Source organism: Ammospiza caudacuta, chromosome Z (assembly GCF_027887145.1).
Source record: "Ammospiza caudacuta isolate bAmmCau1 chromosome Z, bAmmCau1.pri, whole genome shotgun sequence".
NCBI lineage: Eukaryota > Metazoa > Chordata > Aves > Passeriformes > Passerellidae > Ammospiza > Ammospiza caudacuta.
In genome coordinates, this window is record NC_080632.1 from 5,452,546 (window position 1) to 5,582,425 (window position 129,880).

Genomic DNA, 129,880 nt, shown 5'->3' on the forward strand with positions numbered 1-129,880 from the left:
CACCAACATTTCTTTTGTTAGGAAAATTAATCTACAAACACCAGAGGTTTATGTCTAAAAAGGAGACAGAGGAGTCTTTTTACTTTATTCAAATAAAGGGAGAGGCCATGGGGCATTCCCCAGGGAACGCACATTTTGGAGGATGCTGCTTCCTTTTTATGCCAATTTCCCGGCTGCATTTCCCTTCTCTCTTTCCCCGTTGGCTGAGGTACTTGAGAGGTACAGGCTCCCTGAACACCTGATACCAAAGATTTCCCTCTAATGTGTAACCCTCCCATTTACTTTTTAAGTCTTACTGAATCTAGGGGGTTTTTCTTCCCCATTGTTTCTTTCATCTTTCATTGTATAATTTCATTTACCAGCAAACCTAAAGTTTATTTGTAAAAGCAAATATCTTTTTTCATCTATCAGTAGAATCCTTCCCGTTGTTTCTTCCCTTCGTTCTTTCTTTATCCCCCAGTGCTGGTTTTTTCCACCAGCAGACCCACAGCTTGTTTGTAAAGAGAAATCTGCTATTCCTCTCATTCTGAATCTCCTCCAGCAAGTCTTTGTTGGAAAAGCTGCTTCTGACCCGGGGTCTCGGTGGCTGCTGTGTAACAGGGCAATGCTGAGATGTGTGGGCGTTTATTCCTTTCACTACCTGTTATTTTTGGTTTAAAAGGAAATAAAAGAGTGGATGCATCCAACAGTGTATTCTTCTTGCCCACATATAGCATAGATTTTAAGGGGGTGGTATAGTCATGCAACCAAAGGAATAATGATGCTTAAGTGCATGAAATTACTTAGAGGTGAAGGAGGGGACCTAAAGATAATAACTGTGGCACATAAAAGGCTGTCAAAATTTGTGGAGAGCCATTAAACACAGGAAACAGTGATAGCTGTGCAAGAAATTACCGTGCAATGCAGCTTACCTGTGCTCAGCGCTCAAAATGCTCGTGCCCTGTGTGACCAAGAGCTTTGGAAGTTGCCTAGGAGACCCTCTGACATATTACATTGCAGCCATGACATTTTCTGAAAAATCCTATTTCCTTAGGATTTTTCCTCCTGAGAAGCTGAGAGGCCTCAGGAACAAAATGTAAACAATGGTTTACTCTTTCTGTGGAATGCAACAGGTGCATCTGTGATTGGTTACATGCAGTTGTTTTTAATTAATGGCCAATCATGGTCCAGCTGGCTTGGACTCTCTGTCCAAGCCACAAGCCTTTTTTATTCATTCTGTCTTTTGCTATTCTTAGCCAGCCTTCTGATGAAATCCTTATTTCTATTCTTTTAGTATAGTTTTAATAGAATATATATAATAAAATAATAAATCAAGCCTTCTGAAGCATGGAGTCAGATCTTCATCTCTTCCCTCATCCCTGGACCCCTGTGAACACTGTCACATTACATGTCTATAACGCAATCTTTTTCCACACTTTTGTAGAAGGTTGCCTCTCTGAACACATTCAAACCCCATCTGGATGTGTTCCTATATCTCCTGCTCCAGGTGTCCCTGCACTGGACGGTCCAGCTGGATTTGGGAGTAGAGCCTGACTCCCCCAGGTGTGCCCTCCTGGCAGGAGCTGTGCAGAGCCACAAGGGCCCCCTGAGCCTCCTTTGCTCCAGGCTGAGCCCATTCCCAGCTCCCTCAGCCTCTCCTGGGGCTCCATTCCCTTCCCAGCTCCGTTCCCTTCTCTGGACATCATTCCATCGTATAAAGTTGGATGTCCTGTGAGGCAGCTTTACTTTACCTCACATCTTACTAATCCAATCTTTGGGAGTATTTTTTTTTTTCCCCAAAGCTGTGGTGCTGGAAAGGAATAGAAATTTCATGATGATGATGATGGCATTTGGCAGAGATGCAGCCACTGGGCTGGAGTGCAGCGTGGTGCTTTCCTGGCAGCTCTGAGCACTGTGCTGGAATTAAAATGTGTTGTATTCTTGTTGTATTCATATTTCTCAAGTCCCACACTGTACCAAGCTGTTCTTCTCTACAGCACAGTCCTTCATCTGTCTTCTCAGGGGCTCCTCCTGGGCTCTCAACCCACCCCTATTTATTCCAGTTACCTTCACGAGCTACAGCTGCTGCCCAGCTAAGGACTTTGCAGCTGTAGCTCATTTGGAGCAACTCGTACCCACACAGATCTTACAATACATAGATCTTAACAGGGACTCTCTCCATAACAATACATTTATTCAGGCCCCCACAAAAATGCAGCATTTTTTGCATGGACACAGCAATAGGAAACCACTCCCAGGGTGGAAATTCACCACTGTGGGGAGATTTTGCCCCCTGCCAGTGAAGGTGGCAAAGGATGGCTCTCTAAGGGCTTCTCTGCCTCTGTGAGTCCCTTCCCAGCATGGCTGTGCCTTCTCCATCATCAGCTTTGACACCAGCTGGGGTCTATATACAAATCACAAATGGGACAGGATTGCTGTGGAATGCGCCTTGAGCTGTTTTGTTTTTCAGCATCATTCTCATTACATAGGTATGACAATGGGAAGATGCCAGCAGCTCACATCCCAGGCAGCAGACCAAGAACTTAATGTCACAACTCACTTTATAAGTTTTTTGATCAGTCACACAAAGCAAAAGCACATTGACAGTAGTTCTATCCAATCACTACAAGCACACATACCTTTGGTTAAAACAATGCTTGCTTATTTTGAATACAACACCTACTTGTAAGCCTTAAAACACAATGCACAGAGCTCCATTATTAAGCTTCAAACTTCCTAATATCTTGCTAGATAAACTTTTCTGTAGCTTAGAGAGTTATTCTAGACAAGCATTAATATACAGACCATTGTTCTATTTGTCCTTGTTTTACTACAGTTTAAATAATTTTTCTGCTGACCTATCTCATGGCTGCTGCTTAGCTCTAATCACAGTTCTAATGCCTCTGAGGCCTGCCTTTGCAGCTTTCCCAAAACCCTCTGATTTTCTGGATTCCCACAATTCCCCCTCTCTGTTCACCCAAAAAGAAACCTTCATAACCGTGTTGTTTATTACTTGCGTTTCGTAGCCTTACTATAATATTTTTGCTTATTATCTGCTTAAAGCTTTTTCTTGCTTACACTAAACATTGTTATATCACAATACAGCAATTTAATGCTGTGAGAGTCCAGTCAGTTCAAAAAGCATAAATTACACCTGAGAAAAATCCAGGGCAGGGGGATGCAGCAGAATTGCTCCAGTCTCCCAACTCCATCAGAGACCTCCAGCATTCACTGGCACCAGGCTGGGCCTTGGATGTGGTTTGAATATTTGTGTTTTTTCCAAGTACCTGATATTTTATTTTTTTCCAATTAGCACCCACAACCTGGGCTGGTAGTGGTAGTTTCAATTTGCAGCCAGTCAGAAGATGAGGAGAGAAAATCAAGTCTGGTCATGCCACGCCTCAGGCTGTCCAGAGGCAAGGACAATGACCATGAGTTCTTAAATCAAGGTTTTCCCCAAACAGTTTAGAAACAAATACTAAAATCCAAAGGGATTTTTCATCTCTGGGCCTGGGAGGCAGCAGGGTCAGAAATAGTGGCTGTGGTCCAGGGGTAACACTGGAACCCTCTGCAGTGTTCAGGGGTGAGTGGTTAAATTGATTTCCGCAGTTGTGGGCCCACTTCTTAATCCCAGGTTGGATTGTGCAGGAAGATTCGATCACAAATTCCTTTCTTACCTGTGAAAGGAGTTTCCGTATCACCACGGAGAAATATTTCCACAGTTTTGTGGGTTCCTCCAGCACTCTTGTGACAATGAATCCGGAGAAGGGCACCGGAGGGGTGGAGCACATCCCAAATGAGGAAAGGCTGAGAGAATTGGGATTGCTCAGCCTGGAGAGGAGAAGGCTCTGGGCAGACCTAATCCCCATACCTGAAGCAGCCAGCAAGAAAGATGGAGAGAGAGAATTTAGAAGGACTTAAGGAATGGCTTCACACTGGCACAGAGCAGGGTTAGATTGAACATTGGGAACAAAATTCTTCCCGCTGAGGGTGGTAAGGTCCTGTCAGGTGCTAGAAAGGATAAAAAATATCCTCAAAGTAAACAATCTTCGTGTATTTTAGGCCAAAAAGAAATGTCACAGACAGAAGACCTGAAGGAAAAAATGGCAAGAAGCTGGCGGAGGAAGAAATACTTCAGGCCCCTAAAACAATAATGGACCAGCTTAGGCTACCACAAATAATACAAGTAGAAGTTGCATTTTATCCATCTCCATGCAGGGTGGTGAATTAGATGCATCTCTTTATCAATCTTTTTCTTTGAAACAAGGCTTAGAATTTTAAGGGAGGCCCTTTCCCCAGAGCAGATTTCTTCTGCCACCAAAGACAATATTTCCTTACACTTTACCCCTGAAGCATAAACCAAGAGTTAGCCTCACCTGGCCACCTACTAAAAGCACTTACTATCTTGAAAGTCACAAGAAATAGAATATTAACACACTATTCTTGCTGCTCCAGGTGTAAGATAAGGCTGGTTTTGTGGGTTTTTTTTCAAACAATAGCCAGACCACAGCACTTTACAGTGCCAGATGAATCTGTGTAATGTGAGAAGAGGAGGCAGCAGCTTGTTGCATTTCTGTATGGAAGAAGGCTTGGAAGTAGTTAAAAATGGCTCAAAACCTCTTTCTGAGAAACCAAGCTAACCAAATGACAGGAGAGGAAGAAGGCCTTTATGACACAGTAAATATTCTTTGAGCTGGCTTTGAGAAGCAGCTCTAATGTGCAACTCGGCTTGGCTCTGGCACCAGCTAACCCCCCTCCTTGTGCATCTCCAGGTCACCGTGACTTTGGAAAGCCCTTTTTTGGGGTAGTTAAACCAAATCCACAATCACGGACCTGGAGCCCTCCTGTGGTTTTGGGGGTCTGTAAGCGGACAAAGCGAGGAGTGAGTCACAGACTGCCTCAGCAGGCCCTTCGCTGTGCATGCATCATTCCTTTCCTGTTTTTCCCTATTTTGTCGCTATTTGGAGAAGGCCAGGAGCCACCAGCACAAGCAGCCAGCCAGGGGCAGGTCACAGAAACCTCTGTGAACAGGGCATGAAATAATCCGAGAACAATAAAGATTTCCCCGGATTTCCTCCCATCAAACTACCTGGAAATGGCCGAGCTGCCGGCAGGGAGCCGCTGAGGGTAGGCCGGGAGATCATGACAATGCTTGTTTATCACTTCATTAACTCCATGAGCAGCAAAGCTGCTCAGAAGTCACTCTGCCGATGGCTCGTTTGTCTTTGGGTGTAATTAATGCAGCGTTTCCATCACAACCCGGGAAAACAAGGTTTGTCAAGTTCCCTGCTCCACGCAAACAGCTTCTGCTGCACAGCAAGAGCAGAGGGCTGGGCAGAGGAAAACAGGCTTTCCCTCAGCCTCTGAATCAGCCCTTGCACTGGAGGAGACACAGTGAGGTTTTATTTGTGTGTGCACAGAGAAAGCTGTGACTATCAGATCGGCTTTATTGTTGCTGCAGCAGGCTCTGCTATTTAAAATTATTTACTACTATCAGATCTGTGACTGTCAGAACTGCTTTATTGTTTTTACAGTAGGCTCTGCTGTTAAAAATTATTCACTACTATTTAAAATTATTTACTACTATTTAAAATTATTACCACTATTTAAAATTAAAATCTGCACACAAGCAAAACTCTGGGATAAGAAATGTGTGTTATGTACCTACGCTTAGTGTAGCAGAGCCTTCCTTCTTCACGGATTTTCATAGTAGTAATTTCCAGTTAGAAATAGAGGAAAGTAAAATGTGTTCTGAGACTTGAGCAACTGATTTTCCTCCCCTGGAATTCCCATTAAAATCAGTTTCCTTTCTAGTTTTACACACATGTTGTAGTTTTAACCCCACTTGGCAACCAACACATGAGAGAAAATCATGAGCCACGCACTCACTGCCCCACCAGCTGGATGGGGGAGAGATTCAGAAGCATAAAAGTGAGAAAACTTGTGGGATGAGACAAAAAAAACCCACAAACCCCGAGATTTGAATTGCTCTTCACTTATGCTACCTTCATACCGAGTATAAATATGGTGTCAAATGAGTGTTTGAATCTTTAAAAATAGTATTTGTATCATTTAAAGCGCTGTAAGTCAGTGGTAAAGCTGTCTCCAGTGGAACTGCAAGGAGAGAAGAAAATAATTTGGTGAGATTGATGTAAGACCCACAGTCATCACTTAGTACATCATAAATCAGGATAGGTAGGGTGAAATCTTTTTGTCCTCAACCCCAGCTTCACATCATCAATGTGACAGAAAAACTGGGGAGTCTGAAGCCTTTAAGGACACATCCTGTACCAGGTAGCAGTGTGGCTGTCCTAGCTCTCTCCCCAACTGCTCCCTGCAGCCTGCAGTTCAAACTTTGGATATTTCTGAGGGGAAGAAAAACATCCCAAAAACCCCAAAACAAACAAACAAAAAACCCAAAAGAAAACAAAACAAACAAACAAAAAATCCCCCAAAAAAACACACACCAAAAAAACCCACAAAAACCCCAAAAAACCCAAAAAAACAAAAAAAAATTCCAAAAAACCCCAAAAAACAAACAAAAAACCCCAAACCACCACCAACAACAACAACAAAAAAAAAAAAAAAAAAAAAAAAAAGGAAATGTGGCATGGGGCACTTCCTTTGTCAGTCACTTGGATTTGGAAGTTTTGCTGTTTGTCTGGGTAGAAACCTGATTCCTGTAAGCACAGTGAGCTGGACACAGTGGATGCAGGACAGGCTGCCCCACAGGAGCCCTGTAGCTCCTGGAGAAGAGAAATTCTGACCTGGTGTTGAGCCACAGCCTCTTCCAGAGGACATAAACATCCTGCCTCATGCAGGTTAATTTTGTGGGTGTTTGTTGAAAACATCTGTACATGCTCCTGGTACTCCTTATGTTCTTACAAATTGTTCTTACAATTGAAAATATTCCAGAAGAAATGATAGAGTACAGTTGAGATAGCTATACAAATCAGTTAGACTATGCTTTCCTGAGTACATTTTTGTGACAGTGGTCACAAGGGTCTTCAGGGTGAGAGAGAGGCGAGAATGTTGACTCCATGTTCAGAAGGCTTGAATTATTATTTTATGATATATATATAACATTATGACTATACTAAAAAGAAATAGAAGGAAAAGTTCTCAGAAGCTTGCTAAGCTAAGAATAGAGAAGAATGAATAACAAAGATCTGTGTCTCAGCAGACAGCGAGAGCAGCTCTGCCGTGAGTGGTCAATAAATCCAAACATCCACAGGAGACCAAGCACGAATCCACCTGTTGCATTCCACAGCAGCAGATAACCATTGTTTACATTTGGTTGCTAAAATTTCTCAGCTTCGGCAGGAAAAATCCTAACGAAAGGATTTTAATGAAAAGATGTCTGCGACACATTTTATTGTTAAATTCCACATTCTTTTTCTCTCCCACTTCCCTAGGTTTCACACTCTGGATATTGCCACCATGCATGACTTTCCCTTGAGCACCACTCACCATTTCACATCTGTTTTTTAAGTCTGCTCCTTTGTCAGAGCCTGGGTCCCCTTTAGAGACAAACTTCTCTGCCATGGCACCAGAGGTGTCACAGAGCCCCAGGGCTATGCCTGGGTCACAGTCCTGCTCAGATCACTGGAGTGGTAACAAAACCTGCATATGGCTGCAGGGGAAATGGGTGCTGCACGTTTTGGGGACATACAAGCCTGCAGGAAACAACCCTTCAGTGCCACAAGTTGGTACAGAGCTCATGGTAGCCAGGACTGAAAGAAAACAGATATTCTCCAACTTTGAAAATTGGCCTGGCATTAGATTTCGTGAGCTGTGAGGACAGAAGGGAATGCCCAAGCCCAGCAAAATCAGTTCTGCTCATGCCATGCATTGCCCTGTGCTGCTCTGGTGTCACAGGCTGGGACACTGCCCTGCTGTGAATTTCATTTTCCTACTAATGATTCCATTGGGTAAGTTTCAAAGGGACCCAGCTCAGCTGAGTTTGGCCTTCAATTTCACTTAACTGCTGTGGGTTTCTTTCTTTTCTGACCTCTCTGACTGCGTGCTGTGAAGTGGCTTCAGCAGTTGAAGATTTGGGTAGTGGGAGTGTGGTTCATCCCAGAGAGCCTGAATGGTCAGGCTGGAAAATTCCCTCAACAACCCCTGAGAGAGAAAGACAGAAAGAGAGAAAGAGAAAGGGAGAGAGAGAAGCTCTTAGGACAGAGAAAATATTTGTATAAATATTTCCTCTATAAAGAGGATATACCCATTTCCTGTGTAGCTAGGATACATCCACATGCATGGCTCGAATTGAGCAGAGCCAGAGGAGTTCATGAGAGCTGCTGGAAAGAAACAAAAAGACTCCCTGCATGGACACTGGTCAGGAGCCACCCACCCGTGAAGCTGAACTCTGAGTCCTTCAAATCGCATCACTTTGTCCGTTTCTGAAGCTTTCTTTTGCTCTCATGCCAAAGCACCTCTTGGAATAAGCTTTGACCCACCTCAGAGGACAGGGAGTAAGTGCATTTTGCCTAGCCACTGCCTGTGAAGGCTTGGCTCAGAGCCACACAGTCAGAAAGTCACTTTACATTTTAAAACCAGGTTTGAGAAGCCCTGCAGCCAGCCAGCAGCAGAAGGAAGGCAGGCAGTGAGGAGATAAACTGCAGAGGTAACAAAAAGAGGGGAAAAGAAGAGAAAGGAAGGGTTTTTTTTTCTTCGCCTGGCATAAAAGCAAGCACACCTGGGGAAAAGGGTGTGCAGCTGCCTGGCTTTTTCATGTAGCAGAAGGTAAGAGGGGAAGTGAAAACAAGAGCTGTCCCCTTCAGGGAGGGTTGTGCTGGCACACTCCAGTGGAGAGGCCAGTTGTGGCTGGGAAGACAAGGAGCAGAATTAATGAGGTTTTCAAGGCTGCCTGCACTTTTTGCTGTGCTATATACTCCTCTGGCCATTAAAGATTAAGGAATGCTGTTTCTCCAGCTTGTCATGTGGACCTCCTGTTCCTTTTTCAGAGGTCCCAAAGCAAATTGTGGGCAGAAGCTTTTGCCTCCACGGCAGGCTGCTGCTAGGGCCAGGGCCACCACTGCTGTCACTGACTGAACCCCGGCCAGCAACTGCTCACTCACTGTCCCTGCAACCCATGAGTTTCATCACTTTTACCCTTCCAATTCTCTCTGGATTCTCTGGGGAGAGAATTAGAAGGATAAAAGTGATAAAACTCATGGGACAAGATAAATACAGTTTAAGTTTTAAAAAGTTTTAAAAAAAAAGTTAAAAAGTTTAAGATAAATACAGATTTTTTTTTTCCTCTCCCCTGGAATTCCCATTAAAATCCATTTCCTTTCTAGTTTTATACACATATTGTAGTTTTAACCCCACCTGGCAACCAACCATTACACAGCCACACACTCACTGCCCCACCAGCTGGATGGGGGAGAGAATCAGAAGCATAAAAGTGAGAAAACTTGTGGGATGAGACAAAAAAAACCCACAAACCCCGAGATTTAAATTGCTCTTCACTTAGTGCTGCCTTCATGCCCAGTATAAATATGGTGTCAAATAAGGGTTTGAATCTTTAAAAATAGTATTTGTATCATTTAAAGCGCTGTAAGTCAGTGGTAAAGCTGTCTCCAGTGGAACTGCAAGGAGGGAGGAAAATAATTTGGTGAGATTGATGTAAAACCCACAGTCATCACTTAGTACATCATAGATCAGGCGAGCCGGGGTGAAATCTTTTTGTCCTCAACTCCAGCTTCACATCATCAATGTGACAGAAAAACTGGGGAGTCTGAAGCCTTTAAGGACACATCCTGTACCTGCAAAACAAGGAATTCATTCACCATGGGCAGGCAGGTGTTCAGCTCCACCAAGGTGGTTTGGGAAGACAAAGCCATCACTCCAAACACAGCCCCTTCCTCCCTCTCCCCCCAGCTCTGCCTGCTGGCCCCAACACCATATGGTCTGGAATATCCCTCTGGTCAGCTGGGATCAGCTCTCCCAGCTGTGCCTCCTCCCAAATCCTTGTGCATCCCGCTGCTGGCAGGGCCCTGTGAGAGGCAGGAAAGGATGATCCGATGCTGTGCAAGTCCTCTTCAGCAGTAACAAATAGATCCCTGAGTGTGGAAACCCTCCCTGAGTAACCCCTGATGGGGAGACCCCTAAAAAGTTCTGTGCCAGGATTGAGAGACAAACGGAACTTTTGGGGGTTTTTTTGGTCTTCAGGTTGTTGTTCATTTTTTCTCTTATCAACAGTTCAGCACTCCATCTGCACACCAGACTTAGTGTACAAAGAGAAAGGCACCAAAAGTCACAAGACACACAGGTTCAAGGTCTTTTAAAACTCTTTTGTCCAATTAACTCTTAAAACAAATTTTGTTTCTACCTTTCTACCAATAACTCATTTTCCTCTGCCCACATTTGCATTGTGGCTCTTTCTAACCAACCACTCTGTGCTCCTGGCACAGTAGAAAATGGAGTAGATGTAGAATCTCGGGGTCTCTGCTGGTCAGAGTGACCCCAAAAAAAGTTAGAAAGTCTCTTTTCCCAGATTGGTGCTTGAAGAAGGAGTCAGAGCTCTTCATTTCCTGGTCTCAAGGTTGTTTATTGTATCTTATCCATAAAATTCTCTCTCCTTTCCAGCCAAGGTACACTCAGCAAGACAGTCTAAGGCCCTCTGCCTGCCCCAGGCCAGTGTTATCTTTTTGTACTAAAAACTACATGTACAATATTTACAATTACTTTCCAATATTTATCACCTGTGTTAGACAGTGAGTTTCTACTCTAAACCAATCTAAAAGTGCCAACACCACCCAGAAGATGAAGGCCAAGAAGAAGAAGGAGAAAGGCTGGACACGCCCAGATTCCCCAATCTTGCCTCCTGAACCCCCAATATAAAGACCCCAAAAAATCTATATTTCCACCCTGTGATAAATTCACTATCATTCTACTTAAACTGTCATGGTTTGTAATTCTTCAAACAAGGTTGGTAATTGATTTTCCAAGGGCTAAATTAAAGGCACTGGGGTCTGGGACTCTGTGCCAAGGTCTCTGAGCCCCCTGGGCAGAGTCCTGAGTCCTAGAGGAATTTCGTGGGTTCGCACAGAAGAACAAAAGGAGATCAGACAACACCCCAAATCCTCCATCTTTTCGTCTATCTACCTCCATGTTAAAACTCCAAAGCTCTTTTTCACCCTGTGATAACCTGTACTACAATCTACTTCACACACTCGTAGATTCCAATTCATCCCAAAGTCTTGGAAGCTTTCCCCATGGACGAAGGTTAAAAGCAGTATTCATCTGGGGATCAGGACTTCTCAGGACAGGCAGGGAGACATTCCCTGTGCCCTGGGTTCCAACACCTGGGCTGCCAAGACTGTTTCCAGCACAGAGCCAAAACAGCCCTGCCCAGCAGCCTGGAAGAAAATTAACTCCATCCCAGCCCAAAAACGGGTAATAAATGCTGGTGCACCTTGCAGGACACAAGGTCCCTAAAGCTCCTTGCAGCAAGGATTAGCTGCTGTCCTCTTAATGGGCTCAGGAGCTGCTAATCCTGGTTTTGTGCTGGCTCGGCCTCCTCACCCAGGGCGGGCACAGGCTCTGCGTGTGCTGCTGTTTGTGCAAGGAGCTTCTCCAGGGAGGGCTGAGCTCCTGCCGCCCTTCCTGGCTGGAAAAGCGCTTGGATGGCGGCTGAAAAAGTGCCCAGCTGATGGCACTGTGTCCCTTCAGTCTGCCCGGCCCGAGTATGTGAAATACAAAGCTGTGTTTTAGGTACATACAGGCAACGGGTGTATTTGTGATTGTGATATGTGTGGAGATCCACCATGGGACAGTTGGGAATTCTAATAATAACTGAGGAAAATAAAGCATAGAAGAAGGCCTTTTAACCTATCTTTTGTTTGCAATTAACCTTGGTTGATTTAGGAGCATTGGAATTAAAGTGTTGAGGATGTTGCTCTTTGCTTGTAGTTAATCCTTAAAGAGCTCTGCAATAATAACCTTTTGAAGTATAATTTTAGAATATTGCCTGTATCCTTGAAACTATAGCTTTGGAATATATATAAAGGAAACATGCTTATCTCACACCTTAATAAAGCAGAGAAAAGCAGCTTGAGAAAGGAAGATGAACATCACAGCAAGGATTTGGGGTTTCGACCAAGGAAAGCTGGACATCAGTGTTATGAGATTTATAGTCCCTGCAATTAAAAGGGGGACCCACATCTGGGGAGCTGGACCTCACCAGATGGGATTCTTCTTCCTTCTTTCAGAAACTGAACCACCACCACCTGGGGACACTCCTTTTGGGATACATCCTGAGAAAAACTAAATCACAATAGTGTGTAGAATTGTGACGTAAAAATTGGGAAACTGCTGATGAGTAAAAATTGGGAATAGAAACTGCTGAGAAAGCTGATGAGTACCCCTATAAATACCTGTGAGCCTCAACTATCGGTGTGCAGTGGGAGGGAAAACTTCCCCCACTGTACTCAGCGCTGTATTGCTCATACTTTACCATATTAATTAATAAATTAGTTGCTACTTGAATATTGGCCTCCTCCTGAGTGTTCAAAGAAAAGAAAATTTAGGACTACAGTGGTTGAGGTAAGGTACAAAGCAAAATTCAGGGTGTGTGAGACTGGGGGACAATAACACGACCACTAAAAGGTTGAAAGTTGCATTTCTGCACTTTTGCAAAGGCAGGGTTGTGTGTTCTTGTGAGCCCTCTTAGAAGAGGAGCAGTGGATGATGGACCTGACCCCTGAGCTTCCCAGATCTTGAAGGGCTAAAGATTGGCAGCAAGAAGAAAACTTCACAGTAAGGCTGGGCATGATAAGGTGACACAAATCTGGGGAGCAGGAAATGGCCATTCTGACCCTTCCTACTCTTTCTGTAAATGGAAAAGGCAGAAGATGAGCTTTGTGCCAAGGGCTGATCCTCTGCCACCCCTTGGAGAGCAGTTTGGTCACACAGGTGCCTGGAGAGATCATCTCCTGTTTCTGGGCTGGAATGAAACAAACTTCTCTTCTATTCTTTATTTCTGGCAGCACTCTGGGCACACTGAGTCACACAGCCCACCTCACTCAGAACAGGGCTGTCCCCAGCAGCAGCTGCTCCAGGAAATGCCTTTGAAGACTGGAGACTGATTATTTGGATTATATTTTTTGATCAAAGATATCATGTCATGGGCTCTCAGGGCACACTAACAGCCCTTTGCTGGTTTGTTAGAGGCCTAGAACAGATATAAAAAAGAGCAGTGGAGGAAAAAAAAGCAGAGGAGGGAAAAAATATCACTATTTCCTTTCAGAGAGTTGTACTCAGCCTCCGGTTGTAACAGTGGGAGCAGCATTGCTGTGGGGCTTCCAAATCCAGGGGCTGCTGTGCGTCCTGCATGCTGTGGGAAGCAGTTGTACACTGCCAGGATGTTAAATTAGATTCCCTAATGAGCTCTGAGCTGCCAGGGAGATCCAGCAGTCCCAGAAAACTCAATTTGCAAGGATCTGCAGCAGAATGAGCAGGTCTGGTTTGGTTTCCTGATCATGCATAGGGTAAAGAGCAGGCCAGGAGTGTCCCAGAATAATAAGTACGGGTCAAATGCAATTATTTATGGAGGATTTTACAGAGCTGGGCCTAACACTGTGTGGCTGCAGGTCCATGTGGGCAGCCTAAAACCTTTGCAGGTGGCTTTTATAACCGTGCCCTCCTGTCTGTGCTGGGACAAGGGTAACACACAGAAAGTTTGCTCCTCATCACTGGTCTGAGCACAGCACCCTGCAGGGAAATCCTTCTTGCTGGCAGCCCACGATGAAAATTCCTTCCTGGCTTCTTTGTGACGCTGCTCAGATAAACACTCAGTGAGTTTCAGGGAATTTGCATTTGCTGTCATGCTGTTTCCACGCCAAAGTTACTCAGCAGCCTGTTTAAAATGGGGTTATGATGAAGCATTACCATACTCATTGGTTTTATTTGCTGTTTAGTCGTTGTGTATTCCACAGCCATGTCACAACGGCTGGCAGTGTAGATTATATTTCCCATTTCTTCTCTGTAATGAAAAATTACTTAGTGATACAATATAATGATCATTATTTTATGGCAGCTGGGGAGGACCAAAGCCCACTGAAGCTTTAGTATATAAAAATTCCCGGAGAAAGAGTCAGGTTTGGTGTTTTGTTACTATGACACCGATCCATACCAAAGCAGGTGCCATGGATACCAGAGCGCCTAGGAACATGTAAACCAGAAGGTCAAACTTTTAGCATTTCAAGGGAAATGTAAAAGATAACAGCAATTAAATAATCCTTCCTATTTACAAGTGAGGGAATGTATTGTGTGACAGCCAAACTGTTGCGGCAACCCTTTATATAAAGTTAATTTGCTTTGATATTATCTTTTTTTCCCCCCCAGCATATTTTAACAGATCATTGGGAATTGTTTCTCAGAATTTGAGGGATTGATGCTCCTGAGTGACCCGATGAGCCCTGACTCCAAAATGGAGAGCTCAGGAGCTGGGTTTGTTTTCCTGCAAGAAGAATTTATTAACAGAGACTGGAACAAACGGCCCCAACAACAGACAAACACAAAAATATTCATAACAGTCAGCACAAAAGTATTTATAAAGTATATTGTTATAATGAACAAACAAACAAATAAGTAAATAAACCAATATACCAAATATACCAATATACCCACTAAGAAAATATACAAAAAACCAAAATTTCATAGCAATAAACACAAAAATATTTATAATGAATAAAAAAAATAAGCAAATATACCAATATACCAAACAAGCCAATATATCAATAACCAAATTTTCATAGCAGTAAGCACAAAAGTATTTATAACAAACAAACAAACAAACAAATAAGCAAATAACCAATAACCAAAACCCAATATATCAATATACCAATAACCAATATACCAAAAACCAAGATTTCATAGCAATAAGCACAAAAATATTTATAATGAACAAACAAATAAGCAAATAACCAATACCCAAAACCCAATAAATCTATACCAAATATATCAATATACCAATATACCAATAACAAATATATATATAAGCAAAATTTCATAGCAATAAACACAAAAATATTTATAACAGGTAACACAAAAATATTTATAACAAGTAATGCAAAAATATTTATAACAGGTAACACAAAAATATTTATAACAATAGACAAAAATATTTATAACAATAAACAATTATACTAACAACCAAAAAAGCATAACAACAAACACAAAAATATTTATAACAATAGACAAAAAAATATTTATAGCAACAAACAAACACAAATCCAATCCTAACACTAAATACCCAATCCTAACACTAAATACCACCCCAAGCTCGTGCCGTAAGCCAGCCCAAGCTGAGGTGCATCCCCATCCCACAATCCCGGCTCCGGCGCTCTCCCGGCACACTCAGAGGATGGAGAGCGCTCGCCGCCCGCGCCGGCTCTGCCCGCGGAACCTGCGCAGCTCCTCCCTGAACGCCGGGTGCTCCATGGGCCGATAGTCCCGGGGCTCGCAGTGTCCCTGCAACGCACGGCTCCATCATCCCCTCCCGTGGCAGGGAAGATGCTCAGAGCCTCCCCTCCCCGCTGCCCTGTGCCCCCCATCCATCCATGCATCCATGCATCCATCCATGCATCCATGCATCTATTCATGCATCCATCCATCCATCATCCATCCATCCATCCATCCATCCATCCATCCATCCATCCATCATCCATCGATGCATCCCTCCATCCATCCATCCATCCATCCATCCATCCATCCATCATCCATCCATCCCTCCATCATCCATCGATGCATCCATCCATCCATCCATCCATCATCCATCCATCCATCCATCCATCCATCCATCCATCATCCATCCGTCCATCCATTCGTCCGTCCATCCATCCATCCATCCATCCATCCATCCATCCATCCACCCATCCATCCACCCATCCATCCCCTCCCAATTCCTGCCCTCCTGCCCCCGCGGGGACACTGGCAGGCAGGCAGGCAGGGACTCACCGGGAACTGCAAGAAGAACTCGCGGTACCCTCCCTTCAGGACGTAGAGCTCGGGGTAGTGCAGCCGCGGGTACTCGTGGCAGGAGCGGTCCCTATCCCGCAGGAATTTGCACCTGTGGCCAGGCAAAGCCCACGGCATCAGCCCCAGCCAGGGGTCCCTCACTCACCCCTGTGCCCCCCCGTGCCCTCACTCACATTTTGGGCCCTCGCTCAACGGAGAACTCGCAGTGGAAGATGAGGATCACCCTCTTGCTGGCGTCCTGGGGCACGATGGGGCGCTTCAGCAGGAATTCCTCCACATCCCGCTGCAGCGGCAGGTTGACAGCGGCCTGGGGAGGGACACCAGGCACCTTTTCCCCCTCTTTCTCCAACCTCATTTTCTCCAGGGACCCAAGAACATCGCCCCCCAGCCTCCCCCACCATCATGCTCCTCTTCCACTTGGGAATCAACCCTTTGTGGGGCAGGTTGGTGCTTTTCCGGGGCTGCCCCATTCCTCTGGGTGGCTCGGGACCCTTCATGGGGGGCTGCTCAACCCCCAAAGAGGCTCTGGGAGGGCTGCTTCACTCCTCTCTGGGAGCTCAGCATCTTTGTGGGAGCTGCTTCACTCCTCTTTGGGAGCTCAGCATCTTTGTGGGAGCTGCTTAATCTCTCGGAGGGTACCCAACAGATCCCGGGGCATCCTGGATCCCTGTTGTCTCCACATCCGAATCCCTGTTGTCTCCGGGATGGGCTCAGCACCTCTGGGGCTTGTTGGAGGTCGGACACCCCCCTTTCCTCCCAGCCCTGGGGCCACGGGGTGGGGGGGTTCTGACCTTGACGTGGCCACCCTCATACTCGTAGGGGTACCGGCAATCCACGACAACGCCGCTCCCAATGAAGCTGCTGTAGCGTCCCGACAGCACCGCCGCCAGCTGTGGGGAGACCAGGTCACCAAGAGGGGACACACGGGGCTGGGGACGCGCAGGCGGCCCCTCGGGGGCTGGGGAAGGGTCGCCGTCCTCTTACCGTGCCAGGGGAGATGTACTTCAGGCCCGGGTCCTTGCCCTCCACCGTGGGCAGGAGGTGAGGCTGGAGGAGACACAGCCTGGGCTCAGCTCTGTCCCAGGGGGTGGCACTGTCCCCCCAGCCCAGGAGCCCCCGTGGCCGGTTCTGCAGCCCCAGGAGGGGAAGGGACAGACAAACGTGCCTGTGACACGGAGTAGAGGAGCAGCGAGGGGGCTCTTCACCCCGTGCAAGGTCACAGCCCCAAGGCCCCGTGTCCCCAAGCAAGGGCCACCTGGCTTTGGGCTCTCTGTGGCGGCAGTGCAGGGCTCCGATGATGGTCCCTGCTCTGATGATGGCCCCTGCAGCGCCCCCGGAGCTGCCCCATCCTGGTCGCCCTACCTTGGAGAAGTCCCCAATGAGCTCCTGGTCATCGCTGGACAGCAGGTTCTCAATCTCCTGAAGCTGGGCAGACCCGCAGGGCTCCAGCCACGCTCCCTGCGGAGGCACCGACCAGAGACAGCCCCAGATGTCACCAGGGGCTCTGGCACAGTGTCCCAGTGCTGCCGGGGACAGGCTGGCTCTGCCCCCACACCTTCCCCATCACCCACCGGCTCCAGCGACGCCTCCTGCTCAGGGCTGCCGGCCGCCCTGCTCTGCCGCTGGGCATTGGCAGGGCTGTCCCTGTCCCAGGGGAGTCCCCGCTTCGGGAGGGGCCCGGCGACACTGCGGGGCACCGAGGGCGAGAGGAAGAGCCGCCGGCCGTGGCCGCGCTTGCCCGGGCGCTGTGGGGAGAGCCCGCGCTGCTGCCTGGGGGTCTGGCAAGCTCCAGGGCTGGAGCTACTCACCGAGCTGCCCCCAGCCCAGGGACCCCCCTTAGGAGCCCCCAGGAGGGGACTGTGGAGCTCCATCCACTGCCAAAGGTGGCTACGTACCAGCTTTGCCTCCTCCTTCTTCATCACCGGCGTGGTCAGCGGCTTCTCCATGCCCTGGGGCGGCGGCAGCTGGGGGAACTTTGGGAAAAAGCAGAGGAGATCCTGAAGGGGATTTCAGCTGCTTCCCACCCTCGGTTAGGGACGGATCCCGTAGCCCAGGTCCATCTACCTCCCAGTGCCTCGCAGCTTTGGAGCCAGCGTGCCCGCATGAGCCCCCAGCCCGCCCATCTCCCGCACGCACACGCCTCCAGGGCAGGCTGGAGCGTCAGATGCCACTTTTCCCATCATCACCTATCCGTGCTTCCTCCTGATCGCTCCAGCCTCTCTCACCTGCAGCCCTAGAGCGCCGCAGGGGCTCTTGGCAAGGAGAGCCCTCCTGGCAGCGCCGTGGCCGGCGGGCAGGCGGCTCCGCTGGCCCAGCCTCTGCACCTTCTTGGGGACAAAACCTTCCTGCAGCGGGGGGGACACGGTGTCAGCACCGCTGTGTCCCCTCCCTGACCCCCCCAGCACCCCTGTGTCCCCTCCCTGCCCCCCCCCAGGTGTCACCTGGCGCTCCTCACCTCTTCCTCGGGCTGGCTCTGCCGCGCTCTGTCCCTGCGCACCTGGAGCTGGGAGATGTCCTTCAGCACCGGGTTGGCTTCCAGCGGGGGCTGCTGCGGAACAGCCGCGGGGTGAGCGGTGCTGCACGGCCCTGTCCCCTCTCCTGGCTCCATCCTGCTCGCCCCGGCTCGGCCGGACACCCGGCAGCGTCCTGTAGCACTCACCGGCATGGAGCTGATCCTCTGGTGAAGGAGCTTCCTGCTGCGAGAGCCGGGAAAGGAAAGCGTCGAATGACTGCAGGTGTGTCCCACCCCTGTGCCATTGTCACCTCTGTCCCCGATGTGCTCAGAGTGGGGTAAGACCTCCCCAGGGCTGTCACAGCTTCCCAAAGGGACCTGGGGCAACAGCACTTCCAGGCCCTGAGCGAGCAACAATGGACTGAGTGGGACCTCGGGAGGGCCATGGGGACAGCCTGGCCTTTGGGACAGGGACAGCCTGGGCACGGGGACAGCCTGGCTTTTGGGACAGGGACAGGGACAGCCTGGGCACGGGGGCAGCCTGGCTTTTGGGAATGGGACAGCCGGAGTTCGAGGACAGCCTGGCTTTTGGGACAGGGACAGGGACAGCCTGGACATGGGGACAGCCCAGACACGGGGACAGCCTGGGCACAGGGACAGCCTGGATTTTGGGTCTGGGACAGCCCGGGCACGGGGACAGCCTGGCATTGATGTCCTGCCGCAGGGACTGAGCCCCCTGACCTACTCTTTGAGGGCTCTCCCAAATTCCGCGATGGTTTTCTGGAAGCTGTGGGGAGAGCAGAGACGGGATTTACGGGGGGTCCATCCGCGTCCCCCCCCAGGTTGTCACCCCCAGACACAGACTGGGGGTCACAGTCGGGTGCGCAGCCCCCAGCCGGGCTGAGACCGGGCCGGGCTGCTCGGGAGAGGCGGGGCAGGGACAGCGGCTGTCTGTCAGTCCGTCTGTCCCCGGGGGGACACGGCGATGGCGCCACTCACTCTTCCTGCGCGGGGCTCTGCTGCGTGTGGGACTCCGGTCCCGATCCTGCGGGGAACAAGGCACAGGGTGTGGGGATGGGGCCCCAGTCCAGGGCAGGACGGGCCGGGCCGGGAGCCGCGGGTGGCAGCGCCGTTGGGAGCAGCGGTGCCGCACGGAGTGTCGCACGTCGCCAGCGGAGCGCTTCCCGCCTGAGCCCCGGGCACGGGCTCCTGCCCAACGCCCCCCAGGAGCTGCCCCGCCGCCCCCACCTCTGCCAAGCCCTGCCGGGACACCCCCGATCCCCCTGCGACACCGTCGGCACGACCTTGGGGCGCAGCGGCCGCGTCCCTCACCTGCATCCCTGGGCTGCCAGCACTCCCGGGGACGGGCCCGGTCCGAGGCCAGCGGCTCCGGGGCCAGGGCGTGCCACAGCCGCCCGGGTCCCTTCCTCGGGGTGTCCCGGAACCTGCGGGCGGTTGGACGGGGAAGGGTCAGTGCCCCGGGAATGAGAGCGTCCCAAAAGCGCCCTTTAGTGTCCCATGTCCCATCCGGGGTGTCCCTGGGCAAAGCCAGCACGGCCCGCCGGTCACCCCCTCACCTGTCCGGGCTCTCAGCCCCGTCCAGCGGCGGCAGCGGGGCCGTGCCCGGGGAGGGCAGCGGGGACACGGGCAGCCCGCGGCCGCCGGCGCGCAGGGACATGGCCCGGGCGAGCGAGGGCCGAGCTCCGGCAAGCGAGCGGCGACGGGGGACAAGGAGGTGGCAAGGAGCGAGAGGTGAAAAGAGATGACGGGTGAGAGGTGGGGGCAGGTAAGAGGCGATAAGAGGCGATAAAAGGTGACCAGCGGTGACCAAAGATGGCCAGAAGTGACCAGAGCTGGTCAGAGGTGACTAAAGATGACCAGCAGTGACCACAAATGGCCAAAGGTGACCGGAGGTGACCAAAGATGACCAGCAGTGACCAAAGGGAGCCAAAGGTGACCGGAGGTGACCAGAGCTGACCAAAGGTGACCAGAGGTGGCCAGAGCTGACCGCAGCTGACAGGTGGCACCGCTCCGCTCCTGTTTACAGCAGTAACAGCAATAACAACAACGGCGGCACCCGCAGCCAATGGGAAGCCGCGGCGGGCGCGAGGCGGCGCCGCCAGCCAATGGGAGGTGCGCGGAGCGCTTGGGGGCGGAGCCGCAGCCGAGGGGGGCGGTTTCGGAGCGGGAAAGGGGGCGTGGTCACATGGGGAGGCGGGGCCAGTGGGGAAAGGGGCGTGGCCGGAGCGTGTCACTGCAGGGAACACGTGGGCAGCCCTGGTGGCTCTCGTATGTCACCGGCAGGGCCACGGAATGCTGGCTTTTACCCACCCCTGACAGCCAGTGCCACATCCAGTCCCAAGAAAGCAAGGCTGAAACCTTGGAGGTTTTTATTGGCGGAGTTTCTGTCTTTCAAGGCTCACTTGCTCCGTTTTCCTGCTGAAAACTCTTAATTTTTGTATTAAACTTAACCCAAATCTGTTAATTGGCACTTGTGCTTGAGGGCACTTGATTTCTTTGCTCTTGCAAATGCGCCCTTGACATTGAGTCCCTGGTGTTTATTATTTCCTGTGTGGTTCCAGCCTGTCTCAGTTTCCTCATGGATGTGCCCAAACAGTTGGAATTTTAAGAGAGGTAAAGACTGAAGAGGGAAAAAAAAAATAATCATAATCTAGAATTAATCCCAAGCATTTGACTTGACTGTGCCTCCCTTTTCTCCCACCTGGAGATCAAGCCTGCCCAAGGAATCCAAACCCTCTCCATGGGAGTTTGGAAGGCTCCCTGTTGCACTGCTGAGAGCCAGCAGCTCTGACAAAACCCTACAGAAAGCACCACTTCCTCCTGCTCACACCAAATTCCATGTATTTTTAAATATATACATATATTTATGTATAAATCAGGAATTCTGAGAAAGCTCTGCGTCACACCAATGACATTTTGTGCTATTCAAGTATTGTCAACTGCTGCTTTTAAAACATCTCAGGAGCCTAATGGGGAATTTGACAAAAACTCAAATTGCAGGTGATTTTTCTGAAAGGTCTTTTTTTGACACCCTTTTGTGCATTCATTTCCTTTGTGACCAGTAAATGGCATTTCTGCTTTCTGCTTTTAACTTCTCAGTTCTGAGAGAAAAATTAGGCGGCCTTCCCGGTACCCCAGGAACTCCCTCCCCACCTTTTAATTTTGGATGTGACTGTTGTACCAGGTGCACTGCAGCCCTCCTACAGAAGAGATGGGACCTCACACACAGGTATTTCAGGACCTGTCAAATTACCTGGGCACAAACAATTTCAGTGAATTGCACCTTGCTCATCCAGCTGCCTCCCAGCACAGCAGCAGTTAAAAAATTAGATCTGCTCTTGGTCAGATATGATGCAGCTTTGAAACACAAAGGAAAAGGGGCAAAAAAAAAAAAAAGTAGCAGGGTCATAATGAGCTTGTGAAGGTTTTCATGGAGTCACCAACATGGAAAGTGTCACCAAAATGTAAAGAAAGATGGATTGGGCAGTGGAAGGGGCTGTCCATGGAGGTGCTTAAGAAAAGGCTGGATGTGGCACCGAGTGGTTGACGAGCTGGTGTTCAGTCATAGCTTGGACCTCATGATCTCAAAGGTCTTTCCCAATCTAGCTGATTCCGCAATTCTGTATGTTTTGAATAGGGTTTTTTTTTGAAACCTTAGATTCAATCTTAATATGCCAGTGTTTGTGAGGTTCTCTAATTATTTTTAGGCTTTCTCCTGCCTGAGAGCAGCGGTGACGAATGAAAAGCCGGGAAGGGCACAGCACATCCTTAAAAACTTTATTGGAGCGGCACGGTGCAGACTGCAAGTACAGTCCCGAGTCTGAATATCCCCAACTTCAGTGCCTGCGCCGTCCCTGCCGCAGAGCCCGGGCTGTGCTGCCAGCCAGGGCAGGGCTGTGCAGGAGTCAGGATGAGCAGAAGGGCGTTCTGCAGGGCAGGGAGGCGGAGGAAAGCCCACGGAGGCCCGTGAGAGGCGCCTGGCCGTGCCTGTCCTCGCAGGCAACAGCAGGAACGGGGCTTTGCTCCCTGCAGCAAACACCTTCAGCCCCATCCCTGCGTTCCCTGATGGAGTGCCAGGAACGGGAGGACTGGAAAACAGTGCAAAATAAGGTAAAAAGGAGCCCGACCCTGGAGCTGAGCTTTGATCGCTGCTGGGGCTCGTGCCCCTCCTTTCCTTCCCCACCCTCTGTGTTACATCTGTGATTTGTCCAGTCCAGGAGACTCCTGAAATTATGAGATAACAGTACAGATACGATTGGAAATAATGGTAATAATAATAATTAGGAAAAAAAAAAAAAAAAGAAGTCCTGCCCTAGTGTGTTTTAACTACTGCTAAAGGCAGCATCCCAAATACCTGCTTGATGTCCAGACATGCTGGAAGAAGCGGCTAATCCCCAATTTCTCACTCTTTAGCCACCCCACAGCTGGCCTGCAGCTTCTCACCAGGAGCTGGCCTGAGCAGAAGGCTGCACAGCCCAGCTGAGGGTAACTAGAGCTCACTATATTCCAGAACACTTAATGCATCCACTGCAACGTTAAAAAATGCTAGCACATATGAACTCTTCAGAGATTTACAGGCACTATGTGAAGATTATGTGCAAAAGTCTGCAGATTTTTTTTTTCTTTTTTTTTTTTCTTTTTTTTTTGGCATAGCTCTTCATTGATGCAATATATTTCCTGCAAATAGAAAGCATTCTTTCCCCCTGAATGCTGAAGGAAATTACAACTAAGTCAGACTGTGTGAGACCTAATAAACTGAATTGCTGGGGGAAAGAAACAAACCTGAGTCTACTACTGGGAAAAAAAGAAAAGATGAGGAAAAGTCCAGCAAGTATCACTGTACAAAAACCACCCAGAATAACTATGTGCTTTTGCCATCAGCTTTTGTTCTTCAGGAATAATCATCCACCCACAGAAAGAAGACATTTTACACGATGCAGCAGGATCCTGGTGGGGGGAGAAAACAAAACAAAACAAAAAAATAAAAAGTCAGAGTGCTCATCTTCTGTTAATTGGAAATAAAACTCACAATGTAAATCTGGGAAGAATTATGGGAACTAAGCCTCCAGATGGGTCCAGAGCAGAGGTAATGACACAAGGTCAATATCTTAAAGATCAAAGCCCCCAGCTGAGATGTGCTTGATCCTCATTACTCTGTGAAAATGTCTTAGGGAAGCAGCATGTTACACCTTGGAATGCTTGGAATTCCAGTCTAAACGAGTTAAGCTGCATGAAGTAGTTCTGTACAAACTGAATGGATAAAGGGTGTGAAAAACCTTTCCTGCCTGGGAACCCTGAAGTGCAAAGTCATCCCAAGCATTTTGATTTAGCAGCAGTTTTAACCATGTCTTGGTTTGCTTCAAGGACTGCAAGCAAAACTCAGCTTTAATTCACGAGCATGAAATTGTCTTTGTGGTAGCCCAGGGAGCAGGGAAGAAGAAATCTCACCTGGCAAGGTTAACGTTTAGCTTGTTTTCTGCTTCTCAGATTTGCTGCTGGAGGACTGTCCCTTTGCCTGAGGAGAGGATGAGACAATCAGAAACTGAACCAAGCTAAAACCTGAAATCAGGCTTTAGCAGACTCACAGCTCAGACATAAATACAAACTGCACCTGAAATACAGATAGTTTAGCAAGAGTATTGGTGACTCTTGCTGTGTACAGATATTTTCACCTTTTCACCATCAATTGCTTTCTTTCAGACAGAGTGGGTTGTGCCTGACCTCGTCATTCCCTGTTCCTAAACACCCTTTTACCCACACCAGTGATCAGGCCACAGCTCAGAACATCTCCCTGAAGAGGAGATAAAGACACCCCTCACTTTGACAATGAGAGCTGCCAGTCAGTTCTGGGGTCTCAAAAAAAGGCACCTGTGGTGATTTAATAATAACAACAATCAGAAATCCCATCACTGACATGTGAAATGTAGAACTCCCAGAGCAGATGCAATCATCTGATTCAGGCATCTACTGCACATACCCTCTGTGAGAACAACATGATGGAACAAGCTTCACCCTGACCTGAATCCATTTTCTCTACTTCTGGATAAAAAAAGCCAAACAACCCGTTTTACCTTCCCCTTCTCCCCCATCCTGTTTTTTCCCCTTTTTTCTGAATATAGAAACAGCTGCCTGCCTTTCTCCACCATGTTCATTCATACTCTTTTTATGAAAGTATGTAGGTCTTCATTAATTTTAAAAAATAATTTATGATAATAACTTAGGAACCTGGCTGTGGTTGTTGGAGTACTTTTTAATCACTTTTGGGATACTGTTACTTAAAACTGTCAAGAAATGAGAGAAATGGTGGGGATCCTGCCCAAGGCAGCTACAGATATGCACTCTGAGATCTACAGATCTGGGAAGGAGAAGCCTGTGAAGCACTGAGCAACCCCCTCAGAGGACAATACTCTGTCTGAAATATACATATATTTTTGCCCCTGTTTATTGACAATTTCCCTTGAAGTAGAAAGGGGCCTTTCTCCTATGTGCATGTTTACAAAAATGGATCAAATTCCACATATTGATGTAAAACCCCTCCCCAAAATAACAACCCTGTAACATAAGTCCAAAATCCTGCTGCCCCCCTGCCCCTCTTGTATGACTGCCCATACTTCAATAAATGTGTTTGTACCGTTTTAGGGTCTCTGGGCTTTCCTTTATCCTTTGAGCTTGGTTTAGTGGTCGTAGATTCCTTTCCACTTTTGTCCTACACTCCAAAGAAAAAAAAAATAATTACAGTTACAAGGAGAATAGAGCACTGATGGATCCTGCTTTGACATATGCCAAAACCCAATCTCTTGAATGGGTCTGGCAGCAGCACAGGCCATGCTGACAGGAGACTACATCAGAAAAACCTGGTAGAGATGGGCAGATTTTGCCTTTATCACCAAGCAATAATGCTGCAGCAGCAGATTTAGCCCTGGATTTCACAAGCAGAGGAAGCAGCACTTGAAACACCAGTGGTCCTGCCTTCAGCTGCCTGAGGGAAGCACTGCAGTGGCCAGCAGAGCTCTTTGGAAACAGCTCTTTCCTCCCAGGAATTCAGCTGATTTCAAAGCTGCTGCTCCTTTTCTCAGTTGCAGGGCCTCTCCAGTCCATTCCTTCTCCTTTCTTCCTGTCAACCCTACTCTTTTCCCTAACACACCTGAAAGTCTTTCCTGCTCCCTGCTTTTTCTCCCTGCAAAACCCCCTTGGGCTGTCTCCCAACCATTGCGACAGGGTGCCTGCTATCATTGAGCAAAGCTTTCTCTGCCCCTCTGCAGTTTATGAACACTCTTAAAAACTGTTACCACATTTCTCTGCTCAACTTACTCCTCCAAGCCTGTCTGAAAGGCTCTAATTACCACAAACAGTCCTTCTTCCAAATATTTAGAACACAAAAATACATCCAACAATATTTAGTACACAGCAAAGTACATCCAACTCCCACTGCAGAAGTGAGGCAATCCCTGCATCTGACCAGGCTTCCTGTAAACCTAAAATGAGCTACTGCAAGGAGTGAAAAGCTGTTTGTTTTGCAAGTTATTAGCAGAAAATGTCCTACCTTTGAGTGCTGGGGTGTAGCAGGAGCCTTTGCACAAGTATCAAAGTCACCTGATAAGGCATCAATAGCTGCACTGTCATCCGTAGGTTTCTGCAATAATTTTAATTTTGAAGTCACAAAATGTGCAACCCAGCTTCCCACAGTCAAATTAGTGTTTCAGGAACTAATGTCTGCTTTAGTTAATTATCCCTTTTGTTGAAGAAAAGCACACCTGAACTCCACACATGTGTTAGAGACATCTCTTTGAGGTTCCCAAGAGGCATGATTTCCTGAACATTCATAATGCAGTTGTACATAAAAACTGCATTTATTTGGAAGAGTTACTACTCAAAAAAGTTTTACTGTCCACTACTGTTCCTGTTACTGCCTTCACTTATGAATATTTGCAATTAATCACCCCTTAAGCCTACAGTGACACAACTTTGAAACAAAATCAGAGCCCAGAGCATGAAAAAAAACAGAGAATAAATATCATAAATATTAAAAAAAGCCTCAATAAACCCCATCATAAATATTACCTTCTTTCCTTTGTGTTTCACATCATCCTTTTCTGTTGGCTTTGCTGGTTTACTCTTGGGAAAGAAAAAAAAGCAGATTCTCACTCATTTGGAACCAGACAGATTAGTTTTAAAATACAAGTATTTACATATGGCACTACTGGGTGTTGTTCAGAGATTGTCAATGAACTGCACCATTCTGAATGGATTTCTTTAGTAGTTCAAAGTGATTTATTTGTTCAGACTGCCCAGTTGAAAAAGAAAAAAACCCAACAAAACAAGATCAAAACTTCTTTTTTTTTTCCCCCTTTTGTTTTTTTTTTTACTTACAAGCATGTGAGGATAGAAGTACTCTCACTGAAGGATATTCCCATGTTTTTTACCATAATTCAGTACAGACACTCACTTATTCCACTTGTAATCCCAAAGAGGACAAACTGGCTCAGACAGACTCAATTTCCACTGTTGCAAATAAAAACTAGGGAAGTTTTGCCTTACCTGCTCACCTGACTCCAGAAGTTTCCGATAGTCAGGTGGGATTGTTTCATCCTTCTCTCCAAGCTTGTCTCTGTGTTCAGATTTAGCCTTTTCCTGAAAGTAGTATTCAATTAAAAAAAAAAAAAACCTTTATTACTCATGTTAGAAATATTAGCAATCAACAAGTCAGAGGGCATTTCAGATTCAGGACAGATATGCTTTTTCACTTAAAAAATTTAAAACTACCGAGAAAACCCCCATGTATTCATTTCACTATGAAACATGTTTCACGTCTGAAAGTTTTTAAAATTACATTTATTTTTCAACTTGTGCTGCTCTGATTTTTGGCAGCAGACCAGGAAGATGCCACACAGAACACCACAGGGAGATTTTTAAGCAGACTGCTGAAGAACATTTTTGTCCTTCTTAATGCAGACATTTTAGGGATCTCTCTTTTCTTTTTTCTCCAGCTAAGATTCCAGCCTAAACTTATTGATAGGCAGCATATGGTGATTTTGATTTTTCCCAGTAATGTACTGTACCTTTGCTATTTCAAATTACAATTTATTAATACTATTACTACTATTATGCAGAATTCTATTTTCTTGTTAGCAGAAGGGCCTTTATAGGATTTTATGAAAGACTAAATGAAGACAAAACCAGTAGAAACAAGGAAATTTAAAAATGTGCCTGATTAAGTGAACTTGTGGTTATAAACGTCAAGGCTTGACAAAAAGAGGGCCAGAAAATCAATTTTGGAAACTGCGGCCCAAGAATACACCTGAAAATTGATAATAATGGCAATGAAAAGCACCGAACTAAAATTATTTCAAATCTCGTATAAGATTTCAACACTTGCCCTCAAGTAGTTGAAGTATATTAACCAAATCATCATCTTTCACAGAACACACAGGTAATCCAGAAGACTGAAAAGTGATTGATATACCTAAGAGCATGGATTTTTTATCTCCAATTACCTTACTCTTACTCTTAAAATTCCAATGCCATATATTCCTGTGAGCATATGGGAACCTTGCAGATTCTGGGGGGTTTGGAGGGTTTTTGTATTTGTTGGTTTGGTTTATTCCCTCCCATCCTTCCTTCTTACCAAATTACTTAAGTTTCGGAACGCCTTTTGTTACCTTCACTTTATCCACAACTGGTTTGTTCTCATCAGGGTCAGGTTCCCTCTGTCCCAGGGAATCAGACAGGAGATCCAAGGCTTCATCCATCTCTTTTCCTCCCTAACAAAGCAGAAACACATTTGTGAAAGCACATCTGCTGCAAAAATGATGTAATTCATCAATCTACTGTAAGTACTGGCTAATGAACTGTACAACTTGAGTGAGCAAAGAGCACTCCTGTTGTACTTGCAGTGTAGCACAACAGATGGGGGGAAAATACAGAATATTTCTGACCTGCAGAAAACATAATTTCAAGAAGGGCTTATGGAATTATCTTGAATGGTCTTCTTTTTTTTTTATATAAATAAGCCTAGCTGCTGTAACGAGAACAGATCTATGAAATAATAGGCAATTGTTGTGTGGCAATTGTTTAGTAGTTACCATGGATTTTGCAATTTTATACAGTATCTGGATAGAAAAAAAGCCCTTAAATCCAACACAGGCAGGAGGAGCTTTATATTCCCCTCCCAAGCCAGGCTGGGAGCACCAGGGCAAGATCCCTCAGCCTGGATCAAAATGTGTGAGCAACATAATAATAAACACCAGGAAGGAAAGTTCCCCTGGTATTCAGAGGGGGGTCATGGTACTGCCCGTGGAACTCTGTTGAAAATGGAGTGTCCACTCATTATTTTCTTCTCCCTTCTTTTCCCCCAGGGGAACATTTTTCTTCTCTGCAATAGCCATTTTTAGCAATAAATTGTTAAATTCTGCAACAGTCCACACTGGTCACACTGTCCAGATCACGGTGCTGCCTCTCCTCACTACTCAGCTCCTTGTTTTGGGGTAAGAACCTAGAGGAGAGGTTTCTTACAGTGGCAGAAGGTGCAGGGGCTGCTGAGTGCACTGAGGAAACCGTAGCAGCAGAGATCACATCCGAGGAACTCGCAGGCTTGGCACCACCCTTGGATTTCTGGAAGAACAAGGCACACAAGGAAACCAGAGAAAAACACTCATTAGACCCAAAGAAACCATCCAAAACACAGCACCCACACGGATGATTTCTAGGATTTAATTTTCTTGAGGAGCTTTGCTTATTTCAGATTGAAACACACCCCCCACACTGTGCAACTGTTCCTCATCTCACTTTGTTCCTCCATTTCAACCACTGGGTTAAATCTCACCACAGCTGAAGTTTAAACAGATTTAACATGACTCCAAAAGAACTAAGATTTCACCAAGCCATCTAATATTCCCAAAAAAACACTTTTAAAATCCTCAGCTGGAAAGCAGTAGTCATGCAAGCAACTGGTAAAAAAATATGTCACATAACTAGTTTTTTGTTTGTTTGTTTTTTAAAGTCCTGATCTATTAACTTACTGCAAGAAGTGTTTTAAATTTTTAGTTATTGAGTTTTATTTAAGGAACTTTTCTATGAAGAAAACATAGAAAATATCATGATTATTCAAGATAAAGTAAAAAAAAAGATTTCAGAAAATAAAACCAGATTTCAGAAATCTAACATACTCACCTTTAGTACAGTTGATGTAGGTAATGGTGCAGGTGGTGATGGAGAACAGGAGAATCCTTCTGTCAAACCCTCTAAAAGGTCATTTTCACTCATAGGCTGCCATTAGAAAGAAAAAGAAGAAGACTATAAGTTTCTTTATCTCTTAAAAAGTAAGCAGGTAACATATCCCATTTTTCAACTGAACACTGGTAGCCGTGCTGACATTTGGTAAGTAAGTCATGAACGAAACAGTTATTTGAAATCACTTTTTTTACCTGTGACTTCTCTTCTGGTTTTGGTAGGAGTGGTTTTCCATCTTTATCCTATAAAGAAAAAAATAATTCCTTGCATTAACCCTTAAACAGCCATACAATTCAAGCATCCTGGGAGCATTTTCTGAGCAACAGAAAGTGTTACAGGGGACAGGGACATAACCAGCAGCCTCTATGGCATCTACTGCTGCTACTCAAAATGCCACTTAAAACATCCAGGTCCTTGGGGTTTTCTTAACAGCTTAAACCAATCTTAACTTAATTATTTCTAAATAATTATTTCTAAAGCACCAGAAGCTACAGAAAAACTCCAGTGGACTAATCTCAGGATTATTAATCTGCATAAACCACTTCTATGTCCATGAAGGCATCCAATGATAGATGACAGATATTTGTGGGAACTACAAACCAGAATTTCTAGATATTATAAAAATGGCTGAACCAAAACATCAGCGTTTCAAAATGAAATGGGAGTCTCAGTTTTACCCACACGTTCTGAGGAATGAAAGTAAGAATAAGCACATTAAATAAATTACTTTGGCTTCTGTTAATCTGTACTCTGGAGGAATTGTTTCTTCTTCTTCACCCAGTTTTTTATGTTGTTTCTTTTTGCTTTTCTCCTGTGAAGGAAAAATAGGAATCACAGTAAGATAAACAACTACCCATAAAAATTCACACGAGCAAGCTTCCAACCTTCAGTCCTCTGATTCTAATTGGTCTTTCTCATTCAATCCAACCACCATATACAAATCTCACAAAAGTTAAAAGAAAGCATTTTCTCATTCCCCTGCCTGTTTCTTCCTCTGTGTATTAAAAGTAGCATTACCTATTGCAGTGAAGTTAGCAGAGGTAAGTGAATAGGCAAGGGTCAACCAAAATCAAAAATACCTCTGAGTCTTAATTCTTGACATTTTTGCAAGTTCACTCAACAGCTGTTGGGCTGCATGCTAAGGAAGGCTAAAGAGAGAAATCAGTGGCCCACTTCAAAAATTATTATCCCCATACAAGTTATGCTGGGAAAATGCCAACTAAGAGAAAGGACTAAAACCAACTTTAGGAACTTCTGCTTGACAGAATTCCAGCTGGGCTGTTTCTGATTCCAGCCAATTCCTCTGGTTTAGGGTGGCACATGGGGGCATTCAGACTGTGCCTATGAACAGCATTCCCTTGGACAGGATTTCAGTGACTTAATTTATGGCACCCTATTTAAATATATAAACCCCCAAAGTTTTGTGCATAATTACAAATTTAAACTCCACATCATAAAGTTGTTTCCTTCAGAAAAAGGACCATACTGTGTGCTACCCCTGATGTGCATCTTAATCCTGCTTCAGTTCAGCAGGACACAACAAAATACAGTTTTCAGAAACTGAGGGAACTACTGCACTGAAATAGTCAGAATTTCTAGGAAAGTGTACTATTGTGCTGAAATCCTTCTAGTACTTCCTAAGCAGAACAAAACTGCTTTCAACAGTACATTTGTTCGTAAAAAAAGTGAAAACGTAACATCTACTTTGTTTGTGACCTGATGAAATGGAGTAGTGCTGAAGGTAATTATATCAACAGTCTATTTTTTGAGGTCTGATTTTTTTCTCTACCTTAACTTTGTCCACAGCAGGCTTTTTCTCATCTGGATCAGGCTCTCTCTTTCCCAGGCTACTGGACAAGGCTTCCAGTGCTTCATCTGACACAGGACCAACCTGCACAGGAAAAACCAATTTTTAGTTTGAAGAAACCGGGTTTTGTCTTCTCCTGCAGTCCCTACTAGGTTCACAAACAGCATCCCCTTTAGGGCAGTAAGAGCACAGGACACCACAGAACTATCAGTTTGGCTTCCTCTCTGGGGAAGGTCACTGACCATTCAGTTTGTGCTAACTTTTTGGGGGTTTTTTTTTTTTGGTTTTTGTAAACCACTCAGTCTTTGTGGGTTACCACAACGGAGGAAGAACATGCAATACTGAAATGAGCATCCTGACAACTTTATCAAGTGTCTCACAGTTGATAAATACATAAGGCCCCATATAAACATATAAGGCTCTACTTTTCAAATTGCCTGAAATCCTCCTTCAGACACTAAATAAGAAAAGGCATTTAGGTAGTAAATGCTCTACCATTCCATAAATGAAACACTGAGTTTTGCTTCAGCTCCAGCTGAAGGGGCTCCACTACTTACTGAAGACACAGGAGCTGCAGACTGCACAGTGCAAGCTGTGGCACGGGGGACCACCTTATCCTCAGCAGCTTTTGCAGAAACAGAACCTGACTGCTTCTGAAACAGAACAATTTACACTTTATTTTAGTGAATATGCTTAGAAAACATAAAATGTGCCCGTTAAATGGCTTATTTTTTTTCTAAATACAGTACTAAACGAGAAAAAAAAGTCTAAATTTAAAGGCTGAAGATGCTCAATGAAGAGCTGAGTGCCAATACTTATGTTCCACTAAAGGCAATGGGAAGGGTAAAACAGGAAGAGAAGAAAATTGGTTTTTTTGAAAGAACAGTAGCACTACCCAGTCTTAGCAAAACTGTCAGTGTCAGCTTCTCCAGTGAACCAGAAAGACTTACTTTGGATGTGTTGCTGGGCTTTGGTGCTTTGGGTTGTACTGCAGGCTGTGCAGGGCAGGCAAAGTCCTTTGAAAATTCATCAACAAGATCAGATTCACTCATAGGCTGCAAAAAAAATCCAAAAAACAAACAAAAAAAAAACATGACACAGGTGATTCCCTGCCTCTTTTTAATTTACTTTTTCAAAAACTGTATTACAGCTACTCATTAAGCAGGAAAACATCTGTAGTTTACACTGAAGTAACCTTTCACAATTATGTGCAACAAAACAGAATTAATTTTGCAGTGCATAAAATTAAGAAAAACACACTTCAGAAGAAGTTTCTTTGTTATCATAAGTCAATATAATATAGAGAATTGTACTTATAATATAAGACATAATATAGAGAACCAGATATATAATGTTAAAGACAAGGCTACTGAAAAGGAAAATACAACCCCTTAATTAGGAAGAAAATGCTAATATTTGCTAGAACTAAAGCTCCCTGAAAGTTCCCTTAGCCTGTCCACTGACTGCTGAAACTCAGTTGTTTTCACTGTGTGTGTTTTGGTGAATAAAAAATCAGTTTTAGTTGCCTGCTGTTTGTGATATATTACAATCTAATGAAGCTATGTGAACTAGGCCTCTGCAATCCATATATCCCTACATCCATATACCTGAAGTTCCTGGAATCCTCCAAATTACTGTTCAAAGCTAAATGTTTAAATCTTTGCTAGCAGTGATGGCCATTCACCTGTTGCATGGAACTTAACTGCTTAGGGACAGACTCATAATGCATAAAATTATGTTTCTGAGACAGAAATCCCTCCCTCATTCCCTTTCCCTAATTTTTTATCACGTGTCTCACACTTGATAGTCTGAGACACTTGACAAAGACATAAGGCCCCACTTGATAAAGACATAAGGCCCCACATAAACATATAAGGCCCCACTTTTTATATTGCCTGAAATCCTCCTTCAGACACTGAATAAGAAAAGGCATTTAGGCAGTAAATTTTATTCACTAAGAGTAATGTTACTGCTTAAGGCTACACAGAGTGGAGGCCCAAAAAAAGACAAACACCAGCTGAACTCCTGAAGGAAGGACTTTGCCTAGAAATCGTGGAAGAACAGCAAGTGGCGGGTGGTTCCCAGCTATTAGCACAGCTTTTAACACAGCTATCAACACAGCTTTTGGAATTTTGCTCATTTTGGTTTTGCTGATCTCAATATTAGTGGTGATCCCTGGCAGCAGGGCCTAGTTCCCCCCACAGCAGAGCTGCTCCCTTTTCCTCCTCTTGACAGGCCTGGCAGGAGTTCCCTTCTGTCCAGCTCTCAAACATCTACCACTCACAACAATCAGCATGTCTGAGACCAGAAATAACAATTTTTAGAGACCAAAAGTCTTTTTTTTCAGCACTTTGCCCACACTTTAACCCCGAACTTCAGATTTCTGCCCAAAAGGCACACAAACTGGTCCTGACCCTCACACTCGTTTCAGGAGAGCAGAGATTTCCTTTGCTTTTCCAAATTTTGGCAGCACTCCTGCGCTGACAAAGTGGAGCCCTCAGTTTCTTCAGTGCACAGTTCCTTTGCTTTCTTTCTGTGCCTTTAAAACTAGTATTTACAGCTGTCTCTTTCAGTATTTTAATCCTCTCTTGCACTTTATAGGCCATGATGGATACTCTTTACAAAGTCCAGGTTGTTCTTTGTGATTAGGAAAATGTCCACAGCAGCTTTTTTTCCTTCTTTCAAGGAGGAAATATTCCTTTATATAAAGGAATATTCCTTTATTCCCTTATATTTGATCACTAGCAAGAGGAAACTGTCAAGAAAATAAAAAATTTTCCTGCTTCACCTCTCTCTATCCTTAGCAGCTCCAACAGACCTCTATAGAATACTTTATACTAACTCCTCACACAGCCTTTTTTTGAGTCAGCAATAATTTTTGTAAATCTCTCCTGTCCTGAACTTGCTAAATCTTTTCCTTGCATGAGCTCTTCACTCACAGACAAGTGAATTTCAGTAAAATCAACTTCCACCTGATGCTTCTGACCAGCAGGTTTTGTGCAAGGAAGTAAAACATACAAGCAGACCAAGAGACTTACATCATGGTACAGAGAGAAGTGATGACAGAGAGGGAGAAAACAGGATATCTAGCCACACTCCTACAATATTGTCAGTTTTCTAACCTTTGGTTTTTCTTCAGGCTTCGGCAATATTGGTTTTCCATCTTTATCCTAGAAGGAAATTAAATATTATTGACATTTTTCCCTTGTTACAAGATGTACCTTACTCCATAATCACCAGCAAAATAAGGTAAAGTAAACCACATACTCAAGAATTAATCAGTGACAGGAATTCCTGTAACTGGGGAATTTTTTACATGGCCAGATATGTAGATCAAAAAAAGCAAATGGGATGCCAGCACATTACAAGAGACCAAAAAGAGTTCTGCTGTTGTTTTGGTTGACTTTGACTCAATCTCCATCACTTTGGGTGACAATCAAAAAAAAAAAAAAGCAATTTTCCTATCGGTTCCAAATAATTTCCCACTATTTTACATCAGTGCTTTAAGGTTACATTACAAAGTGATACCAAAGAGCACTCCTGCAAAAAGATGGATTTTACAAGGCTGAGATTTAATGTCAGAAACACAAAACATCACTCTTGGAGAAGGAATGAGGACTTTGCCATTTGAGATGGATAAGATGAGATCTTTGCCCAGAGTGCCTGGAAAAAACAGTGATACCCACAAAGGGAGATGAGGAAATAAGAAGTACAGGAATCACCAAGGAGAAAGCCATTGATTAAATACTAGTTTAGTTTGTTTTCCACATGTTCTCTCCCTCTCTGTAATGAAAGAAAATGTCAGGCAGAGCGCCCTGCCTGCAAAGCAATGGAGATATGAAAAACTTACCAACTCTGGTGTTAACCTGTACTCTGGAGGTATTGTATCATCACGTTCTCCAGCCTTTTGTTCCTTTTTCTCTTTAGCTTTTGCCTTGAAAAGAAACAACATTAAAAATCTAAACCACTTAAAGAAATTAAAATAAAAGCTCCCTTTACACAAGTCCACTATCAGGATTCTTCTGCCTACTGTGTACAAAAGGACTGGCATCAGATGAAGTTATTCTGTGTAGCAAGATACTAAAATCCCCCAATTTATTCCTGTCAAATGTCTGTAGTAATATCATAATGGTTTAAGATTCAATGCCATATATAAATATGGCTAAATTATTTTAAATCCTAAAAAACTCTAGACAGCATTCAGAGCTCTTTGTTGCAGGCACTTTTAGAATTTTTGTGTGTACAAAATTGTCAGGTTTTCTTGCACTTCAGCACTCTGATTACAGAACCCATAATTCTGTGTCCTTTTCCATCACTGGCAACAAAACAAAGTTTTTAATTCTCTGGGCCTCACTAATGAAGAAATCATCTGCTAAGTTATCTGAAGGCCCAGACTGACTAAATGTGCAACACAAGAAGCTCTGTTTTAGTCAAAATTTAGCTCAGCAACAGAAGATTTTTTACTATTTCCCCATTGCTTGCTTGGCCTGAGCCATAAGTGAAGACAGGAAAAAAACTGCTCTAACTATCATTACAGATAGAGTTTGCAAAATTAAACCAAAAAGTTAAAGCTTAACAAGCAAACACAGGGTAACTGTTTAAATTCTATCTGTTGGGGAAAAACAAAACTCTCAAAAGACAGTGAAGGCAAGACTCAAATTAGAAAGATAATGGAGTTTGATGAAAAAGGAGCACACACACTGGAAGTCAAAAATCAAACAGCAAATATGTGCAAAATGAAAGCTTGCTATAAATTTTATAGAGTGCTGGGGAAAAAAAAAAAAACTAAAACAGAGCTGTATCTACCTGTGATTGTTTATATGCATATGTGTATGTTTGCTTGTATAAGCAAATTACATGCTCATAATTTTCCAGACCACCTTACATGTTCAACTCTACCTGTATCCACTTGGGATTATGTTTTACATTTTCTTAATCACTGAAGGCTCACACATTCCTTCGGCCTTTGATATCAAAATCACTTTCTTGTTATTTTACACATTTTTCAGCTGTCTAACAAAGAAACTCAGGATTCCACAGCCAGAGCCTGGAAGCCAGGGTAAAAAAGGAGTGAGGTGTTACCTCTGACACCTCCACAATAGGGGTAGGATCTTCTTCAGGTTCAGGTTCAGGTCCTCCAAGAGTATCAAGAAGAGCATCCATTGCATCATCTTTCATTTCCTGTATTTTAAGAAAATGTGCAAACCACTTTGTAATTTCTTTAAAGTGGCATGGGTTTTTAGCTCATGTATTTTTATATTGTATACAGAGAAAACAGCCAGCATCAGATTGGTCATTTTGGTTTGGCTTTATCCAATTTACTTAACACCAAATAATGTGACAGAATTAGCACAGCTTTAGTTAGATATGAGGCTTTTCTTAAGGAGAGAATGAAAAAAAAAAAAAAAGGAACTCAACACCCCCCCCAGAAACCACAGTGTCACAATGTTATCTAACACAACTCTTATGTTCTTTGACTTGGCAAACTGAAAAAGTGTAAGGTCACACTTGCTCTATTCAGAGGGAAAAAACAGAAAGTTCATAAACCGTGAGAAAGTTACATCATATCCAAGTTTTAAACACAGATCACAGAGCTAAGAAAGTTCTCCTACAAATGTTTCTACTCTACTTCCTCTAGAGAGAAGAACCACAGTTATTCCTCAGAATCCAGAAGGAAAATCATCTGATACACTAAAGGTCTTTAAGGCACAATGGAATCTGGGCAATGGCATTTCTTGTAATTCCTATATTTTCTATAATAAAGAGGATTTACAATTGAAAATGAGAATGATGAGCATCTTTATGAGAACAAAAACACATGACAATAGCATATGCCTGTAAATTTTAATTATAAGGTAACCAGTGAAAGAAGGATTATGCGTACCTCTTTTGATTTTGTTTTCTTCTCCTTAGGAGGAGCTGAGGTCTTAACTGAACTTGCTGCTTGTGCTTGCACAATTTCTCCTTCTTTATTTGGTTTCTGCGAGTGAGATGAAATTACAGGCAAATTTGCAAATATAGAAAAGAAGCAGGAAATTTTACCTACTTTAAAATGAAGTATTATGATAACAGTGTCAGTTTTCCCACACAATAAATGCATGCAGTGGCAAGGAAAGTGTCAGTACCTCTGTCAGACTTGTCTTCTTCTCCTGAGCAGAATCAGCACTGCAGGTGAAGTCAGATGACAGGGCCTCTGCAAGCTCATCATCCGTCATTGGCTTCTGAGCAAGGAATTGCAAACCAAGTTATGAGCATGAGAAACTTCAAATATCATCATGGGTCCAGCTCAGTTTACAGCCTGAGTGTGTCCCACAATTACTCACACAGCGACCTCACTGGCACAAGTTCCTGACACAACAGAAAATAAAGGTGCTTGCCCCAACTGTTTGATTCATGTCTCAGATAAGCTTTTATTTTTAGTAAGTCAAACTTCCCAACCAGCAAAATTATGCTGGCTGACAGAAATCTCTGGCCAAGTGTAGAAATACAAGTAATCTTTGCTGAAGGCATTACAGAGAGACTCCTGCTTGCACAGTATTTCTCCCCTATATTATTTGTGTGCCAAATATTTCTGTAAATATTTATTTGAGTGATCTAAGCTTCAGCATTGTGAAAATTCCTACATGTTTATTAAAAACATCCATGCCAAGCTCTATTTATTTTTGTCAGTAGCTAGGTTATTTGGCACCCTATATCCACCTCCCATTGCCTGGGACTTTTGGGGAAGAAGCAACATTTATATTTTCCTAGGAATTCAATGATAACTAAATTATTTTCACCTGGATTACTTTCACCTTCCAGTATATTAAAAAAAAAAGTCTTACTTCATCTTGCTCATTCGGTTTTGGTGGGACCACGTCTTTGCCATATCCTTTGCTCTAAAGTGAGAATTAATTTTGTAGTAAGTGGGAAGCAGAAATATCCAATATTACAGAAACACATGAGGAATGTATTAATTTTTAACTCACCTTCAACAGTTTAACATACTCTGGAGGGAGACTACCTTCCCGTTTGCCCAATTCTTCCAAATATCTTGAATATATATCTTCCTGTGAAAATAATTCCCACATTTAAGTTTGTGTACTGCTCTTTATCAGAAATAAATTTCTGATAGAGCCACCTGCAGTGATACCACCAAAATGAAAATGCAAATATTGACTGGGACACTCTATAGTGTCTTTCAGAACCTACTGTCATGTACATGCCTCCTCACCTGCTTCAACAGAGCTCATCATCCAGCAGAACATTCCCAGATTCCTAATTTAAGCTATTTCAGAGTCTCAGACCATAGGAAGTATTGCTGAACCTAGATTGCTTTTTAAATATTTATGTATTCCAAAATTTTTGTGATATTTTACTGAGCCACTAAGCTTGTAATCTAATCCTTCTTATATTCTCCCATTCAGACTCAGAAAGTTATGCATTCTTCAACAAATTCCCAAAACTCTGTCATTTCTATATTAACAAAACCAACATTAACATGTAACTGCACACTCAGTTTTAACTCTTCACAGATCACAGGTACAAGTCCTGGATCAACACAGTAATGAGCAATGTAATTTAGGGATGAATCTTCTACAGATGTAATTTAGGGATGAATCTTCTAAGAAATAAGACTGTGAAGTGTAAAATACCGTAATTTCCGGGCCAGTGTAAACAGGAGTAGTAGGCACATCTTCCTCAGGTCCACCAAGGGTATCTATTAGGCTATCAAGTGCTGACTCATCCATACCAGGCTAAAAAAAATTAGCAAACCATTACAGAGGTTACAAAGGTGTACACGGTGGGAAAGAAAAACCTGAAGCATTTGGTGAATCTGTAGAATACTCCTAGAAACAAACCTAAAAGCTTTCTTTCAGCAGGATGTGTACTTGCCAAATTTTTCAGTGAGAATGGTTCTAAACTCAATTCTCCAGTGTCATTAACAAGGTATTTTATTTATTTATTGTATTTATATTTTTATTTGTGTATCAGTGGATACACATATACACTCAAATATAACTGAAGATAGGGAGTAACTGATTTTAAGCTTGTATAATTTTAAACTACCTTCTAAAGAAGTCCTATTTAACAAAACACAAATGACACACCAGTCGTTTTTCACCTCTTCCTGCAGATGGCTCTCCACCATCATACATAAACTGAGGATGTATCAGTACTTCAGCAGTTACCCATTCAATTTCCCAACTACAAAATTGAAGTATTTCAGAGAGAGAAGCACCCTCAGACATTATTACAGGGGAACCCTTAGTCTGGGCAAACACAGCCCCCTTTGTTTACCAACCTCAGTACTTGATTTGTCAGCAGCAGGAACCACACTTGCACCAGCCGTGCCTGTCCCAGCAGCTGCACCAGTCACTGTGGACATCTCTTCGGACTTTTGCTGGAGAAGAAAAAGAGAAAAATTAAGAGATAGCTTATAACAGTGTTAAAAGAGAGACAAAACAGAATAAGACATCCAATGCTGAGGCTGTGCACAGTGTTTCTGACTCAGGAACTGGCTGGTTCTAATGCACAGCATCCAGATGCTTGGGCAGAGTGAGCTACCACCATCAAAGCTCTGCTTCCAGTGAGATTCTGCAGTGGGAAAGAAAGCTTTCTATTTTAAGCACTCTACCTCCTTCTTTTATTCTGCCAGTGAAAGAAATCTTCAGGGCAGGAAAGACTTTGAGGCCCCTTCCAAGTCTCTCTGGAAAACTGTCATTTACTTCATGTAGCTCTCAATGCACCATTAAACCCCAGCAGCAAAAGGTGCTCAAGCAGGTGGGGTGAAAATGCTGCAGGCAGGAGGTGGAGGGGCAACATCACCACACAAAATGCAGATTTCTGCATTACTGACACTGCCATTTACTGCCAAAAATATGGGTGTTGGAGCAGAGCTGCAGGAGCCCTTTGTGTTACCCCATGTCACCAGACAGGTGCACACCAGCAGACCAAAACAGCCACATCCTGATGCCACCACATACTTTTCCTTCACATTTTCTCTTCATTTACCCTATGGAAATTTCCCTTCCCCAGCTTTTTTCCCCAGTTTTCATCACTTTATTTTTTTTCAGAGCCTTGCATTCAGGGCTGACCTGCTACATTTGGAGAGAACACTGCAGTGAGAGAGCAAGGGAAGAACCTGACAAAGAACCAAGGACGGCTGTGAAGCTACAAGGAACTTTAAAAATACCCAAAAAACTGAGAGAAAAACAGAAGAGCCCCAAACACACAGAATCAGGCCTAAAACTGTGATGTTTTTACTGTTATTTTCTTGGCCAAAATCTTAACTACACTGTGATTTTTGGGGGCCCAAAAGTCTCACTTGACAATACTCAGCTAAACAATCCATAGTGATGTGGATTCCTAACACTCCCTCAATAAAATAATAAAAAGTAGCTTAGATAATAAAATCTGGTTGTGCTTGTACAATACCTTTGCTGTCTCTGCAGAGGTTGCTGCTGGAGGCTGGCCAGCCTGAGTTGTAATTACTTTTCCTGTGTTATTTGGTTTAGAAGCTGTTGACACAGTAGGTGTGGTTTGGTTTTTTCCCTGTGTAGAGATAAACTATTACCACTAGATACGGAGAACTGGCTTTTTGGTTTTTTCAAATGATTTTTTTTTTAAATGAAAGACAGAAGTAAGGTACCAGAAGAAACCCTTTTTAAAAGTAAAGTCAAATGCCAGAAGAAAACCTCATTAAAAAATTCAGAGAGAGATAGAGATACAGAGAGAGAGAGGGAGGGAGGTAGAAATTACACAACTTACATCATTGGGTTCCTTTTGTTTCTCTTCAGACAGCTGCTTATTTGGAGAGTCTGTTGGCTGTCATAAAATAAAGTATTGAGATAATTTACCATTTCCACCACTCAGTGCTAGAGAACATGATCCCTGCTAGTCCAAACAAGCACAAGACAGATCTAAAGATGGTTAAGAGGACACTTATTGGGCTGTTCTGAAGTTTATGCACTCGTCACACACCAGTTTTATGTGACACAGAAACAGCCAAGAGTTCAGCCTCGTTTTTCAAAGTTAGTAAAAGAGCAAAGTGCAGCAGCTCTGCAAAGGTGAAAGGTAGGTATTTACCTTGTCTGACCGGGTGTTTTTTTCAGTTCCTGCTTGGGTTGTCGGTGCGGACTGAAATATAAACAACATTTATGCAGAGATTAATATGCATGGTTATTTGCAGAGGAACAGATTATGTAAAGGAGAAGATCAGACAGGTTCACACTTGTCAGCACACATGTTGTCTAACTACTACACACTACTCTTGCAGTTCACAACATCCTAACAGAGGCTGCCAGTGATTTAAGAGCACTCGAATGTGTGCAAACATCCACACACAAACACACTCATTCCTCAGACAGGGAAAGATGTTAAAATATAATAACCAGTTTGATACCAAACCCAAATTGCCAATAGCAATTTCTGAAATAGCCTCAAATATTATTTGGATTATATGGATTAAATGGATTATTTTTCACTAATTTATCAATAAAATAATTATAATTGCAAAGTAAGTAGTTATAAAAATACATGTAGACTTAATGGAAAAGACATTAATTACTTAGATTCAACAGCACATACACAGGGTGGGATATGTTCAGTTAATATCCTTATACTACACAGCAGAAATTTTGTATCTTTTCTTTCCTCTGTAACCTCCTAATTTTACAACAGAGCTAGACAACCTGGCTAGGATAATATTACATGACTGCACTTCCAGGGTTTACACCTGAAAACCTTCTGCAGCCATGCCACAAAACCAATTCCTGTGATTCATCCAGTCAAAGTACAGCAAGCAATAAATTACAACAGTAAGAAGTGAAAAAGAAAAATTACAGAATTGTTATGTCTGTTGAGAAGAGAGAAACCCAGCCTCCTCACCATATTTTTCTCCCTATTTTTTTCTTGCTGCTTCAGCTGCACTGTGAGCAAGACAGAAAGAGCCTTTCATCTGCCAACATTCATCACCACTTAGAATCACCCAGCTTCCGTTTTCTGGCTGACCACACAGAGAAATTTGCTAAGTTTGTTTACATTTTGTTACGCAAGTGTTCACACCCCCACACTGAACTGCAGACACTTGGCTGGGAAACCCTGAGCACACATTAAATGCAGATGCCTGTCCATAATCCTGGCAAAGGTCCTGAAGCTTTGAGGGACACACCTCCACACAGAAAAGGGGAAATACCGATGGAGAGGGAGAAGCAGCAATTCTCAAAGTGAGAAAGAGATATTAAAAGTAAATATTTCATTAAGGTCACAGATTCCCACCTTCTCCTCAAATTCCCTGCTTTATATTTTGTCTCAATGCTTAAAACCGGATTAAAGCACAGCAACTCTCACGTTCAGTCATGCCTTATGTGCTCCCATTTGTGTGTCCTTATTAATGACAACTGCTAACTCAAAGACACACATCCATGTTTGTACCTGCACATGAAATAATCCTGTAATGAAAGGATAATCCAAAATTTTACTAGTTTATAAGATAAATTAAGGTTGGGTGTGTTTCTGTAACATCTATAGCAAAGAGTCAATCAGACATGAGGCGTCCTTCAGCAGCAAGATGCAAAAAATGTAACAGAAGTGCAAAGATGAGGTATAAAAAACACAGAGTTTGACTCTTCTTGCTCTGGGACTACTGCTTGCTCAGGATTCTAAGCACCCTGCTTTCAGAATACAAATTCAAGTTTTTCTTATCTGCCTTTCAGAAGAAAATGAAACACACCTTATTTTTGCAGGACCATAAAACACATGTACTTGCACTTCTGCCCACGCCCAACAACACCTGTACAGAACATTGAATACAAAATCTCAACTTGCCAAACCGGTTATGAACAACTGTAAGTCTTCTTTTTTTATACTGTAAATATCATTTTACTGAATACTTTACACATGTTCTGTGTGAGGTATGCATCATTCACTATCCTTTTGTAATAAATTCAAATATGCAGAATTGACCATGCTATAAATTTATGTTTGGAGATGCTGAAGAATAAACAGACCCATATGGGCAAGGATTTGATTCAAGACTTGCACACAAAAACTGAGGCCACAATAAAACACATTATTATAAACACCTGCTCACACACAGAGGCATATCAATTTAGATATACTTTTAGCAATTACAAAGTTCAAGTATAACTTTAAAAAAAATCAGACTAAAAAACAGGTAATCAAACCAACAATTTTAGTATGAGACTATCCATTCAGAGGAATTGTTCAGCCATCCTTTAAACAGAGTCAGCTGTGAGCAGCCACAGACTGAAGCCATGGCATCAGCTGATGGTGTGCGCTGAATTTCTGAGGAGAAAAAGATGTTCCACTTCCCCTTCAACTGCCTACTTCCACCTGCACTGTGCCAGGATCCAACAGGATGCATTTCAAACCGACTGAAATGGTCTGGAAATGAAAAACAACAATTTTTTCACTGGTTCACAGTGCAGTTGCACAAATGTGTGCAAAAGGAAGGCAGCTGAAGGGGACGTGTTTGTGGCAGTGGCAGTGGCAGCACCCTGTTTGCTCCAACCCTGCCAAATCCACAGGGTGCTGGCTCTGCTCCCTGGTCCTCCAAAACCCCAGGCTTTGCCCACAGAACGAGAAATTCCACATTCCTTCCTCTGCCACAGTGAACTCAGGGCTTGCTCAGAGAGGGCACAACTCTGAGGGTTCACTGGATACATACACACAGAGAACTGAAGGTTAAGGAGGGGTCCAGAGCATGTGTAAGAGCAGTGACACACTAGGGAGACTTCAGGAAGGACAAATGAGATGTGGTTATAGCAGGCAATTGGGAAAGATCTGTTAATTTGCAAGAAATTTAGGACTTGAAAACTGAAGTGACTCAGCAACCTTATTTCTTTTGAAAGAAGTCTACTGTCAAAAATGCAAATGACTTGTTTAATCCAGCAGGAGAAAAACATTAATAATGCAACAGACATTAAGAGAAAACATTAATTATGTTGCACATGCAAATGCAGGCCACTGTTTCAAAGGGATTTGTGTTTACCAGCCTTACAGTGCTGAAGCATGCCTCTGCTACTCTATTTTTGGCTCATTTACCACATTCTTCTGAGAGTTGTTTTAAATTTCAAGTAGGGAAAGACCATAGCTGTCTGGGTTAGACCATATGGAGAACCACAGCAGTAATGAACATGACACAAATGAGTTTGCCCACAAACACAACAGGGAGGAGAAACCAGATGCTGGCAGATGCCTCCATTTGTGAGTAATGATGATGGTGCACAAATGGAAAATTTGTCTAATTGCCATTCAGCTCTTAGATGTACGTGTGCATGGAGGAAAAAGGTTTTAAATCGCTGAGTGAAATGTAATGGCAAATGCAGAGATGGGGATGCAGGCCAGAATGAACAAGAGGAAAAGGTTATCACAAAGAAATTTCTCATTTGACAAATGGAAAAAAAAATATCTCTCTGAAGGTAACCAGACCTCAGCTCTGACTGTGCCAACATGCTGTAGGTGCCCAAAAGGTGCCTGGCAGGGCCTCCAGCAAGGCCATTTACCTGCAGAGCTGGCTCTGGCTGCAACAGAGCACCCACAGGGACCCTTCCCACCCTCACCCCTCCATGCACCCCCTTTCTGGCATTTACACAAGGTTCAGGCAGCCCCAGCCTTTTCCACCACACAAGTCCCTGCTGGCCTGCTCTGGCATCCAGCTTTTGTCGGTTCTGCTGTTATGGCTGTGGAAAATGGAAGAGGTGGTGGGGAGAAGCATTAATCATTTGTTTGAACAGCGCAGGTAACTCCTGTTAGGCAACGTGAGGACGATGACTCTCCTGACGAGCAAAGGACAGGACTGATGACACAGTGCCGACACTGAGGAAGCCCCAGCCATAAAACAAGACAGAACAAGCGTGAAGGGCAAAGGCAGGGGAGCTGTCAGACAGAGAAGTACAGGAGATTAACGAGAAGATGCGATTGTATGTACAGAGAAAGCTGAGGCTCATCCTGGCTTGGCTGAGTACGTGAAAAATCATCAGCAGGTAAATGACCCTGCAGTTACACTGGGGGGAGCTATACACATGGCACAAAACTGACAGAGCTACAATTTAACGTTGCAATTCATTTTCTTTTTATTGCTGTTGTAAAAACCTCTGGTTGCTTTGAAGAGCACTTTTCCTAGATTTTTTTTTTTTTTTGGCAGAGGAAACTAAGCTACGATAAGAAATATGGGTGAAGTTACTCAGTATCAAAGTGTTAAAAATTAAATTCCATATGAAGCCATTCCATGGCATAAATTTATGTTTGGTGATGCTGAAGAATAAATAGACTCATATGTTAAAAATTAAATTCCATGGCTTCATACATGTGCCATGCAAGCACGATTTCCTCCTGAAATTCTTACCCTAGTTTCAGATGGCTTCATAATTTGTGGTGTTTTTGGTGCATCCACAGAAGGAGACTGCTTCTAAGAGAAAAAAAAACACCAAAATTTACTTTTGTAATAAATACTTGTATCAAGTGAGCATAAGGAGTCTGAATTCACTTGTTATCCAGATGAAAATTAAAAATAAATTATTTCTGAAAATTAGAGTTATTATTTGAGATCTTTTGCCTGGACTGTACTTCTACAATACATACATGTAGAACTTTGCTGATGCCCACAGACCTTCTTTAAACTTATTTTTTCTCCTCTGACATGCACTGACCGCAAATTTTCCATCAAGCACCAAGGCAAACTCAAATCCTGTTCTGACATTGAAGCACATATACTTACTTTGCAAGATTCACCCACGCTTCTTTTAAATTTTTTTAAACAAAAATTGTGCCTTAGGATTTACTGGTTTGTTACAGAAAACATTTAATACATTTAAAGTATCAAACTCAGATATGTCAAGACAAAAAGGAGTAGTCAATATATGAGCAGCACACATCCTCCTCAGTATTCCTATAAATCATCTGACCTTTTTGGAACCCCACAAAGGATATGGTCTGTTCTCCTGGCTTCAGGGATGTCAGTCCAAAACCACCACGGTGTGCTGCTGTGGCTGTATCAAACTTCAAAGCCCAGAACATTCCAGCTGTCTCATCAATACTTTATAAAGAAGTAACACAACTCCTCTATTCCAGCTCCATGCTCCTCTGCTTAAAGGTGTATTTTGTATTTTTGCATGTGCTCAAAGCTGTATTCTATGATTCTGTGATTTGTCATCTCTGTCACATTTAAATTACAGCACAATTTATCAATTTTTTTTTACTTTTTCTCTTTTCTATCCATTTTTTTACATTGTCTCTGTTTACCATGCTACCTGAAGTATGAAAACACACACACAGAGTTTGAATGAACAGAAGCCATATTACTACTCCAGACCCCAGGGTGGCTTCTCACTTCCACACGGAAAAAAATTTCATTCCCCCAACTTTTTGCAGCACAAGGATTTCTCAGCAATAAGAGAAAAGCTGTACAGAATTTAAAATGCACACTATGATGACAACAGCATGGTCTCCCCACCAGCTTAGCTGGTGTCTCACACACCTCAGTGAGAGGTTTGATTGTTCCAAAGATTTATTATGGAGAATCTGCAGATGTCACACTGCAGAGAAGTAAACAAATTATTGCTGCTTCCATATGCCTACAGACTGACTACTTAATAGATGGGAGCTTTTGCATGGGTGGAAATACACATAGGAATGTAAAGAGCCTCCTAAATTACAGCAGAAAAATTAAGTTTTTAATAACCTTTTAACCTATTTCCACTACCACCATCAGGTATTTTTTCTTCATTTGCTCTTTAACAGTCTTCCTCTCCTTTCCTTTCCTCAGCAAGAAATTAATGTGAATTCCTTCTGCATGACTAACAAGCAGATATCTGTTCTACACCTTATTAGTCACCATAGTCCCTGTCTGTTTAATAATGAAAACATTTATCTGAGCCCCCCTCCCTTCCAGCCCTCAGAAAACTCCTACCAAGACACTGCCTTAAAATGCACTGAAAAATTCTTTTTTCCCATGTCCCATCACAGCAGCACCACCACAACCTGCAGGGATGAGTGAAAACCTCCCAAAATCCCAGCTGCTTCTTCCTGCCCTGTCCAGCTGGAGGGCAATGACCAGCAGAAGCAGAGAGGTGAAGAAGGGAGGAAGAGGAGCAGCCTGGAAATAGAAAACAGCTCAATGCACAGCTGCTGACCGGGTCTGTGGAGGACACCAAGCCACCCTCCCTGGGGACAATCAGGGGAACAAAGCCCTGAGGAGCCAGAGGAAAGCAGGACAGGGGGGAAGAGAGAACAGGACAGGTGGGAAGAGAGAACAGGACAGGGGGGAAGAGAGAACAGGACAGGGGGGAAGAGCACAGGGACCACCACAGAGCACCTTGCTTCACTTCCCCCACTTCCCCCTCAAATCCCACAATAAAGACCCACAATTTCCCACTCTCTCCCCAAAAAGAGCACTCCAAGGAAGAAGCAGGATCCTTGTTCTGCCAGCCCTTCACCCAGCAGGGTCAGCAGCCAGACTGATAACACCAAGAGCTCCAAGCCCTCTGTCTGGTGTGGCCACCACTGTGCCACCTTGTCACCACCAGCCTGGCTCTGGGATCAAACTCTTACCCCATGCTTTCTGGTGCTCCCGTCCCCAGGACCCTGCTCTGCCGCCAGCTGTGCCCAGATGTTTCTGCCACAGCTGCCCAGAGGGACTGCAGGAGGCGTGAAGCAACACCAGGACGTGTGTCAGGCGTGGAGGTAAATAGTGAAGTGCTGCCTGGCAACCTGGCAACAAAACCCTCCTGAGGCAGGAGGAGGTTTTTGTTGTGTGGCTGTGGCACACCCTGCTCTCACCCCGGCATGCTCAGCCCCTCACAGCAAGGCTGAGGTGTCAAACAGTGAGGGTTTAACCAGACCAGGAGGCAGAGAGTGTCAGGAGATGCTGCAAAGGGAGAGCAGGGTGTCCTCTGAGCTGTCAGAGGAGGGGAGAACCAGCACAATCAGTGCTGCTTCCTCTCTTCCTGCAGCTGCACTCCCCGTGGGTCATGCCTGAAACCGGGCATGGGTTCTGGAGTCTCGGGTTGCTGTTGATATTTGCTGCCCCAGGATGTGCAGGATGTCTCTGCTTTGGCCCGCGCAGCTGAAGAACAAGTCTGGACTCTTCACTTTTCGATCTTGAGGTTGTTCATTAATTCTTATCTATAAAATTTTCTTTCTGTCCAGCTGAGATCTGCTCAGCAGGGCAGCCACGAGCACTCTGACCGCCCCCGAGGCAGTGTTGTCTTTTTATACTACAAACATATTTACTCTTAATTCCCAATACCTATCACCTGTGTTAGACAGTGCACTTCTATTCTAAACCAATCCCAAATTGCCACCATCACAGCAGAAGATGGAGGCTGTGTAACGTAGGTGGTAGGTATTGGGAAGTTATGGTAAATAATGTACATGTAGTTTTTAGTATAAAAAGAGAACACTGTCCTGATGGTGTCAGTGTGCCTGAACCCGACCTGCTGGACAGACCTTAGCGGGTCAGACAGAAAATGTATTAGATAAGAGAAAATAAACAACCTTGAGAACCAGAGCCAAGGAATCCTGTCTTCTTCTTCAGTCTCGGGGCTGGGAAAAAGAGACTTTCTAACACTTCAGGGTCATCTTGACACCAGAGAGGTGACACTCATCACTCTTGTGTTGGCTGGGAGGGAAATCCACAGCACAGCATCCAGGACCACTGATGGCGCACCAGGAGCTGCTCCCTGCCTACAACCACCAAGATCACCAAAGCAGGGACTCAACATACAGGGAAGAGGTTATAGGACAGCACTGACTGGGAAAAGACTGATCCCTGTTAATTACTCCACCCTGTCAGCAGAGATGCTGGGTGAGCTGCAGTGCGGGGTAATATCGGTCTTTGCACAGGAGCTGACCAAAGGACCTCAGGTGCTCCTGGGTTAGAGGATGGCTTTCCAAAACGGACTAATGAAGAGATCTGGGATCTAATTTGATGGAATTAAGAGAAGGAATACCCTTGGAAACTCATTTGTCAAGTTACCAGGGCTGTATTCGTGCTGGTTGAAAGAGAACTGTCACAGAAGCCAAGCAGGATTAGCAAAACAAAACAGTCAAAAACTGGTTATCTGATCTCACTGTGAATATTACAGAAATCTGCATGAAAAATGGAAAGTGTAACAGGAGAAGAGGAAAATAATGGTGACAACATCAAAATTAAAAATTTGAACAGCTCAGAGAACTGGATGCAGATGCCCTCTGGAAAAATAAAACAACAGGTAAATAAATCCATGAGTGCTCTCAGTTTCACAGACCTAAAAATCATTGAAACTACCCCAAGTGCAGTGAGAGCCAACATCAATTAAAATTATAAATTCTGGAAATTTGTGAGATTCATCAGGCTGGGGAAGGTCATTGCCCAACCTCAGAAAAGAGCACAATGCACTAGGTGGAGCTTTTCAAACCAAAAGAGGAGCTGCAAACATTTAGCAAGCAACCCATACAGAAATGCTGAGATGGCAACAAGAAGATGAATAAGAATAAACAAGAATAAAGCAACAAACCTCCAGAGGAGGACACACTGTCAGTGCAACTTTTCACGTTACTTGAGGTGACATTTTCTCGAATAAAATGGAGAAATTGGTCTGTAACACTGGGTTACAATCTTGCTTTCAGACAGCTGAATAAAGCAGTGCTCCTGATCTCTGACACTGGTGGTAGCAGCAACACAAAAATCCAAAACAACACCAAACCCTTCTAGACAGGCAGCAATACTGACAAAAACATGCAAAGGCCATAATGTCACAGACTGAGATTCTCCTACCAAAAACAAACAAGGGAATAGGAATCTGGGGAAAAGCCATCTGTTGCTGTGACAACATAAATATGAATGTAAAATATAACTCCCAACCTCTTTGGCTTAAGCTTCTCTAGGTCAAGTACTAGCACAATTGTCGCCATCACACTGCAGCAGAGAAGAATATTGAAAGATACGAGGATAGGTTTAGGGGGGAAAATTGAGAAAAAATATGTATGAGGGAATTAGTGGCAGGAAAAGGTGAGTCAGGACCTGATGCTTTGTACTCTGGTCAGGGTCCCAAGAAAATGGGAAACAAAGAAGTGATTTAGCCTTTAATAAAGCATCTTTCAGGTCTGTGCTCAGACATCTCCCTTCTGGAGAGAAGAGTCACTCTGAGGCAAAGTACCTGGATAAATCAGGGACCTCCAGCTCCAGCAGCTTTTGAGCTTCTATAAACATTTTTGGAGTGATCCAGCTGAACTCATTCTAGAACAGAGGACTGAAGAGCTTCCCAAGTTCTCTCGTGGGATCACACCCTTTTGGTGTGACTGAGCTGGGGCTGCTCCTCTGGCTTGGAGCCCACAACACCTTTGTTTCACAACTACCAACTCTCAGGGTGTGTAATGCAAGGCAAAACCTCACCTACCTGCCTGTGAGCGGCTGCTTCTCTCCATGAATGGCCCTAATGCCGAGCTTTAATTAATGGCGCTTGCAAGATGTGGGCAGCAAAAGCTCTTCAGAGGACCATTGTGAAAAATAATGGGTTATTTCGCTGAGGTGTGAAATACCACTTGAGCTGTAAAGAGGTTAAACCTCTCACTTGCTTTGATGGTGTGTGGCAAGGGCTGTGCAGCCCTCCCATCCCTGGACATACACAAAAAAGGCAGAAGGTGGGACAGGGATAGCACTAAGGGGGTGTGTGTGCACATGGACAAATAAATACATAAATATATAAACATGTGTATTTAAAGCTACACATCATGTCAGACGTGCAGTCACTTAAAATGAGAAAAAATCCTAAGCATTACCTCTTTATATATCTTTTATTGCTACATTATCTATAATAGCTGAGTTAAAATATTACAACTTTGAGTGCTCCTGTGTCATTTTCCATCCCAAGTAATTTTGGAACTATTCTACTGTTTTGCAACCGCTGCTCTTACATGCAGCTCTGCTATTATATTTCTAAGAAAAACAACAGCTTTTCAAGAGAAAGATAAAAAATACCCACAACAACCAAGAAAACAGTATTCTCAAGATTTCAAGCTCTCAGTAAATTTTGTGGAGGCTTAATACTAAGAACCCGGTGAAATGGAAGAGCAGGATGCAGGTTTCTAGTTTGTACCTGTGTATTACTCAGACACTGTTTAGTTGTCTGTTGAGATGCTTCCTTGTATTTTGTCATTCAGAAATCCAGCTGGTGTGAATATAACCGAAAAATATCTACAATCTATTACTACCATTACAGTTCAAATTTCTGCAGCTATTATCATGAAAAAGAATAACCCTAAAATTTCATTATTCTGCCATTTTCTTACCACGCAGAACAAGCATTTGCAACAATTATTAATCTATACCCAGAAGCAAGAACAACCACCATTTAGAGATGGTAAAAGACACAGAGGAAATACAGCCATTTCCTCATGAAACAAAAACATGACAATTTTTTAAAGGAACTGGTTTGAACCAGGAGACTGAGGTGCTGATTAGCTTGTAAAGACTCTTATATGGCCTCAAGTGCTGCTAAATTTATTGATGCTCATGTAACATTGAGCCAGACAACTTCCATTACACAGATTCACTGATTTCTTTTACTTTGAATATTAGAATAAAATTTCTGCCATTCTGGTACGGAGATGAAACTCTTCAATACAGCACTACTGAATTTTATGCATGAGCTAAAGGTGGTTAACCACACTACTCAAATTTAATGCAACAGGTTTTTAAGCAGTGTTTTTAGAGGCAACCTACTTGCATTTGAATTTGGTCACACTAAATGAAATGTTAACATGCAAATCAGTGAGTAAGACCAGTATTACATTTACCACAGTGTAAAACAAGGCTTCACACCTCCTAGAAACTGCCAAACCACCTTTAGCTGAGATGTCTGTTTTCAGATGTCTGGATTGCAGCAACCTAATTCAAGGCTTAATACTGGCATGTTTGTTTTTCTTTATTTTAGCAACTGTTAAGACTCTGAAACAGCTTTGTGCAGGAACAAAACACAACTGAGGCCAGCGAATGAAAATTCACTTAAAGTAATTTTTGTACTATTTCACTCTAACTTCCAATGCCTCAGTTTATGCTCATTTTTATGCAGAAAGTTAGGATTGTCAAAAAAATTTCTAAGTATCGCAAGAAGAGCTATGCCTGTTTGCTTCTTTGGAAGCAGAGGGAAAGAGTTTGCTAGCTCATCACAGGTCATGCACAATATTTATACAGCAAGAACTTTACATACTCACAGTTCAATTTGTGGCCATGAGGAATTATTTAGACTCCTGCATGCAGCTTGGCTTAAAGACTTTACTATACACAAAGGCAATTTCTATTTAATGTCCTTCCATGATATTGGAAGTGATCTGGAAATAAAGTCAGTTTATCCAAGCAGGGTCACAGACTTCATCCACTGCCTTCACATTCTGTGCGTCTGCAAACAGACCACTTCAGTATCTCATTATTAATCAGTATCTCATAAATTAATCAACAATCAGCTTTAAGCTCCTCATTCTTATTTCTCCTTAAAACGTGCTCTTCAATTACCTCCTCCTGGAAACTTCCTGTTTCTGTGACAATAAACTACAAGCTGGCACGCACTGAAATTTCACTTTCACTCAGTCATATTCAGATATTAGAAGCAGTGCCCCAGTCCTGTCAAGCCTCTTCTCAGGTTCCCACTCTGCACAAGAGAGGATTTACAGTAACGTCTGAGCTGGTCACTGCAGAAGAGCTCCCCTGCTTTTGTGTTCAGCTCAAAAATCCTCTTTTCAGTTTCGCCTCACGTGAGCATTTAGCTGCAACTTCTCCAGCCAACAGTTCCCATTCTCTGCATGCTGTTTCAGACACCAGGAACATTCCACGGTTGTCTGCAGCAGCAAGCTGCGGGCTGACAAACAAACACCAGGAAAACAGGAGATTAGGTGCCAGCCACATGCCACGCTGAGCTCAGCTGGGATTTGTGTCACTTGGTCTGCAGTGTCACGCCACACTCTGCTCTGCAGGGCTGGGATGCAAAGGGGAGCCACAAACACAAACAGGGAGCCACAAACAGAAGCAGTGTTCCCTAAATGGGGAGTTGGAAAAGACACTGAAGTTACGTAAAACACAACTTCATCTTGAGGCTGAAAGTCTCTGAGGTTATGAACTCGATTATTTCCACTGCAGCAATCAAGCCAGGCAATACCCAATGTGAGAGCAGCCCTCAGAACAGGAAATTTGGTTTTCAGTCCCAGAATGGGGAGAAAATGGAAAGGAAAAATTATTTGTGAATGGCTGTATGGACTGACACACACGTGGCTACCAAAATGAATGGAGAACACAGGAGAATAAATAAAAAACACCAAGTCAGGGAATCCTAATAGAGCTTGGCTGTTAAAACATCATCTAAGGGCAACATTGCATAACCAGGGGTGGTGGTGGGTCACTGGGCTTTGTTTTTAGATAATTTTAGAAAATTTCAACATTGTTTTGTTATTTCCACTTAAAAAGAGGCAGATTGGGGCACTTCTTGCTTCAACTTAAAATCACTTCAACTTAAAATCACTTCAGAAGGGTCTTCAGCATGCTCTGGAGGAATAACTGCATTATGGTTCAGTTAAAAAATAGGAAATCTCCACTTTGTTGAGGTTTTATCCTGCCTCACAGGGATCTTCCCTCCTGGGGATCAAAAATGTTCATTTTCTAGGTGGTTCCAGCATTTGTGCTGAGCATGGCATAAAGGCAGGCACAGACCTGACTTCTTCCATTAAGCCAGCAGGGTTTCTGAGCCTTAAGGAGCTCCCAAAGAGTGCTGAAAGCTGCCACCCTCCTGCCTCCATGCCAGCTTCTCCCTTTGGCAGAAGAGACTCTGGACAAAGCCCCAAAGTTTTAATGAGCACAGGCATCCTCCTCTCAGGGAACCAAAGGGCAGAAATGGTGACAGGGGAGAGGCTGGAGAGCAGCTCGGTGATAAAAAAGCTCCTTTGCTTTCTGGAGATAGAGGTTTCCTCTCTACCCTCACTCCCAGTCCTCCAAGGGGCACCAGGGCAGCACAGCCTTGCCCAGAATTCAAACTGGGAGTGTCCCCCTAATGTGCAAAGCTCTACAAACAGAGCCATGAAGAAAAACCGGTCATGGAACTCATTTCTGCAACTCCAAGATCAGAAACAGAATTTTCTGCAAGCTCTACATACCCCACGTATCTAACCACTCAAAGGAAACAAAAAAAAACCCCAAAACACAAAAAACCCAAAGCCCCAAACCAAAAAAAGCACTCAAGAAAGCACTGTAATATAAAAGACTGAGTATAACAATTGTTAGTCTAGAAAAGAGAATGTCTAGTGCAGAAACACCAAAGTAGCTATTATAAATTGTACTTTTAGATATAAATCTAAAAAAGAAAAAAATAAATACAACATTGAGGAAACTAGTTACCAAAAAAAAAAAGATCAAGAACTCAGCAGAGGTGTCTGCAACGTTTAAAAATTCTGGGCTATTTCATGCACTACTTTAACTATCTCCAAAAGAGAAACAACATTACCAGCAATAATCAAACAGTAGCATTACTTAAGTAATGCCTACCTATCTAATTTTCACTATTCCAGAAACAATACCATTCATTGAAAAGTATTTTTTTTAGTATATTTTAGTATACTTTTAGTATACTTTAGATACGCTAAAACATATCTAAAACATATATTTTTAAGTGCAATAAACGACTGATACCTGAGCACAGTTCAAACAAGAAGTTGCTCTTGCAGATCACCACACCCTGACTATGCAATACTCTGCACAGGCTTATAGGCTCTGCATTAGTAGAGTCTATAAAAATAAATGCCAAAAAAAAAAAAATCACACAGGTTTTGGAAGCCAGAACAGCGTGGGCTGTGAGCAAGGAAAAAACCACAACCCCGCCCCAAAACAGAAATGTAAATACAGAACAACTTAGACACCGCTTTCAAAGCTTGCTCTTCCTTGTCCCTCTCTTCCCCAAAACACCGCGTCATGTGGCGAATGAGAAGGCTGTTTCCAGTATATTCAAGTAAATAAATTCAAAAGCTCACTAACTACACGCTGCTCTGGAATGCCTCAAGCCTGCTGACAGGGCAGGCACGGCCAGAAAACCCTGAGCTGGCAGCTGGCGTTATCTCAGCCCGCAGAATTCCCAGAAGAGGGGGAGAAAGGGCAGAAAACAACCAAAAAAAAAAAAAAAGAAAAAAAAAAACTGCAGCACAGACAGAACAAACCTCATGCAGGAGAGTGGAGGAGCAGGAACAGCCGACTCACTCGGTGGACGTGCGGCTCCTGCTGAGCTGCATGCAGGGACACAGGCTGCTCCTCGCTGGGGCTGTGGCTTCCGGGAGCTGCCGGCCAAGCCAAGCCCTTGGCAAGGCCCAGGGCTGAGCTGAGCCACACAATCCCCACCCAGCAGCGCGGGGAGGGCGCCCAGACCTGCAGGTTTGGGCTCCCACGCTGAGCAGAGCAGAGCAAACCCCTCCTGACCAGGGTGCCCCAGCAGGGACAGCTGTCACTGAGCTGTCACCACGCAGCAAAAGCACAGGTGAGGCTGAATTCAGCATCCAAAATGCAGAATTTGCCTCCCACCTTTTGGTTTTTGAGGAACCTGCTCATTTCCCCTTAGCCCCATTACAAGTTTCTAAATTTGGACTGATTACCCAGGCTCTCTGAGTACATGGATGTTACTAATTGAAAGTAATTGAGATGGGTTTGGCCACTTAAGGCCTAAACCTGACTGAGTAGGGTTATTTTTAAGCATAACAAACACAAATGATCTCTACTAGTTTAGAAATTAGCAAATACTTCTTGAAATACTAATAGTGATCTGCTCTTGAGTTTCTTTCTGCCATATAATCAAATTTTCAATACCTTTGGTATTATGGGAGAGGTTCTTTTTTGGTTTTTTTAAAAAGAAAAAGCCCTGTGCCACTAACAAAACCTTCAGCCACTTTTTCATAATAGCCTCTGTATTGCCCTTTATCTTAAGCAAATAATAAGAAATAAGTCAGCCCTGGAAGGGAATTAGAAAGGGACAAACATCTGCAGACTGATGAAGAAAATATCCCATTTCTGAGTGAAGCAGAGAATTTTTTCTTTGTGAAAGGGTTTGTGCTACTTTGACCACTGCTCAGCTCTACAAGTTGCAAATCCTGTATCATTACACAAAGCCAGGCACCTTTTGTACTCCAGCAGCTTCCAATTCTTAATATTTAGGCCTATTTTTAGCATGCCTCTGCCACCAAGAGAGCCAGCACTGTTCTCCACACTGGCACAGCCCTCCTGATTTTCACGTGCTGCCAACATCTCTGAGAGCAACTCCCAGGAAGAGCCCCATGGTTTGCCACAGCCCTGCTGCAGAACACCTATAAACTGTGATTCTGTGTCATGACACACACCCACCCCGGAGAGAACATGGAAACTAACGCCTCAGGCAGCCTTAATTGCTGTTTTTCTGAATAATCTCTGATTTTAGAGGTAGCCTTTCCAACCTTCACAATATGACTGGGAATGTAAGAACAAATTTATGTATTTCTGTGGACATTCCCAAACAATCCTGTGACTTCAGATGCCTCCTTCTCAAAAATTTCTTCCTTTAAAATAAGGTGCCTCTGCAAAGCTCACAAAATAAAAATCTGGTGGCAGTTAATAAGGTGTAAAAACACTGACAATAGGTGTCACTTTTGATGATAAACTAGATAAATTTGCCTGCTGCAAAAATAGTAGGGATTTCACTCAAAGATACTTATCAACTTCTCTTCTTTTTCCTTGTTTTCTCGTTTGTTGCATGAGAAAGCAGAAAGAATTCCCCTTTAAAACAATGTTAATTTGGGTGCCAGCTAAAAGTAATTAACCTTAAATTTCTTAAATCATTAAGGTCATGAAGCTTCCTCTGAAAACTGGAAATAACAATAACTATTACTGCGTTTCCACCACTGTTGTTGAGCTTTCCCAGCACTGCTTCAATAGGCCATGGAAGTAATACAGATTCTCACTTCTCCAAGCTATAGCAGCCAGCCAGAAAAAGAAAATAATTACTCATTAGGAGCAATGCAAAAAAATCTGCTACATAAAAAGCAGCAAAACTCCATCTGTTATCAGCAGAAATACCATGTAAGAACACAAAGATCCAGGAAGGGTGGCTGGATCCAGCTGTGTTCAAGTATTAGTGCCTTCTATTAATAGGCACGATTGAACACTGAGGTGGAAATTGGCTTTCCTGGTGGCTGTGGAACTGGCAAAATCCTCATTAAAGGTTGTGAAAGGGAACACAGCAGTGCTGGCAGGAGAGGGAGGAGGTGAGTTCAGTTTTTCCTCCCCACTGCTGCCTGCCAATGAGGGCAGCCACGACCTGGTTTGTGCACCTTGGCAGCCAGGGTGAGCACGGAAGAGGCTGCTCTTAGGCAACCCAGTGAACATTCCTGATGATGACAGCCTTACCTGAGCCTCCCTTTCCACTCCATTTACCTGCCAAGCCAGGAGATCACTGAAAACCCACCCTGGTGCAAACCAGCAGCGGAACAGCGCTCCCCCATCAAAGAGGAAAGAAAGGCTTCACACAGAAACAGAGGGGTCAGAACACCTGCCTCCGTGCAGCCTCTCTGAATTGTCCATTTGGGTTTGAGTCACACAAAATCTGGGCACGTCCAGGTTGCTGACTGAGCCTCTGAGTGGCCTTGGTGCAGGGGAGGAGGCAGGAGGGGCAGCGCTTCTTGCACCACAGGGACACTTGGGCAGACAATTAACACCCCTGTGAGAACACAGGGAGCAGAGGCAGTGACTAAACACTGCCTGCAATTCCAGGAACTCCAGAGTGACACAACAGAGAGCAAAGCCACAGAGAACTGCATTCCTGATGGACAGTGTATGAAAACAAAGCTAGGCAGCTGAGTGCCCTCCCTTGGACAATCACACACAGTGACAATCCTTCCCCACACACGAGCTCCTGCAGCTGAAAGCCAGAAACCCCAGAAGAAACAAGCTGTGAAAAATGCATGTATTTTATGATTGGCTTTTCACAAATATTAAAATTATTATTATATGTGTTGTGTTAGAAAGCAATGCTGTATTAATTTTTTTAAGTACTGTGTGAAATATAGTTTTAGGTTATAAATTTTGTTAAAATAGAAATTATGCTATGTAAGATGCTTTGTTTAAAAGAAAGGACTTGCAGCGAGATAGGAGCCACAGGGCACCTAAATCTTTCAGAGAAAGAGAATTTATGGCCTTCTTATCACAAGAAACAAACTTCTTCCCACCTTGGAGGCGCTGTTAGGATTAGAGGGAAGAACTGACCAGAGAGAATCCTGTGTTTGAACGGAATTTATGCATCACGTATGAAGTGTATGAATATGCAACAGGCTGCTTTCTTAAGGGTTAATCCTCTGTTAATATGGGTCCTTTTTCTGGGTCATGATGCCCAGGAAAAGGTACCCATCCGTAACTCTTTGCTTTTATTGTCTCATATTGTCCTAATTCAATTTGTCCAAATTGTTATTACTCTAATTGTGTTGCTATTTTTTTAACCATTTTATTACTTTTAAACTTTTAAAATTTTTAAAAACAAGTGATTGGCGTTTTTCACACAAGCCATCAGCTATTATGACTTTCCAGCTGAAGGAAAAATTACTCAATCTGTTGTGTAGGCAGCAAACCCCCTCTTGGCTCTTCAGTTTTATTTCACCATAAGGCAGGAATTGGTTAAAAGAATAAAAAGCATGAGCTGGAGCAACTTAACAATCCCACCTCCCTTGCCTCTGGTAAGGATTTAGAAATTTATCTGGGATAAATAATGACAAGTAAGTATTACTAACCAGCAGAATTATTAAAGCTACATCAGGGAGAAAAAAATAATGAAAGAAACAGTGGTCTGAAACCGTCCAAAAACTGGTGGAGTATTTCTAACTGCACTAAAAGATTCAATCTGGTTTCACAGGAAAGCAGAAAGTGCTGCCTTGACTTTTCAAGAAATACTTCCCTTCCTGTAAAATTCCTGTTTTAAAAAAAAACCCAAACCCTGCAAAATTATTGTTTTCAATAGACATTTTTAGAGACAAACTTAAATGCAGAAAAGAAAACAGCCAGACAAATGGCTTGAAAAAAGGTACAGGTGGCACAAACTACAGTAAATCTCTGAGTTTTGCTCTATTTTAAGTAACACTAGAGGATCACAGGAGATTGTTGAGAGTAAGAGTTACAATTAACAGAAGATTTAGCCTAAGTGAAAACAGGTGGAAATGGCTGAACTGAAAAGGGTGAACTTGAATTAGCTGCTGATTAAAAGTCAATATTAGATAGTATGAGGTGAGTATTTTTGTAGTACAAAATCTTTACAGTAAGTATGCTGGAATGTCACAGAAAATGAAGAGTACTGCTAAAATACACAATCTATGTTGCCAAAACCTAATACACAGCAATTCTTGGCAATTCCATTGCATTATTTTCATGACACTACCTTCCACTTCCTAGGCTTGATAGCACGTATGAATTGTGCCTTCCACACTTAAAACTTCTTTGTATTTATCATAGAAAGAACACATACTTAAAAAAGAAATAAAAATTAAATGTTTTAGTCAGCAAATTTGATGTAAGAATCCCTGGGACCATGCAGCTGGTGACATCCAGGTTGAGTAGGAGAAGTAAACCTTGGCAAAGTGCAAGGAATAGAAAGAAAAAAAAATTTAAAATGCTGGGCTGTCTTTAGTAATAAATGGGAACACTGAAAGAAAGGGACAACAGAATTTATATCTTTGTCTCCTCCCTCACTGAGTATAAAGGAAAAATAAAGTACTTAGGAAGCATGCAGGTATCTTTAGGTGTATTATGTTACAAAAGCACTGATTGAGAAAGTGAAAAAATCCCATTCAAAAGCAGAAACAACTTCCTTCCAACAACAGGCTCCCTCCAGACACAGAACACTGTGGTGGATCCCCTCTGAGCCAGCTCCACATCTTGGGTGTGAACTGAGGAGCTGGAAAGCCCCTGGCTCACACATGGGAGTGAAGGTGGGTTGAGAAATATGTCAAAAGGTGCTTCTCAAACATAGAATTTCAAGGTAATTAAAGTAGAGAACACAGTACCAGAAGTAAAAAAAGACATTAATATTGTCTGCACTGCTGAGGGGCACCCAGCTGCCTCACTCTTGAATGCTGCCACCAAAATGGGCCCAGTCTGAGCTCTCCTTAGACTCCAGCTGGAGTTAAACTTTACTGTCAAACTTCACTAAGTTCCATCAAAAAATGTTTATTTACCTCAATAAAACACACTGCTGCTTCTCTTTTGAGTGATTTGCATCCCCTGTGACAATTATGCACACAACAGTGGCTACCAGGTGCAGCAAGAGCGTTTTCAACCCCCTCCTTCAACACCCTGCAAGACCTGAGCACCCTGCTTGCCCTCAGAGAATATCACCTGCCCTCCTTGGCCATTCAGCTTTAAAATGCTTTTTGAATGGTCAGCTGGACTGCTCTGGTGGCAATGAAAGCAAAGCCAAGCTGTCAGTTCTTCAAACTCACCAAGTTGAGAACAGAACCCCCCAAAAAATACGAACACCTCAAAGTGAGAAAAGAAACACAGCACCCCCAAAAGTCAAATAATGAAGGTGCCCACTGGCATCAACAGGGCCAGGATTCTTTAAAATAACTGTGAGACTGACAAAGAACATGTGAAAGGGGAGAATTGTTACCATTTATTTCCTCACCATGTCAACACTGGCATTCTGCTGCCTTGTGCTCCCCTTTCCTTTCAGTAGGTTACAATTTCTAGCAAGTCATGAGGAGCACCCCTGTGGTGCTGCATGTGGGCAAACAAATACTTTTCCATCCCAATGCAGGGGATGGAGTCACACCACATTCTCTTCACTTGTAAAAAAAATATAACAAAAAAATAAAAAATTATCATTTCCTTAGGGTACACACATTACCTTAGCAGAAGCAGCTGCTCCACTTGTCTCTGTTTTGGGTGGCTGGCTGATATTAGCACTTGCTTGCTTCTTCTAGAAAATAAAAAGACATAATAAAGGTCAGAAATGTTGGTGAAGGAAAAGCCAAGTAAAACTGTAAAATAAACAAACAAAACCTCAAATGGAATCAAAGTATTAAAAAAAGAAAAAGTGCACTTAAAAATGTCCCCCAGAACATTTTTGCAAGGCGAGTCATCATAAAATGAATTCCCCTACGTAACTTTAATTCACACAGTCACATTTCAGAGCTCAGAAATGTGCACACCCAGAACAGCCTGAGTTTTCCAGCAGTGTTTTATGGACAACACATAAATCTGTGCCATTTCCTGTGGCACGGCGACTCCATTTTAAGCTAACAGTTAAAGCAACAGTATCTATACAAAAAGAAGCATGAAAACAAGAGGGGCAAAGCTGTTGCTGCTCAGACAGAATGTGAGTGACCACCTATGGCATAACATCCTCAGGCAGGGAAGTAAAGATACAAAGTTAATGGCAAAATTATGTTTTGTTTCTAAGAAGCACGAGATTCACAATTCAATTAAAGATTTCACATTTCAACAAGCAGGGCAGGCTGCAGATGGACCAGAGATTCAACAAAGTCAGAAGCACCAGTTCTCAATGGATGGGACACCAGAACTGTAACAATCTGGGAGATCCAGAGACCTCTGCCATTCAGGTAATTCCACCTGAAATTCCTCCTCTTCCTGGTTTTGTTTGAAAAACAAAAAGCTTGAGCAAAGACACACATTCAGCAGTCACATCCAGAGGCGAGGCAGAGGGACATATACACAAGATTAACAAAATATGACCCAAATGAAAGCAATGAAAGCAAAGACAAGCTGCCAGTTCTTCAAAATCACGAAGTATCCACCCAGCAAACAGAACCCAAAAAATACGAACACAAAATATGCCCCAAATCTGGTACCAACGGAAACTAAGAGGGATCTTACATCCAAGATCACACTGGAAATAAAATGGTATCCCAGTAAGACTCCACAGGATGCTGCAACACCCTGTTTTTTACAGGCTAACACTGTTTTTTCGCCTGTTAAAAGGATGTTAGGAGTGTTCCAGCCCAGGACCTTCCTGCTCAGCCACTGAGCCCCAGTGGTGCTGCCCATTACAGACTGGCCCAGGCTGAGGGATGTGGTTAAAGGAAAAATCAGCAGCAAGGCCCAGAGACACCCCAAAACCACCCCAGAGACACCTCAGAGCCTCACCACAGCTCCCTCCATCATGAGTCAGTCAGGTTTGTATCCATATTTTCTCCACACATGCCTAAAGGAGCAGACAGTCTCCTTGCACATATTCTGCAGCTCTGGTAAAAATGAGCATTTTTGACTGTCTAAGGAAGGAAGCAGTGCTCCAGCTGAGGTGGTAATGATCCTGCATGCAGGCAATGGAAGTGTGATACATTTCTAATTTTGCAGAGACAGTCCTGAGAAGCAGAACACCTTTGGCTTTGTCTCTGACACAGTGCACTGAATTCTCTGTAATGAGCATTACACAAAAATCCTTCAGCTTTTAATTAAGTTGTCCAAGTAGCTCAAACTCTGAAGTGCTTGCCTCCCCTTTTTAAAGAGAAAATTAAAAAAAAACAAGAAGTCACCATAAAAGAATAATAATAAAAAATAAGCAATATTCAGAAGCAATCAGAATTGTGGGCACACCTTCAGCACCACAGATCTTGACTGCCACCTCATGCTCAGGGTTCACAGTGTTCAAATTTTACCTTCAAGACTATGTCTGACAGAACTGTGATGCTCTGAAAATACCACAGAATCACAGAATTCCACAAATCCATAAAGTACTCTTTTAGAGAAGGGAGTCTTTATGACACCTTACCAACATACTCAAGAATTTCAGGCACAAGGGTAGCTTTCCCCACCTCCCAGCAAATCTGAGCTACCAAAAAAGTCCCCAAAGCTACCAAACCAAACTAACAATTAGAAAAAACAAAATAAAACCAAACAAATAAACATACAAAAACAAAAAGCCAAACAATCCCCCAAAATTAACACAAAAAAGAACCCCCAAAACCAAAAAACCCAAACCAAAAAAAACAGACCAAAAACCAGAAACAAAATAATCAAATAATCCCACCTTTCAAACCCCCACAAAAAAAAAAAAAAAAAAAAAAAACCAAGAAAAATACCACAATGTTCCCCTAAAAAATAACAAAAACAACCAAAGAAAAGCCTCCTCCAAAATCAGAACCAGCTAACAGACTGAAATAAATCCTTGTTCAGAGTATGAAGTTGCGTTAATCAACTAAACATAATACAGGAAAAAAATGTTAACGCCAATCATTATTTGGTGGTAAACCAAACAGCAATTAAAGATAGAGAAGAAAAAATAACAAATAAATTCTCCTTTGCAACAGAGAAAGACTCCTTGGAGATGAGCCATGTGGAAGTTGAAGCCACCATATCAAATGAGCATCACCCAGTGAATACTGACCACAGCAGATGGAGTAATATATATATTTTAGTTACCAGACTCATCTTTCAACAGCAACTTCTTTGGTATACAGGTATCCCTTCCTACATTTGTAAAAGCAGGAGAACTGGCCACATCATTCAATGTTTATCATTCAATGTTTATCATTCAATTCAGGTTTATCCTTCTTTCCCCCTGATTAAAATAAGGACGTTTGGGTGTTTCCCAAGATGTTCCCTCCACGCAAAACAGCTCAGATACCCTTTATTGACAAACACATCAGAGCTGTTCTCATCTTCTCCCCCTCCAAGAACTGGAAGAGTGTTTTTCTTCTGTGACACTCTCAGACACAAACAAGTGAGGAATTACCTTGCAGCTGTGCCCACACCTTGCTTCCCAACCTGATATTAACATAGAAAATGAATTGTCAAAGCACAGCTTCTTTATGGAATGAATTAAATGGGTTATGGACCTGTAAAGAATTGCGTGTGAAGGAATAAAAGCTGTGGCACACAGGTACTCAGAATCTACTCTTTACTTTAGCAGTGGCTTCCAAAAGGAAGAGCACTGATTCAGACTGGAATATTAATTCTGCAGGTTTAATAAGGGGGAGAAGAAATATACATTCTTCTGCTAAATGGATTTGCAAAGGAAGACGTGTTAAGACTGGTGTCCAGAAAAGTAGACTTAGTGTTCATTTTGGACGACAACATTCAAGTGTTCATTGTAAGACTGCAGTAAGAATGCTTACAGTACACTCGTCTCGAGGGGGAAAAAACCCACAAGAGGGAAGGATGTGCAATCTCTGTTCTGCAAATGCTTTTGACAACCATCAGCAGCATTTCAGCCTCCCCCTATCAATCTTTCATTCAAGAACAGCTTGAGGAGCAATCACCCTCTATTCCTTCTGAAGGCAGACACTCACATTGCAACAGCTCACAGCAAGTGCCAGAGTTTAACTGAAATAATGTTATTTTTCAACTACCTTTGGCATTTCAGCCAAAAGAAGCACCAAAACAGAAAAGGGAGAGAGATAAAGAAGCTGCTGCTGTGCTTCCCAGAACCTTCCTCCTCCTCTACTGAGGATGGATTAAGGCCACAATCCCCTCTGCCAGTGCCAAGGCGCTGTGAGGCACAAAGGGGAAGGAACACAAACAAACAATGCAGATATAAATAAATAATTTGGTACCAAAGTAAAAAGAAACCTCACAAACACTGCAGAGAAAAACTACCCATGCTCTTCCACAACTCAGACCAGCAGTGGGCACCCCAATGAGATTTTCACCAGCCATGATGCCTTTACTCAGCATTCATGCTTTTTCTGGATAAGGGATCCTAAGTGGCAAGCCCCAGGATTAAAAAGTAGCCCAGACACACTGATTTCAGAGCAAAGAATCAATTCCGGAAGGATGGAGATGCTTTAGCACCAATCATCACTGCCATCCTTTCAAAGTAATAACATATCTCCTGATAAGTAAAGAAAAATGAGCTGAAGAAGCACCACAGGTCCTGCCTACATTCCTGTGAAGAACAACTCGAAATGCCAGGACATGTTAGAGAGGGTCCTGTTTCACACCACACCTGGTGAATTATGGCCTCACTCTAAGCTGTGGCTCCCAATTTCTATAATATATGACTCTGTCTTCCTTTTCCCTATCACATTTTTTCATCCAGACAGCAGCCATGCACAGGCTGGGCTTTTGCTCAGACACAGAATCTCTCCCTGGCATTTCCCTCTGTGACAGTAAAAAGAGAACAGATCTTTCTCCACATTATTAACTTGGATCAACACAGAGCAGGGGGGGTTTCAAGCACAGCCACACACAGTGTGAGCACTTGTTCTGCTCTATTTTCATGAATTTCACGTGGCTGTGCAGCAGAACACCCTGTGCCCCAAGGGCAGCCCTGTGACAGGCAGCACTGACTGCAAGGTTAGGACAGCAGGACCATGTGCCTCTTGCACAGTGCAAGAACTGCCTTCCTAATTTTGGTAAGTTTTATCACTCCCCTGTCTCTAGCAGTGGTCAGCAGCAGATAGGAAAGAAAACAAAACCAGTTATGTTAAAACAGTTCACGTCTATGTTGATGCTTCTTCTAAACACTCTTCCTGACTCAATCTGTGGGCCAGGGATTTCTTAGTTCAGTGTATATAGTGTTTTATAAACCATTCTGCGTTTTTCTTCAGTGATTTAGAGCCATCTGCCCTTGAAAGAATTTATATTTTAGCATCCAAGAGCTTCTAGATCACTTGGGCCCCAAAGGCCTCAAAAGTGGAAGTGATCTGAAATAGGTAGAAAGGCACACACATAGGTAAGCTGAAGACAATGCCCAGATGGGGAATAAAATAAAACCACACCAGCTGTCCCTCACACGCTGACAAACTGCTAAAAGCCTTGGCACACCAGGAAGCAAGGGGAGGAAAGGAAATTTACTGTTCCATACCCTTTGCAATGACATGCTGCAAACACATGGCTCAGGTCCACAATGTCCCATCCCAGTGAGCGAGCAGAGGGACAGATCTGGGAAATCTGCAGCACACCACTCCCTTCTGCTGCAACAAAATGCCACAGCTTCACCTGCATGAGCAACCAGCAATTGCAACAGCCACCAATTCTCTTCTGTTAACACCTCCCTATTATTACTGGTGCTTTTATTTGAAGGGATGGGACTACAGTTGGGCTAAGAACGATTTATTGCCCAGATAAACATCAGTCTCAAAGGCTGAGAGATTTTAAAGAGCAAGCAATTGGCCATAGCTCAAAGTAGTCACAAGTTCTTTGTTACAAGACCATATATAACTTTCTAATGCAATGGGAACTTGCTACAAAGTTTATTTTGCTTTTTAACCTATCCCTTTTACTTACTTCTGTTGCAAGGAGTGTACTTTTATCCAATGGGCTACTATATCACACCTACACATGTTTCTATTATAACTTAGTTTATATTATAACTCTTCTATTATAACTTAGTATACTCTTCTTATTACAGCTTAACTTCTTATATAATGATAACTTAACTTCTTATTATAACTTAGTTTATATTATAATTCTTCTATTATAACTTAGTTTAAACTTACAAAGTTTATTTTGCATTTTTAACCTATCAATTTTACTTACTTCTGTTGCAACAAGTATATTTTTATCCAATGGGCCACTATCACACCTACACACATGTTTCTATTTTAACTTCTAAACTCCTAGCTTACCCTATACAATTACATTACTATGCTATAAACCCTTCTTATCAATACAGTTTCTTACTTACTTAAGACCTACTCACAACTATAGAAATCTAAATTTATACTTTTCCTGCTTAATGTCTGTGTACTTTATCTTTACATCAATCTAAGTTTCTTCTTAGAAACTTAGATCAAATCCCGTAGTGTCTGTGGAAGTTTTTGTTTTTCCATTTTCCCCCATACATAACACCCACAGGGAATGAAAACATTTCAGTAAAGCTGAAATGAGATTCTCAGCTGTTTTTTTTTTGTTTTTTTTTTTTTTTTTTTTTTTTGAGATTTTCAGCAAGTGATTGTCCCTAGAAGGTGAACTCAATAAATGTAAGGTTCTAACAACCAAGACATCAAGATTTTAAGGCAGATTCCTATGACTTGAGTCTTTGTCCTGGAGAAATGCCTAATACAACACAGCACATACACTTTTATTGACACCTACACTGATGAAGAATTGCCTTTATTTCTTTTCAATGACATACTGTACAAGTTTCTATCTACAGCAAACCTGCTGTGCTTTCCTCAGTCTACTTTTAAGTCTCCCTTGTCTTTAAGAAGAAAGGGTCAAGAAGCCTCTTCTACACCCTAACAGTATTGATGCAGAGTTCCTCTTGATGTTGTGGCTAACTGGCATCTCCCACTCAAAGCAGAGTCAGGCCCTTCCTAAATTTGCTTTTCAAAGCTCCACCCTCCTTCTCTCACCCCCTCAGGACCACATACCCAAAGAATCTGAGAGACAAGAGCTGTTTGTTGTTATTTTTTGTTAAAAAACAACAATACTAATTCTAGTGTTTTCCTTTCAGTATGGATACAAGCTCCTCAAAGACATGAATATTTTCATGTCATTTCTCTAATGCCAAACCTTTTCCAGCAGGCAGGTGAACAAACGCAATATTCTAGACAACATTGCCCAAAGCTCTCTACAGATACATTACAAATTTCTGCCTCAAAAATTGAAGGCTATAGGAATTATCTCTGACTTTTAAACAAAAAATGTAACATTGCAGACTCTTGGGAAAGCTGTTGAAAGATTCTGAGTTGTTTCCTCAACTGCTTAACAAATCAGAGTGTTTTGGAGGTAGGTGTGAGTCACAGGAGAGTTAATGCCCTTCAGTGGGTCTCTGCAGGACGTTTTTGATCTATTTCCAATTTAAGGACTTAAAAGTGGAAATAGATCAAAAACCATGCAGAGTGCATAGAACAAATAAAACACATGAAGAAATTCACAGAAGTAAACATATATGCAGTATTCTAAGGACTCAAAAAGCAGACGTATCCGGAAAATAAATTTTAGCAAGTCTTGTTTTTGCTGGAAACAGATCTTCTCAATAAGAGGTCAGAAACATTAACCCCAGAACTCTGAACTACAGGCCTCAACTCCCACCCTTCCCACAAAAAATGTCAGCACTGCTTCAATAGGAAGAACAATGTGCAGTCAAAGAATGTGGCATTAAACCAAGATTGTATAAATGCACAATGGCATTTATGAAAAAACCACAAGCTGCCTGGAAAGGAAAGGTGGAACATATTCTCAGGCTGGAGAAGTTTTCCTTGCTTTCTGGACAGGAAAGAAAAGCAATTGCTTGAATCATCTACTTCAGAGGACTGTAACAAAAGCATTCACTGACCCTGATTTGCAGTGCAGTCAAACAGGCTCAGGCAAAGGTATTTCCCACACAGCTTCTGCTGAGGATGGATGAACCATCAGGTGGAAAGCATCAGGGTGCACTCCCTCCACCTGTGCTGCTGGGCAGCTGAAGTACCAGGGCCATCAGATGTGTCCCACACTGTCCCAGCACTGCACAGCAGGCACCTCACTGAGGTAACTTCCATGGATACCAAGAATTAGGTAAAACATGAACAAAGCAAAAAAAGAAAACCCATTTCCAGTAGGCTGCTGAGCAACACAAACAAAACTAAACATTCCTGGGATGAATAATGACTGTCTGGAGTCACCAGTTTATTGTCCAAAAACTACTTTGCTATCAAAGTAGTTTGATAAAAAAAAAAAAATCAGCGCAGGAGGAAATTCATTGCTAGCTTTTCTTAATATATTCAAACACTTGTATTTACCTCTTCCACCTCTACTTTTTTCTCTCCTGCCTTGGAAGAAGCTTCATTTGCCTTCTTGTCACCATGCTGTGAACAGAGAAAATAGATGAGTAGTTATTTAGACCTTAAGTCTTATCTTCCACACAAAGAAATTCTCAAACTTTTTAGTGCAAGGATGATTCCTTTCAGCAACCACAAAATGACAGCAGGGAACGCTTAAAGTTTTTCTTCTCACTAACAGAGGGGATTTCTAAATGGCCTGCTGGATAACTTCAAGAGAAATCAGTCATAAGGCCATGACACTTAGGGCTGTACATGACTGTTCTTGTGAAAAGTTCTGGAAGATATTCAGCTTATCACTCATCCCTCACCAGCAAAACACTCTCCAGCACTTGTTTTGAAAATGTCAGAACCACGGGCTTCAAACAGCTCTCAGAGGCACCAACATGATGTGTGCAACCCACTCCAACATCTGAATGCCCCTCGGACACACTGAAATGTTTGTCATGCCCAGCCCTCCTCGCCTGAAAGAAAGCTGTTACCATGATTGCTGTAATTCTGGTGCTGACACAGGGAAAAAAAAATAAATGCTCCAACAGTTCAGGCACAGGTGCACATTAGGAAACACAGTTCTTCCAGGATTCCTGAACCTCCTGCATCTTTTGTCTGCTCTTCCTTTCACCTAACCTGATGCACAACCCCAGCAGCTTCCCATGCGCAGCAATGCAAAGAAAATCACATTTTGCTCACTGGTATCCAGCAGGTTGGAACTGTCTGCATCTCTGAAAAGTGGTGAATGTGGTCCCTCAAAAAATTTTCAAAAATAATAAAAGCAGAAAGCATAAATTAAAATAAAAGGCAACATAACAGAGCTACCCTCTAGTATCTCAGCTGGTGCAACTTCCCACAGCAACTGAGACATCTGGGAGGGAGGATTCACGTCTGGTTTGTTTCGTTAAGTAAAGACAGGAGATGATTCAAGACCCATTTATTCCCTTCTGTTTTCAGGACTGAGCAGCAGGAGGTAGAGCCTGCTAATCCACTAAGTAATGAGTTCCTGCAGATTTTTCTTTACATGGCTATAGGGAGAAAGCAATGATCCATGTGTCACTGCACTATCTTCAACAGAAATCAGTTCCAGCACATCAGCAGGAGGAAAAAAAAGTACTACAGCAGGCTGAAAAAAAGTACTACAGCAACAAAAATTTCAGTAATTGTTTTGGACAACCTCTAACAATTCAAGTTTTTAAAACGAGTTTGGTTATGACTAAGACACTCAACGAGTTTTAAAATTAGAAGTGCTCTAGTCATGTTCCAAATGTGCCTCTTCAAAAGAAAAACAAGCCCCATTGGTTGTCTATTCAGGTAAGAGATTAATTGATTCACTGCTCCATAATAGCACTTCCAGTAGAGACACAATTTACCCAGCTATCTGTGCTTTTTACTGCTACAATAAAAGCACATTGCACACATATCAGTAAGAGCAGTGCCAGTGAGTCTCCTGTTGCTCACAGAACAGGAATTTCAGAGCCAGCACTTGCCATAAGGCTCAGGAGCTAAAGGAGAACTCTGCTGATCAGGCTCTCTTCTTGCATGTGTACCCTCAGCATCAAAATGCTCCAAAAATCAAGTATTATCCTCAATCCAGCTATTAAAGAATAATAATTATTATAATAATCCAGCTATTATATTATCTGGGCAGCTTCAGTGCCCAGAGAGGACGCAGAACAGACCAGGACAAGGACCACAACTTTGCTACCCTTAAGCCAGAGGGACACCAAAAGCATGACATCTTCCCTCCAGAAGGCAATGCCAAACAGCATCTAAAATAAAGAGACTTTGACTCAGAGGCCAAATATGTTCATTCCAACTTAGGGAACAAAGCACATATGGTCAGACCAAAGTAGTTTTGTTGGTTTTTTTCCCCAGTAAGTTGAGTAATGCACTGTGTACACATAGAGCCTTGATAATTCATTCCCTGGCCTCAGACAATAAAACAGCCTGTGAAAGTTCTGCCTTGCAGGAAAATCTGTCCTGTCCTGAAGAGGTAACCTGGGAAAGCACAGCTTCACAGTACACCTGAGGAAATAATGCTGGTTCCCTGAACAGTGGATGCACAAGGTATGATGAGGGACCCTATTTCAGTACTGCCCTTCAACAGCTCTTTTCTTATCTGGATTTTCCAGCTTTGAACCCTCCGCTAGAAAATTAAATATACAAAAATAAATAAAATAAAAACAAAAACAGAACAAGCAAAAAAAAAAACCACCCCAAAACCCAAGAAAACAAACAAAAACAAACGAAACAAAAATTAAAAAACCAGCAAACCAAAAAACCACCAAACAAACACAAAATCCCTCAAAAAACAAACAACAAAAAACAACAACAAAATAAAACAGGCAGTAAATCAATCTGCTTAGTCAGAAGGCTACGCTCAGGTTTTGTGGGACAGTGCACATCCACTGCTCACTCATATTCACAACTGATGATGACGACAAGCTGACTTTTTCTTTGGGCAGTCTTTCCTCTTCCTGCTCATCTTCCCTTACAGTGCCAAAGATTCAGATTCATAACCAAGGCAGTGGATCAGAGCAGCTCCAGCTCCCTCACATCAACAGTGGGCGTATAGCTGAAGTGACAATTTTAGCTTAACTCATGAGCTAACAATTCCTTGCAGCTTTTAAGCTCAAAATATTTTCCAATCTTACTAACAAAAAAAAAAACAAAAACAAAACCACACATCCTACCCATAATCACATGTTCACAAAAATACATAAGTGCCATGAGCAAGAAGGTTTACCCTGAGATCTTCATCCTGTTCTAAAGTGCAGAAAAATGTCACCACACTATTAAGACACACCTTTAAACTTCTGACTCAAGCAGCAGTCATAAACTAGAGAGCAACTGGTGAAAAAGCACAGAGAAAATTACTAACAACTGAATAGACACCTATGTGCACAAAAAAACAACCCTCACTAAAGGCTTTGCTTGCAAGAAATTCCCTCTAAACCTCAGGAGATTTAGAAGGCATTAACAAGTCTGTGGTGTAAGGCCACTGCACAGCATCTGGGAGGACGTGCAGCAACTGGGGGAGAAGTGAAGTCTTGCAAGATTCTCAGCTAAAGTCACTCAACTCAGCATTACAGACATTTGAGGAGATGGGAATCTGACTTTCGCTCTCAGATGGAACTGGGAGGAAGGCAGAGATCTTTGGCACTGCTTGGAAAACTGTCAGATGCAAGGAGTTGCCAGGGGAGTTACAATCCAGCCAGGTGAAGAATGGAAAGGTGAAATCCAGATTCTTACTGCATCCAACCCCAGCTTTGGGGTAAAACCTTAATCTCCTTTGTGTCTGTCCCCTCTCACCCTCCTCTCCTGCCTCCCCTACCTCCCCATGCTCAGGAGAGGACTCCAGTCCCAAGGGCCAACAACCACAGCCAGGGGTTCCCAAAGGAGCAGCTGTGGGAGCAGTTTTCTTACCCAATCACACACAGCCATATCTTGGTATCTTTTCTTCCCCTGGATGCAATGACACAGAGCTAAGGGGGCCTTCCAAATCCATTCCACGGCTTAGTGCAGTAATTCTCAAAATTTTCCCTTTGTGATTTTGTGCCACCTCCACCAGTTTACTCATTCAGGTGAAGATTTGGATGTTTGAGTAGAGCAGTTGTAATTATCCAAGTCAGTCTGACACTTATTATCTCTAACTAGGACAAAATAAGTTTCTCATGCAGCGAACAAGTGGGTGGTATCAAAATCACACTGTGTTTTCTGTCACTGTTTCCACTTATTCCTTCAGAACATCTGCAAGTGAACACATCCACTGAGGCTTGCAGTGATTTGACCTGACACAGTGACTGATACCTGAAAACACTGATCCAAGCTGCGCGGAGCAATTTAAAAGTACAGTTATCACTTCAAGAGGTTTCATCTTCCTGATCACATATTTAGGAGGTGCATTAAAGTGATATTTTCTCTGAAAACAACATTTCACAACACATGCTTTCTGTAAAACTTTAACAGAATGCAAACATTTTTTTTTTCTTTTCACCATTCCACACAGAGGCCAGCTGCTTCCCGCTATATGTAACGTGTCATAAAAGTTTCTTAAAGTCTTTTAAAAATCTTTTAAAGCAGTTGCGGGCTCGTCAAAGTGATGAGCAGGGACCCAAGTCCACGCAAGCCACACGGAGCCGTCAGAGGGCTGCGGTTTGCTCGGGGAGGATCAGGCAAGCGACGGCTCCTCCCGGCCACCCACCTGCCGTGCAGAATGCGCTCCTGGGAAAAGGCGCAGCGCAGTTCCCAAAGCAGCAACATTCCCACACCAAAATCCCGTCTTACTCTTCCTAGCGCGCTTTCATCACCCCGCGACCCTGCGTTACTCGGGCGACGACCACAGCGCCAAAACCCCCGGTTTTCTGTGTCGCTTTCAGACAGCAGATGGGATGCCGGTGCGCACCGCGCTGACTCGAACCACTTGTTTTTTTTAATTTTTCAAATTTTTTTTAAAGGCGCTGTCTCGCCTCCCTCCGCACCACAACCCCTTTCCTTACTCTCTTCTCCATCCCGATCGCTGGGGACCATCGGGAGCATCGGAGCATCCCGCCCGCCCCATGCCGCGGGGCTCCCGGCTCCCCACAGGGGTGGTCCCAACTCCCCACCTGGATGATCCCGGCTCCCCACCGGGGCTTTCCCCGCCCTCACTCACCATGGCGTACCACCAGCGGGCGAAAGCCATGGCGCTGCTGCTGCTGCTGCTGCTGCTGCTGCTGCTGCCCGCCCTGCCCGGCACTGCCCGGCCCGGCCCGGGACGCGCCCAGGGCGGTGCCGGCGCGGAGCCGCTCCCCCGCCGGGCCCGCGGGGCACCGGGGGCAGCCGGAGCGGCATCGCCGCCCTCCTCCTGAGCAGAGCCCTCCCCGCACCCCCGAGCCCGCCTTACCGCCGCGGGCAGCAGCTGCCAGCCCGTCCCGGACATGCCGATCCCGGTGTCCCGCAGCTCCACGGGCGGCTGTGGCGGCCGCGGGTCCCTCCCCTTCCTGCCGGGGCCGAGCCGGGACGGGGGAACCAGGGGGGCCGCCGGGGCGAGACTGGGATTTCTTTAAAACAGCGCTGTTTTGGGGAGGCTGGCGGGAGGAGCGCGCAGATTTTCTTCTCCTCGCGAAAGTGATTCCCCTTGGGGAAGCGTTTGGGTGTCGACAGCCGAAGGTAGGCGGCTCCAGGCTCCATGGCAGCCCCCAGCGAGGGTTTTGTCCTTCCCCCGAGATGGAGCTTGGGGGCTTTTCCGACACACGGCTCCTCCACCGGCTCCTCTGCCAGCTTGCCTCCAAATTGGGCACCCTGTTCCTATGAGAGCCTCCTTCCCCAGCCTTGGCATCCTGGATCCTCCACCAACCTCTGGCTCCCCCAGAGCTGTGCCACCCCAGCTTCATCAACTCCTTCCCACCACACAAACAAACACGGCTGGTTTGGAAGTTGGCCGTGCATCCTATGGCTTGGTGTGGTGCTCGCCCTAACACCCAGGGGATTTGTTGCAGGTCGGGTTATAAAATGGAAAACACAGGTGTTGTGTGCAGAAATGGGCACAGTTTGGCCAGATTGTCCTGCCAGGTTGTGTGCAGTAGAAGGAGTCAGAGTTTGGGGTGTTCTGTGCCAGGGAACCCCAGGTTCAGGCTGGGTGGGTGGAACAGTCTCAGGGTCTCTAGCTGGTCACTGTCACACCATGATAAATTAGAAAGTCTTTTTTCTCAGCTTGGCAGTCGAAGAAGGAGTCAGGGCTCTTCATTTCTCAGTCTCAAGGTTGTTTATTGTATCTTGTTTATAAAATTTTTTCTCCTGTCTCACCGACGTCCACTCAGCAGGACAGACAGAGGTACGGGGGAGGCAGAGTTATCATTTTATACTAAAACCTACATGAACAATATTTACAATTATTTTCCAATAGCTATCACCTATGTTAGACAGTGAGCTTCTACTCTAAACCAACCCAAAAGTGCCAACACCACAGCAGAAGATGGAGGCCAAGAAGAAGGAGAAAGGCTGGAAATGCTCAGATTCCTCCATCTTGCTCCCTGAACTCCCACTCTAAAAACCCCAAAAAATCTATTTTTCACCCGTGATAAATTCTCTATCATTCTACTTAAACTCTCGTGGCTTGTAATTCTCCATATAAAGGTTGGTAATTGTTTCTTCCAAGGGCTAAATCAAAGGCACAGGGGTCTTGGGCTCTGTGCCAAGGTCTCTGAGCCCCCTGGACATGGGCTCGAGTCTTCCAGGGAATTTCCTGGATTCCCACAGAACAGCTGTTGGAGGAGTTGCACTACTCTGGAGGGGTAACAGCAGCAGCTCCTGAGCACATCCTTGGGTCAGGAGGCCCTGTCTGAAGAAGAAAGAAGGAAAAGTCTCCCAGTCTTCAGGGAGTGCTCCTCAGCTGCTTCCTCGGGGAGCAGGCAGTAGGTTAATCTGCGTGGTTGGACGCCTGTAAACCCAATTAGTGCCCACGCCCTCGGCTGTCAGACAAGTGGGTGAGGCCTCCCCTCGAGGTCTTGGGAGAGGACTTTGTTCTGCAGAGAGAGGGGGAATGTTCAGAGGGAACTGCCTGAAGCCACCCCTGCTTTTCCTTCCTGATCTCAGCCTGTGACACTCAGCCAGCGGAGGTGGAGGGGCTGGTGTGTGCAGGTTTACCTGGGGTCACTCTGACAGGTCCAACAGATTGTGCTGCATTCCTCCAGCTGGCTGCAAGCAGCAGACCCTCCCTGCTGGCTCCAGACAGCCCTCGGGGAGCATCACCCTCCTCACTGCCTGATGACAAACAGCTGGAGCTGATGGTAATTGGAGTGGTGGAGCTGCACAGGAGCAGGGTAGCAAGACAAGAAACCCTCGGTGATGTCAGCCTGCATCATGCTGGGCATTTGGGGTGCTGCTGACCCAGAAGCACATCATTCTAGCTCTGCCAGTAGGTTCAAGTTATAAATGAAGTCTGAGCACTGCTGCAGGAAGGAGGGGAGCTGCCCAGATGCTTGCCCCAGGTCCTGCAGTTGTTGCAGTCTTTTGTAAACTGGCTGGGCTCCATCCAGCCTTGCAGGGAAATCTTGCTTTGGGGCTGAGGGCTTAGCATTGTAGCTTCTATTAGAAGGCTCCTCTAGCTTGCCACTGCTTCAAGAAACCATTGTTTATTGGCAATTTCTTCCCGAGTTTATTCTTAGCTATATGTAGTTTATATGTAAAGGATGCAGGCAGCACACATTTACCTGGGGATGGAAAAGCAGGTTCTTGTTTGTCTGACAGAAGGAGAGTCAGCTGGAAGCCTGAGTCAGCTTTTTAAGTACTGAAGGCCTAAATACCACTCCAACAGTTTACTCATTCGGGTGAAGATTTTGATGTTTGAGTGGAGCAGTCGTAATTATCCAAGTCAGTCTGACACTTACTATCTCTAACTAGGAAAAATTAAGTTTTTCATGCAGCAAACAAGTGTGTGGTTTCAAAATCACACTGTGTTTTCTGTCACGGTTTCTACTTATTCCTTCAGAACATCTGCAAGTGAACAAAGCCACTGAGGCTTGCTGAGATTTTACATGGCATTAGCCACGGAGTTCTGCACAGGGCTGATCAGAAACAGATGCAAGAAGTGATGGGCAGCACAAACATAATTTTTTTTTCAATGTTTATTGGCTGGAAAAAGAGCAGGTGACCGCATCAGGAACTCACAGGTTGTTCTTTACTGCAGTGATGTGAAGAAGTACTCAAAAAGAGTTTGTGTGCTTTTAATAGTCATGGATACATTTCCTTGTAATTCAAGGTATTAGGAGTTTAAAATAGGAATGGAGAATCACAGACTCATTTTCCCAACCATGCCTCATCTCCAAAGGGCACCAGTTGACGTCAAATGCCTCCCAATAAAAAGGTGCTCTAAATTCTGGCAGGATGGGATGAAATTTTTGCCAGGCGTACATATTTTATTAATATAACTTGCATAATGGTATGACTGCAAGCTTATGAGTCATTTGCAAAATCTACAAAATAAAGTACAAAATCTCTTGTGTAACTGGATTTTTATCTAGGGTAGTTTAAAAGAAGTCTTAGTATAAAAACTAGTTAAAAATAGGGTTTTTTTAAAATTTCTTTCATCCTCTTCCTGTGATTTACAAAGAATTTCACTGGAAGCTTTTGTTCTCGTCTTCCTCTGAAACCCAAAACCATTAGGATTTACTTTTTTTTCTTTTTAATTTGGTGCATTCAGTCCCACCCTGTTTTATCACACCCACAAAAACAAAGTACATTTCATTTATTCTTCTACTGTTTTTGTTCACAGCACGTTCAGTAAATGGAAATTGGAATTTTCAATCATGGAAATTCTGTTTGTTGGTAAACCTAGTTTGATGACATCCTTGCTCTAGAAAGCAATAATGCCAGTCATTATTATTGAAAAGAAAGTTTTATTTCCTTATCTATGGACACATGTATTTTTGTGCATGTTATAAACATCTTATATCGTATAAATTTTATGTCCTCTGCTAGTTTAGTGCAGTGTGAAGATTTCCTGCTGGACTTTATCCCACTGCTGAGTGGGGATTTCCTCTCCTGAGACAGAAGACATATAAACTTTGACACCAACTAAGAGAAAATTAGTCTTCCTTGAGATTTAATATTTTGTAATTCCCTAAAGACAAAGCTGAACTTTAATTAAAAACCAAAACCATTTCAAAATTATTCTTGAATAATTTCTGGAGCCAGGTTTGAGTGATATGTGTGAAAGTTTTCATCTATGCAAATTTTCTCCTTTGTTACATTGAAATGCAGCAGATCCCAAAGTTTAGTACAGTGTATCACATGCAACCATGAGGGGAAAAAACCCTAAAATTGTAGCCTTCATCATCCAGGATTGCATTTCACCCACCTGTGTTTGGTCCTCTCCTCTTTCCAAAGGGAAGCCAAAGGGTGCTGTCAGTTCTGGGAGTCAGCAGAAATTCAAGGTAATTTACTTGAAAACCACGCTATAAATTAAGCTTTTAGCAAACCACAGGCAGTTTTCTGGACTGGATACAGATCCAGATGAGGTTGTGACCCCAAAGTGAGTGCAGAAGGAGGAGCAGCACGATGAGTGAGGCGTTTCCCCAGTGAATGTCAAACATTGCAGCTATGCAGGAGTGGCCAGCCTGCAGCTCACTCTGTCTGCTTGCTTTACCTGAAAAGAACTTTCCCAGAGTGAGGTACGTTCTCTCAGGTGTAAACTGAATTATAAAAATAGAGAAAAGTGCACGGACTAGGCCTCATTGATTTTTATAAGCCTGATTTGTAAATATTTATACATATGAAAATGACCATACCATTTGTCTTGAGTTCTTAAACAGTAGGGTTAGAATGGTAGGTAGAATTGTGTAGGTAGAAATTGCAGATTGGTGAGTCCTGTGAGACGTGAAACAGAAAAGCCTTGTGCATTTAGAAATACACTTTAAACTCTTTATACACTTGGGTTTCAAAATAAATAGAAATCCACGCTCACAAAATAAAACGCATCGCTTTTAAGTAAAGCTTGCACCATCAGCGTACAGGTTTTTGGAAAATGCTTTGATCTGTGCCAAATCATAAAATCCATGCAGGAGATTAAAAATTCCACGTACTCCTTGGACATTTTCTCACTTAGTCTCCATTTGTTAGAGAAACAGTAATTTGGGTGAGACTGATAGCATTCCCTCCAGTGCCACAGTGCCCTTATCCTTAATCATCAAGGTGAACAATGCTTCCCTCAGGGCACTTCCCTTCTTAGGTGAAATTAATCCTGAGATTCTTAGTATTAAAAGGCTCCCCAGAGGAAGGGCTGTGAAAAAGAGTTGTGGTTTTCTGAAATGCATCTGGTAAAAGAAGTGAAAAATTGTCTGCTTTGGTGGGCAGAGGAGGAATGGATGAGTTTTGATGCTAGGGTGATGAAGGGGAGGTTTTACCTGTCATCACACCCCTGCTTATGTTTTGGTTTGTCTTTTCCTTACTGTCTAACCCATGCACAGATTCACATGTAATCAAGGTTGAAAATGCCCCAGCCAGATTAAAATTCAGTTTATAACTAATCCAAAAGCAAAACTAAAGCTAATTCTCAACTGCTTTATATATAGTGTACATATGCATTCATCCATACATAAATATCTTGCAATTATTTTGTACAAGATGTGCTGCACTATACCACTTACCCAATGCTCCCATGATTCACAGGTAGAATAAAACACTAATGACTAAACACTGAATAAGAATAACTCAAAACAGGTTTAATAAATTTGCAATGAAGTTACACACCAAAATGTTAGAGTAAGGCAGAATTTTGACAGAAACCTTGGAGATCATCTAGGGCTAGGAATGTGAGGAAAAAGATCTCTTTCACCTGCCTCCACTCAGCTTTTGCAAGGGTTATCCAGAGCTGCAGCCTGGATATCAGCTGTGGCTGTCAGTGACAGAAGCAGCACAGACTGGTCATGATCCTGTAATGCAAAAAAAAAAGATTTTGCAGCTGTTCCTTGGGGATTTTCAGGACTGTGCTTCTGGGAGAGACCTGGAAGTGGTGGTTGCTATAAAACACAAAATGCTCTTCTGCCAAGACTCTTTTGCTTTCTCCTAGGGTTTGAAAATTCTTCCCTGATCCTATGTTGTTTGGAGAGTGATGCTGCCTGGGTGGAGTCACCATCCCTGAAGGGATTTGAAAGGCATGTAAATGTGAAAAGGCACTTGGGGACATGGTTTAGTGTTGGGCTTGGCAGTGCTGGATTAACAGTTGGTCTCGATGATCTCAGGGGTCTTTTCCAACTTAAATTATTTTGTAATTCTGTGAGTCTTCTTGTATTCTTTAAGCAGCTGCCCGTGAAACAAAATGTCAGTAATTACAAGAGTACTTCCATAGTGTTTCCTTCTGCACATGTGACAGGGCATGAGAAAAAAAAACCTCAGGGAAACGAGAAATTCCTGTTGAGAGGCAGGGAAATTACAGTGCTGGGCTCTGTCTGCTCAATAATTGCAGACTGGCTGGATAGGGGTTGGTGGATGTGGAGCAATTATCAGCCTCATTAGAGTCTGGTTCATCCTGTGTTTAACTTGGTTAACTAGGGCCTCATCTGAAAGTGACATTAATATGTTAAAAGCCGCATTAATATTGTCTACCATGTATCTGCTTACAGGCTGCCTCCCTGAATCCATTATATCCACTGCTCTGCCATTACTTCCCTCTTCATATCTTTTCTCAGTTGAAGGGATCAAATTCTTCATCGTTGGCACCATGGCTCCCTCCAGATAAAGTTTCACGGGTCTTTTCTTAGGTTAATACCACACTTGGTGCCTCTTAAGAAGCACAACTTCCAGTCAAAACAACAAAAAGGAAGCCAAACTAAGGACAGGCCGGCACAGGAATATTTTATGGGAAATTGCAACACTGCTTTGCAGTAAATAATTTCTTGTTTCAGAAGTGCGTGAAAACACGGAGCTGGGATTGCTTGGAAAGGAAACATGGGTAGCATGGAAAACATTTTACAGCTGTGTGTTGCTCTGAAGGCAGCAGACATTTTTAGTAGTTACAAAAAGCCAGCAGGTTGAACAGGCATTGGGCTGAAGCATGGAAAAGTGAGCACCAGGGCCACAGCACTCTCTGGGTGAAAGGCTCTGCCTTGCGCTGCCCCAGGACATCCCTGCTTGCAGCAGCTTCCCTTCCTGCTCATGCTCCTCTGAACTCGGGCATATGGCATTAATGGAGCCACAGCACGGACAGCTTTCCCATGGGAGCAGTTCTCAGTTCCTCCTTTCTCTTTTAATCTGCTGGGTTTGTGTTTGCCCTGAGATGTGCAGTTGGGGCAGGCCTGCACTGCGGCAAAACCCGTTTCCGTGTATGCTCAGGAGCAAGGGGAGCACAGGAGTGCAGAGAACTTGATTTGTGATGAAACCACTTGGTAGAGCAAGCCAGCATGATTTACATGCTGCTGATGTGCAAATCATCATGAGCTGTCACGGGCAGGGAGGGGGTTTTGCACATCACAAACCCACAAATCTGTCACTTCTGCACAGAGACACATGCTGCTTCTCCGAGGCAGGCTGGTGGGGCCAGACAACCCTGTGAGCTGAGGTGATGCTCTGCTGCCTCTGGACCACCCCAGAGCTCCCTGTGGGTGTCCAGTGCCCTGTGCTGTGTTGTAAAGGTGAGAAAACTCCATTTGCAGGCACACCAAATGTGTGCCACAAATGTGGGTGTGTGTGGAAAATGCATGGCGGTTCTGAGGGAACCTAGGTTTTGTGAACAGCAGCCCCAAACATTGCAAAATCCGAAGTAATTCAAGTCACCATGGAGGAGGGGAGGAGTGACAGGAAATCCTCTGCTTGAGGAAATGAATTTGGTTTGTGTCGAATGGCACTGCAAGGGACAGAAGCACTGTGCCCAGCCAGAACCAGCCTGGCCACCCTGCTCATGGTGATTCTCTGTCCTGGCACCAGCAGAGCACCCCTGCCCTGTGTCCAAACTCCCAGGCTGCTTCTGGATGAGGAGCAGAGAAGCTCCCTGGAAGGGGAGAGGGGCTGGAGCCCCAGGATCCATTCTGGGAAGGGATGACACCCTCACCCCATGGCTGCTGCTCTGACTCACCCCAGTGAGCTCCATGGCAGATCTGTCCTGCTCTGCTCTCCTCAGGCACCAGGCCAGCAGCACAGCAGCTTTGGGGTGGAGTAATAAGCTAAATAATTAGTGTGCAATTATTAAATGTGGCAACAATAATGGGCCCGAGTGATAAAATGAATGCATCCTGCTGTGTAGAACCTGAAAATCAATATTTTTGCAAAAAACACAGTATGAGTGCAAGTGCCCACCTGCTAGGGACCCCAGGAAGTCAAAAGCCTCCTCCACTCCTCAGAATTTGCCACAGCTGGAGGAAATGTGGTCACTTGCTCTTGCCAGGGATCAGCCTCAAACCTCCCTGCAAGTATTGGCTTTCCACTGACACTCAGTGAGTTTTAGATCAAGTCAAAAAACCACAATTTTTGTAACAGGAAAGTGTGGAAGCAGTATTTTGCATGAGCCAGGTTAAGATATCTACACCTGTGAAAATCCTCTCCCACTGTAGGGAAAATACTGATAAATCATGATAGCAAATTTATCCTTTTAAAAAAGGCTCCGGAAAGGTCTACCAGTGTTGTGTACTGTTGCCAGAAGATAACAGTGAAAAATGTGTATTTTATGATTGGCTTTTCGCAAATATTAAATTAAATATTATATGTGTTATATTAGAAAGTTATGCTGTAATCATTTTCTTAAGTAGTGTGTTAAATATAGTTTTGGGTTATAACATAAGGTTAAAATAGAAACTGTGCTATGTAGGATACTTTTTTTTTAAAGTAAGGACTTGGACCGAGATACCAGCCACAGGACACCTAAATCTTTCAGAGAAAAGGAATTTATTGTTCCATTATCAGAAGAAACTAACTTCTTCCTGCCTCGCTCAGCGTGGATGCTGCTGTTAGGATTAAGAGGAAGAAGTTGATGATGACCAGACAGAATCCTGTGTTTGAATGGAATTTATGCATCATGTATGAGGTGTATGAATATGCAACAAGTTATGGTTTTTAATGGTTAATCCTCTGTTAACATGGGTCCTTTTTCAGGATTATTTTGCCCAGAAAAAGGTACCCGGAGGTCCATAACTCTTTGTTTCTGTTGCCTCATTTTGTCCTAATCCAAATTGTCCAAATTATTATTACTCTAATTATATTGCTATTTTTATAACCATTTTATTACTATTAAATTTTAAAATTTTAAAAACAAGTGATTGGCATTTTTCACAGGAAGAACAAGGAGTTTGGAGAGTTCTGTGCCAGTATCTATGTGTTGATGCCAGCACAGACATTTCCTCCACATCCTCTGCCCTCGCTGCCCAACCTGGGTTTGCAGAAGGAGCAAGGGGGACTGGCTTCGCCTTCCCAATGTGAGAAACAACTGCTCACTTTGAAAATTTAAAAGAGTTTATTAAACCTTGACAAAAATACAACAAAAGGACTATGTGAAAAACACCAATCACTTGTTTTTAAAATTTTAAAAGTTTAATAGTAATAAAATGGTTATAAAAATAGTAATACAATTAGAGTAAGAATAAGTTGGACAATTTGGATTAGGACAATATGAGACAATAGAAACAAAGAGTTACAGATGTCCAGGTACCTTTTTCTGGGCAGCACAAGCCTGAAAAAGGACCCACGTTAACAAAGGATTAACCGTTAAAAACAATACCCTGTTACATATTCATACATCTCATACATGATGCATAAATTCCATTCAAACACAGGATTCTGTCTGGTCAGTGTTAAGTTCTTCCTCTTAATCCCAACGGCATCTTTAGGGTTGAGCAAGGCGGGAAGAAGTTAGTTTCTTCTGATAATGAAGCAATAAATTCCTTTTCTCTGAAAGATTCAGGTGTCCTGTGGCTGCTATCTTGGTGCGAGTCCTTTATTTAGAAAAAAAGTATCCTACATAACACAGTTTCTATTTTAACCTTATGTTATAATCCAAAACTATATTTAACACACTACTTAAGAGAATTAATGCAGCATGACTTTCTAACACAACATATATAATATTAATTTAGTATTTGTGAAAAGCTAATCATAAAATACACATTTTTCACAGACTACATAAGGAAAAAGTTGCAGTGCTGGGAACTGCCCCACATGCATAACATGTGGCTGGTTTTTCTTCAAGATGGATGCTCAGTCTTTTATACCCCTGGGGGTTGCATTAGCCAGCCCTGACCCTCCCCAGAGTCTGTCAGTCAGCTCTTCTTTGCCATTTATCAGTGGAAACTGCTTTCTTGTAACTGGATTGGAGGTCAGGTGTTGCCATGCCTCACCTCCCCCTAAGCACCAAGCTTTTTCATTCCCAACTTCCCCATGCAAGGGGCAGATGCGCAGCCTTCTTTTTACTTACCCTAGGCAACCCAGGCTGTCTGATGGCAACAATACAGGGGGGAAAGGGAACTATGGAGAAAACAGAAGACATCTAAACTATAATGACATAGCTATAAATCACTGAAGCTTTTCTTAATATTCACACAATAGTTATCCCCTAATTGCCAGAGCCAATCATCTCATCATCCATCTGTAACACCAAGAAGGAATCCCGGGGGGGGAGGGGGGCTCTGGGGATGGGAAATGTGAAGTACAGCCCCACAAAGTGCCAAGGGGAATTCCACAGCGCTGCAGGAAGGCTTGGTGAGGTTGTGCAGCGGTCCGGGGCGGGGAGCAGCGCTTTGCCCGGACCGTGGTTTATCCCTGTTCCCAGGACCGGGCTCAGAGGCTGCTGGGCTGCCGGGTGCTTTTCCTCCCCCTGACCGCGATCCTGCCATTTCCCGCTGCTCCTCGCTGCCTGCCGTGTTTACAGAGCAGCTCTTTGTGGGATGCTCAAGGCGTGACTCACCCGCAGCAGTGCCCGGACCTTGGCGGAGCTGGGTTCTTAAAGCTGAAACTTTCCTTTCCCTGACTCTGCACATGAGCCAGGCTCCGCTGCACAGGCCTGTTGACAAGACTGTGCTTGTACCCTTTGTTTTTCTTGTTTGTCTTGCCAGAAATCCTGTGCGGGAAGGTTCCTAAGAGTCATTCTAGCCCGGATGTGAATTTCTGAGCAGAGAAACGATGAGTTTGTGATGAGTTGGGCGCTGCCGTGCTTGTGCTGTCGGGGGAGTCTCCCGCCTCCTCTCCATCTGCACTGCCTCCCCTCCTCCATCTCCTCACCGTGTGGACCAGGGCTCTGTAAAAAATCTCCAAAATCAGCTGCACCACACACCCAGGAGATAACAGACTTTACACCTTTGTCTTTCACAGCTGAAGATACGTGTTAGACATTTCTAGACCTTGCCCAATAAATTTCACCACAGTGCTTTTTCACCTTTTGTTTATTTATTTGTTGGTTTTGTTTTTCTTGTTTTTAATGGCTACTGGATGCTTCAAATTGTCCTGCTGGCAGCACAAGTTCATTCAAGGTAACTCATACCTGGGTTAATATTTGCTGTACACAGGTTTTTGTGTCCTCAGCCCCAAGTCCTCCAGAAAGGGTCTGTGGTGTACCCTGGTTTCTACCACTTCTGTGAATCAAAACAGCATCAACTATGCATCATTACATTGGTTAAATTATATTATTCATCTTTTTTCCCCCCATACTCTGATGATATTTGAGTCTCAAGCATCTCCCTGCCGTACTGAGAAATACTGAAAGATGTGGCAGAAAGACAGAATCTGAGGAATTTATGGCTCTGAGCATCAGTGGCATAATAGCAGTAGGTTCTCCTGAGCCGTGGTACACTTTGTCCCAACTGTGTCTCCTCTTCTTCAGGCTGCCCCAGGAGGATTTGATTTCTGCTGTCTCTTCTCTGGGGAACTCCCTTTGCCCCTCTGGGGCTGTGACTCATTTCCTCCCCGTGGCTCATCTCATCCTGTCTGCTGCCAGAGCTCGCAGCTCCCTCTTCTCCTCTGCAGCAGCAAAACCTGTTACAAAAACAAGTGAAGCTATCACGTTGTTGGAAATATTTTCCCCTTCCCTGCAGCATGCAGAGAGCCTTGTCTGTGGGGCTCTGTGATTGGTGTGACATGTAAGGAAAAGTGGGGAAAATATCCTGTTATTTGCATGTAAAGCCATTTTATGTTCCTGTTGTGCAATGTGGGGGGAGACACAGACAGTAATAACTCGTAGTAAAGTAGCCTCAAGCTTCAGCCTCCAATTTGTTAATGTAAATTAAAATCTTGAGTAGTGAATGAAGGCAGAAATAACCATGCTGGCAGTACCAGTTCTTGTGGTGAGAGGCACCTTGAGAGTGAGCTGGCCAGGAAATTGGGGTGCACCTTTCCCTGCCCTGTGGGTGGGACCCTTCCCATGCATGTGCAGCATAACTTCTATCTTTATGTTGTTCAAGATAGGTGATCTCTCTTTGCCTAAGGAACTGATCCTTTCTGAGATTGAAAACACAAAAGTTTTCACTGTTGTCTTGCCTTGCCTAAATTTGTTTTCACCTCTCACTCAGATTCAGTTTGTGTCATTATTTCTAAAAATTTTGGAACAGGAGGTAAAGAAAACTGCATGGTGGGAGTCTTAAAATGATGCAATCTCCTTTTGATAGAACTCTACTCTGGTGTTTGGCTTCCTACAGGAGAAAATAAGAACTTCTATGGTCTATTTTTTTTTTTAATTCTTCTTCTGGTTGTAAAGCCCACTGGGGAGGTGCCAGTGGGTTTTTTTGCTTCTGGAAAGAGTTACTAGAGCTTGCCACATCCAAGGAGCTGAGCTGAGGGATCCTGCAGCTGGAAGTGAAGAATTGCCATCATGTTGGGCCTGAGACAGGATGCAGCAGGGCTGTGAAATGTGGAAAAATGAAAATCATTCTGTGAAATCAGTGTCCAGGCTGTTCTCAGGTCGTATGGAGAGAGACCCATGGGGAAAATATCAGTCCTCTTACAGCTGAGAGAGAACAATCTGCTGTGGACTCTGTGAGATGTATCCTGTTTTTTCAGATTTCAATTTAACAGGTAAAAGGCAGCACTGTAGCAGCGATGGTTCATTGCTACAAATAAAGGCATCAGTGTTCTAACCCCAGGACTGATTGCAATTAAAATTTGATGCACAGGGTATTCTGCCAGTATACATGGGAGGACACAGAAGAAATCCCAGTAACACAGAGCCTGTTTAATTTTTGATTTTTTTAAAAAATGCACTTGCTACTAATTCCAAACTGAAGCCAAGCTGGCAGAAAACAGATTATAATCATGGGGCATAGTCTGTTGATACATTCCTTATTTTCTCTTGAAACACTTAAAATATGTGCCACCTGGTGAAGGCATGGGATCTACTTGATTTTTAAAAAAAATTTTACTCAGTTTCCTTTTCCTTCTTATTTTCCCTTTTCTCTTCTATTTTCTTTCTTCTCCTCCTTCTCCTTCTCCTTCTCCTTCTCCTTCTCCTTCTCCTTCTCCTTCTCCTTCTCCTTCTCCTTCTCCTTCTCCTTCCTCTTCTCCCTTCCTCTTCTTTCTTCTTTTTCCCTTTCTTTGTTCTGCCCCTTGTTTTTTCTCTTTCCTTCTTTTTAGAGGCAGAACAAGCAGCTGGAAGCTAATCCAGGGCCAAGAGATTTCTACATGCAGCTCTGTGCTCACACTTCACCCCTAACACAATGCTCTCAGCTCCTGGCTGCAGTGAGCTAAAAAAAGCCTTCTCCAGGCAGGAGTGCACTTTGGAGAGTGCAAATGGAATGGAGAGCCTGCCAAGCAATGCTGGGGAGTGAGACAAAGCTCTGGACGTGGCCAAGGACACCCTTGTTGTGTGTCAGCTCCGTGGTGCCCAGGAGATGGAGATGGTGAGGATGTATTCAGCTCTTCCCGTGCCAGCAGCTGGCCAGGGAGTGGGGACAAGAGCCCTGCAACCACAGCGAAGGTGGAAAAAGTGGAAAAAGTTCTTCTTCCATTCCTGTGACAGCTCAGGATGACTTCACTTTCCCATTCCAAAGTTGGCACACAGCACCTGGGAGGCCTGGAATGGGCAGTGGCTTTTGGAGGCATCAGAGCTTCTCCAGAGCTGGTGCCCCCTGCACAAGGCACTGCCACGGCTCCCCCGGTGGCTGTGGAGTGGCAGCCAGGCCAGATTTCATCGTTTCCCCCTCAAAGCAGCTCACTTGGTAGCCATGGCAACTCGCTGCCAAGCGCAGGCAGGCCCCGGGGCCTGCAGCAGCTCTGGGCCTGCTCACCGTGGCTGGCCAGGAAAGGGAATTTCCAGGAGTCTATTCATCAGCTTACAGTCAGTGTCCTGGTGTCCCAGAAGATACCTACTAGGCTGAAATCAGAATGAGAGTTTGTGACCATCCCTTCGTGTGCCACTCTTTGTGAGGTGCAGTGCCCCCTCCATGGCCACAGCATCCCCTCCATGGCCACAACATCCCCTCAAGGGCCACAGAATCCCCTCCAGGGCCACAGCAACCCCTCCAGGGCCACAGCATCCCCTCCATGGCCACAGCAACCCCTCCATGGCCACAGCATCTCCTCAAGGGCCACAGCATCCCCTCTAGGGCCATAGCATACCCTCCAGGGCCACAGCATCCCGTCAAGGGCCACAGCATTCCCTCGTGGCATGCTCCCACATTCCTACCAGGGTGTGGAGCTGCGGGCCTTGGGTGAGACTCAACAGTAAATCTGAGCAGGGGAACAGGGCTCAGAACAGGACTCAGTTCTCCTCAGAAAGGCTGTTTGGGTTTGCTGCTGTCACAGAGAGCCCTGTGCCACAGTGCACCTTCTCTCTGTCTCAAAAATTCTCTGTTGAGATGTGCATTCTGGAGTGGAGCAGGGATTTGATCCTGCTCTAGCAGTGAGCTCTAAGGGGTTAAAGGATGGAGTCATACAGCCTGGGACTTTGCTCATCAACTTCTGGCTGTTGTTTGCTGTTGCAGACATTTGTTATACCCTGCATTAGTCAGAGTGTCCTTTAAGACACAACAGCAGCCTTCCTTAGTGGAGATTTCTTAATTAGGATTTCTTAATGAAAACTTTTACGTTGCTCTTCTGTATTCACACAGGGGCAGCCCAAACCCTTTCCTTTCATTGGCTTGAGGAGTTCTCATCCTGAGGGGAGAGAAGACATAAGAGAAAAACAATCCATCACATTCTCCTCGTGTCAGCAGCATGTTTTTAGAGCTGGGAGGGGAACTAGGGACAGACAGCTCCTTCCAGACACCAATCTGAGGTTAGGAGGAAATCATGGGCACATCTTGACCTTGGTGTGAGGCACTGGCTCCACCCTTGCTGCTCAGTTCCTGCAGCTCATCTCGTGCTACCAGAAAGCGTTGCTGTAATCAGGAGCTGCAGCTCCACAAGTCTGGTATTGCTCCCTGGGGAGCTGTTCTGGCTCTGCTGGAAGAGGCAGTGCAGTGCCTGCGGAGCAACACGTTCCAAGAGCCAGGAAGAAGGTGGTGCTGGAGCCTCGGGTCTGCATTGCTCATATCTGCAGTGCTGATGTGTCTCTGTGCCCAAGTACCCACCCCTGGGTTTCACGCCAAGTGTTGTTTCTAATACAATGATTTCCCTGGAAAAGGGCAAAAATCTCCAGCTTCACACATCCGTTATGACAGGAGAGACGGGGACTGGCTGAAAGAAAAAATGACACTTGGAAAATAGAAAACAACTGATGAGATTTTGTTATACCAAAGAGCTCTTGGCAGATTATCAGTGCCACCATATAGACACTCATTGGAATCTTGTGAGGATTCACAAATGAATCATAAATTGTTGACTGGAGAGTTCAGCACTGGCAAACACCACACAGTCAGCCTGATTCCAACCTCGCAGGTGTCTTTGGGAGGCCAGAACAGTGTAAGCAGCTGAGAAGGCTCCTGAGGCTTCCTTCTCCTGACCAGCCAGCAGCCCATAGTGAGCAGACCCAGAACCGGGGCTGCTGCACTGACCCAAAGAAGCCACTGCTGCTGCAGTGCAGAAAGGAGCAGGGCTTCCCTGGTGCCGCTGCTCCCCTCAATCTCCTCATGGAGATATTCCTCATGCTCCTGTATCCCCTTGGCTGTGGACACATCAGCCTGGTGCTTCACGTTCAGGCTGGGCTAGATGCCCAGCAGAGCCAGGATGAGAGTTGTTGTTGGCTGCAAGGCCTGGAGGAGATGGGGGAGAGGGCATTCAGCACGTCTGGCTGGGAGGGAGCAAGGGGCTGGCAACACTGCAATGTCCCCAGAGCCTCTCTGGGCACCTGCCATGCTGAGAGCCCCAAGCCCCACTTTTCCCAGCCCTGGGGACAGTGCCCTGCCCTAAGAGTCCCCACTCTCCCTGTGGCTTCAAATCCCCAGGGCATCTTTCCCAGCCCCCATCCAGCCCAGCTGTCCCCCTGTGTGTGCACTCGCTTGTCACAGACATGCTTTATGAAAAATCCTTTCCTTAGGATTTTTCTCCTGAGAAGCTTAGAGAGAGAGATATGTTCTCAGGAACAAAATGTAAACAATGATTATCTGCTGCTGTGGAATGCAACAGGTGCATCTGTGATTGGTCTCATGTGGTTGTTTCTAATTAATGCCCAATCACAGTCCAGCTGTCTCAGATTGTCTGATAGTCACAAGATTTTATTATCATTCAACTCTTTTTCTTTTGCTTGCTAGCCTTCTGAGGAAATCCTTTCTTCTATGCTTTTACTATAGCTTTAATATAATATATATAATAAAATAATAAATCAAGCCTTCTGAAACATGGAGTCAGATCATCATCTCTTTCCTCTTCCTGGCACCCCTGCGAACACCACCACAGCCCACTGGCTGCCAGAATCCAAATGTGCTGGGGCTGAGGCTGCCTAGGGATGTCCCTGGCACAGTTTCCAGTTTGACACATCCTCCATGATACTGAAACCCCCAGAGCCATCCCTGCCAGCCCACAAGCTCCATCCTTGGTCCCCACTGGGCTCAGGGGGTCCTGGGCATCCCTATCCTGGGCAAACCCAGCCACAGAAGTCCCCTGGGGCTCTCTGGACTAAGGGAAGCCTTGACCAGACCCTCCAAAGCTGTAGCTGAAAGGAACACAGGGACAAGTAGGTGGATGTTGCTAGCTTAGGTGGAGAGATGAGGTGTTCTCTGGGCCGTGTCATCTTACTCTGAGTTTTATTGCAATGAAGAGTTATGTCCCCTTGCACAGAGACAAAATTCTCCTCCTCCCGATCCTCTTGTCCTCCTGGATTGCTTCTACTCCTGCAATTTCACAGAATCACAGAATCACAGAAGTTCAAGACTGGAAGAGACCTATAAGATCATCAAGTCCAGTCGATGTTCTAACTGTTCACTAGATCATGGCAGCAAGTGCCACATCCAGTCTTTTTTTGAATTCTTCAAGGGAGGATGACTCCACCACCTCACTGGGTAAATGATTCCAGTATCTGACCACTCTTACTGTGAAATATTTGCTTCTTAATTCTAACTTACATCTCGCTTGACGCAGCTTGAGACTGTGTCCTCTTGTTCTATCTGTTATCGCCCGGAGAAAGAGGCCGACCCCCAGCTCACCACAGCCACCCTTCAGGAAGTTGTAGAGAGTGATGAGGTCGCCCCTTAGTCTCCTTTTCTCCAGGCTGAACAACCCCAGCTCCCTCAGTCGCTCTTCGTATGGCTTGTGTTCCAAGCCCCTTATTAGTCTCGTTGCCCTCCTCTGGACACGCTCAAGTAACTCAACGTCCCTCCTAAAGTGAGGGGCCCAGAACTGGATACAATACTCCAGGTGAGGCCTCACCAGTGCTGAGTACAGGGGAAGAATGACCTCTCTGTTCCTGCTGGCCACTCCATTCCTGATACTGGCCAGGATGGCATTGGCCCTCTTGGCTACCTGGGCACACTGCTGGCTCATATTCAATCGACTGTCAACCAGCACCCCCAGGTCCCTTTCCACCTGAGCACTATCCAGCCACCCCGTCCCCAGCTTATATCAGTACAGGGGGTTATTGTGGCCGAAGTGCAATACTCGGCACTTGGACTTATTGAAGTTCATCCCGTTTGATTCTGCCCATGCATCCAACCGTTCCAAATCTCTCTGCAGAGCCCTACACCCCTCTAGCAGATCTACACACTTTCCCAATTTAGTGTCATCAGCGAATTTACTAATAAAAGACTCTAAGCCCTCATCCATATCATCAATAAAAATGTTGAACAAAACTGGCCCCAACACAGACCCCTGAGGGACACCACTGGTGACTGGTCGCCAGCTGGATGTGACACCATTCACCACCAATTTGTTGTCTTAGAGAAGGGATCTACCCCCACTTTGCTGCCATCTGCTTCCAGGGCATTGTAGAGAGCGATAAGGTCTCCCCTGAACCTCCTTTCCTCCAGGATAAAGACTTCCAGCTTCCTCAGCCACTCATGGCTTAATCTCCAGACACTTCCCCAACTCCACTGAGCTTCTCTAAATGCATTCCAGCACCTCAATGCCTTTCTTGCCATAAAGGGCCTAAAACTGAACACAGGATTCGAGGTGTGACCTCAGCAGTGCTTTTCCCTCACCCACTGAGTGGGTCACCTTGTCACAGAAGGAGATTGGGCTGGTGAAGCAAGGCTTGCCCTGTGGTCACAGTTATCCTCCACAGTTTAGCTGCTTGTCAATGCATTGAAACTAAATCTGTGTCTAGTTTACATGAAAAATTTCACATGATGAAACTGATTCTTTCATTTTGGTTGTTTTGTGGTTGAACTGGAAGCAAGTGACCTGGACTGCAGGCAACTCTTTTGGGTCATGGTCATATGCTAATGGTGTCTATATTTGCCCCTTTATTGTAATCTACAGTTTCTAATCTTTTGTACAAGCTACAGGTGGGGGTTTTTCGTGGGTTTTTTTTCAAACTATTTGGATTTTTTGATGACAAGGAAGGGCCAACATACGCAAGGACTTCAGAGCTCTTGCCCAGTGTTTCCATATTCTTCTGGAAAGAGGAAGAGCTGAATGAGAACAAGCCAGCCAGCAATGAAGAAGGTCAGATTCCAGCCTGTTAACTGCCCTCCTGCACTGCTGGTTCACCCACTTTTTGGCTCCTTACAAGTGCAACCCAGCAGAGCAACACGTGGAGCAAGGGTGACACGCTGTGATTATCCAGGAGAAGTACAAGGGCGTTGCTGCGGTTGTCCCCTCTGTGCTCAGGATGGTTTCAAATGCACAGTGGATGGACTTTGTTCACTGTGACTCAGGGCCAGCTGAATGTCCACCTCAGAGGGTCTGTGAACACTCAGGATCAGCAGTTCCACAGGAACAAGCTCAGTTCCAAAAGCAAGTGAGAAGGAAATGCTGGCCAAAGCATGAGCTCTGTTTGCCTTAGCAAGGCTGCCCATCCTCTTAAGGAAGAGAAAAATAGTTTTAAACCCAAAGGTAGAAATTTCCCAAGTAAAATCCCGTAAAACAGATTGTTCCTTGATCCTGGGAGTCAATCAAGTTTGGATTCTCAGATTTGTGCCTTCTAGTTCTTTCCTAATGATTTTCAATAAGGCTGCAGCAGAAGGGCCTGCCTTGCAAGATGTTAAGGGATGTGAAGGTGCCATGAGATGAATCTAGAAAGGCTTCAGCCTATTAGATACAAAAACCTTCCTGACCATCAAAAATAGTTAGGAAAGAAACCAGGCAGAGTGTCCTCTGGTGCCTAATAAATTGTGAGCCCTGAAGGAAGCTTTCTTTTCAAATAATATCACTTATAAAAACAACTGGGAAAAGTTATTCTAGGTATAGACATACCTGCTGCCACTGGGTGTGCTGTATTTCTTGTACAAATAGAAAAAGATAAAAAAAGCTTCACAGGGTTCAAACTTCTTTAAGAAACTACGCTAAGAATGCAAGATAGGTTTTGTTTTAAGAAAATAACACCCCAGGAAACAAACACATTTAGTAATGATGAGTATCCTGGGCAAGATTCAGCTGGTTTCCAGCATTGCTTTGGGTATTGTCAGTCTTTAAAAGGAGGCTTAAATTGGCTTTTTCACCATTTCTGAATTCCCAGTGTCTTTAAAAACAGCAGCTCATGGAGCATGGCTGCTGTGACCAGAGGTGTTGGGGTTAGAGCTGGAAATCAAGCAGCCTGAATTCCTGTGGGACCCCGAGAGCACAGACAGCATGTTCCCACCCCAGAAGGGCCATGCTTCTTTTCAGATTCCTGATGAAAAAGGCCCCCAAGCTGTTGTAGCTGGATGATGATAAAGTAGAGCTGCTGCTTTCTCAGAGCAACACAAGTCTGATCTCTGTCCTGGAGCTACAGCTGAATGATACTGCCTGATTTCCAGCATTTACTGAAATACAGAGCTCTTACAGACAGAAAAAGGCTATTGATATGTGACAGCACCTTCCCTTGCATAAACTGAGCTTTCAAAGATTTTGCTCAAATCAGGATAAAAAACCTGATATCAGTTCTCATCGCGCTGTCTTTGAAAAATAACGGAAAATCCTTCCTAGGAAAAAGTATCACATTCATAAAGCCTATATAAATTATTGCTATATCTTCAGTCTGTGTCTGTTTTGCATTATTAACCAATCTAGGTTTTATTGTGAAGCTTCATCGATCTTTTGTATCTTGCCGAGGCAACGCAGCTGGAAAGCAAATGAACTTCACCACTGCCTCTGCTAGTGATTTGCATTTTGGAGCTGTTGGGATGGTGGTATAGAATAAATTTCATCCTGAAATCCTTTCCTTGGGGCTTCCCACTGTTAATGGAACCTTTTTCTCTTTCAGAACCAAGTATTTCCCTGCAGATGTTATGTTATATTTCTGTTTTAACTTCTCATATAATCATAATATATTCTGTCATATATGACTATCTTGACTAACTGATGCCAAACTGTAAAAATTTATCTTGTCCCGGACCTTTGCAGATGCTCCAGACTGTTGTTAGGAACACAGCTCAAACTATTCATGTTTTCTTAATAGAAAATGTTACCCTGGAAGATTGAAGCTATTACCTCCCTGCTGTCATTCTCTGGAAAATCGATCAATTTGCGAAGTAGGAGGAAGAATAACCTGCTCTACTCACCATATTTTTTAGTCAGTGGATATGTTCACGGCTTGTTAGCAGAGCCTTGGCTGCCTCTCTGCATGCTGCCAGCCTGACACAGCATCTTCTTGCCCAGACATTCCCTAAATCTTCATGGGAGAGCTGTTGCTGAGAGAGGCTGGCTTGTCCTCGTGGTTGTGTGATGAATTTCTCTGCTGCGTGTGAGTCAAGGGATGTGGCTGTTTCAAAGGGATGGCTACAGCCTTGGGTACAGCCAGGATGATGTGAAAGCGGCTTTTCAGTTCAAAGAAGGACGGTTTTTGCTTTCCTCCCTTTATGCTGGCAGCCAGACCTCTGAAAATAAATCAGAGGAATTCCAGCAGCTGGCAGAGAGGGTTGGTAATGCTGACTTGTGGTCAGACTCTGAGGGCCAGGCTCCTCCTGGTGACAGCAGACACAGTGCTGGTGGGTTTCAGTGGGTGTTGGAGGAGACCAACATATAGTGATGGACCTGGAGAAGCCCAGCATATAGTGATGTGGGTTTTGGTCCTACCATCTTGTGTGTAGGTACATTGTCTTGGTTTGCAAAGACAGGTGCCTGCTAAGGAAGGCAGGAGCCTCCCCTGAAATGGAAAATGTAAACCCCTCCCTCTGAATTATTATAATTTTGAAATTAATGGGGCCTCTCAGGCAAAGATATAGGAGCAGGAATAACAGTTATTAGGGAAGAAAATAAAAGTAAAATAAACAATGCAGTGATACAAAACAACACTGACAGAGTCAGAACACAACCTGACACCTTGTTGGTCAGGGGGTTGGTAGCAATCCAATTGAAATGGTGGCTGCCATCCTCCTGGAGAGGCAGATATGGTTCTGTTGAAGCAGTGATCCTGTAGAAGGGTGTGGTCTTCCTCTGAAGATCCAGTGGTGGTGTAGATGGGCCTGGTCTTCCTCTGGGAATCCAGTGGAAAAGGCAGCTGCTTCTCTGGGAATCCAGTGGAAAAGGCTGTCCTGGGGTCCCAATATCTCAGCTTCTATCCAGTTAGGAATGTTTGGCTCCTCCCTCAGGGCAGAGCTTCTAGCAGTGTGGGATGATGTAATTTTATCAGTCATGCTGTGGCACTCAGTAGCACATTAAGAGCAGATGTCTCCCTGGAGGGAGGACTGGTTTGTGGAAGAGATGAAGAAAACTGCTCAATTTACAGAAGATCACAGAGCCACAGATAGGAACAGAATACACACACCCATTTCAACCTAAGACACACATGAAGATGAGTGTGTGGCACTTGGGGACATGGTTTAGTGGTGAGCTTGGCTGTGCTGTGTTAACAGATTTCAGAGGGCTTTTCCTACCTGAACTGTTCTGTGATTCCCTGTGTCTGTGATTCTGTGAATACAGACACATTGTGAGCACTCCTACTGGCTATGGCTGCATCCAGCCCTGATAAAGGTATCAAAAAACTCAGTTTCTCCATGCTGAGATGACTTACTAAACCTCATTTTCACTATGGCTAAACTTGGCTTAAAAAGGGACCCAGCTGAATCTGGTGAAAAGGTTTGCTTCTAAATTTGTGGCAGTATTTTAACATGATGCTTCAGACTGCTGAGATATGCCTTCCAGCACTGCCTGTCATCTCTGGTGATCTTCTGGTAGTTCTCCTTTGAATCCACTTTCACTTAAGGTTTATTCCCCTCTCTGCTTCCTCCCAGTAATCCTATTTCATAATCCCTTCTCTGACTGTTTGATTTGTATAGCCTCTAACCTCCCATGATCTTCTGCAAAGCAGCAATCAGACCTCTGCAGGCTTGTCCAACCCTGTTCTCTCTTCTGCCAAGCTGCAAACATCTCAAAAACGCCCCTGTCCTTTCCTGCTCTTCCCAGACATGGATCAGACAGAGCTGCACAGCCAGCAGAGGACAGCCAAATTGCACTGGTGCCATGGACAGGATTTCCAAGGCTGATTGCTGCGTTGTAAACTTGAGGAAATGTTTGTGAAACCTTTAACTCACACCTCATTGCCTTTAGGAAGATCAGAAGGACCTGACAGTAATTTCTGCTGCATTTCTGCTGATTTTTTCTCAATGTTGCCTCTGAGGCACGGTAGTGAAAGACAGTTTTTAGCGTTTTATAGAAAAGTCTATACAAATTAGGTTAGGGAAGTCCCTCTTCCACATGAGATGATGTGATGTACTCTCTGTACTCCCTCTTGGTGAAAATGGGGCTGCGGCATTTGCAGACCCTGACCAGAAGAGACTGAACTGTTTTACAAGCACTAATTTTCCTGATTTGTGCCTCAGCAGCATGGATAAGCCACTGGAGCTGTCTCTCTTTCCCAGGCTTTCCCAGGAGTGGGAAGAGCTGTGGCCAAGGAGCTGAACACCAGAATTTTGGCCACAGCCCTGGCCCTGTGCTCCCAGCCCAGGGCAGGGGCTGCAGATCCAGCCCCCAGTGCTCTCCTGGAGCATCACTGTGCTCCCAACAGCAGTTGGGAAAGATTTCTGCCTCATTTAAATAATGGGTTAATTAGTGCTCCTCTGTTTAAAATTGCTCTGTTTCCCAGTCCATCAAAGTCTGTGAAAGCTTTGTCATGTGTTTTATGAGGATTAGGAGGCGGCATAATTTATATAAGATATGGAAAAATGATACAGGAAAAGGAAGAAATTATTCCAGAATAGAAGCCATTAGCACAAACAGTAAAAATTACTTTCTTTTTTAAAAAACTTATCTATTTTAAGAATTCATATATGTATTTTTGGGTCTCATTCTCTCTCCTAGCACCATGCAGTGCCATGGCAGGACACAGCTCCATGACAAGATGCACTGGGCTTGTTGTGAAAAGCCCTTGGGTGACCTGGAAGCATTCCCCTCTTGCAGGGCAGGTGAAAACTGTCAGGAAACATCTGGTGATGGGGGTGGTCAGCTCCATGAGTTTGTTCTGCAGCAACTTCAGCAGAAGAGAGGAGGAGGAGCTCTGTTTGAAGGGACTCTGTAGGTGGTGCAGAGAGCGCATCTACATCTTTCTTTTTTTTTTTTTTTTTTCCCTGAGAAATAAGTGGGGATAAATAATTCATCAGGAGAAACAGCACAGAGAGTTGAATTTGTTGCCATTCCTCACAGAGCAGGCTGTTTAAACACATAGTACTTTCTGCCAGGACGAGATGAAAACTTACTGTCTAAATGCATGAAAACATATTAGGAATCCAAGCAGGGTTTCTTTGCATGGAAACAACTGTGGGTGAAGACAATAAAATGTTATGCTGTAGGAAACAAATTCATGAGGTCTTTGCATAAATGAGAATTAGCTGGTTCAGACTGAGCACACGCTGAATCCAAGCATTGCCCTCCATCATCAGTGTGAGTGCAGAGTCTCTGAATAGAGCAGGAGCCTCACTGCCTCCACTGGCAGGGCAGGCTCTGCAAGGCAGGGAACAAACAGAAGAATCACAGGATCATTCACGCAGGTCAGAAAATTCCTCTAAGATTAGGTTGGAAAAGTGCTCCAAAATCATTGAGTCCAGCCACTAACCCAGCACTGCCAAGTCCACCACTAAGCCATATCCCCAAGCTACATCCACATCTTCTAAATCCCTTCAGGCATGGTAACTCCACCCTGGGAAGCTTGTTCCCCCACTTGACAACCATTTGAAGTGAAGAAATTTTTCCTAACATCCAAACTAAATTCCCCTGGAGCAACTTGAGGTGCTTTCCTCTTGTCCTATTACTTATAACATCTGAGAAAAGGCCGTGCAGGGGAAAGATCTGGATAGCAAAAGGCTCGTTGGAAGTGAGAACTCAGGATTGATAAGCGCTGATCTTTGTTAAAGTCTAGCCACCAACATCACTAGAATTTCTATTAATTTGAACATTCATGATATGCACACTGGGTCCTTCCCTTTAAGGGTCCTTCCCTTTAAAAAGTGATGTTTATAGCAGACTCTTGGTGTGGGGCTATCACAACTTCACCAGGATATGTGGGAGCCACCTGTGAGGACAAGAGAAGATGCTGGATGCTGATTTACCTCTGGGGATCTCTTGAACTAAGCCCAAGCCACCCAAGCACCAATGACTGGGAGCATGGGCTGTCATGTTGGTTGTTTTAAGCCAAAATTTTAATGTAAATTTATCTCATCTTGCCCATCAATGACATTTCAATCAAACAGAAGTTTGTGAAAGTACCCTGATGTTGTATTTGTGGGGTGCCCCATGGCAGGAAGGAAGGATGCATCTGACTCCATGTTTTTAGAAGACTAATTTATTATTTTATGGTCTATATTATATTAAAGAATCCTAAACTAAACTATACTAAAGAATACTAAAAGGACCAGACAGAAGGCTAGAAGATACTAATGAAAACTTGTGACTCTCTCTCCAGAGTCGGACACAGCTTGGCCCCAATTGACCATTAAGTCAAAACAACTCACAGCAGAAACCAATGAAACAATCACCTCTTGGTAAACAATGTCCAAACACAGTCCAAAGCAGCAAAACATAGGAGAAGCAAATCAGATTATTATTGTTTTCATTTTTCTCTGAAGCTTCTCAGCTTCCCAGGAGAAAATCCTGGGCCAAGAGATTTTTCAGAAAATATGATGGTGACACCCCTGACACCAATTCCTATTATTAAAATCGCTGTAGAGAAGCCAAATAACAGGAACATCTAGGGTCAGCAATTACCTCTGTTCCCAGGTATCATCCTGCTTCAGCATCTGAGCACCACCTTTGTAGCTGCCTTTCAGGCTAAGGCTGCATACTGTTCTAACTACCCAGGGAGTTTGTCATGAGAAGAGATGTCCCACTGGCAAAGAGATAAGCACATCTGAATGCATTCTAGAAGTTTTCCTCATAGCTCAGCTCATTTGCAGGTGGCCATAAAAACCTGTTTTTGTGGTTGCAGCTGCAGCTCTACTTACCATGGTTATACGTGGACTGGTTACAGCATGAGGAAACAGAAACAGCAAGGAAACATCTTGGGGATGCCCAGGTTTCACAGCTCCCATCTTTCTTGCCTTTGTGGTGGCTTGCCAAAACTGGTGCCCTGCACTGAGCGTCATCTGTGGGGAGTTGTGAGGTGGGACCCTGGGCTGGTGCCAGCTGCAGAGCTGGGAGGATCAGTCCATTCATCAGAACTAGGGATGTGGGAGTGCATCAGTCATTCCACACCCTTGACACGGGGTCAGGGATGATCTCAGGCACCAGCAACTTTCATTACCTTGAAAACCTTGGCTGCCAGTCCAAGGCATGATTCCTTGTTTGCAGAGATAATGTCAATGGCTGGAATAATCCATCGACCTGATCCAGACGGAAAAGTAAACACTTCATTTCCATCCAGAGCCCTGTTTGCTAGGCTGTGATGCTTGTGACACACTGGAGGATGAGCTCATACTCATGAAATATTTCAGTTGCACTTCTATTGTCCTTTGCAATGGAAGCTCTCACCTCTGTTTTAACTATAAAACCCTTGTAGGAGACAGATCATCTGCAGTTCTGACTCAGACCATTAAGGGCATGTTGAGAAATAACTTTCATTTTCCAGAAGACTAATTTACGTCAGCAAGCAGGAAGATAATCAGAGCCATAAATCTTTGTCCGTGTCCATATCTCCTGATTGCTTTAAAAATATTGGGACAATACTTTCTATACCTTAACCAAATGCAGAAATTCAGCTTGGTTTTCCTAAGATCTGCAGAGCATGGTAGTTAGGCTGGTTTATATCTGCCTGATTTCCAGCAGGCTGGGATTAAGCATGGCCTGTAAATTATGCACAGCTTTTTAACATTCATGGATCCCATAATTTTACTTCATTGATCAGTTCTTTACCATTGGCAACAACCCATGAGGAAATGGATGTTCTGCATCAGGCAAATGGGAATTTTATTGATGTAGTATTGGGAAAGCAATAGGTATGATTAGTAAGCTTAAATGTTCCGATCCTTGATGTTCGTGTGAGAGAAGTGTGTGTGTCCTCCTGCCTGCATTTCACCTGGGATCTTCATGGGAGTTAGAAAACCTGGTCTATTTAATATTTTTAGGGAAGCTATCTTATCCATCTAGCCCTCTATTAATATTAATCAAGGTAACCATGTATGTTCCCTCTATTAAAATTAATGGCAAGTGAACACAAGTGTCAGTGCAGGGATTCCAAAGTTTTTCCGTAGGACTAGCAGCCAATTTTTCCCTTTCTCTGTCTCTCCACCTTCATTCCACACACTTCCTGAATGGCCACACACATGGCCAGCTGCAGCACCAGGCTCTTCTGCTGATCCCCATGCTAGAGGATTCTTTTCACTTCAGGAGGAACAAACCCACCATGAATAATCTGATTAATAAAGGCTGTGTACTGAACTACAGCCTTTGCCCTCATGTCAGCTGTAAATCACAGAGGCACAGAGCCATTCAGATTGGAAAGAGCTTTAAGATCACCAGGCCCAGCCCCAGCACTACCAAGGCTGCCACTAAACCACGTCCTCAAGTGCCACTTGTACATATCTTTTAAATACTCCCCTGGGATGGTGACTGCACCTCTTCCCTGTGCCAACACCTGACAACCCTTTTGGTGCAGAATTTTTCCCTAATATCCAATCTCAACCTCCTCTGGAGCCACTTGAGGCCATTTCCTCATCCTGTTGCTAACCTACCTGTGAGAAGAGGCCAATTCACCTCTTTCTATGACTTTTTTGGAGGGTGGTGAGATCCCCACTGAGCCTCATTTTCTCCAGGCAAAACAAGCTCATCTCCCTCATTCTCTCCTCACCAGACTCGCACTCCAAACCCTTCTACAGCCCTGTTGCCCTTCTTTACACATTCACAAGACTTAAGACACATCAACAGCCAAAAAAATCAATATCCAGAGAGGAGTCACAGCCACGTCTCTGCTGTCCTTATGTTCAGATCACGGAAAAGGAGAAACGGATCCATTTATTCCAAGGGTAAACACAGCCTTTAAAATAAAGATAAAATAGATTTCTTATAAAAATGGTTCCTGGTTGGACAGGGTGGCATCAACCCTTTTATTGCTTTTAAGAGTAAAGATAGACAGCCCTCCTGGTGGGCCATGAAGCAGACTTTTAGATGGTCTCCCAAAGCTCCCAAAGAGCAATCATGATAACAAAGCATTGATGGTGACTTTTCATGACTCCAATTATACATCTGTAGAGGTAAAGATTCATAGTGTGAGGGCAGTTAAAGGAAATTTAATTCTCTATATGCCCCTCCTAAACAAATTTAATGTGCCATTTGCACTCCTTGCATTCAGCTTTGGGAAGACACCTGATTATTTTGATAAAGGTGATTGGGGCAAGAGTCTCAATCCTTTGTCAGTTTTTGGGTGTCTGTAATGAGATCAATTTTCTTATTTTATTTCCTGCTCATCAATCAACCTTATGCTTGTTGGGTGTAACTGAATTTGTGTCCAACAGCAAGATGAAGATATTTAGATTTACTCTAATAAAATCTTGTACCAAGGTTATATTAAACTGCACAGAAAAATGGGAACTGCTCTAAAACATCTTCACTTGATGTCTGCATATAGAAAAAATGCTCATTGTTCAAGCAAATCTTAAAGGCAAGTCTTCATTTTTCTCCAGAGTGCGCAGTAACAGAAATAGAAAAATGGAATGACTTCAGGCTTTTCTTTTTTTTTTTTTCTTTTTTTTTTTTTGTAAGGAACGAGAAAGGGAGGGAAAGAGCTGCAAAATTGTTGATAGAAAACCCTTAATTGTGCTCTCAGAAGGTCTTGGATGGGCTCACACCTCATACAGAGTATAAGTCTCTGTAGTCTTTGTTAAAACTAAGAAAGGATGATTAGGAAGAGAAAAAGCCATTGCACATAAATAATCCTAAAAGTGAAGTACAGGGTGTGTTTAGTATCCATGCATCAGGCAGGTAAAGGATTTCTTCAAAGATCCTGGAACCCAAGAGTAGTTTATAGTAAAATAAAATGGCAAAAGAGAATTTAGTCTTCACCTGGTCCAGACATTTTTCAGCTCTTTCGCAAATAAAACCTATAAAGCAGAATCCTCCCTGCTCCAAAAAAAAAAACCCAAAAAACCAAAAAACCCCCAAACAAACAACAACAAAAAAACCTAAACAAAACAAAACAAAAAAACAAAAACAAAGCAAAACAAAACCAAAAAAAATCAACAAAAAAAACCCTAAACCAACCAACCAAAAAAAACCCCTAAACCAACCAACCAAAAAAACCCAACCAACAAAAAAAAACCCCAAACAAACAAAAAAAAAGAAACAAAAACAAACAAAAAATAACCAACAGAGAAGGGGGTTTAAAGGAAACAAAAGCCCCTAAAACAGAATGTCTTCAGTCCTGGTCCAGGAGGATTTGTTGTAAAATCATCCTTGTGAAAGTATCATCAACCTTCTTGGAGGAGCAGCATTCACAGACAGCTTTTTTCAGAGTAAAATCAAACATAATGTTCAATATTTTAACTTATTGGCCATTAATAAATGGTTTATGAGAAAACCATTCTTTATTACACATCATGTGAGAGAACATGTCTGGATTTTCACGTTTTTGGGAAAGCAGGGAATGCAGTGAACACCTGATTAAATTACTGACCATTTTCTTGGACATGGGGAACTAAAACACTTTGGTTTTTTCATAAATAACACTTTAACTCCAGGACTACCTGGTATTACACAACCACAGCATCAGAGGGCACTTACCACACTTCTTCCAATGTGTTTGATCTTCATCGTAAATTTGCGACTATGCAGAACTCTTCATAAATATTTAATTCTTATTATTCTGCAGGCACAAATGCCAGGGAAGAGTCAGAAAATGACTCATTGTTTCTTAATAAGAGATGAGGGACAAAGGAGCTCTGGCGTCACAGTGGGAGAGGGTTCTCAGCACTGATAAAATCATCCCAGGATTTAAAAAAATCCTGTGGAATGAAATAAAATTATCTCTTACACTATCAACGAGGGTATGTGTGAGGAAACAAGCACAACTGGTCTACTCTGTAATTTAAAAAGAAATATTAGCAGTAAAATAATTGTAAAAATAATAGGAGTAATTTCTTTCATTTTTCAAGAGCTTTAGCCGTGATATCATGGACGGAAATAAGAAGTAAACACACTAAATATCACACATTAAAATAACTGATTTATCACTGAACACTTTATGCAAGGTAGAGCAATTCCTGTGCCCTTCTGGTACAATTTAATTGACTTGTGTTTATGCTCACATTTTTCTGGAATTTGTTCTCACTTTTAGTGGTCTACAGCAAATTTGCCATAAATGTTTAATTTCAGGATGGCTCTGAGACAGTACCAAGCATTAGCTCCACCTTTTGAGTTTAGCTGGTTAAATAAGAGCAGGTGCACTGACAGCTATGAAGATCCTGCAGGAAAAATTGGTGAAAAGATATTTTCCTGAAGTGAAATGTGCATGAGGTTTCCCATTCCATCCTCTGGGTGAGAAGGTTACAACCCACATTCACTTCAGCCACATACAGAGATGGCTGAGCTGTCTTTGATACTGAACAGGAAATTTATTTACTATTCATTTTAAAGTCAGTAGGAACCCTTTTAAAAAACCAACACAAAATATGCCAACTGACCAAAAAAACAAACAAAAAAAACCTCCCAAAAACTGAAACAACAAAACAAAAACAAAAACAAAAACACCATAACAAAAAGACCAAACAGGTCTACAGATGGCAGCTGGTCAGTGACATCAGCCACCGGAGCAGGGACAGCAAGCTCTGCCTCCTCAGTGCTGCCTCTTGTGAATTATTTAAAAGTTCTTGAAGATTACTTCAAGAGGATTTTAGCTATTTTTTTTATTTTCCCCCAGAGTTTGTCAAAGTTTCCACTCCATAAATCAATAGAGATTGTGTTAAGAAATGGCTATGTAAAGGATATCTGAAAAATGACAAATCATCATTACGTCAGCCTCCTTGGCTTACCCTCATTACCTGACACTAACTCTCTTTGCATATGAAGGTTTTCCTCTACTTTGCATACCCTGGTATTAAATTCTGCCTTCAAGCAGAAGTTTGAGCAACAGCCCAGGAGATAAATGGTCAGGTGTACATTGCTAGAGTAGCCATATATTTCTATTTTTGGCTGGGCTACATTTTGAGTTGCAACACCACCCCTGAAAGTGATGTCTGATGCATGACAGTTATTGTTATAAATTGCTTTTGCAGATCTTTCAAGCCTGCAGGATGCTGTCAATCCTCAGGGAAAGCACTGAAGAGTAAATTCCACATCAGTTCCCATTTTAATTTTAAATTAACAGTGCCTTGATTGCATGGAGCTGCACAGTAAATGAGCATCCACAATTTCATGAAAAATACCCTGTTGTTCCTGGCTTTTGTTGGTCCTGCTATCATTTTTCCTGCACCAAGAGGTCGGTGCTGGAGAGTTTAATCATCTCCTGGAAATCTGCCAAGTGTTGCTCAGGGTGGAGGGAGGGTTGAATTTGGAGATGCTTCTGCCTTCACGGGGAAGGAGTGGAAATTTTTTTTTTACAGCCTCACTGAGCCACCTAGAAGGTTATCAGTCAGCCAAGAAAAATGTGAGTGCCTTCAGAAACAGATTCTTCCCTATTATCCCCAACAAAACAGATCAAAACCTGGTGATTCTACAGCTAATGCATGTATCTAGTGTTTCATGAACCTGGCATTATCACAAATAGTGTGTCTTCATGCCACTGGAACATCTCAGGAGCTGCATAAAGACAAGTGCAAATCCTTCAGAGTGGATTAATCCTTCATGTTCAAATAAATCCTTCTTTTTTTTTTTTTAATATCTGCTAAAATCCTGATTCAGTTTTTTGCTGTGATATCACCAGAACTCACTTGGTACTGCTGCTGCATGACTTTGCTTTTTGGAATGGCCCCAAAAGTCAGAAGAAAGTTGTCCTTTTTATTGGTCCATTGAAAATACAAACATTTCAGGGGGCAGAGAGGCCACAACAACAACAGCAAAAACAATAGGCTAAATTGCCTGAGCTGCTTTACCAGCCAAGAGGGTGACAACTTTGGGGTCAGATCAGTAAAACCTGAAAGGCTGTGACAGCACAGTGGCTGAGTGCTGACAGCAGGGCCAGGCAGGCAGACACATTGCAGGTTATTTGTAAAACTCCTCTTTGGCTCAGAGAAGCTCAAACCCCAAAGAGAAGGTGGGGTTTGAGTGGTGCCTTTGGTCCTGCATGGTAGGGAAAGCATCCCCAAGAGGATCCTGGTGGCATCCCTGCCCTCCCTGCTGCCTGTGGCCTTGCTGCTGCCCAGGAGATGGAAATTGCCTTTATTGCCCCTGGATGAACAGCACTGCCTTTTTCTCTATCTCACAGCCATTCAGGCTTCCGAACTTCTGCAAGAAGAAGCAGTAAAATAAGACATAAAGACAAGACACTGCTGTTTGATTCCCCGAGCAATGCCAAAAGAGCTAAAAAAGGCATCATAAATATCTGCCTGCAAATGAGGAGGCTGCTGTGCTCGATGCCAGTTTTATGATGCCAAGGTGAAGCTGGTTTAAGTCACTCCTATAACTTACACAGGCATGGCACAGACTTTTGATGCTCATTATTTTTTCACTCCAGCAAAAGTTATAATCCTGAAAGTGTGGATCCACTTTCTTTTCCTATATTTTCTTGGAAATAAGCATATTATGTAAGAGTTCTCTGAAACAAGGTGCAGGAGAAAATCTGGGCTTATTTCACCCGTAAAATTTGCTAAATTTCTGAGCCAAGTTTTGTGTCTTAAGGCTATCACTGCCTAATATATAAGTTATACTCCCATAAATACATGAGGAAAAACATTTTCTTTGTTTGAAATGTGTGTTTACTTTGTAGGAGAGGTGTTTACTCAGTGTCAAGGAGATGAAGATTTGAGCTTTGTGAGCTCAGAATGAACTTCCCACTGCCTGCTGTGGGGGCAGAACAGGGTTCTGGCCCAGCTGGAGCACCCAGCTGCTACTTTCTTTCACAAGAAAATAGTAGAAAAGGGACAACTGAAGAGGACAGTTGCTTTTTACGATATAAATAAACTCACTGGGTATAATAAATATATAATATAATACATCTGGAAATATGGAATATTTAACTTATCTTGACAGCTTTGAGGACTAAGATTTCCAAAAGGAAGTTATCACTGGTCATGAGGCAGTGTGATTACCAGCAAATTGAATGTAAGTAGCCCATGCTCTAAAACAAACTAAGTTTCATTTTATACATATATGTGTATGTATGTAGGCACTAAGCACACTGAACAGCATCAGCTGGTTCTCTTTCAGTGAAGGCAAATGCAGCATTAATAAGTGATGAAGAAAGAGATTTCTATCCTGGTGGACAGAACTTGCAAGATGGACGGCCTGCAGGATGGGCTTTGGAAAATCAGTTTAATTTTCCCAGCCCCTTTATCTTTGAGTGATGGATTAAGAAATAAAGTTCATTTGTAAAATGCCTTGCAGTATTGATTAATAGTCCTGGTGTAAAATGCACCATGATAAAGATGGTGTGCTGTTTTCTGGGGGGGTTTTGTTTGTTCGTTCTCTGTTCTGGTTTTTTTTGGCGGGGGGTTGTTTGTTTTGGTTTGGTTTGGGGTTTTTTTTGAGTAGGAAAATCATAATAATTTTGATTCCAAATAATGCTGCCCATTTTAAAGAGTATTTAAAAGCTTTTTTCCCCCCTCAATCTCTACAAAACCATCATTTTGAAATTCCTCTCCCCTTAAAGCAGGCGATCAGAGTGCTTTGCACATGAAGGATACTACTGACATATTCGGCGGGATATTTTTAGCATGGTGGGAAAAATAAAATCTTGGGAAAGGTCAGCTCTTTCAGTGCGTTAATTAAATTTCTGCGGAAGGAGGTTTTGTCACGATGGTGACACGCGGGCTGGCAGGGACGTCAGGCAGCAGCCTGCAGCAAGCAGCCGGGCTCAGAGGGGCTGGCAGGGCTGGGCCTGCACACCTGGCACATCACCCCTGAGTCAGGCAGCGCCAGATCTCCATCCCTGGTGTTTTCAGTGTGGCAGGGATCTCGCAAAAGGAGGTTTCCCCTTGGTTAATGGCAGCTCCGAGCATCCTCTCAGGGAGCAGGATGGGCGAAGGTGTTGGAACCCAGGGCATCCCTCTGGCTGTCCTGGATGGCTCCAGCCCCTGCCAGGGGGCTCAGAGACCTTGGCACAAAGCCAAAGACACCTGTGACTTTGATTTGACCCATGGAGCAAATTACCACCTTGGTACGAAGAATTACAAGTCAGGAGATTTTAAGTAGAATAATAGGTAGTTTGTCAAGGGGTGAAAAAGTAGAATTTGGGGGTTTTTAGATTGGGGGCTTGGGGTACCAAGATGGAGGGATTTGGGTGTGCCTTGTCCTTCTTTCTCCTTCTTCCTAGCCTCCATCTTCTGGGTGATGATGGCACTTTTGGATTGGTTTTAGGCAGGAACACACGGTCTAACACAGGTGATAGGTATTGGGAAGTTATGGTAAATAATGTACACATAGTTTTTATGTGGTAAATAATGTGCACCACCCTGAAGGTGGGCAGTGTGCCTCTGCTGAACAGACCTCAGCAGGCCAGGGAAAGAATGTTATAGACAGCAGAAAGTAAACAACCTTGAAAACCACAACTGAAGAATTCTGACTCCTTCTTTGACTACCAGGCTGGGAAAAGAGACTTTCTAAAGCATCTTGGGGTTGCTCTGACCAGCATTCCGAGACTAAGGGAGGGATGGGGGCAAGGTGGGGCCATCAGTGAAACTCTGCCGTCCTGTCTGCACTTCTAACCCAGCCTGGGATAAAAACCCTGAGGATTCAGACTGGAGAAAAGCAGAAGATTTTCTACAATGGGAGTAGTGAGGCACTGGCATGGGTTTCCAGAGGAGCTGTGCATATCCCATCTCTGGAAATGCTGCAGGCCAGGCTGGACAGGGCTTTGACCTACCTGGTCTAGGGGAAGATGCCCCTGCCAGTGGCAACTGGATGGTCTTTAAGGTCCCTTCCAACCCAAACCCCATGATTCTATGATTTTGGAGGAGGGATTCAAATCTAAGGTCGCTTCAAAACCAAAATGATGCCAGCATGACCACATGCAGAGTTGGGACTTGACACATCTTGGCATCAGCAAAGTGCTCTGTAGAGCCTACAGTTTCAAAGCTCTGAGCAGTGGTGATTATTGCTTGTCAGTAAACAGCCACCTTCTGCTCCCTTCATGGGGCAAAACCAACTTGCTCCAGTGAAAAAATTAAGAACATGCTAAGTAAGATATTTCAAATAACTAAGCTTTTTGAAAACTGATTCCAATGGATACGGAGAATGAAAACTGCTTTGTGTTTTCTGTGGTAACTCACAATCTGCACAAGGCAAGGCATAGAATATCAGGAGATGATTTATGTCCTTCAGGAGAGCAAGAGGAGCAGCCTGGCAGCAAAGCCAGTGGCTCCACAGTCATCTGCACTCTGACAGGTCCTCCCAGGCTCTGGATCCCTGTCTGCACCTGCCAGGACATAAGGAATGCCATCAATTTGCCTCAAAGCACTGTCAGAGGAGGACGCTCCTGCAAGATGAGCTGCCACAACAGGCCCAGATGGAAAGTGGGAAGGCGTCAATGTCAGACCCACATGGAGGTAAAAGGCTTGGAATTAGCACACAGGACAAGATTCCACTGATCAACCTTGTGGAAAAAGCAGGGAGGGAGCAAAAGGAAGATGCCAGGCCTGGTGAGGCAGATCTGGGTAACTCATCCAGACAAAAATTCCCTCCATGGCAAACTGTGGGACAGGAAGCAACTGTTTACACATATTCCATGCCAAGGTGTGGGAGCAGGTTGTTTGGCTGGTGGGTACCTTGGAATTGGTCTGTATAAAAGTGACACATCCAGAAGAACACTCAGGGAACCCCTCCACTGAGCAGAGCAAGAGCAGGACACCACAGGAATCTGTGTGGTGGTGACTATCTATTTAATCTCTCTCTCCCTCTCTTTCTCTCCCCTGCTGTCCCTTTCTCTACCTACATTTACCCGTAAATAAAATCCATATTATTGTCTCCAACTTATGGTCCTGGTTGCGCCTTAATTCTGACAGAGGCATATTTTAATAATCAGATCCTAACACTGTTCCAGAAGTGGGATCCTCACGTTAAGGGATTTATAACAGCATAACAGCACCCCTGTCATGCAGGATGCCTTCCCCAGCTTGCCACCCCTGCATCCACGAGGGATTGCTGCCTCATTCATCTCCCAGCCCTGCTGTGGCCACTGGACCCAGCACAGCTCCATCCACCACTCCTGGCCAGGCACGGGCAGAGACTTATTTTTCCAAACATGTTCACTGATCTCCTGCAGCGCTCTGTGGTAGTTCAGCAGAACCTTCGTGGCTGGAGACAGTTTTGGTTGGTTACCAGCTGATGGCACAGGGGCTGCTCACCCTCCCAGCCGAGTCACTGTCACTTCCCAGCAAGTGTGAACCCGTCTTCACGCTCCCACAGGCAGACAGGGCAAGTTGCCTGCATTGCTTCTGTTCAGTGGGGGATCCATCCTCCAGGGTGGAACTGTCACCCTCTTTCAAGACTGAGATTTTAATAAAAAAAAAAAATTCTGCACAAAGAATCTTAACTCTGAGCTGAATGACTGCTTTGAGCAGAGCAATTACGAAGATGAAAGGGGGGAGGGTGGCCCTGTGCATGGTGGTGTCATGTGCTTCAGGATAGCTCCTGGGGTGGGTGTGACAAATCCACGAGCAAATAAGTCTGTGCAAGAAGATCAACAGAGTTAAACCTGGGTGCTGCAGTCCTGGGCCCAGCAATGGGAGGTTGTGGCAATGGGATCCCGGAGGAATTTACTGGGGCTTCATTTGGGGAGATTATATTTAGGATCATTAACTGCCTATGAAATCCTTGAACGCATTGTGTTTAAATTCAGATTAATTGCTCCAATCTGCAGTTAATTTCAGAGCTGCTGTCAGCGCGTTCTCACTGACAGAGACATTAAAGAGGCTTCTGAATAAAATGTCTGTGGCTGAGCTTTTGCCCCACAAATGAGTGAGCAATGCTCCCAGCATCACGTCATTGGCCTCTGCCCCATTTTCCGCAGTCTTTTCAGGTTGGATGTGCAGAGGAATAGCAGCCCAGCATTTCTGAGAATGCTTCATGGCAGAGATAATTACATGGTGAAATGCAAACTAACAAGCTGCATCTACTTAGTATTAAGGATTAATGATCTCAGCTTTAGTCTTTGCTCCCCTGCAGGGTGGCACATCTCATGAAAATCATGCTTCAATAAATACAAAAATTGTGGTGTGCAGCCTATGCAGAGTGTATGTATAGAAATAAGATTCTTACTCTTCCAAGCCATCATCAGAAGCTGGGCCTAATGTTCTGCAGCCTCACTTGCCTGAGGCAAAACAAAGATGCAGAGTAAAGAATCATGTCATCACAGCATGGTTTGGGTTGGAAGGGACAATAGAGAATATCCAGTCCCACCCCTGCCACAGGCAAGGGACACCTTCCAATAGACCAGGCTGCTCCAAAGCCTCATCCAGCCTGGCTTTGAACACTTCCAGGGACAGCACAGCCACAGCTTCTCTGGGAAACCTGTTCCAGTGTTTCATCACTCCCACAGTCAAGATTTTCTTCCCAATATCTAACCTAACCCTGTCTTCTGTCAGTTTAAAGCCCTTCTTCCTTGTCCTTCCACTCCAGAACCTTGTTCAAAGTCCCCCTCCAGCTCTCTTGGAGCTCCTTTAGGCACTGGAAGGGACTCTAAGATCTCCTCAGAGCCTTTTCTTCTCCAGGCTTCTTCTCCCCAGCTCTCTCAGCCATCACCAGACTCGCTGTCCTCTGTGACACAAACCCTGCTCTGCTCTCTGCTCTCTAGAATTATGTATCCCCATTTCCAAGCTGCCTTCACCAGCCCTTTCGCACTGTTCTTTGTGTGTATTTCAGATGGTGAGATGATGAACACTGTGGAGCACACCACACACCCAGTCCTTTCCTCTTAAGTCCTTCCCCACATTTTATAGCCAAGTTGTGGTGTTTCACCCACCCATGGCTGTGACCAGCTGTCTCTGGAGCTTCCCTTTGAACCAGAAAATACTGAATATCTTGTCTGCTGGCTGTTTTGCTCTCATTGGCATCCATTTCCCAGCCACCTGCTGATGGCGGGCTCCTCTGGAGCACCCTGGAACATGCTGGATAAGGGCAGGAGGCAGCAAGCTCAAATGGGCAGACAGAGACTGCGATTTGGCTGGTCAGCCTGCTTCAGTCTGGCTCAGTTTGTCTTCACATCCAGATTTTCAGCTTTCTCCAAAGCTACACTACAAGGGGAATGCTACAGAAGGGAAAATGTGGTTTAATAGAGCATGTGCAACACGGGTTATGAAAACATCTGCCATCCCCGTGGAGTTTCTGGTGCATCCCACATTGCCTCTGGCAGGCAATGTGTGTGGAAAGGCTGCTCAGGTTATCATCTCCCACAACCAGAGGATGGAGATCCTGTCCCTCACTCCGTTTGATTTCAGTTTAAAGAGATTTGACACTTCAAAGCGAGCCTCAGCCTCCGTGTGGGGTGGTTTGTGTCAGACACTTACCAGAGACAGCACATCCATCAGTGTTCCCACACAGCTGTGAGCTGGAAAAACCCTTCAGAATGTGAGCTAGGGCCAGAAATGCAACCAAATCCTTCAGGTAGGGTTTTTCCATCTGTTTTTTGTTAGGTTTTTTTTGGTTTTTTTTTTTTTTTTTTTCCAGAACTGTTCTTTCTTACCTCCCTTTAGTAGCTACTGCATGGTGCATTTCATTTCCCTGAGTGTGGCCCTGAAGTGCCCCCATGGCAGACTGTACATGCATCCAACTGGCAGAGTTTCCCTCCACCAGCTCTGTGGGAAATGGTACAAGCTCTCAGACGTACTGACACATCCAGCTTAATCATCTTAAGCCTGTCTGAGCAGGAAAGAACCCCAGGTGGGATAAAAGAAAAAACACCAATATTTCTGTGTGCAGAGAAAGAAGGGTTGATACAGGCATGAAACACCAGATCTGCCTGCGATGCCAGATTTTGGGTTCCCTAAATGAAGACCTACAGCAGAAATGGATCCCTTCTCTCCTGGAGCACAAACCACCTTGTCAGGCTGGCTCCCCAGCCAGGATATCTGTATTCTGGAAATATGCTGAAGGTTTCTTATTATGTCGTTTCTGTGGCTGGTTGTGTGAGTAAATCTTGTAGTCAGGCGAAGCGTGAATAGTTTGGCACATATAATTTACTCAATGTATTCATATGTGGTGCCCTGAATACTAAGCACTGCTCTCCCATCAGTGAAAAGGAGTGATTTTAAATGTTGGGGGCTTTTTTTTCCTCTTTCTTGGCAATCAGAGCGGGTTATATGTAAATCCTGCACTTGCGTGTATGTTTCAAATAAATAGATCTGGGTTGGTTTTTTTTGTTGTTTCTTTCATTGTAGGAAAAGAAATTATCCAGACTTGCAGTGGCACAACTGGCCTGTTGAGTCTGACTCCAAGGGGAAATATGGGATGAAGAAAGAAGGCAGGTCTGGACTGAAATGGAAGGATAGTCTCTTGAAGAAGGCTGGAGGAAGCATGCCCTGTGCTCCCAGCCCTTGGAGGCAGGATATCCAAGCTTTTTCCAGCCCCTGGAAGGCAGTGCCCATGCCCAGCACTGTTAGACACCATCAGTGACTTCAGAAAGTTTCTGCTCCCATGGCCATATGTGGCAGCACTTCTGCTCCCTGTCCCTGGGGAATGACTGGAAACACATCTGTGCATGCATGCTGACAAGTGTAGGGTGTTTACTATGCAGAAAGCTTCCCTTCTATTTTCTTTTTTTTTATTCTTGCCTTTTTCTTCTTTTTATTTTTTTAATTGGAGAGCACTGTAACAGTGAGCAGCTATTATGGCACAGCCTGTCAGCTGTAGTGCTGGCAGGTGGGTATCTGCAGGTTGTGTCTTGGGCTTGCTGATAGGGACCTTACACAAATAATATCTCCTGCCTTCATCAGTCCCTCTGAACCAGTCTGTCAGCTCAGGAGACAGGGAACAAGGCTCAAGCTTGATTGCAAGCCTGCAGCTCCCAGCTGGGGAGCTGAGAGGACGGGAATCAAACCCTGGGGCTGATTTCTAATTGGTAAGATAAGGAGACGTTTTTAAATGAGATAGCTGCAATTAGGATGAGAGGCACTACAGAGATCAAGAGAAATGCTTCTTCCTAAGAACAAGCTGTTGCTTCTCTCAAGGGGAGCAAGCAGGGGAAAGGTAGCCTGCCTGAAATGGGTTAGCTGCAGCAATTACGCAGAGACTCAGTAGACAGAAAGAAATATCTTCCTTCAAGCTTGCAACTGATTTCAAAGGAATCAGGACTCATTGGAAAATAAATTACTGTTATTAATCTGGCTTAGCTTGGTTACTTTGCTCTTACCTTCATGTTGGCAACATTATTTTTAATTACTTCTGTAATTTTTAAGCATGCATGGAGGAGCATGGGGCTACTGCAATGTTTGAGAAGAATGAGATAATATTTATGAATCCATCAGGGAAAGTTAATGGTCTGCCAGGCCAGTGGTGCCCATGGGGCAGTGGAGATGTTGGCAGTGACCCCATGTCCTATGGAAAGTGACCATCACTGGCTTATTCCTTCACCCACACCTTTCCTTTCAAAAAGCCATCAGTCAGCTCTGAAGCCAGAAGGGCTCAGAAATGCTGTTTACCCCTTGAAACAGGGCTAGGAGGACAACAGCAAACTATTCAGCAGTGGCAGATGACAATTGAGATCAGAGCTAACACCAAAATTCGTGGTAAACACACCTCCCTGAAGTAGTGACAGAAGGTATCCTCCACTACCACGATGCTCTTACCACAAATCTCTCTTCATCTTCTCTATTTTCTTCAGTGCTCTTTTTAGTCTTCCATATTTAACACAGTCTGCAGGTTTCTGATACCTATAATTTTCCGGTGCCACTCCAGTTATGGCACAGTTTAGATGTGACCTGTTCATCCACAGGAAGCTGGAGATAAAATTTCAAGCATTTCAAGAACACTGCTTGAGCATATGCTGAATGCAAAGCAGCTGACTTTTCCCTAAAAGTTACTTACAAGCAGCACTAATTATCTTATTTTTCTGAAATTTTACGAGTGGCGTCAGTGCTTAAAAAAAAACATCAAGACAGTCTGGAGAATAAGGTTTTGCTGGAAATGTTGAGCAGAGCTCAGAGCTGTAGATGATAAGGTCACAGCAAAAGGGAGCTCAGAAACTGAATTTCTTCTGACAGCCCTCCTGGAGCAGCAATGCTGAGTACCAGAGAGAAGCAGAGGTTTCCATATCTAAAAATAAATTGAAACAAGAGCATCTTGTGGCCTGCTCAGTGGCACAGAGCAGCAGCAGCAGCTGTGGCACTTCCTTCGGTCTCCCCAAGGCTCCAACTGGGAGGATTCGGGCCACTGCCTTTTGTATATTGTTTAAATCCAAGCACTCCAAACAAGCAGCCAACAAGTGTTTTGACATGAAAAACTTGCCTTTAGGGCTTCTGCTTTTTCTCATGTAATTTTTTTTTCTCTTTTTCTTTTTTTTTAAATCCTTCCTGCCTGCTTGTGCCTTGTGCTGGAGCTGCCTTATTAGCACAGCAGAAAAGGAGCCAGAGGTAGTCTTGATTCTCATCTATTTCAGATCAAAGGGAAGAGAAAAACAGGGCAGAACCAGCATTTCCCTGACAGAGCACAATGGATCCTTAAAAATAAAAAAAGAAAAGATCAGGATCAAGCGCTTCTTTATGTCACAGGAGTGCATCAGATAAAAATGGGTTCAGAGTGACCCAAATGCCTTGAGCAGAGACTTCTGTCCCTGTGCTGCCCTGGCCCTTTGCTGCAACCAGCAGCAGACCTGGGGGCATCATGGGGCAGCTGAGGGGCCACACATCCCCAAAAACCTGCTGGCACCCTTGCTGCTGTGTTCCAAGGGTCTCCGTGCTCTTCTCAGGCCATGAACCCACACATGTGGGCAGCCCCTGGAGCCACACTAGGCAAAACCAGGCAGGGTTGCTGTCAAAGCACCACAGCAATGGATTTCCCTGGTTTTAGATAAAAACTTGGTTTAAGAGAAATTAACATTTGAAGAAATTCATCACTGTGATGGTGGTGAGGCACTGGAACAGGTTTCCAGAGGAGCTGTGCATATCCCATCTCTGGGAATGCTGCAGGCCAGGCTGGACAGGGCTCTGACCAACCTGGTCTAGGGAAAGATGTCCCTGCCCGTGGCAGACAGAGTGGAACTGGATGGTCTTTAAGTCCCTTCCAACACAAACCATTCCATGATTCTATGATTTTATGACTCTGTGATTTTTTGATTCAATGTTTCAATGCTTCTTTAATTCCGTGGTTTATGATTTTGGAGGGGGAATTCAAATTTAAGGTCACATTTTCACCGAAATTATGCCAACATGATCACAGATGGGACTTGACATATCTGCATTATTTTACCTCTGCCCTCAGTATAGTTTGAAGAGGAATTTGAAGGAAATCCTAGAAAATAGATTTCAGTAGATACCAATGTTTGCTGTTTGCTGGGGCTTTTTTTTTTAACCAATATTGAATATATTGCTGCTGTGTTGGCGGATGTCTGTTGACTCTTGATAGTATCAGCAAAATGATGAGTACAGCCTGGGATTTCAAAGCTCTACACAGTGGTGATTGTTGTTTGACAGTAAACATCCACCTTCTGCTCCCTTCAGGGGGGCAAAACCAACTTGCTTGAAAACTGGCTTCTAATGGATATGAGGGATGAAACTGATTTTTTAAGTTAGCTCAGTGTCTGGATAAAGCACTGGCTTGTCCCCTGAGTGCTGAGATTTCATCTGTCTGGCTGCATGGTCGCTGAAAAGTCATGGCATCTTCCTGTCCCTCCAGTTTCCCTCTGAACCAAAGAGAAATAACAATTCTGTTCCCTGTAAAGAGTAAGCTGATGAATCATGCTGTCTTAGTGTTTTATCTCTTTGCTTGCCACTCTCCCAAAAGGAATTATGGGACAGTGTCAGAGTATGTATTAAAAAAACATTGGGATTTCTCCTCAAGATATTCTTAGCATTTGTAAAACCAGAACATATGTCATTGTTTATTCAGTTGAAAGAGATCTATGATTTTTGGCTTTCTTTCCAAACTAAAAGCTGGCACACTGGTCCTAGCAATGCTGGTGAAACCTCACGTATGAATAGATTTGGGAGTTTTTTTATCTTGAACCAGTGAGAAAATTCTGCTTTGCAGCTCTGTGCTTGTGCTTAGTCCTCTTCCATTGTTTGCACAAGCCAGAAGAAGAGGCAGGAAGGAGGACTGGCAGCCTTTCCCAGCTTTCCAAGGACCATCACTGCCCTGGATGTGCACCCAGAGAGATGGACACCATGGCATGGCACACAAGCACCTGATGGGCATGGAGCAGATAAATGAGATGCCAGCCTGCCTGCCTGGAACATCCATTGCTCTGCCAACCCAGATGGGTTTTTGTTCACAGAAGCAACCTGAAAAAAAACCACCACGATGCTGACACAGCACCTCTTAAACTTTGTCAGTTGAAGGAGGGAAGGCAAGGCAAGGCAAGAGAAGAAGTAGCACATGGACAGAGGAGCAGACACACAAGTGCCCCAAAATCCAGAAGGGGAGCTGGATGCCATCAAAGCCAGAGAATTTCATCAGAGACAATCTCCTAAACCTACTAAAGCCCATAGAAGTCATTAGAAAACCATCAGGTGGCTGACACCATGTTCAATATTTCTTTTCCCTCCATTTTCCCCTACACTCCCTCCCTCCCAACCATTTTTTTTTAGCTCCAAGAAAAATATCAGCACAAAAGCTTCCACTCAGGAAACAGGGTGAGAATTTTCTTCTCTCTCTCTCACTCTCTCTCTCTCACTCTCTCTCTCTCATTGGCATTTTATTCTGAAATTTTCTTCAAGAACTCTTTATTCTGAGAAGTGCAATGTTCAAATGAATTCCACAGTCACTTTGAATACTGCAGAGCCCTTTAACCACCCCTCTCATCTCTGAAATCAGTTGTGTAGGTGATACATGACACTCTGATAGTGCAAACAAACATCTGCTCCTGTGGGCGTGGGCTTGCTCACTCCAACATGCTCTTGAATCTAATTGGGAATTTCCAGGCATATATTGCTCACGGTCTTTCCAAAATAACTTGTAAGTATGAAGTGTATGAATTAATCATCCTTTTAATCTGGCAAAAGCTGTGCTATATCTGCTCAATCACGAGACATTTATTTCTGTTCTGGGTATTCAGGACGGAATATTTTTGGTTTGGTTGTTGGGTTTGTCTTTTTGTTTTTTTTTTTTTCAGAAGTGCTGGGAGGAATTTCCAGCTTAAAGAAGTAAAGCAGTTGATTTTTGCAGCACAAAAGAGATTTAACAGCACAGCAGTCAGTCCTACCATCAGAAGGGAGAGGGTGAACCAAGGCTCTTTGTCTGATTGGGTTTGTCCAGAGCTTCACAACGCCTTGGAGTGCATGTGCAGTGTGGTACCATGAGTGTCCTCATAGCTCAGAGTCTGGACAGGCAGTCAGCAACATTTCTCTGTCCAGTCTCCTCCTTCTTGTGGCTGAGGATGAGTGTGTGGCCACTCAGGCACCAGCCCAGGTGTCACTTGGGATGTCACTGACCATTCTGGTCATGCCCATTGTCCTAGGTTGACTATATGATGCTTTTATCCCCAATTGTCTTGCTCTGGTTTTGCTGAATAATAAGTTTTGCACCTTTAAGACTTGTTCCAAGAGTGAAGGTGGGGGGAGAAGAAGTATGGAGTTTCTTTTCAGAAACTGCACTCACTCCTCCATATGCCTGCTCCTGCACTGTGATGTCTGCGGATGGACAGACAGCAGGACAGAGTTCTCCTTCGCTTTTAGTTAGTTTTAGCTAGCCGAGGCAAAGAAGTTCCCTGGACTGTGGGTTGTTTTCCCCTTTTCTTTGGACCTGTTTAGAACTTCTCCGGACTGAACACCCAGGGCAGCCCCGGCAGCTCACACCTGTGACCCACCAAGCCAGGCCTGGCCTGCGGCATTTCCAGCACCCCTGGGACTGACAGGAGACTGAGTGAGCTGAGCCACAGCCCACGGAGGAGACTTTCTGAGTTTGTCTCTCTTCTGGAGCAGCAAGAGGTTTTATTGTTTAATACTGTTTAGCTATTATTGCTTAATAAACAGTTTTTTCCACTTTTCTCCAAGGAGGTGTTTTCCCCAGCCTGGTTGGGAGATGGGCCAATTGAATGTCTTTCTAGAGGAACCCCTTTGGGGGTTCTCTCCCAAGTTTGCCCTCAACCAGGACACCCATGCTGGACAGTGGAGTGGGCTGTGCTGGCATCAGTTTGGGCTGTTCATTTCACACATGTGCACAGCTCAGAGCACAGAGCAGAGAGCAGGGGGCAGAGATGAGCCATGCAGCACCACGAGGCTCATACAGGGCTGTCAGAGTGCACTGATCCATGGCCATGAGCTGGAGGGGCTCACCATCCCAACAGAACTTCTGGGGGAGCACTGGGAGAATGCTTTGAGTTCCTGCCATGGAACCGTGCACAGGCAGCAGCCAAATTGCCAGAGGGAGGTCCTGCCCTCATGCCAGCCTGGTGGAGAGACAGCAAATGAGGCCTGGAGACCAATTTCGGACACTGGGGCAGAGAATCTGCACATTGCAGAGATTGGTGACACAGTTCAAGGGGGGTTCAGTACAACCAGAGCTCAGGATTTCTTTCCCTCACACTTGGCAGGAGTAGACTCCAGAGTCTGAGGGCTCGTGTCATTTTCCTAAAGGCTTTATCAATGCCCATCTCCTCAGGCAAGGATCAAGATGTAGGAAGATGTTTCCACTAGATGACTCATGAAGTATGAAGGTGACTGCAGTACTGAACACATAGACAAGGTGAGTTTCACAACCAGCAACACTGTCATATCAAAAGCAAACACTACACAGTTCACCAAAACAATAATCTTAGTCCAGAATAAATATCTGGAAGCAATAGGACAAGAGGAAATGGCCTCAGATTGTGCTAGGGAGGGTTTAATTTTGAATACATTTGGAAATTTCTTCACCAAAGAGGTTGGAATAGGCTTCCCAGGGCAGTGATGGGGTCCCCATTGCTGGGAGGATTTAAAAGACAGGTAGATGTGGGACTAAGGGAAATGATTCTGTGGTGGGCTTTGCAGTGCTGGGTTGATGTTGAACTTGATGATCTTAGAGAGTTCTCCAATCCAAATGATTCTATGATTGGAAAAGGAAACGTGGCTAAAATTACTGGGATATAACATACATACATTCTGTATAACTACAACATCTTGAACAGGATCAGTACTTCTGTCAGACCCATGAGAAGGAGAAAGGATGAGTGACAAATGAAGAGCTCCCCTCACCTGCATGACCCTTCCTGGCAGCTCTGACACAGGAGATAGATTTTTCAGTGACTGTATCCTGTTAGAAAAATAAAATAAACTTTTCATTTACTTGACATGGAAGGCAAGTTTTTAAGCAGTTCTTGTCACTGAAAATAAGGAATTTTCTGCAATGCATAATTTCAACAAAAGTTGCTGTCATTTGGATGGAGGAGAAAGAAACATAAAGATACTGGCAGAGTAGCTGAAGGAGTCTCTAATTAAAATTTATCCCATTTCACTCCTTAGTTAGAGAAGGTCATTCACTAATGAAGGCTGTCTTAGCAGCTTCATCAAAGTGGTACATTTGAGCCAAATAGCACAATGTCTTATGTGATATATTCTAGGATACGGTGAACTATAAAATACTAGTCAGAAAGTCAAGCCAGATTTTTCTGGGAGAAAACCATTAAAAGAGAAGCAATTGCAAGAAAGTGAAATGTCTACAGCAATTCAAAGAGGAGCTGGTATGGCTTGCCTTCTATATTGATTTTGCTTTCTGCTTAGCAACAGGATCTCATGTGGGTTATATAAAAACACAAAAACACCCAACAATATGATTCAGGATAACCTTTTCTGGAAATATTGCTGGTATTAATCTTGGATGGAACTGTTTTACCTTGGTAGATTTGAACAATAAAATACAAACCTGAAGTATCTGATCTATGGGGAGCTAACTGGGAGCGCTTGCTTGCATCTAAACTAAGGCTTTGATTTTAATGTGACTAAATACATCTTTATGTGACATCTGTTCAAACACATCAGGGACAACTGAAGACAAAGGAAATGGGTTGATGGAAAGCAGCTCAGATAAAAGCAGGCTGTCCATAATACCTTATTAAAGAGAATGGGGCTTGTTAAACGTTCTGTAAAATTCCAAGAAACCCCAAGTATTTCTATTTATGTAGCTCCATTCAACTCCCCAGCAATATTATGGTGGGATACCTTCTGTTCTGCACCCAATCTGTTGGCTTTTGCAGGACTACTGAAACATTTGTGTGAGATGACTGAAGTTTCAAATGCATGTGCTTTGATTTTGCTAACCTTTTACATCTCTTTTCTGATGATACTCGAGTGACTGTATTCCCCAGAAAGGACATTTTTGCCTGTGGCTAGACACCATCATCTTGGAAGATGCTTAATGCTTTCAGCTGTCACTGGAATTAATTTTAGCTTGTTGGGAGCTGAATTTTCTCTGCTTTCATGGTTGGCTTTGTTTGTCCTGCAAGGTACTCCTTAATCCTGTGGCTCTGTGCTCCGCCTGAATTGTCTTTTCCTAGAGGAAAGGATGGCAGATTTCTCCTCCCTGGACCCAGCAGTGGCAGGTGGGGAAATCCCAACATGCCTTTCCTATGCAGGAGGAACACATTTCTGTGATTGTTTGGCATAAAAAAGGTGATTTGGGGAATGCTCTTTAAGACATACACACTTCTTCTACTTTTGGGGTTTTCCTCAAATACAGGATGAGATTAAAACATCCAGTGTCACATGAAGCTGCTGCTTTTGTAGGTGATAAAGGAAATATTTCTTCAGATAACTGGCAAACACTTGTGAAATGTAACATTAAAAAAAACAAACCCAAACAAACCCAAAGAGATGGGTTCAGATTACACAGTAAATTCAGAAATGACAATACATGTGTCTAGGGATAGTTTTCTTGCTAAAGCATGCAGCACCATGCTGTAGCAATGATGCTAAAGTTTTTTTTTTGTACCCCACCAACACTGTTCACTGCTTCTTGGACAGCTCCTGGGTTCTGCTTTGCTTGTGGGGGATTTAATCCCTTCCATGTGGCAGTACAGGATGCTGAGACACCACAGGTGGGGAAAGGGTCTCATGTCTCCTCTTGGCTCCCCTGCCTTTCATTTGAAATGTTATAAATCCCAAATCTCAACAGGCACATTACCTTTGTAATAATTTATAGATGTTGATGACACATTGCATTGGGCTGACCCCAGCCAGCATCCAAGCATCCACCCTGCCTTTAATTCATTCCCTTTTGCTGGGGAGGAAAAAATTCAAAGGGAAGCAAAGAGAGTCATGGGTTGAGATAATGGAGTTTATTAAGCAACACAAAAGCTGCCCATGTAAGCAAAGCAAAATAAAAGATTCATTCAGTAATCCCACTGGCAGGCAGATGTCCAGCTGCTTCCTGAGAGGCAGAGCCTCAGCTTGGTTAATGGCCACTTGCAAAGACAAATGCCATAATCACCAACATCCCATCTTCCTCCTCCTTTCCTTGAGCTTTTATGCTGAGCCTGACATCCCATGGCATGGGATAGCCCCAAGGTCAGCTTGAATATCTCCATGTCCCCTCTCAACTTCCATCCCACTCCCAGAGTGCTTGCTTTGGGACAGGGTGAAGGAAAGAGAGAGGAGACCTCAGTGTGGGATGAGCAGCACAGCTCACAGCAATGCATCACACATACGGTGCTGTGAGGAAAGTGACCTCCATCCCAGACAGATAGAAGCTAAAAAAGCCTTCCCCTTCACCCCTTCAGCCCTTAAATTCTGATTCTACCCCCTCCCACCCGGGCAATGTGAGGCAATGAGGAATGAGGACTGTCTTCAGCTCATAACATTCCCTCTGACACTCCTTTCTCCTCACACTTTCTTTCTGCTCCAGCACAGGCCCCTTCCCTGGGCTGCAGGCCCTCACATAAGCCCATGCCAGGGTCCTCTCCATGAGCTTCCAGCTGAGAATGAGCCCCTGCACTGGTACCTCTCCCCACACCAAAGTATTCCTCACACCAAAATATTCCCTACACCAGAACAAAAGTAATGCCATCACAACACCAACAAAAGTGGGAAATTTACAAACATGATAAAATTCCAGTGCTGGGCCCCACTGCAGCAATAAAATATTCCCCACAATTATTCCACTCTTCTGGCTGTTTCCAGCCCAAGTTTGGTTCACAACCAAGTCCCAACAGAGTGGTGAGGAGACTTCTCAGAAGACCTCTTCATTTCAGAAGTCTCCCTGACATCAGTAGGGCATCTCCATTTGCTGTGGCACAGGACACTTAGTCACAGGATCATGTATTCCAGCCAATGAAGTGGGAAGAGCAGTTTTTCCTTCTTATCTCTGCTTCTCACCATCCTACCCTTATTTTCAAGCAGTAATAAATTATTGTCAATTAAATTGAATTAAGTAAATGAAATTAATTTCCCCCAAGTCGTATCTGTTTAGCCTGCAACAGTAATTGGCAAGTAGAGATATCCCTGTCCTTACCTCAACCCAGGAGCTGCTGCTGTTGCTTGTTTCTTTCCCACCACCCTTTGGGGAAGGATGAGGGAGAGAGCAGCAGGGTGGAGGCCTGGCAGGCCATTCTGGCCATCCTACCACACATATGAAGGCATTTAACAACTTTGCACCATCAGCGCTTAATACTCTTTTAATTTAGGGTGACACCTTGGGTTTTTTTGTTATTTTGGGCTCATATTTCCCATGATGCAGAAGGTTTTTGAAAACTCCTCTAGGAGATCCCCTGGGGAATTCAGTAGTAGAACAGACGCAGGGCCTAGCACAGCAAGAGCCAGGCGCCTTTAATGGGATGAGTGTGTCCATGATATAAGAGAAACAAACTTGGTATTCCTTTCTGGGTCCAGAAAAAGTCTCTGTTGAGGAGACAGTGGAACCTGGAGGTCCTGGATGAACCTTCCATGGGTCAGAGTTGGATGGAGAGATGCATGACCGTGCACTGTGGAAAACCTCTGAGTTTGCTGCTGCATCTTTGAAGCATTTTCTAAAATGCACACTCTACCCTTAAAAATGGTGTTTGCTTTGGCTGCCACAGCACTGGTAAAAATGCTTCCAACCACATGCATGACACACAAACAGAAGAACTGGTTTTGTGTGTTTATCAGTTTTGGATGGGGCCTAGTGATTTACTTGGAAATAGTATTGCTTTATCACAGCTAAACCTAGACTCAAAGAATATTTAAAGAAATCTTTTCCAGCTGCTGCTGGTACCTCAGTAGCCCAAACTCTTGCACCTTTGAAGCCAGATTGCAATAATTTGAGGGAAAGTAGCACTTGAGTTATTAGATAAAGGTAAACAGGCAGCCCTTGGAAGCATCCAAAAGCATCAAAAAGCACCCAAAATCATAAAAAAACACTCAAAATCATGATGTGTGGCCAAGTGCCACCCAGCAGGGCAGGTTGTGTACCACAGACTTTTGAGATACTGCCCCAAGGAGCAGCAAAACCCAGGCACAGGCCTGGCTTATCTGCCAGGCCTGGCTTATCAGCTTGATGCTGTATTGGCCAACCAACATGTTTTAATTTCAGTATAAGGATGCATAGATTTACTCCTCATTGGCATAACACAAGCCAAAGTTAAGTCCTTTAAGCAGTGGAATGATGAGGAGAGGAATTTTATGCTCTATGATGAAACTAGACCAATTTTAAGCAAGTTTAGGGATGTAGCTGAGTGGTGGGCCTGGCAGTGCTGGGCTGGACTTAAGGGTCTTTTCCAACGTTGGTCATCCTGTTCTGTGGTTCTTTTGTCTTTGTAAATTATAGACACAGTACTGGCTTTGGTAAGAAGCACTGGCAATTTAATTTCTCCCATTTTTCTTCAGCAAGACTAGCTTTTCTGAAAGAAAACAAGAAAGCTTTCCTCAACAAGAAAGCTTTCATGAAATTTTAACCTAAAATAATATTTTGTTTTTACCCACTCATTACTTTAAAAAAATAGAGAAAAGGACAAGATATTTTTTAAATGTAGGTTTTTATATAGCTCTGAATGGGGTTTAATCTGTTTTTCCATGTATTTTTGCTCTTCTCTCATGTATTCATGCTCTTTGTTCTTTCCGGTCCTTTCTGTTTCATCCTACTTGAAATGGAACATGAGGAGGAAGAACACAGCATAAGAGCCATTTAAAATAATTAATCAATGTACTTAGTCTTCTAAAAATACTCATATAAAATCACCCCCTTAAAAAATAAACATGTAACTAAAACAGTAATTTTGAATTCTCAGAAATGTTTTCAGCAAGGCTAAATATTAATTACACTGTTATTAAATCAACAACAGATTTGTGAATATATTCATCCTTCTATAGGGATTTATTTAAGAGCTTGAAGGCTAGTAGAATAAAATCATTACCGTAAATAAAATATTATTACAAATATAACACAGGTATGAAGAAATTTAAAACATCAGGTTTGCAGATACAGGTGATAAAATATTTCCTTGAAAATAAAAATAAAAATAAAATAAATAAAAGAAAATAAATTAAAATAAAATAAAAATAAAAATTAAAAAATAAAATAAAATAAAAATAAAAATAAAAATAAAAATAAAAATAAAAATAAAAATAAAAATAAAAATAATTTTTTTCTTAAAATATTTCATTTCTTTGTTCACTTCTTCTATCAGGATTTTCAAAAAAAATCCCCAATAATACCTCTTTCTATTGCCATCAGTAAAACACTTGAGTTGGACTTTGTCCTTACCAAATAGATTATTACCATTTCCCTGAGGGCACCGACCTCTCCTACAGCCCCCCCCCCCCCCCCATGCCTTTTCCCAGGGCTTTTTTACTCAGGTTGGCTTTGCAGAGCAAACAGACCCATCCAGGTGGCCACAAACGTGTGGTTGTTCCCCAACTGCTTCCTGCTGGCCCCGGGTGGCTCCTGGTGTCATTAGGGCCCCTGTTCAACCACATGTATGGCCAGGAGGGCATGTTTGTGTTTCATTTGTACAGACATGATTAGCTCCTTCCCGGGGCTTGTCTGCTGTAAAACAGGAAATGTGTCATGGGCTATTACCCAAGCAAATGTAATGCCCCCAGAATAAATATGCCCCGCGAGCTCACAGGCTGTAATTGATGGAAAAACAGGTGTTCCCCCTTATCCTCTGTGATTGCCTACACATATGGCCTCTTTTATGCCGTCCTCCAATTGCTTTGTAGTGCTGGCTCCTGCAGAAAAAGAAATAGTGTTACTGTAAAAGAGTGGGTTTCAAGAGTGTTCTTCGGTCCACAGCCAAATTAAATACAAGCAGCACAGCCCTTTTTAGTATTTAACTAATTAAACTGCAGCAGCCACCACAAGCACTTCAGGCATCAAACTGCATTTCCAGCTACTCTTGTTTTAAAAAGTGGTGCTCTGACTTTGCAAATTAAAGCCACATATAATACAAATTCCCATTTGAGTGGTGTTAACATCCTCAAATTGGACATTTGAGTGGTGTTAACATCCTCCAAATAGAAACAGTAAAATAATATCAACTCCTGGTTGGTTTGATACCTCACAGGCTGAAGTTTTGTGTTAAAAAAAAAACAAACAACATTTAGCTCCCAACAGCTGTGTAAGACGTACTGGCCTTGCGGTGTTAAAGACAGGAAGATTTTGGAACGAGACACAGGCAAAAATGTCAATGGTGCCTTTATATAACAGATTTTTGACAAGATTTTTTTTCTCCTGGGTGAATGCACTTGCAGGAGAAATAAAAGAAGAAGGGTGGCTGAACAGCTGGAGGGCCACCCTTAAGAGGTGAAGGCTGGTGATGCCCAGCAGCCAAAATCCTTAATCCAGGACTGGGCTGAATGTAAATCCTGTGCTGTGATCTGTCCCTCCCAGCATGTGTCTCTGTTTCTGCATCACTCTTCCTGTCACAGCAAGGCTTGCAGTGGACAGAAAAAGTATCTGCTTCACTTCTCTGTGTGGTAGAAGATTCCCAGAGCCAAGGCTTGGTTTTATCTCTCTCTGTCAACCCAGCAGTGTGTGCAGGGACTCAGTAACGTTCAGGATATGCTCCTCCTGCTGCCTAAACACACCTCTTTGGTTTTTCATAGAGTGGGTTTATGCTTACCCATCAAGAACTACCAGTATTTTAACCCAAATTCAGCATACATATTGAAAGCAAGCTCTGTGGGTAGAAAAAGTATGCTTGGCTTGATCTCACAAAATCAAATGGGCTGATCAAGATATGACATCAGAGATGAATCCCCTGTCTGGCTTTTACATTGTCACTGATCTAAAGGAAAATGTCATTACATAATACCTTTCTTCATCCAAAATATGCTTGCAACAAAACAAGATGATAAAACAGCGGCATCCTCCTGAACTCCTTTGAGTTTTCTGCAGATAAACATGGTGCTTTGTCACACACATCTTTTATGAAAAATCGTTTCCTTAGGATTTTTCCTCCTGAGAAGCTGGGAGGCCTCAGGAACAAAATGTAAACAGTGGTTATCTGCTGCAGTGGAATGCAACAGGTGCATCTGTGATTGGTCTCATGTGGTTGTTTGTAATTAATGGCCAATCACAGTCAGCTGGCTCGGACAGAGAGTCCGAGCCACAAACTTTTGTTATCATTCCTTCTTATTCTATTCTTAGCTAGCCTTCTGATGAAATCCTTTCTTCTATTCTTTTAGTATAGTTTTAATGTAATATATATCACAAAATAATAAATCAAGCCTTCTGAAACATGGAGTCAGATCCTCGTCTCTTCCCTCAACCTGAGACCCCTGTGAACACCGTCACAGTGCTTTTACCTACCTTTGGTTTTCCTTATGTCCTGCTCCTGTTTATCTCTGCTCTTTCTTTAATTGCCTCAGCAAGAAGACAGTTGCTCCCCTTCTACAACATGCACAAAGAAGAAATGCCTCTTTCTCACTTTATCCCTTCCTGGGGTACTTTCATTTCTGTGACAGCTTTCTCAATTCACATTTGCAGGGTTTCATGCCTGTGCTTCCCACCTCTGTAAGGGATAAATGTCACAGAGCTCTGGCCACTGTTCAGAGGTGCTGAAGCTCCTGAACTCCTCTGGCCTTCTCCACTGCACAGTTCTGACTGAAGGGATGGGTTTGTTGGACATCAGTGCGGACATGGTGAAGCCACGGGGCACCAGCTGCAGAGGGTGATGCTCCCCACACCAGGAACAGATGTCTGGAGAGGTGCCACAGCAGCCAGCAGAGAGCTGGGCTCCAGATTATGGCCTTGAACTTTGAATAAGGATTACCAGGTTTAAATAAGTTATGTCTGCTAACAAGCAGGGAAACGGGTGCTGTGTGTGAATACCTGGTTTCTCAAAACCAGCCTGTCTCCCTTTTTCATGGACAGGTCTTTGGAGGATCAGAAATGTGGGTACAAAAGCACAGCTACAGCCTCAAATATTTGCATGCCTTTTGACAATAAGGGAGAAAAACCCACTCAGGTAAACTCCTGGCCCTTGTAACTTAGGATTTCATCCTCAGTGTTACATGCGGTATTCATGGATATCTTACCTATGTGCAAAGGAATATTTTCCACTAGGTCTACAAGGGTATATTTCTGCTTGGGGAATGTAACTATTCTCACTGAAAAAAACCTCTGCAGCAGATTTGTATTGGGATGTGGACCCTCTGGAAGCAGGTCTACCTTGAATTCCATGTTAAACTGAAGTTATAAAGAAGAAATAATATTTTCATAACCAGCCTTGCTTCAGATCTTACACTCAGATAGAATACCACCGAGTGCAGTAGGGACTAAATAAATATTTCACTGGTAAACAACAAGCCTAAATTGTTTATGAAGCATAAAACAATTATCTTTGACTCCACCTGATGCTGCTGAGCAAGCTGTTCCTATTTATTGTGCTATTATTAGATGGGAATTTAGTGCATTGGACAGCATCTTTCCTGAATGGATGACATAACCAAGTCCATGTGGCACAGACTCATTCTCCAGCACAATTCCGAACTCTGTACACAGCCCATCATCCTGCATGGAAGGATTTCTTAAAAACCCAAACACATGTGAATGTATTTATCATTTAGAAAAGGGTGCCTAGACTTTCAAAACACTCCTGTGGATCTAGATGTTCTGACTACTACTTAAAGACTTGAGGATATAAAATGTCATATGTGCATACAACTCTGATTTAATTTCTGTATGGAGACAATATTCCTGCAGAGTTCCTTAACACAAAGTGCAGCAAAAAAGCCATGCCAGTTTGCACTGTCAGTGATAAGAAATGAGAGGTAAAAAAGCAGTTTGTGTTATCACTGGAGGTAACACTCACAGAGGAAAAACCCACATGGAATCAGAAATTGCTTGGTGAGGTGGCCACATTTAAATAAAACCTCAGAAACAGCTCTAAAAATGGAACAGAGGGATCTTTAAGGCATCTGTCCAGGAAAGTGAATAAATTGTATTTTTGGCAGTGAGCACGGAGAAAACCATGCAGAGAACAAAATAAATTAAAATGAAGAGGAACCACATGCCCTGGTTGCTGCCTTGGCTTTGGTGAACCTTGACCTGCTGTTGCACCATGTTGCAGAAAGCAAACGTGGGTGAGCAAGAGGATGGTGTTCCAGTGCCATTTTATCAATATTCTAGTTCTAGTCTATATCAATATTTATTGATATTCTCTTGGCATTTCTAGTACGCTTACTACACACTCACCCTTTCCCCCTCTCATGGATCCATTCATATTCCTGTTTTTTGAGGCTCCTACTCTGACAGCTGGCAGAGCAGTGGCAGTGATTGCAGCCCCTGGTCCCTGTGCATCCATGGGAGATGTCCAGAACTATATCCACTCCCATGGTGATGCCTGGGAGTGAGATGTCAGACACTGAAGCAATGATCTTTTAAAATATTTTCCTCCCCTCATTGTTTCATATTTATGTTTTGTTTATTTTCCCATTTTAGAAGCCAGTGAAGAGCAAGGCAGGCATATCTGTCACTCCATAATAAATGGCAGGAAGCACAGTCTTGGAGCACAGATCTAAAACCAGCTTGCTAAAATTTACAGTTAAAAAGTTGGAAGAATCAAGACATGAAATACAGTGCACCATAAAGTGAAGATGCTAAATGGTTCAGTTTCAGAGGCAAAGGGCATTTAGAGAACATCGGGAAAGTTTTAGAAGCATTTTCTAGCGGGTGAAAAGACAATGAAAAGGTAGAGGGAATGTTAAATA

The 129,880-nt window shown here is 43.8% G+C and overlaps 1 protein-coding gene and 1 pseudogene across 3 annotated transcripts; both read right to left on the reverse strand.

Moving 5' to 3' along the window:
- Positions 1 to 15,348: 15,348 nt before the first annotated feature.
- On the reverse strand, positions 15,349 to 20,099 carry LOC131571247 (M-phase inducer phosphatase 2-like; annotated as a pseudogene).
- A 2,930-nt stretch (positions 20,100 to 23,029) lies between these two features.
- On the reverse strand, positions 23,030 to 74,021 carry CAST (calpastatin). Of its 3 annotated transcripts, none has more exons than XM_058823230.1 (30): positions 73,816 to 74,021; positions 69,129 to 69,194; positions 61,346 to 61,417; positions 45,829 to 45,891; positions 41,547 to 41,597; positions 41,229 to 41,285; positions 40,896 to 41,012; positions 39,763 to 39,861; positions 39,113 to 39,214; positions 38,447 to 38,527; positions 38,303 to 38,356; positions 37,604 to 37,699; positions 37,363 to 37,458; positions 36,561 to 36,659; positions 35,329 to 35,412; positions 34,601 to 34,648; positions 32,429 to 32,533; positions 32,036 to 32,131; positions 31,461 to 31,562; positions 30,399 to 30,482; positions 29,866 to 29,913; positions 29,612 to 29,707; positions 28,955 to 29,053; positions 28,102 to 28,203; positions 26,981 to 27,073; positions 26,504 to 26,557; positions 25,986 to 26,075; positions 25,074 to 25,153; positions 23,891 to 23,957; positions 23,030 to 23,389 (listed from the first exon to the last, which is right to left on the reverse strand). In XM_058823230.1, exons 1-29 carry the CDS (start codon positions 73,843 to 73,845, stop codon positions 23,900 to 23,902), a joined length of 2,322 nt encoding a protein of 773 aa, XP_058679213.1. In that variant the 5' UTR covers positions 73,846 to 74,021; the 3' UTR covers positions 23,030 to 23,389; positions 23,891 to 23,899. The 3 variants fall into 3 exon arrangements, with proteins under 3 accessions (XP_058679213.1, XP_058679215.1, XP_058679216.1); XM_058823232.1 differs by having other exon boundaries at positions 25,074 to 25,148; positions 73,816 to 73,998; XM_058823233.1 differs by lacking the exons at positions 61,346 to 61,417; positions 69,129 to 69,194; positions 73,816 to 74,021 and adding an exon at positions 55,656 to 55,750.
- Positions 74,022 to 129,880: the final 55,859 nt, after the last annotated feature.

Excerpts from the sequence above, each read along its gene's own strand:
- CAST (XM_058823230.1), bottom strand. The coding sequence starts at position 73,845 with ATGGCTTTCGCCCGCTGGTGGTACGCCATG. Across the intron at positions 32,534-34,600 it reads AGCCTGAAGAAAAACCAAAG|CCTATGAGTGAATCTGATCT; the intron begins GTTAGAAAACTG and ends TTTTTTTTGCAG. Across the intron at positions 28,204-28,954 it reads CCCCTGCACCTTCTGCCACT|GGAGGAAAAGAGATGGATGA; the intron begins GTAAGAAACCTC and ends CTGCTTTGTTAG.